General features: G+C 46.9%; 9 protein-coding genes across 18 annotated transcripts; 6 read left to right on the top strand and 3 right to left on the bottom strand.

Annotated features, from left to right (window-relative positions):
- Positions 1 to 219: 219 nt before the first annotated feature.
- On the top strand, positions 220 to 6,748 carry ceacam1 (CEA cell adhesion molecule 1). Of its 2 annotated transcripts, XM_085917524.1 has the most exons (13): positions 220 to 343; positions 413 to 706; positions 1,475 to 1,756; positions 1,901 to 2,164; positions 3,150 to 3,425; positions 3,491 to 3,742; positions 3,911 to 4,186; positions 4,267 to 4,518; positions 4,662 to 4,937; positions 5,005 to 5,256; positions 5,491 to 5,775; positions 6,021 to 6,269; positions 6,359 to 6,748. In XM_085917524.1, the coding sequence occupies exons 1-13, from the start codon at positions 298 to 300 to the stop codon at positions 6,445 to 6,447; spliced, it is 3,093 nt and encodes a 1,030-aa protein (XP_085773650.1). In that variant the 5' UTR covers positions 220 to 297; the 3' UTR covers positions 6,448 to 6,748. The 2 variants fall into 2 exon arrangements, with proteins under 2 accessions (XP_085773650.1, XP_085773649.1); XM_085917523.1 differs by having other exon boundaries at positions 3,491 to 4,186.
- Positions 6,749 to 6,895: 147 nt separating this feature from the next.
- pafah1b3 (platelet-activating factor acetylhydrolase, isoform Ib, gamma subunit) lies at positions 6,896 to 9,273 on the bottom strand. 3 transcript variants are annotated; one of them, XM_085917534.1, is made up of 6 exons: positions 8,899 to 9,273; positions 8,638 to 8,769; positions 8,107 to 8,196; positions 7,921 to 8,037; positions 7,728 to 7,850; positions 6,896 to 7,625 (listed from the first exon to the last, which is right to left on the bottom strand). In XM_085917534.1, the coding sequence occupies exons 2-6, from the start codon at positions 8,716 to 8,718 to the stop codon at positions 7,365 to 7,367; spliced, it is 672 nt and encodes a 223-aa protein (XP_085773660.1). In that variant the 5' UTR covers positions 8,719 to 8,769; positions 8,899 to 9,273; the 3' UTR covers positions 6,896 to 7,364. The 3 variants fall into 3 exon arrangements, with proteins under 3 accessions (XP_085773660.1, XP_085773659.1, XP_085773661.1); XM_085917533.1 differs by having other exon boundaries at positions 8,915 to 9,272; XM_085917535.1 differs by lacking the exon at positions 8,899 to 9,273 and having other exon boundaries at positions 8,638 to 8,888.
- prr19 (proline rich 19) lies at positions 8,654 to 17,723 on the top strand. 4 transcript variants are annotated; one of them, XM_085917529.1, is made up of 5 exons: positions 8,654 to 8,876; positions 9,608 to 9,690; positions 10,009 to 10,923; positions 11,075 to 11,220; positions 11,297 to 12,350. In XM_085917529.1, the coding sequence occupies exons 2-5, from the start codon at positions 9,672 to 9,674 to the stop codon at positions 11,780 to 11,782; spliced, it is 1,566 nt and encodes a 521-aa protein (XP_085773655.1). In that variant the 5' UTR covers positions 8,654 to 8,876; positions 9,608 to 9,671; the 3' UTR covers positions 11,783 to 12,350. The 4 variants fall into 4 exon arrangements, with proteins under 4 accessions (XP_085773655.1, XP_085773656.1, XP_085773654.1 ...); XM_085917530.1 differs by lacking the exons at positions 8,654 to 8,876; positions 11,297 to 12,350 and adding exons at positions 9,252 to 9,536; positions 17,619 to 17,723; XM_085917528.1 differs by lacking the exon at positions 8,654 to 8,876 and adding an exon at positions 9,255 to 9,480.
- tlr21 (toll-like receptor 21) lies at positions 11,588 to 16,306 on the bottom strand. The gene is made up of 2 exons (XM_085917525.1): positions 16,277 to 16,306; positions 11,588 to 15,381 (listed from the first exon to the last, which is right to left on the bottom strand). The coding sequence occupies exon 2, from the start codon at positions 15,310 to 15,312 to the stop codon at positions 12,376 to 12,378; it is 2,937 nt and encodes a 978-aa protein (XP_085773651.1). The 5' UTR covers positions 15,313 to 15,381; positions 16,277 to 16,306; the 3' UTR covers positions 11,588 to 12,375.
- A 5,478-nt stretch (positions 17,724 to 23,201) lies between the features above and the next one.
- On the top strand, positions 23,202 to 25,521 carry cxcr3.2 (chemokine (C-X-C motif) receptor 3, tandem duplicate 2). The gene is made up of 2 exons (XM_085918586.1): positions 23,202 to 23,282; positions 23,509 to 25,521. The coding sequence occupies exons 1-2, from the start codon at positions 23,247 to 23,249 to the stop codon at positions 24,604 to 24,606; spliced, it is 1,134 nt and encodes a 377-aa protein (XP_085774712.1). The 5' UTR covers positions 23,202 to 23,246; the 3' UTR covers positions 24,607 to 25,521.
- Positions 25,522 to 27,594: 2,073 nt separating this feature from the next.
- cxcr3.3 (chemokine (C-X-C motif) receptor 3, tandem duplicate 3) lies at positions 27,595 to 31,950 on the top strand. 2 transcript variants are annotated; one of them, XM_085918304.1, is made up of 3 exons: positions 27,595 to 27,954; positions 28,876 to 29,230; positions 29,803 to 31,950. In XM_085918304.1, exons 2-3 carry the CDS (start codon positions 28,886 to 28,888, stop codon positions 30,520 to 30,522), a joined length of 1,065 nt encoding a protein of 354 aa, XP_085774430.1. In that variant the 5' UTR covers positions 27,595 to 27,954; positions 28,876 to 28,885; the 3' UTR covers positions 30,523 to 31,950. The 2 variants fall into 2 exon arrangements, with proteins under 2 accessions (XP_085774430.1, XP_085774429.1); XM_085918303.1 differs by having other exon boundaries at positions 28,873 to 29,230.
- A 230-nt stretch (positions 31,951 to 32,180) lies between these two features.
- cxcr3.1 (chemokine (C-X-C motif) receptor 3, tandem duplicate 1) lies at positions 32,181 to 35,291 on the bottom strand. Its single transcript, XM_085918710.1, has 3 exons — positions 35,064 to 35,291; positions 33,611 to 34,015; positions 32,181 to 33,427 (listed from the first exon to the last, which is right to left on the bottom strand). The coding sequence occupies exons 1-3, from the start codon at positions 35,082 to 35,084 to the stop codon at positions 32,723 to 32,725; spliced, it is 1,131 nt and encodes a 376-aa protein (XP_085774836.1). The 5' UTR covers positions 35,085 to 35,291; the 3' UTR covers positions 32,181 to 32,722.
- A 3,495-nt stretch (positions 35,292 to 38,786) lies between these two features.
- On the top strand, positions 38,787 to 57,278 carry megf8 (multiple EGF-like-domains 8). Of its 2 annotated transcripts, none has more exons than XM_085918518.1 (43): positions 38,787 to 39,246; positions 39,781 to 39,970; positions 40,122 to 40,285; positions 40,358 to 40,567; positions 40,649 to 40,829; positions 40,937 to 41,025; positions 41,340 to 41,553; positions 41,661 to 41,844; positions 42,015 to 42,160; positions 42,239 to 42,349; positions 42,429 to 42,580; positions 42,835 to 42,936; positions 43,007 to 43,154; positions 43,993 to 44,156; positions 45,454 to 45,651; positions 45,789 to 45,986; positions 46,064 to 46,315; positions 46,494 to 46,612; positions 46,683 to 46,814; positions 46,893 to 47,006; positions 47,079 to 47,162; positions 47,236 to 47,484; positions 47,612 to 47,796; positions 47,860 to 48,073; positions 48,208 to 48,451; positions 48,633 to 48,765; positions 48,834 to 49,081; positions 49,210 to 49,320; positions 49,407 to 49,525; positions 49,769 to 49,991; positions 50,073 to 50,408; positions 50,476 to 50,611; positions 50,689 to 50,920; positions 50,992 to 51,118; positions 51,201 to 51,411; positions 51,518 to 51,732; positions 51,856 to 52,051; positions 52,136 to 52,304; positions 52,556 to 52,748; positions 52,824 to 52,994; positions 53,116 to 53,246; positions 53,378 to 53,510; positions 53,713 to 57,278. In XM_085918518.1, exons 1-43 carry the CDS (start codon positions 39,217 to 39,219, stop codon positions 55,177 to 55,179), a joined length of 8,625 nt encoding a protein of 2,874 aa, XP_085774644.1. In that variant the 5' UTR covers positions 38,787 to 39,216; the 3' UTR covers positions 55,180 to 57,278. The 2 variants fall into 2 exon arrangements, with proteins under 2 accessions (XP_085774644.1, XP_085774643.1); XM_085918517.1 differs by having other exon boundaries at positions 40,119 to 40,285.
- A 120-nt stretch (positions 57,279 to 57,398) lies between these two features.
- Positions 57,399 to 60,390, top strand: LOC147053760 (uncharacterized). 2 transcript variants are annotated; one of them, XM_085919426.1, is made up of 2 exons: positions 57,399 to 58,091; positions 58,247 to 60,390. In XM_085919426.1, the coding sequence occupies exons 1-2, from the start codon at positions 57,716 to 57,718 to the stop codon at positions 59,569 to 59,571; spliced, it is 1,701 nt and encodes a 566-aa protein (XP_085775552.1). In that variant the 5' UTR covers positions 57,399 to 57,715; the 3' UTR covers positions 59,572 to 60,390. The 2 variants fall into 2 exon arrangements, with proteins under 2 accessions (XP_085775552.1, XP_085775551.1); XM_085919425.1 differs by having other exon boundaries at positions 58,190 to 60,388.
- The last annotated feature ends 52,154 nt before the right edge of the window (positions 60,391 to 112,544 follow it).

The raw sequence follows: 112,544 nt of genomic DNA, 5'->3' as shown, positions 1-112,544 counted from the left end.
TGTTGCTCGAGCTCAAAGGTCCTTAAGTTAACGTTGAAAGGAAAGCGTCATTGTGTTCCCCCCACTCCCACGACAAGTGGATGGAAAGTTGCCGGACAAGAGAGGTTTACAGTAAATGGACACTCCTGCGGTGCAGCTCCGGGAGGATCAGGGCAAAACAGGGCGTGGTGGCTTTGTGGTGGCAGCGTTGAGCATTTGCATCAACACAAAGTTGTGCACAGCAAATATTTGCTATCAAGGCAGCGAGCAGGATTGGCCATCAATTAGTTTTGCTGAGAAGGCCTTGGGGAACGCATCATGTTAGTGTGTCTCATCATCATATCGCTGTTTTTCTGCTCAGCAGGTAAGATTAAAATCTCTCTGAATCAAATGATAATGAAGCACCGCTAAAGACCATTTTCCCTGTCTGTAGATCGTGCGCAGGGTCAAGGAATATTCGCCTCGGAGAACCCAATCGCAGTGGGGAAGAATGTCACCCTTTTCAGCCAGAACCAAGTTAGCACGGGCGCGTGGCTCTTCAACAATAACCTGGTGGTCATCATATTCCCCGGCGGTACGGTCACTGCCGCCAACTGGACGGGCAGGGTGGTGTTCAACGCCACCACCTCAGCGTTGACGGTGATGTCGCTCGGGTTGAGTGAGTCCGGGACGTACACGCTCCAAGATGTGGGTTCCTCCGCTTCACAGTTAGTGCTGTCGGTTCAAGGTAAGGCGTCGTTTGTGGAGAGTAGCTGGATAGCCCAGGATACGCAGTAGAACATGGATTCATTGATTACACGGTTGTCTGTCTGCATGTGGATGGATGGATGGATGGATGGATGGATGGATGGATGGATGGATGGATGGATGGATGGATGGATGGATGGATGGATGGATGGATGGATGGATGGATGGATGGATGGATGGATGTGTCTGTCCTGCCCTGTGATGGATTGGGGAGCAATCCAGCAGATATGGGGGACTCTAATCACTTGACAGTAGTCAAACTCAAGCCGTTGATTTTCGGACTTCTGGCTTACTTGGCTAAAACTTATGGAACTTGACTTGGATATGACATCCGCAAACCAGATGCATGACTTGACAAGTCTTTCCACGTTACAGTTGAAAGTCAGCATAGTGTGCCGTTTTGTTTTTTCCCAAAGACATGTAACAACGCAGAAGAGCTTTGCTGTCTCTAAGAGCCTGCTCCAGTATCTTTCAAACATACACACAAGAGGGAAGCTATTTTGTGAGCAGAAATTTGAAGTTTTACTCCCTCCCTTTGAGACTTTTCTGTGATTAAGGGCTATATAAATTAACTTGACTTTATATTGTTGCAAAGTTATTCAGAAGTGTCTTATATAGTTAAGTCTGCACTTTTTTCTTATACTTAAGGGATCGAATCCATACTTTGACTCCCTACTTTTGCCACTTTAAGTTTGACCACATTACAAATCATTTGAAAACACTTTTGTGAGCCCTTCTTTATCCACAGAGCCTATTTCGGGCGTGACAATGTCTGCAAATGGCACCGACCTGGTGGAGTTCAACGACACCGTGGCGCTCACTTGTGCCGTGCTCACGGGCACTTCCCTGTCCTTCATGTGGCTCAACAACACGGCCGAGGTGACGCCCGGAGAATATGTGCACTTCAGCCATGACGGCGCCGTGCTCACCCTCAGCAAAGTGACACGCTACGACGAGGGCCCGTTCAGCTGTAACGTGACCAACGGCATTAGCCAGGGAATCAGCTCGTCTGCTCAATTCAACATCAGCTGTAAGTTGCAGGCCCCAAAAGTGTTTTTGGTGTTAAATATGGTCTTTTTTTAATATTAAGCACCATTGCTGATGCTTCTACAATATATCTCACGCTCAGTAGTCTGTCCAGTACTATTTCCCACCATTCCTTTTGTTCCTCCAGATGGACCCACAAACGCCGCAGTGTCAGTCTCGCCCCCGGTGCACACCCACATCACAGGCTCAGACATTACGCTGACTTGCTCGGCCAAGTCCAAACCTGCTGCAACAATCCAGTGGATGTTGAATGGGATGAACCTCAACCACAGCGGGGCAATTCTTGAGCTATCGATGGTTGGAGAGAACCACTCGGGGGACTACCAGTGTCTCCTGCACAACTCTGTCACGTCCAGGTTCAGCAGTGTGAGCACAATGATCAGGATCATGGGTAAGGTTGGCTCTTCTGTTGCACGAGAGAGTGTCTGTTTGCGGCCCGTGAACTCCGCCGTTCATGAGCAAATAGATTAATCCATATATGGTAGTCTAGATCTAAGGACTGAATGGTGACTCCTCTGGGTTTTGTCTGTCTTTGGACAACGTTCAATTGGTACAGGGCCCAGTTTCCCAAATGGATGGAGCGTTTCCAGTTTCTGGATGCTCTAGTTTGCCATGAGCCTGAATGCGATAAACAGCAAAAAAAAAGTGGCTGTTCATCTGTTTGTTTGTGCCCTGTGATTGACTGATGAACAATCCAGGTCTGCCTTTGAGCCAGTTAACTGGTATAGATTCCAGTTGTTGCAGTTTTTTGGAATAGAACAAGCGGTTGAAAGTAGATTTTATGCGTGAGAGTTTGTTTATGAGTGACCTTGCATGCGATAAGCGGCACAAAACGTCTGTCCGGTTTTAGGTCTATATTTTTCCTAAGATGGCAACCAATCCAAGGAAGAGTTTGCCTTCTACCTACAATCAGCTAAAATAGACTCATTTTACCATGACCTAGAACAAAATAAGTAGAAAATTGATGTCTCAATGGCCGGTAGTCATGTTCTGTGAATGACTGGCCATCTAGAGGAGGTTTCGGTTACTACCTGTCACAGGTATTAAACTGCAGAAAATAAGTGGATGGAGAAATAGAAGGTTGCTGTCCTTACGAGTGACTGGCATTTAATCCAGGGAGTAGGCGGACTCAACAGGACAAGCGTTAGAAAATGGATGTTATATTATTGTCCTTTCAGATTGACAGTAGTGCCCACACATCACAACACACTTGAAGTGGTGCTTTCCCAAACAACGACGAGGCGGTTTCATGCGGGCTCAAGTGCTGGAATGTTTTTGGGCTAAGGGTGAAGAAGTTAATCTCACACTTGAGACAAAAACTAACATCAAATCTCCTTCCAATGATGTTTTACCCTAAACAAGAATCGGTCCCACAGCGCCAATAACGGCCATTGCGGTGAACCACACGGACGGAGTGGCGGTGGCCGAGGTGCCCTTCACCCTCAACTGTCACGTGAGCGGAGAGGCAGAAGTCATCCAATGGATGAAGAATGGCAACCTGGTGTCCGCTGACAATACCACCATCTTTGATGTGGAGAACCGGACGCTGACTCTGAACCCGGCCCAGCCCTCCGATGCTGGCCAGTACACGTGTCATGCTTCCAATGCAGTGAGCAACATGACCAGCAGTCCCTACACCCTGGAAGTCTTCTGTAAGTCAAAAACATGTGGTCTACTGATTCAAGTAAAAGTAATCTTGTGTTAATTATTTTTGAAGACGGCCCACAGACGCCGGTGATTACAGGACCTTCCATGGCCCTGACTGGAAACCAGGTTCTCCTCAATTGTTCCAGCAGCTCGCATCCTCCAAGCGTGTACAGCTGGCACTTCAACGAAACCAAGGTGGCTGACACCTCCGAATACCTGACCAGCCCGCTGGCGCTCAACATGAGTGGGACATACACCTGCACAGCCTTCAACAATGTCACTGGGAAAAACAGCACCGCGTATCACACGCTCACTGTTTTGGGTAAGTGGAGTGACTCATTATTTAATTTCTTCAAATGGCCTCTGACAGAAACTGCAATATTCGATTCTCACATTTTGTTATATTCGATCGTCCAATGGTGGACCCCCTGTCCAATGTATGGGGAAATGTTGATGCTCCATCTCTTCCCTGGGCTCAACCTTTCCACAGCTCCGGTGCGCATGGCCTCGGTAATGGTGGCGGGTGCAAACCCGATCCTGAACCACACGTTTAGCCTCACCTGCGAGACCGTAGGAAGCGTGGAGTCCATCACCTGGACGCAAGACGGAGCCCCGCTGTACACGGATGGCAACACGAGCCTCTCCTGGAACAACGCCACCCTCACCTTTGAGCCTGTGTCGCTGTCCCACAACGGCAATTACACGTGCAGTGCTTCTAACCCTCTCAGCAGCTTCACCAGTGAAAATTATACCCTCAACGTCATATGTGAGAATTTTTACATGAGATGACACAACCACCAGTGTATCTGTGCTGTGACAAACGAGAATACAAATTTGACGTTTTAGATGGACCCGGAATGCCTCACATCACGTCGCCCAACGTGACGGTGGAAGGAAGCAACGTCACACTCAGTTGCAGCGCCTCATCGTACCCGCTCAGTCAGTACACGTGGTCCTTCAATGGCACGAATGTGGCCAACACCTCTATGTACGAGACAAGTGCTCTCAGCACCAACATGAGCGGGACGTATACCTGCACGGCCCGCAACACCGTCACTGGCCACAACAGCTCGGCCTATACAGTGCTGACCGTTCTCGGTGAGACCTTGTGAACATTTTCCACCAAGAACCATCACTGCGACAGTCGGTGTTACAACACGTTAAAACTAGCTACCGTGACAAATATCAATTTATATGGCTGACAACAACCAGCAAATAACCCATTTGTTATTTTTTTCCAGAGCACATCAAATATGTCCACATAAATATGTCCATGCATCCTCCCGTGGAAGGATACGCTTACATGTTGATGTGCAACGTGTCTGGGCCCGCTGACCATGTGTTGTGGCAAAAGAACGGAGAGCTGTTGATCACCGACGCCAGGATCGCCATGTCCTCTGATAACCGGACCGTCACGTTCAACGAGCTGCACCGTAATGATTCCGGAGAGTACCATTGTTGGGCTTTCAATCCGGTTCAACACATGCTAAGCCCTCCTCACTTGCTTCTTGTCAACTGTGAGTATGACGTAGACATCAAACGGTGAAATCGGTGCCAAATCAACTTCATGCTTTATTGCTGCAGTTGGACCAGAGACGCCGATGGTTTACGGTCCACCCGTGGCCGTGGAGGGACAGTCGGTGAACTTCAGCTGCTCAGCAGTGTCGCTGCCCGATAGTCACTTCAGCTGGTGGCACAACATCACCTTGGTCGCCAATAGCTCCGTGTTTGAGACGCCTCCTCTAACGCTAAACATGAGCGGACAATACACCTGCATGGCCCGCAATCCCGTGTCAGGAAAGAACGTTACTAGAACCCTGATGCTCCACGTTATTGGTAAGAATCCACAACAGCGTCCAAATGTCTATGTTCTGGTGACTAACATCAGTTACAATTTACAGTTAAGTTTTTTTTTTTATGCGTGAGGTCAGAGCATGGCAGCAAAACACAAAACAAACTAAGGCCCAGAAGGATGGAGCCAACAAGCAGTTCAGAGAGCTTAATATTTGTAACTCTAGTTGCTCTTTGACAAAAAGAGACTTTCAGCTTGGAGCATGTTGTCATTTTCAGAGGACATCAAGTCAGTGAAGGTGGAAAACGACACGATTCCCATCGACGGCGACAACTTCACGTTGACGTGCGTGGTGGACGGGCCGTACACGTCCATCCAGTGGAGGAAAAACGGCACGCAGCTGGCGGCAAACTGGTCCGCTACCAATCACTCCCAATACCACATGGAAGAAAACAAGCTTCACTTCACGCCCTTGACACGCTACGAGGACAGCGCGTATGAGTGTATCGCCAGCAATTTGGTCGGGTCTCACAAAAGCCCTGCGTACGAGCTCCTGGTCAACTGTGAGTACTGAACAAATTGAAGTTTTTGCTTACCGACAGCCGGAATAGGCCTCAGCTCAAACGCTGACCAGAATCAGGACAAATTATTATTATTAATAATATTATATTATTATTAATATTATTATTATATTAATAGGTCTTATTATTATTATTCGATGGATAAATGTAAACCATATTGTGATTGGCACCTTACAAAAAAAGAAAAACAAATCTCTGGCTTGTTTGACCGCTCGTTCCACTTGCAGACGGCCCCCTCAGTGTGACTATTTTGGGTCCGGAGCTGTCCAAAGAACTCTTCACCGTAACCATCACGTGCATGGCCGATTCCCGGCCAGAAAGTGAATACGAGTGGTTCCTAAATGACATCCCCTCATCGACCGTTGCCTCGGGCAGCGTCATCCAAATTCCGTTGCTGGAGTCAAACTACACGTGCAAGGCGACCAACCCCGTCACCAACATCAGCATGTCGCGCACCAAGTCGATCAGCCCTTTTGGTGAGTATGACTCTCCTTCAACGGCAATCCATCATGGGCAGAAAATGAGAAATTTTCTTCAATTCTCTGAAATGTGATTTTCCCCCCAGGTTCCGCTTCTGCCCTCCAGTCCATATCGCACACATATCTGGTGATCATAAGTGTTTTGATCGTGTCCGTCCAGGCTCTCTTCCACTGAGTAGCTCCAAATCATTCGTGGCGTCCCGTTGTCGGTCAGCTCGGAAAGGCGGCGGAGACATCATCTGTTATTCTTCATTTTTGTTTTTGACGGCAGCACTTTGTGATTATTGCTGTCACTGCACTGGAACGTGCTTTTCCTACTTTCAAAGTGGCTTCATTATTTGCTAACAATCAGCTCTTGCACTTTTGGCCAAAGTCGTGTGAGATCAAACCGTATGATGTGTGTTTAGACTATCAGGTGTTGACTTGTAGTATTTTTTGCGAAATCAATAAAACTTGGAAGACTGGTTGATCCTCGGGCCGTTTTGTTTTGTCCGTTTAATTTGGGGATATTTACATCCAAATCTGGTGAACGGCACGAGACTCACGTCAGTATGTACCAGCATTTCTCTGAAGTGGAGGACATAGCAGAAGACTGGCCAGTAAATATACAAAAAAATCACACCCACTAAAAGAATGCTGTTGTTTTTCTTTAATTTGTCTTCTCAGCTTACACTGCTCGCAAATTGAAGCAATGGAATTTTCCTGAAGGCCAAATAGGAGCGGCACCTCCCGACACATGACTTGTACAACAAACTCATTTGTGGCGTTTGTTGTTTTGAACTACAGTACAACAGCAAAAAGTGCTTAAGGACATGGATGAAGTCGGAGGAGGAGCGTCATCGCGGGAAAAAAACAGGAGTGGGAGCTTCATCTGGACATTAGTCTCCTTCTCCAGCATTTCACATTTATTTCATAATTATTATTTCACTATTTTCATTTCAAGTGTTTTGGTCCCATTACCTGTAACAGTGATTGGCAACCACGTCGCCCACCGATGCGTTGTCATCGATATTATTCGGCATTCTTGCTAAGCTAGCGGGTATGAGGGACCAGTGCGAGTCGTCTATACGTGCGCATGTGTGTATGTGTTACTCAGTTCTCGGCAGACCTGTCTAGCATGGATTTGAGGTGGGTTTGCAGCGGCTCGCACACAGCCTGGTAGGCCTGCGGGCTGAGGTGAAGGTAGTCGTACATGTCCTGGTGGGAGATGCTGCCGTTGGAGTGCACGAAGCCCGGGTCCACGTTCAGGAAGGAGGCGTGAGCGAGGCCGGCGACGGCCGCCCGCACCAACTGGTTGACCTCGGCGTTGCGCTCACGCAGCGGGTTTGGGGACTTACCTCTGGGCAGGAGTCCCTGCATGGAAGAGGGATGGATGTTCAGGTTGAAAAAAAACAAAAGCAGATGCCGCTATCGGCCATACCAGTACTGATCCTTAACGGAGGCGTGACGACTTACCAGCACGAGCGTGTGAGCGTGCGGCAGCTTGTTCTTGACCACTTGGACGATTTCCATGATGCCACCGCAGATCTGCTCTGCGGTATGTCCGTGGTTTTGAGTCCCCACCCACAGAACAACGATCTGGTGCGCCAGAAGCGTTGGGATGACGTCACTGTGTCCATGCACCGAAAACTGATGATGTGCACAATACCTTTGGGCTGATGTGGTCCAGTTCACCGTTGGTCAGTCTCCAGAGCACGTGCTGCGTGGCATCACTGCCAACCCCGAAATTCAGGGCGTGGAGTGGGGAGAAGAGTTGTCGCCACACCTGCAAAATATATCTGGCTTGCACATGAACATAAATTTAGAAGGGTGGACACAAAGGATGGTTTCTTACACCAAATTGATGCATGTGCTGCACCAGAAAGTCACCGACGAAGAGGACGTCAGGTTCTTTGTCTTTGCTGTCGGACAGGAAGCGGTTGTGCTGCACATGGGCAGAAGAACTATCAATACAGGAACTGCCATATTGAAGGATATTATATTATCTTTGTGATGCCACCACAATGGGGCTTTGGCTGAATCTGCCCTTTCTGCCAATAGAGAGTGCTGCTCGACTTTAACAGTCATAAGTAGTTTATTGCAGTAAGGTGTGGCTAGACTGGATGAAGACTGGTAATGTGTGGATGTATAACAGCGCCGGCGAAGTTCCGAGGCCAAAATTTTGAGTGGACCTATTTTTGTGGTGTAGTCATTCTAGCCCTGCGTCAATTATTAGCAGATGGGGCAGAGGTTTTGAAAGTGCATGTAAATTGCATGTAATTTGGCCGTCTGCCTACAATGTCGTGACTGTGTGTGTGTGTGTGTGTGTGGGGGGGGGGGGGGGGGGGGGGGGGATACGCTAATTTAAATTACGTTATGAACACACCATCGACATCCATCGTCCGTCTCCCTGGGTGTCCAAACAGGCGGTGGGTGTGGCGGCCGGGTTCTTCTCGTCGGCGCTCATGGTCGGCCCCGATCAGCGTTTAAAAGCCGCCACGTATGACTTAGGCTCTTTCTGTCTCAACGGCCCAAACCAAAAGAGAAAAAGAAAACAGTCTAGACAACACGGCTAACCGGGCGGTCGTTTCAGACGCCAATTAAATTAGCACCGGCGGCTAGCTTGTGAGTTTTTTTTCCAACTTACAATGTGGCTTGTTTACCTTAGTCGTTGAAATAATTGTGCGCCAGGCTATATGATGGAACAAACCAGTGTGAATTTACGTGAACGTTGAAATGGATAATTAAATAGTACAAAATCGTGTCATCATCTCCCCAAATCCGTTTCAGGAAGTGAGGTTCACGCTGATGGCACGTACCACTGCAATCCTGTGGGGATAACGGTGCATTGTTTCGAAACATTTCATTCCCTTGGCGGTATTTTACAATCACGATTCACCATTGGAAAAAAAATATTAGATATGTAATTACAGGGCTTCATAACGTTTAAATGGGGAAATGAGAGAAACTACGCTGTGGGACTCCTTTAGGAATGTGTCAATGGTCCGGTCGAGCGACGTTTGAGAGCGCCACAACTGCGCATGCCTGGCGCATAAACGCGTCGCATTTGGGGTGACGGTTAAAACTTTAAAATTAGTTGTGATGTCGGCAGTTGTTTTTGAATTAATTTAATTGTAAGGTTCATTCGTCGGGTTTGTTGTTAATTCTGCCTCATGCGGCTCAAGTTGTTTGTAGTTAAATTGGGCGGCGTGCAAGTAACGTCATTTAGGTGCGTCTTCCGTTAAAATTGCAGCTGCAGCTGGTAGACCTGCATACGGCTAACGGGTGGGATCGATTGTACCGTTCACTATCACTGCACGTTTTATTAAAAAAAAGAATAACGATTTATTTTGCAGGTGTGGTGGGCTCTTTGATCCTGATCAGTCAGGCTCCTGTTTTGGCTCTGCCGACGTCCGTTAGATGGCGCCCTCGCCAGTTTGTGAGTAAAGTGAACTTTTGATCGAATATCTGCAACGCGGCCACGTTAGCTTTACTTGCACGCGCAAAAAAAAAATCAATGTTCAGTTTTGGATAGAATTGAAATAATTGTAGACTATCTGCTAAACTGCTGCTTGTTCTGCAGTGAGTGAGTGGAATTGACTGCCACCCGACAGCACTTGTATCTCAAGGCACATCTGTAGCTTAAAATAGGGCGATATGAGTATACCGGCAGTATGGCAAAACATTTTCAGAAGTATTTTATTTTTAGTTTAAAACGTGTTTAATTTTGTGTCTTTTGTTTGTTTTGTCTCTCAAGTCAAGATGAGCCACTCGGCAGAGAGACAATCCATGAGGACCTCTAAAGCGGACGTGAGCAAGCACAAAATGAAACGCCTGAAGTCACATAAGGAGCGCAGTCAGATGAGAGGCAGCAAGGACGCCTGCAAGCTCAAAGCACGCCCCTGCCACGCTCAGGGCAGCCTGGATGTCAGGCAACCGTACGGGTGCTGCCGGCACGGGTGCAGGAGGGACGGCATGTCGACCCCGCCGCCGCTGATCTGTGAAGCGCTGGCTCCCACGCAAGAAGCCAGTGTCATCACGGAGGCCCGCCTCACCGGCTGCCGTGGGCTTTTCAACCGCAAGGTGAAGTCCATTGACATCGAGCGGCTGTTACTGGGGAAGAGGGAGGCCAGGGTCAAGAAGACAAAGGCGATGTCCTCGCACGTCATGACTGCTGCAAGTGGTCCAGATGAGGAAGCCGGAGCCACTGAGGGACGTGACAACAATAGCGTGGCGTCAGATGTGACGCCGGACCAAAGAAAACAACATCCAGCAAAAAACTATTTGTGCCAGGGGCTGCCATCCTCTGCTGAACGCACGCCTCAGAAAAGGAACCCCCCTGACACGCGCCCACCGCCTAGCCCGATTCGCTGTCAGCCTGTCGCCGTGGAAACCAAGGCAGACACTTATGCCCAAAGAGAGGACACTGGCTGTAAGTCTGTCGCTGTGGTGGCACGGCGCCTGTGCGAAGCCTTGCGCTTCCCCTTAATGAGGAAGAGGAACGTGGTGGCGGAGAGCAGGGAGGTGCTGGTGCGGGCTCTGCGAGCGGCGCACGGCCAGCGCCTGCAGCAGAACCTTCTCCGCATGAACTCGACCACGGACCTCCACCATCATCCAAGTACAGAAGTCCAATATCCCACCCGGAAAGACTGGGATGGACGCTTGATGCCAGGTAAGTGACGCCACAAGCGCCAGAGAGCCCAGAATCATCCATGAGAACCTCCAACTAAAATATGCCGCACTCGTATCTGTCAAACATTAACCCCTGTTAATTTATGGCCTTTAATTTGATAAACAGCTGTGGATTCTTGTTTTGTTATTAGACACGTTCCCAGCACCATTTCAAGTTCACTCTGCGGATTCCTTCTACTTCGGCAGCAAGGATGCTTCCGCTTTGGAAAACACATGGAAGGGAAGGCAACACGTTTCCTGGGATCTCAGGAGCTCGCCACAGCAGCACTTCAGCCAGGTATGAATGTCTGATGTATTTTTTTTCTTGTAGCAAAGCCTTTAGCCTCCTGCACCTTACTTTGTCTTCTGAGAAGACCGACGCTTGGCAAAGCAGCCCCATGAACACCTCGGCAGGCTTCTTGGAGGACATCTTCAGGCCTCGCGTCTCCCCGGAGTTCAGCATGGATTTCGACTCCTCCTCGACAGAGGTTCATCACTTGTTTGGCCCGTCTCCCCCCTGTCGAGCGGAACGGGCAACGCACAGCTTTTTCAAAACGGACCACACTGTGGGTTCATTTGAGGACTGTTTTGCACAGAGGAGGTTGAGTCGATCGCAGGCGAGCTGCACGCAACTTGGCGCCCACCAGGAGCTGGCAGCCCGATATTCACCCCAGAGCTTTCCCCTCAAGCGGGAAACCTTTTTTGAAAGTCAACAGTACTTCCCCGGCCCCATTTCGTTCTCACAACCTTTAACCTCCTTCCACGACCACCGTTACCAGCCATCTTCCAGTCCTCCATCTTTATTTGCATCCTTGTCAAGTCCCAAGCCCTTGTCCTTTTACCACAGGAAATTGTACTAGCTATTGTATTCACCCAAAACCCCAAAAGGCAACGTATTCTCAGCAATAATATGCTCCGTGTTGCCCCCCCAAGTCCAAACACTTTATTCTGAAGGGTTGTGCATTTTTTGAAAAAGAATTAAGCAGATTCAAACCTTGATTTTCATCTGGCCCAGCGCCACCCTCTGCACATAGGACAGAAGAATTTTTCTACCATTAATTCTCTTTGAACTCGCTTTCTGTTCACATCTTGTATGCTTTTTTTGTTCTCTCATAAACAGTCAGACAAAGAAGAGTGAAAGTGGGAAATCCAAAATGATCACAGTGAACCTCGAAAATGTGGAATGTCAATCCAAATTGCAATGGGTCCTTTCTCAAAAACTCATTAGTCGAGGTGCTTGTATCTCAAAGCAAGAAACATGATGCATTTCACAATTTCCAACGCTTCCTTTGTGTTTTAATAACACGCCTGTGACATTTGTTCACCAAAATAGCCAATTAGATCAAGAATTACATTTTCTTTTATTTTTTTCTTTCTCATTTACAATTCCACTTCAACTTTTGCAGATTAAATGACCTGGATGACTAACACCCTAATTAGTCGCACAATTATTTTAATCAGTATAATAGTTTCCATCCGCTATGAGAGTCTGAGTAGAATCTCCCAAATCGTCCGTAGCCGCCCGAGTTTTGTCACCGTCCTCCATCTCCAGCTTGCTCCCAGCCTTTACTGCACGACGCAACTGATTCCAGAAGAGCTCCTGGGCCTGCTCGGGGTTGATGCAGTCCGAGGCAGGCCACTGCAGATACGTCTTTTTGAGCATGACCTTCCGCATGCGGTGGTAAGAGGACATTTGGCGTTCTGAGACGGGCTCCAGGAAGACAAGCAGGAGCACGTCACGGTGTTCGTCGAAGAGCCGGTAGCTGGCCAGCTGGATCTCCAGGGAGCACCACTCGCTCTGGATGAAATTGCGACTCACCACGCAGATGGTCTTGCGGCTGTTGTACACAGCCGCCACGATGTTGTCCACAATGTCCCGGCCGGGCTCAAAGTCGCGGTGATGCAGGCAAAGTTTCAGAGACGAGCCGTTGCCTTCCAGCTTGGGCAGCAGCTGCTCCATGACCCACACTTCGTCGTTGGAGTTGTATGACACAAATGCGTCATACGTGCAATCCTCCTCCTCCTCCTTAAATTTGCGCCACTGCTCGCCAAACCAGGATCGAAAGACATAGTAGCCGTACTTCATTTTCCAGTAGAGTTTGACGTGAAACAGCGGGATAACTGTCAACAGCGCCACGGCGACCGCCGTGCTGAAGAAGAGATACTCACCCAGGTCTATGTAGCAGACGTTTGTCTCAAAGTTGTAGAAGTTCTTCTGGCCCTCCTGGCACGGTAGGTTGTAGACGTAAACTACTTGGACCCTTTGGTTGCTCACCGTCCAGTTCTGCAGCTGGGAGTTGAGGCAGGTGCAGCTGAGCGGAAGGTTGCGTATGTCCAGGTAACGCAAACGATGCAGGTCACGCAGCATGCCCACGTCAAGGCTTTGCATCCCATTGTGGTTGAGCTGCAACGACTGCAGCTGGCTGAGATTGCCAAACACCTCCCGGGAGAAGTTCTGGAAGCCCGCGTTCTCTAAAGTCAACTTGCTCAAGTTGCGAAGGTTCTTGAAGATGCCTGGCAGTAGCGGAATGTTCACGTCGCAGCACTTGTTTAGCGTAAGGAAACGCAGACGCTTGAGCTCATCAAAGGCATCAATGGCAATGTACGAGATTTGATTGTTGGTGAGGTAAAGAGAAGTGAGGTTACCCAGGCCGTGGAAAAACTTGCGTGGCAACACCTTGAGGCCGTAGGGACGCTGGTTGCCCAACTTCAAATCCTCGAGTCTGCTGAGATTCACAAACGGCGATATGATGGTGAGCCCGGAAAAGTGAATAAAGTTGTTCTCCAAATCCAGGACCTTAAGCCTGCCCTCAAACACGGGATGGAGGCACGTGTCGATCTGTTTCAGGTGGTTTCCGTCCAAGTATAAGTTGGACAGGTTTCGGAGTCCTTCAAATCCTGCGGGGTAAATCCGGTTGATCTTGTTCCCTCCCAGGTCCAGCCTTGCCAGATTGTTAAGGCGGTAGAAGGTCTTGTTGAAAATGACAGAGATACGATTGTTGCGCAGGTTGAGCGTCTGCAGTGCAGTCAAGTCTTCGAAGGTGTCCAAGAAGAGGTCGGTGAGGAGGTTGTTGTCCAGACGCAGTGTCCTGAGCCTGACCAGCCCTTTGAGCGCTTTTTGAGCCAGAAAGGCGATGTTGTTGATGTTTAAATTCAGGGTGACAACGTTTGGCGTGTGATGGAAGGCGTACGAGGACACCCTCAGGATTCGGTTGTAGCGTAATTTCAGCTCCTCCAACTTGTGGAAAGGTCTCACATTCCTGCACGAGTAAAGTCTGGTTAGCTTGTTATTCTCTATGGTGATCGTTTTTAAAGATCGATTCTCGCCAAGAAAATGGAGGCAGGTTGAGCTTCTTTGCTGGAGGCTATTTATTTCATTTCGCGATAGATCCAGGGACTTTCTGATTGTGGGGCAACGGGATAGCGTGTCATTTGCAAGATCTCGTATGCCGTTGTTGCCCAGGCGCAGGTCATTGAGATATTTCATCTTTCGTCTCAGGACCTCGCACAGCTCAAGCAGCAGAGAGCTGCTCTTCACACCTGTGCCGGTGAAGTCCACGTGGCCCGCCTGGATATTACTGACGTTTAAAAGCTTGATTACGTCAACCGCAGTGGAGTCTAATTTGAGGTAGTTGGTTCGTTCCAGGTCCAAACCGGCAAAATCCTCAGCGGTCAGTCTGGAATTGTAGGACAAATCCAAGATCTCCACCCCCGAGAGGAAGGAGCGCTGGCATCCCAACGTGGACAATTTGTTTTGATACAGGTACAACTTGGTGAGGGACTTGGGGAAAGCAATGCGGTTGTGCTCCAAAGATGTGAACTTGTTGTGGCAGAGCTTCAGAATGGACAGATTCCCTAAGCGGGACACTGACTCGACAATCTCTGAGAAGTTTTTCAGGAGATTCTGCTCCAGTCTTAAAGTGCCAAGCTTGTGCACGGCAAAGAAAATTCCTACTGGGAGTCGCTTGAGTTGATTGCCCTTCAGCAAGAGGTATGTGAGATTGTGCAGGCTCGCAAAGAGCGAGGGGCTCAGCTGAGAGATGTTGTTGAAGGACAAGTTGAGAGTCTTCAGTTGATGCAGGTCGCTAAAGGCCAAGGCGTCAATGGTGCTCACATTGTTGCTGTCCAACCGGAGCAGCTGAAGATCCTTGAAGCGGGTGAAGGCTTTGTCGGGAATGTGCGGAATGGAGTTGCCCCAGATGGTGAGATTGATGACATGGTCCCACAGGTCATCCATGATGGCGGAGATATTGGTCTCCTTACGTTGGATGCATTTGAAGCCAAGGTTCCTGGCTTCATCCCTCATCTCAATGCAATTCTTGAAGGTATACGCCGCCGCCACCGCGAGGACCAGCGCAAGACACGCCAGCCGATAGACGAGAGATGCCATGGCTCAGCGTTCTCCTGGCACTGCACCCAGTCCTTCAAAGGCTAATTTTGGACCTACATCCGAGTAAATCTGAGGGGAGAAAAAGGATAAGACATGAGTGGTATCAAATGCACGCTGCTTCTTCACCGACGGGAACATTCCCAACGCTGACGCTGACGGTACACTTCCTTATAAACAATGACCATTTCTCTTTTTTATCAACAAGAGCCCAGCTGCGCACACTGTTCTTCTTTCGCTTTCTTTGTCTTTTTTAACATGGAGCATTTAAGAAAGAATACTGGCTCATTGCCAGCTGCAGAACAAGCAGCATTTGAGAATAAATGCTGGCTTATTCAAAAAATAATAAATAATAAATCAGTGATGTAAAATTCATTGACTCAAAAGCTATTGTCTAATTTATGAATGTAATTATGAATGATTAAATAATTCTAATAATTGAAAATGACTTCACAACACACATATAAACACATTTCTAAAGGTCATGGAATTTTTATGGGAAGGATGCGCCTGAAAAAAATAAATATTTGATCATGATAGAAATATGCGCAATTGTTTTAATGATGTCAATTGAAAACTAAATTTCCCCCGTTTCTCCTCATAAATATCTAAATAACAGGCTTGTTGAACACACATCAATCATATGCACCATATGAAATTTGCAAGAGCGAAAGCACAGCGTGTACATAGTGAAGAGTGAAGTCATTATTCACGATCAAAAAATGTCCCGGCATGATCGTGACACTTCAGGTGAACAAAAAAATGGAATTCTACAAAAGAAACAACAATTATCTTACACTCGAGATGTTTGCACGCAAAACGAAGAAATAATTGCAACAAAAGAATACTTCAACTTCCTCGTGAGAAGACAACCTTTTGCACACTCTGCACCAAACACTGCACGAAAAGGCAAATATGAGTACTATTTGGAAAAGAATGAAACGATTGCAGTATTATGTAGTCTTACCCAATATCAAAAGTAATGCGTCTTGTCGCCTTCTCTCTTTGTCTGAAAGAGGAAGTCGAACGACACGGTTGCCCTTTGCAATTCACCGGTACTTTCCTGACGTCAAATAGAGGTTGAAGATTCAAGAGTTTTTATTCGCCATGCTTGAGCGTGCCAAACAAGGAATTTGACTTTGGTACATCACAGCCTCTGTTCAACATTTAGGTGACTAACAACACTCAGGACATGTGAAAAATGACAAATATTCTCAAACATCCCCTGATCCTAAACTCCCAGGAGGGCAAGGAAAAACTCAAAACTCCAATTAAGGGAAATGAGAACCTTTGAGAAGAGAGCACGGATGGGAGGGTCCCTCTTCCAGGATGACCAGGTTGCAATGGATGCAGAGAGGACACATAGTACAAACAGTGTAGACAATTCACAAAAGGTGTGGAGAGCAGGATGTTATTGCACAGCAACTCATAAGAGTGTTGTGAGTTCATCAGAACAAATCCAAACAAACATTTGAAAATTACACGCGGACACAATTGGGTGATGGAAGGTGTTAGGGTTGACAGCTTACTTTGATGTTGGGATGTAGACTAGAATCATTTGTTTAAAACCTTCCACCTTTCCTTGACTCATTAAAACTTTACACAATCAGTTTGTTGAAACCTTCCAAATGATGTGGAAACATTCTTGCTTAGTTAGTTATCTAAAATGCTCCACTACTATCTGCACTGATTAACCACTTTGCAGAAGTGACCCCCGAAACCTGTTCACTCTCACCCCCACCCTGCTTTCTCTCAACAAATATTCCCTTGCAAGAGGTGAATGTTAGACTGCTTTCAAGCACCTCTGTACCATACAGGGTGCTGATGGCTTTCTCCGCTTGCAAGCGTAAAATGGCCAAACTGCCTCAAGTGTGGTTCTTGCATAAAAGGCAGAGTGGGCAAGACTCTATCTACAAGGGAGTCTTTGGAAGGGAGTGATTGTCAAAATAAATAATGAGTCAATATTGAGAAATAATGAGCTTTCGATAACTAACCTGCCCTGCCAATCAAGTAAATCACATGCACCTCATGCCTCATTAACAGCTCCATTTAAACTCCGTCATCCTAGCCAGTCCTTGTCAGTCTGTCTGGTGATGCTCCTCAGTTGCTCACTACGCGCTCTCTGCCGACTGCTGTTGCCGACCTTGCCCGTTTTCTCACCCCCCCCAAGTTCAGTTTGCCGCCCGACCTGACCATTTGCCTGTTTACGAACTCTCTCTGACCGCCGCCGCCTGTCTACCACTTTACCCCAACCATGATTATCAGCTGCATCCTGTCCTGCTGTGTGCTTACTCTGTTGTCCTCTACAGTTGGTTGGTTTCAGTCATCCGCCAGCCAGGCGCGCAGTGGAGTGCGACCCGTAGTGGCGTGACAGTTCCCGTCCACCAGTCGAGCCCCCAGAACGTTGTCGCTCAACCCAGCCAGACCTCCAGCTCGCCACATTCCCCTTCTCTCTTTCCAATAAAATCTGCGTCGTAACACAGTTGGTTGTCCAGCTCGATCTGTCCGCTTGGAGACGTTATACGTAAATATTAGATTAGTTTTCAATGTTATGCGGATGACACCCAATTAAATATGCCGTTAGCAATGACAAATCCGTGGATCTGTTGTAATCTGGGAGCGTGTCTTGCTGAGATTAACAATGGCTGTCTCAATTTTCTACTTCTTAACCCAGATAAAACGGAGATGTTGATCATTGGTCCTGCTCATTATCAGCACCTATTTAATTCAATTGAATGTACTATTCCCCAAAGTGATACTGTAACCAATTTCGGTGTTTTATTTGACTCTCCTTTCAAAAACACATTAAGAATATAACTAGGATTGCATTTTTTTCACCTCCATGATATTGCTAAGATCCGTCCAATTCTTTCAACCGTGATGCGGAAATTATACATTCGTTTGTTACATCATGCCTTATTTATGTATGTATGTATGTATGTATGTATGTATGTATGTATGTATGTATGTATGTATGTATGTATGTATGTATGTATGTATGTATGTATGTATGTATGTATGTATGTATGTATGTATGTATGTATTTATTTATTTATTTATTTATTTATTATTCATTGCTCTTATTTATTCATTGTGTGTGCCTTCGTGTTTTTACTTTTTTGTATTGTTTACGTGAATGTTTTGTTTGTCCGTGGACCATATGTCTTGTCATCGTGGCATAGTAGGAAATGCAATTTCGATCTCTTTGTATGTCTTGACGTGAAGAAATTGACAATAAAGCAGACTTTGACTTTGATTTACTGTTATGTATTGTTCGCTTGTCTTCCTAAGTCTACTATTAAAATGCTACAGCTTTCAAAAACACATAAAGAACATTACTGAAACTGAGTTTTTCAACTCCGTAATATTGCTAAGATTCTACCGATTCTTCCAACCTATGATGCGGAAATTATTATACATGCGTTTGTTACGTCGCGTCTTGAGTACTGTCACATATTGTTCTTTGGTCTTCCTAAGTCTAGAATTAAAAGTCTACAATTGGTACAAAAGGCTGCAGCGAGACCGCTCACAAGGACTAGAAGGTTTGATCATATTAGCTTGATACTAGCCAAATTGCATTGGCTCCCGGTCCACCTAATATGTGGCTTCAATGTTCTCTATAAAACATTGCATGGCTAAGCGCCTTCCTATCTCGTCGACCTAGTTGTACCTTAGATTCCATCCCGAAATCTTCGTTTGCACAACACTGGTCTTTTAGTGACCCAGAGGGCCAAAAAGAAGTCTGTAGGGTCTAGAGCAGGGGTGGGCAAACGTTTTGACTTGCGGGCCGAATTGGGTTCTAAATTTTGACCGGGGGGCCGAACCGGGAACAGATGGATGTAGTGTTTGCGTGAAGTAATAGAAGTGACATGTCAAGGTCATTGCATAAACGTTTTTTACTTTTAGTAGGTAGTAAAGCATGGATATTCAATAAAAAGCTTTTTGAAAACAAATGCATTTATTAACAGCATTAAAAAAATATTTCACCAAAAAACTGCTATCAGTGATTCTCATTAAATATGACACTGTTATTATGAATAATAGTTTCCATCACTTCAGTGCCTGCAGGTCAGATTTATGAAATATGGTTATCTAACGGGGCAAAATCACATCAAACAGCAAATAAACTCTAGAGCATTAGTGTCAATATCAAGGCCCGGGAGCCAGAAACGGCCCCCTACATTGTTTTATGTGGCCCGTAAAGTCAAATTTTGCATCGACTTTATGTCATTACTACAATTACAAATTGTCTTCAATTTTTAGCAATTTTTTTTATTACCATTTATTTTTTAAACTATTTGAACAGTTTTAACTCGTCTTTGATTTCAAAACTAGTTATTCATCAGTTTGTGTCCAAGTCTCAAGTAAGTCTCGAGTCTTAACCTTAAAGTCTCAAGTAAGTCCCAAGTCATTTTTTTCTTGGGCAAGTCAAGTCAAGTCACAGATTATGTCAAATCAATTCCTTAAAAAGGTCAAGTCAAGTCCAAGGCAAGTCACCTTATTATTGCAATTTTACCCGCAGAATCTGATCTTAGTAATGTGAAAAGACAAGATATCAGTAACTTTAAAGTAACCATCATTGTCCAATGTGACACAACCTGTTTAAAAAATATGACAATAATTTGGATTTGCACTGTAATTACTGATATTCAATAAAATACACCATGGAATCAAACAAAAAAGAAATTACCTCATACAATGATTTATTGACAGCTCAATCTAAACAAATTAACGTCTGCCGACAGTGTCTAACACATTTGAGTTGCAAATATGAAAAAAGAATCTGAAAGAAGAAACACATGAAACAGCATTAGAAACATTTTATCTATCATCAGGATGCCTCCTGGACGCCTCCCTGACGCCTCCCTGGGGAGGTGTTCCGGGCATGTCCCACCGGCAGGATACCCCGGGGACGACCCAGGACGCGCTGGAGAGACTATGTCCTGGGAATGCCTTGGATGGATGAAGTGGCTGGGAAGAAGGAAGTCTGGGAGTCCCTCCTAAAGCTGCTGCCCCCGCGACCCGACCCCGGATAAGCGGAAGAAGATGGATGGATGGATGGATGGATGGATGGATGGATGGATGGATGGATGGATGGATGGATACTTCTTTTTCTTGACAAATTTGCTAACATTCCAGTGAATTTAGAATAATGCACAAAAAAATCATCAAGTTCAAGTTTTCTGCTGACTATAAAGTCGAATTGAAACAGAAATTGGGCCCCTTCTATTGGCAATTCAGCCTTTTTCAAGGTTGACAACGGGGCGCTCCAAAGAACCCCTGCCATTTCATGCAGTTTTGTTTGGTGGTGTGTCCTGACATTTTCATCACGATTAATATTTGGCTTGCTGATTGGAAAACACCGATTGAGATAACGTAATTGATTTCATCCGAGAATACGAAGCGTGAGCCAAACACACTGTAAGAGCCCAATAGCGGCCGGCGGATGCCACTGGGCGCTCTCAACGCGTACAGATGCCGCAGTCATCGCAGTAGTCCAGCGTGTTAGAGCTCCAGTCGGAGATGGCTTTGACTTTGTGTATGCTCACTTAAGGCTAGGAGCTGATCACACTGGGCTGGAAAGTCTTGGCTGCCGTGAGTGGAGAAGGGAAACGTTGGCCATTGCGCCTGCACACTTTCGGGGAGGCTCTTATAGGTGACCTGCCTGGAGTGTTTGAATTGAGAGCGTAGCCCACCATTCAAAAGGGTGCAGCCAACGTGATACATTTTTGATTTTTTTTATATCAGCTGGCAGTAATTGAAGAGCGAAGAGGAATGAAAATGGAGCAGATGTGGCGTGTACATAGCATCTCAGGAGAATGACACGAGAACTAATTGTTAATGGTGAATGTGTTTGTATTTGTGCAGTACGTTTTATTCTCGCCATCCGAATGAACAAATCATCCATTCATGCACTTGTCCTCAACTGGGTCGCACCTGAGCTGAAGCCGAGCCCTGCTGACTTGTAATTTGCTGCAACCTTTTTGAGCTTTTTACTGCATAAATGTAGAAATTTAAAAAAGGAACCGTGTCAATTTCACTCTGAAACCCCTGCACGGCAACAGAGGAAGTGAAAATGTTTTGCCGTGATTGGGTTTAACTAGAAAAAAGACAACGTGGCTGTCTCCCGTGCTTCTCCACACCGGTGGAGTGTGGGATCGAACGAATAATGAGGGCCATACTACACAAAAACAAAAAAAGACACAGCCACCACTGCCTCTGAAATTGACAAAGCAGGCCCTAAATACAAGAGCAGGAGTGGCTGGTGGGAGTTGATTGGTTGACAGGGGCAGGGCCGACAAGAAGCGCTGGAAGCAAACAACAAAAGAGCATGAAGACACTATATCTTACTGTGTATTAAAAGGGACACTATATAGCTAATGACTACTTAGTTACTTACAAGAGTATCATTGTTAAAGTGTAATGTGCTATCAAGCTTCGCCGGGTTCCAAACCAGAGCAGAAGTAAAAGCAACATCTGCACTATTGCGTGAGCACAAAGTTTAGCAGAAGACCCTGAGTCCGGACAAACATAACCACAAGACTATTCAGTTCCGCACACTTTAAGACGATGAGATGTTTGCGAACATAAAGTGGTCAGGAAATGTAATGACGGTTTTTCTTTTTTTTTAAGCTGAGAAAATGCAATTGAAGTTGTTTTGATAGGTCACGGTCAGTAATTGGACTTTTGAATGGTGACGTCACCACAATGGATTTGAAATACAACAATCCAGATGTTGCAGAAGTCAATCATGAGTAGGTTTCACAAAAATATGCCCATTTAGGAGTTGCAATGGAGGGAGAAATTCCTCTCTCCACTCCTCTCTTGGCTTCTCTGTGCGGCAATTATATTTGCATTCTTTGTGGAGGATAAAGAATAAATGCCTGTCAGTATTCTTATGTAGTCTGTCTACACGGTTCAGCATGATTAGTGTCCAGATATACGTTCTTTAAAGGGTAAGCACCGCATAGAAGCTAAGAGCTAGTCCGCGTGCCTTTATGGCGTTTCCCATTGTTTCCCATTCCATTCAGCTAGCAGAGGCTATTTGCGTGAATCTCGTTGGTTTACTTATGTTGATAGCTTGCTGCTTCTTTGTCATTGTCAATTTTTGCACTTCCTCATGCAATCCATCTGCCAAAGTGCTGCTTATGGTGGACTGACTTAAGTCACCTTTGAAACTCGTCAATTGGACCGCTAGTATCTCAAGGTGCCGTTGTATTGTACAAGTTTAGAAATATTTTAATTCGTTTTAAATGTAAAGGTGAAATATCAGTCAAATATATACATATACTATGTTTAGGGTTACATAAAAGCTAAGGATGTCACATAAAAGTGTGATTCTAATGTAGTATTTTGTATACTTTGTACAAAGATTAAACGGAACATCATCATTTTGGTGTTGGTTGGCAAGTGACGGCGGTCAACTGTTCACTCCCTTCTTTGCTTTCTTGTGCATTTCTATTTTATGTATTGTGTTTACATCATGTCGTCTTCACAGGTCTTCAACCTCGTCTTCCTGTTTGTGTGCATTGACAATTGTTTCATTTCATAGGATTCTTTTTTTTAGGCTTTCTGATGATACTTAGTGAATACTGAAGAAAAAAAATAGGGATGATGCTGTTGCAGAAGATTTTTCCACGGCATCCACATCAGTCACACACTGTCTGTCTGCCTGCTTGAAAACATTTTTTATTTTACATGTCTGCAGAACTTTTTTTTTTTTTTTTGCCCAAGCGTGTCACAATTTCCTCCAAGGCAAAAATAAGACACTCAAGCTAAGTTTGCATCTGTCCTAAAGCGTGTGAGGATTCGGTTCCCAAAATTGTGACTTCTTCTTTTTTTTTCTCATCCATCCAGTTTTGGCTGCAAAAAACGCTTTGCTTGATCCACTTTGCAGTGTGCAGATCAACGTGCTGCCCTCGGCATCTGCTGCAGACATGGATGATTACGAAGTGACCACCGAGGACTACTGGGTGAGTGTTTGAAAAGTTCATCGTGTATTGAGTGACTGCCTTTTTTTTTTTTTTAAAGAAAGAGAGCTCTTGGGAGCAAACCTTTCTGGGGGACATGTGGGGTACAAAAAATGTGAAGCTCACTAACTCACTTCCAGCAGACGTTACAATTTTCTGCTTTTGGGGTGAGGACAGGAAGGGGGGAGAAAAATTCTGACGATTAATGGATGTGGTTGTGTGTCTGCAGATATTCGACTACGATAACTACACATTGACGCCGGAAACCAGCATGACGTACGCGACCCCCTGCCCTAACGAGGACATCTACGTGTTTGCGCAGCGATATCTTCCCATTGTCTTCATCCTGGTCTTCCTCCTGGCCGTGGTGGGCAACGTGCTGGTGCTGTGCGTGATCCGGCGCTACCGCAGCTCCCGTGGCGGCGGCTGCTCCTTTTCCCTGACCGACACCTTCCTCCTTCACCTGGCCATTTCCGACCTGCTGCTGGCCTTCACGCTGCCACTCTTCGCCACCCAGTGGGCCCACCAGTGGGTGTTTGGCAAGGCGCTCTGCAAGATTTCGGGTGCTCTCTTCTCGCTCAACCGCTACAGCGGCATCCTTTTCCTGGCCTGCATCAGTTTCGACCGCTACCTAGCCATCGTCCACGCCGTCAGCTCTGGCTGGAAACGCAGCACCTGCCAGGCGCAGGTTGCCTGCGCCATCATCTGGGCGGTCTGCCTGGTCCTGGGCGGGGTGGACATCACCTTCAAGCAGGTGGGCGAGGTGAAAGTGGGCGAGGTCCGCGCGCCACTCCTGTGCCAGGTGTGGTTCCCCGCCAACGCAGCGGAGTGGCAGGCCAGCCTGCAGCTGCTCAGCGTGAGCCTGGGCTTTGGGATCCCGCTCCTAATCATGCTGTACTGCTACGTCCGGATCTTCCGCTCGTTGTGCAACGCCACCCGCCGGCAAAAGCGCAAGTCCCTACGCCTCATCGTCTCGCTAGTGTCCGTCTTCGTGCTCTGCTGGGCGCCGTACAACGGCTTCCAGCTGGCTGATGGCCTGCAGAGGCTGGGCGTGATGGCGGGGGGCTGCCGCTTTGGCCGCATTGTGGACATGGGCACGGTGATCACCGAGAGCGTGGGGCTGTCCCACTGCGCCCTCAACCCGCTGCTCTACGGCTTTGTGGGTGTTAAGTTCCGCAGGGAGATGGCGCGCATGTGCAAGGGGCTGCTGAGCAAGAGAGGCTGGCTGGGCGTGGAGGAATGGGGGGAGCGGAAGCGCAAGACCACCGGTTCCCACAGCTCTGCCGAGAGTGAAAACACTCACTACTCTGTCGTGCTGGGAAGATGAGAGGGATAAAAAAGTTCATGATGAGTCTGAAGAATAGTGCCACTTTTTTTATTGCGCACAAGCTGAGTAACTCTTAAGACAGATGCAATTTTTGAAAACCTGGTCCACTTAGTGCACATGAAAAGAGAAATTTGCTAGATGCAAGGAGTGTACAGCGGTTTGAGCAAAACAGATGTGTGATTTGTCAGGTCTTATGATTGATAGGAAGGACCAACCAAGTTCTGGAAATACAAGCTCACAGTAATCAAAATAGCAAATAAAGACGACGTACCGCGCAATTGAATATGTCGTATATATTCAATTGCATGGTAGGTCGTCTTTATTTGCTATTTTGATATGATACAGCACCCCCCCCCATGTATTTTTGTACCTAAACATTTGGAGATGGCCCTGATTAAGAAAGTGAAACATTGAAACAATAATTTTGGCTGAGTATAATAAAGACTGGAAAATGTTCTGTGTCGTGATGGTGCCACCTCATGCTTGCATGTTGTTGCTTTCGAAAATGTAGTATTTTGTTGTTGGATATTGTTTTTATATGATTATCTTATGAAATAGTATCTTGTGAAAAGTTGAATTTCTTTAAAGCAAATTGTTCTCAACCATTACAAGCAAATATGTTGAATACAACTGAGCTGTGCGTAACACTTGTTTAGCCACTCTTGAACATCATCGTGACTTTATCATAAAAACAAAATATTTCATGAGAAACTGATGAAAATTTGAAATATTTCTGCTGACTAGATCTCTTTTTTTCAGCTACAAACATATCCCTGTGTGTGTGATCTGTGTTACAAAAAAGAGGAAATAATTGTGACTCACTTATGTTGTTTAAGGTGGCGCACAGCACTTAGCATTGGTTATGAGCTATGATTGTACGACACACTTTTGGAGAATAAAATAATCAAAACCTGATGTACCGTATTTTTCGGACTAAAAGTCGCTCCAGAATATACATCGCATTAGCCATAAAATGCACAATAAAGTGAAAAAAAAAACATATATAAGTCGCTCCGGAGTACAAGTCGCATTTTGGGGGAAATTTATTCGACAAAATCCAACACCAAGAACAGACATGAACGAGCAACAAGAGGCTAAACGATAGGTATGCTAACGTGACATAAGTCAAGTCAAGTTTATTTGTATAGCCCTAAATCACAAGCAGTCTCAAAGGTCTTCACATAGACAAACAATTGACAATTATTCTCAAAGCATCCCTTGATCTTGAGCTCCCAAAAGGGCAAGGAAAAACTCAAAAAAACCCTACGAGGGAAAAAATGAGAAACCTTGAGAAGGGACCACAGATGGAAGGATCCCCCTTTCAGGATCACCAGGCTGCAATGCATGCAAAGAGGGCACATAAAATACATAACACAAATGAAGAGCTGAGAACGGGCCTGACATAACATTGACAGTTATCCAAATAACTATAACATAAATAACACCTTTATCAAACCATCTGTGTCACTCCAAATCATTAAATCCATCCATCGTCCTTTATGTCAACAATGCCGGGTGCACGCAGCTGAAGGCGGTTGCACTTAAAATTATTCCACAGGCCCATATAACGAAATTTAAATTATATATCAAATAACCATTATATAAGCAATAATATTATCAAACCATCTGTGTCACTCCAAATCATTAAATCCATCTATCATCCTTTATGTCAACAATGCCGGATGCGCGTCGCTGACGGCGGTTGCACTTCAAAATATTCCACAGGCCCATATAATTATAAACAACAATTTTATCAAACCATATGTGTCACTCCAAGTCATTAAATCCCGTGATCGAATTCCTTGTCCTTTATGTAAAACACCGCCACATATGCGCCGCAGTTATAGTTCAGATTTTCAGATCCCTTGCTATATCGCGGTTCGTTTATCGCGGTTTCACTACATTGCGTATTTTTGAATTTTGAAAATTTGTGAATATTTTCATATATAAGTTGCTCCTGAGTATAAGTCGCCTCCCCCCCACCCAAACTATGGGAAAAAAACGTGACTTATAGTCCAAAAAATACGGTGCTTTTGTTTAGCTTTCTTACAAGTGTATTCTATGGGCAAAATAGCCCCAAAAAATAATTCTTATATCTTTCAGATGAGTGGGTGCTTATTTTGTAGCTTTTACTGTATATAATATGAGGTGCTCATACATTAATTTGGGTTGACAGTCATAGCTTCTTTGGGACAGTCATAATGGCCCTCCGAAAGAAGCTATGACTACAATGCGGCCAGCGAAATAAATGAGTTTGACACCCCTGGTGTAGAATAACAAGTGTGAAGGTGAAGAGGGCTGCATAGGGGAGTACTGTTGTAGCATGTCAGCCTCACAGTTCAGAGGGGTTCCCTCCACCTAAAGCCCTCCCTGTGTAAAGTTTGCATGTTCTCCCCGAGCCCGCGTGGGTTTCCTCCGGGCACTCCGGTTTCCTCCCACATCCCAAAAACATGCTTGATAGTCCGATTGAGCTCTCTAAATTGCCCCTAGGTGTGAGTGCGGATGGTTGTTCGTCTCTGTGTGCCCTACGATTGGCTGGTAACTGGTTCCGGGTGTCCCCCGCCTCCTGCCCGATGATCCAGCACGATCGTGACCCCCGTGGGGATAAGGAGTACAGAAAATGAATAGATGGATAGAATAAAATTTACATTGTTGAACACGACTAAAGCGCGTCCTCTATAGCCAGTGTCTGTCATTGCGCCCACTTTGTATTCCCTCTTTGTTCACAAGCGTCAAAGGCCGAACCTCCCATGTCCGGAAGTTTCGAAACGCGCCTTAGTAGTCTATAAAATAAAACTTAAGCAATGCATATTCCTTATTGTAGAGATGCAATATTTTGTTTTTCAGAGGTATAACACGTAAATTATTTCAAATAGAACAAAAAAGTCGTAATTTTGTTATCAGGCAACTTCTTTCTATTTTGAACGGCAATATGATTTTATTTTGACGTTCACGCATACCTCGCGTTGCTTGCGGTGGTGAGTTTTGTTGCGGGCTCTGAGGTGACAGTTGTTGACTCGCACAAATCCAGACAACCGATTTAATTAGTCATTAAGTCCTGTTGCGTTTGACCGAAACGCTGTGTCAGTGTAATTTTCGTTCCCCGTGTATTGCTTTTGGTTCCTTCAGTCTCCGCCGCGCGTTTTGGGTTTCTCAACTGTCACCCCCTTTGGAAGAATGGGGCTCTTTCGGGTTTCGTTTTGCTTTCGGATTTGACGTTCGGCACATCACTTGCACTACCACCCAAAAACCGTTGCGGTGAGTGTGTGCATTGGTTGGGGGCTTTTTCCTGCTTTTCTTTTGGACCACCAAGAAGTAGAATCTTGCAGCTGTCATCCTTGGTTAAAGGTGAGCACCATTGTCATTCTTTTTTTCCTTACAGCTTTCAGGATTTTGGTGTGAATATCGGAGAGCGAAAAAATGACTATTAGGTCCGATTTCACCTGTTGGTGTACTCACTTTTGTTGCTGGCAGTTTAAAGGATAAGCGTTTTGGTATGGGTTGTGTAGTTTTGAGGGGACGGTAAATTTATTGCGTTATACAAGCTGTACATTAACATTGCAGCAATGTCAAATCATCATCAGTTGTGTGCCATCAAAAATTCTTCTTTTGAGCATGTTTTTTTTTTTCAAATTGGAAATTTGTCTTATTGAAAAGTTAGGATGTCCTTGCCTGAAGGGGACAAAACACAAAGCGCTCCATTATAAGTCTGTTGTCATGACAAAGACGTTGTCCATAGTGTTAGGAGTGAGTACAGTTTATACATGTCTAAAAATATGACAAATAAGGCGACGTGTGTGTGTCAAGTGTCATGCACCAGTGACGTCAACATTTTCACTAAACTTGTCTTATTGATAATGTCATTGAAACTATGGAAGCAGGTGGGGGGGAAGGGTTACTGTTATGTCACAAAGCAACACTTACTCAAATATCTCTACTGTCATCTCACTGCTCCGTGTCACTATCACGGTTTTCCTTATGATCTCGCCAATGACGTTTGCATCTACCTCATGTGAATTAAAAAGCAGAAGAGCTCTCAGTTGCTGTAAGTTCACGTTGGGGGGGTGGGGGTTTCCTGAAGCTCATCTTTTTCTGTGTTGGATTGCATGTGACCGGGGAACTTCTGATTTGAACCCACACTACACTTGCATCATAGGGTGACACCCTGCCATGTGAGACCTTGACTTGAGTTCTTTAAAAAGACTTTGGAAGTGAACAGTCAATCACTTTAAGCACCTTCTGAAGACGGCACTGTTGTCTCCGCAGCAGCAGGACCAAGATGGACGTCAACCTGGATGGATTGTTCCGCCTCAACGTCACCTACGACTACGACGACGACTACGTGTACCAAGAAGACGATCAAGAGTCCCGGGGGGGTAGGACGACGTGGATCCCCCTGGTCTACTCGGCGGTGCTGATCGTGGGCCTGCTGGGGAACGGGCTGCTGCTGGCGGCACTGGCACTGAAGCGAGCATGGAAGACGTCGGACACCTTCATCCTTCACCTGAGCGTGGCCGACATCCTGCTGCTGTTTACGCTGCCTCTGTGGGCAGCGCAAGCCACGCACGCTTGTGGATGGTGCGTCGGGCTCGCCCTTTGCAAGATCAGCGCCGTTATTTTTAAGGTTTGGACAAGTTTCAAAACCTTCAACTCGTGTACTTAAGGAAAAGAAAAATAGCACCAGAAGTGGCTAGAGTAGCCAATAATTGACAGTAACTTAAAAATATAAGTAGTCAAGGAAAAGTAAAAAGTAGTACTCCAAATAAGATGAGTAAAAAGTCCATCTATCCATCTTCTTCCGCCTATCTGGGGTCGGGTCGCGGGGGCAGCAGCTTTAGGAAGAAGTGACGCGCTCTAAGTGAAAGCGAAAGTTGTGCAGGCATTTTGGAGAAAGGGCACAAAAAAGGTAAAAGGAAAGTGAAAGTGTTTTCAAGGTGACAGAATATGACCCCCCCCTCCCGAGGGCTTTCAACAACATGCCCAACAAATATTGATTCATTCACTATTTCTCTTGCTGAGATTAGACCATGACTGTGGGATTTTGGATTAAGAATATTTTTTTTCCATGAACTTGTTCTCAAAGCAAAATATTCACGAACCAAGGTCATGTTTCCCATTGAAACAAATGGAAGTACAATCGAGCTGTTTGAGCTAAGGAAGTGAATGAATGAACTGACCTAGTATTCCTCTCCCTAGCTCAACTTCTTCTGCGGAATCTTTCTCCTGGCCATCATCTGTGTGGACCGCTACCTGTGGCTGGTCCACGCCAAGCAGCTGTACTCCCACAAGAAGCCCATGTTGGTTCACCTAAGCTGCGTGTCGGTGTGGCTGGTCTCCCTACTCCTCACTGTCCCCGAGTGGCTCTTCATGGTGTTGGAACGGCATCCTTGGAAGGAGGAGAGGACCCAGTGCGTCCTCAGCCTCTATCTGGCGAACATGCAGCTGTCGTCTCGCCTTTCCCACCACGTGCTTAGCACGGCGGCGGCCGTTGTCATCGGCTTCTCGTGCGCATCGCTCTGGCTCCGACGCCCCGCCGAAACATTCCGCAAGAGGGTGGTGATCCTCATCCTGGTCGGGGTCTTCTCGCTCTGCTGGATTCCGTACAACATTGCGCTCATCGTCGACACATTCGCCGGTGAGAAGACCCCGGACGGCTCCCGAAAAGTCGCGCTGACAGTCACGGCGGCGCTAGGCTGCGTCCACGCCTGCCTTCGGCCGCTGCTCTACCTTGGCCTGAGCGGCGAGTTCAGGAAGTGGACACTGGCGACGCTGAGTTGCAAACGAGCAGAACCCAAGGGTTCGGTGTGGGAGCTGGGCGTAGGTAACGACGCCCCGCTCGAGCAGAGTCCCGAGACTGAGCAGCTCAACCGGATCACCAGCGTGGAGCAGCAAGTGCAGGCGAAAATTTCCGCGTAGCAGATCAAGTCATGTAACTCGATTCAAATCAGACATTTTAAGACTTTCTAGGCAGAGGCCTATGAAAAACCCAACTTGACTACAGCTGTACCTTGACTCTTGAGGGTCCCAAGCTACAAGTTTTCAATGTGAACAATTTATTTTTATTTTTTTATGGCTTGCAACATAGGTCGCTAACACGCGTAAAGTTAGTGTCATGTGCTTCAAAAGCAAACAAGGTGTGCTGACTTTTTATGTCCTGGAGGACATCATTTATTTATTTATGTTTTACATTCATAAATACTGAGACATGGATCACCAGAGGAGTCCAGACTGTCATAATCTTTGGAATGTGCTTAAGAGGTCATCCAACAGTGACCCAGTAAAGTTGTGAATTATGTTGTGCTATAATCACAGCGACGGGTAATTTGACTCTCCACTCCAGTGAGTGACTGTTTTATGGCTTTCTAGTAGTTTTACTAGATAAATGTTATCATATGTTAGGAAGATAAGCTCCTGTGCTTATCAGTGTTGTAGGTTTAAAAGTGTTGTAGTGCATTTAAAGAATTTACCTGTATGCTCACTACGTAGTTGCCATCTAGAAGACACAAGTTAACTAAGTGCTGCTTGCAATAATTACTTATCATTTTTCATTCACTGAGAAGGTCTGGAGAGGCTACCGTGACCTCAGGTGGAGCTGTGGCGGGAAACCCTCACGGCAGAGGAGAAGGGGGCCTAGACATCAATCTCATGGGGAAGAGTAGACAACTTCAGACGATTTTCCTCTTGAAAGCAGCAGTGCCGTCATGCAACACGTGTGTTCTAGTGAACACAAGGGAATTTCCTTCTGGGCAAATCCCGCTGTGCTTTTTTTCTTTTTCAGTGTTACAACAAGTTTGCGGAGTGAACACAGCAGGTCGACACAGATAAGCGGGCGGGCTGATGTCATGGCTCGTGTCTACGAGGCTATTAAAAGCTCTCGCTGTCTGTTTTGGAGGGTTTGTCTTGCTCTAGCACGGCCAACCGGCCCAACCTGATTTGTAAATTAAGGTCGAGTCAATGCAATGACGACGTTCGTGAATGACAAACAGGGTGGAGGAGCCTTTTCCTGTGTTGACAAAGCCTCCCGTGGGCGGTATTCGTCAAATGTTGTTTTGTTTCCTCTCAATTCAAAATTTTCTAAGAAAGTATCAAGAAAAGGCCGTGCTCAAGCCATTACGACAGTCTTGTCAGATTGATCACAGATGTGCATAGTTGGGTGAAGTTTGCATGCCTGCACTCTTCTTCTTATCAACTGATTTTTTTTTCTTTCTTGCATTTACCGCACATTGCACAAGAGTGCAAAGATGCTTTTTCTTTTCCCCTCGTTCATTTCTTGTCACAATCCCACAAGTTTTTTTTTTTTTTTAAAGGTGTGCTTTCCTGCCATCAAGTCATTAAAAGTCTGCATTCAGTATCAGAACAACTTTGAAACTTTTTTTTTGTATTTTATTCAAGTACTCAGACTTTGTACTTAAGTAGAAATATTGACATTTGTGTAAAAAACAAAATTGCAGACTGAAGCATACAAAAGTAAAAAGATTAATTTAAATTTACTTATTTAATTTAAATATATTCCATTTATTTAAATTAGATTTTGCTCATTAATTTAAATAAATTCAAATTACATTGGGCTCAGTTACAGTATAAAAAATGCCTGTTATGATAAATCATGTTGAATGTTATGTTTTAAAGCCAAGCGGGGAGCAGCGCCCAGGCCAAAGGTCCAATATTAAACTAGTACTTTTCTGCTATCTTATGACAACTACAGGGAATTTTAAAATAAAATTGGGGGGCGGCAACTATAACAGGTACTTTCAAATTTTCACTGTTTGTGGCCCCTTTGTCCCTTCCCCATATATACTGGATGGACCACGGCTTTTCTCTGAGTAAGATTGTGCTTTGGGGGGGCTTCAGTTCTGGTATTGAAGGATTAGCATTGTCATCAGCTGATGAATGCACATGGGTGGGAAAAAAAAAGTTTATTCATATACATTTAATGGCACAGTGTCATACAGCTGCCTTTTGAGCTATAAATGTGGTGAAACTCTTAAGTCAGCAAAAAAGCTAAGCGATATGAGAAGAAAAATGTTAGGAGCTGCTCCAAAATCTCAAGGCCCAAAGCTTAAAAAACAATTTTCAGGTTATGATGGGGAGGTTGGTTCTGATGTAGACGAGCATTTCAGATCGCCAGGGAGTCTGAGGTTTCGGCAGACTCGGACCAAACAGAGCTTCTTCTGCCGCCCACCGACTGGAATTTGGTTGACGTCTTAGAGCTGAGCAGTCCGAGGAGGCCCAGGAGCTGATGACGGAACTTGACCCCCACAAAGGCGTACAGGACGGGGTTGAGACTGCAGTGGAGGTTGCCGATGATCGGGGTGATGTCCGCGGCCATCTGCACAGAGGTTCTGAATGCACAGCTAGTGGTGTTGTTGTCCAAAAAAGCCGTTTGCACCATGACGGCAACGTTGTATGGCGTCCAGCAGAGGAAGAAGAGCGCCACGGTGGCAACGATAACCCGAAAGGCCTTCTGCTTTTGGAGGCCGCCTGTGCCGCAACGCAGCCGGCGCAGGATGCTGGCATAGCAGAAGATCAGAACCAGCGATGGCAGCAGGAAGCCGACGATGTGGGTCAGGAGGCGCGAGCCCAGTGTCCACTGAGTCAAGTTGCGCACGCACTGGCTTTTGTTTCGCCTTGAGTCGTTTAACGCCTCCAGGAAGATCAAGTCGGGCATGGAGAGCAAAAGCGAGAGGAACCAGACAGCCAGGCAGCTGGACTGGACAATCCACGGTTTGCGGCGGGAGTACATCTGGGTGGCGTGCACAATGGATAGGTAGCGGTCCAGGCTGATGCATGCCAGAAGGAAGATCCCACAGTGGCAGTTGATCTGAGGAAGCAAAGGTGACAACTTGAGCTTTGTTACTGATGGAGTTGTATCTTTGTGTCTTGATCTGCCTTTCCCTGTCCAGGTGTTGATTAATCCGTCGAGCTATTTCCCAAGCCATCTATATTTTTGTCAATCATTCGCTCGCTACCCTCAACTGCCGGCGTTGTCTACATGTTGTCTTACCGTGAAAACAGCCCCAGTGATCTTGCATAGAGGCGTGCCAAAGGTCCAGCCCAAACTTTGGCCGTCCTGTGCTGCCCACAGGGGCAGCGTGAACAACTGCAGGACGTCCGCCACAGCCAAGTGCAGAATGAAGGTGTCCGTCACGCTGCGTGTCTTTCTGCTCCGCGTCAGAATTCCCAGAAGCAACCCGTTGCCCAGAATGCCCACGACGAAGGCCAGCGAGTACAGGACCGGGTTGAAGGCCGCCTTGAACTGACCTCCCTCGTTGGGGTCGCACACACCGTTGAAGGAATTGGCGCTGTCATACGATTCGTTGCCGTTCCACTCATATTCGTCCAGCAAGATGTCCAAGAGCGACGAGTTCCCCTCGAAGGTAAGCGATTGGCCGTCTTCCAGAAGAGAACTCTGAAATAGAATGGTTGTTGAGATAGTGTGCTTCACTTGCCATTCATCTCACCGGCCGTAAGTCTGTCCTTCATCTGTCGGTCAGTCACACCCCTCAGACAGTCTGTCAACTCTATCTGCTGAAAGCACCCGCTGCTGACTCTGCTGCTCACTCAAAATCCCACCAGCAGGTGGAGACCAAAACCCATCCGGTATGCTTTTTGTTACCGTTATCGTTACCGTTTGTTATCGTCTCAGTGCTATGAGACTCGCGGCCGCCATATGGCCCCACCCCAGCGTCGCCGGACCCGCGGCATTGCCGGGCCTCGTGCCAACAATGCCGGACCCGCAATCATCAGAGACCCTGGTCCCACTGCTGAAACACGCGTCTGACACCTGCTGCTGCGTGCAGCTCTGGCTTCTCGTATGCCGCCTTGTGTGCGGCTGTGACTTTCAGCTCTTAGTTGCCGTGGAGCGCGGTTCTGTTTCCCCGAGTTTCCGCCGATTGCGGTTCTGTTTCCCCGAGTTTCTGCCTATTGCGGTTCTGTCTCCGAGTTTCTGCCGATTGCAGTTGTGTCCCCGAGTTTCCGCCGATTGCGGTTCTGTCCCCGAGTTTCCGCCGATTGCCGTTCTGTTTCCCCAGTTGCAGCCAAGCGCGGTTCTGTTTCCCCAGTTGCGCGGTTCGGACTCTGTCACAGACCAGTGGGGGGTCATTTGAACTGGTGCGCTCTCCCACATTTATGACCTTTATGAAACCACTTCTATAGTATTGCTACCATTTTCCTTTTTTGTGAATGATCTGACTTTGCTGACACTCAGTGCAACTGACCTTTTTTTTTCTCCCTCTAGGAAGCACTGAAACTGATAACAAACCTGTTATTAACATAGTTATAATTGAAATCGACACAAAAGCAGATGCTCTCAAAATATTAATATGAGATATTGTAAAATGTAAAAATCAAATGCATGCATGACTCAAAATAATCATCATAATATCATAAGAATATTTTAGGGTACATTGCAGTTTTGGGACACAATAATAAGAATAAGAATAAGAATACAAACTTACCAGGCTTAAATCATGTGGCATGTTTGCTAACACTGTGCCGAAGACTCACAACGTGGCTGGCAAAAGAGCGCGTCTCTAAAAGAGAGGAAGTCAAGTAGTTATTTGAGCAAAAAACAAAACCTGTGAAAAACCACATCGCGAAAGCAGGTGCGCTGAGTCCCGAGTGCTGAAAGGGGGATTCAAAGGAAATTGCAGCAAATTGAAGGCACTTGAAGGCTGCTCAATATACTCGAGTCTTGATTTGCTTTCTATTGCACTGAACATACATAGTGACTGCCGTGTTACGTTAGGCATTCCGAGAGACTTGGTCTGAAATGTATCAATTTATAAAGACATGCGTGGCTACACTTGATGAAGGTTGTTTTGGTTCACAGTTATTTGAGTCTGTTGAAGGAGAATTAGGGCACTTTATTGGCTGCCGTTTTGTCAGATTTCAGAAAGCTGATTTCTTGGGATTGACACCCTCATAGCTGTGAGGTCCAGATCTTGATTGAGGTTTTCCTGTGTGGAGCTCACATGTTCTCAATAAATCTGAATTGAATGGAATCACGTCCTCTGCAATCAGGCTTTTATTGCTTGTTGTTTGCATAGACCTGACACCTGTGAGCGAGCGTTCTTTTCTCCCCGTCTTCTTTTTGAGACCTGTTCCTGTTTTCTTCACACCTTCTCGGCCCCACTTCTTGTTTTGTTATTGAACCGCACCAAACCAGAGAGCAACTTGAAACTTTTTGTGTTGTTGTCCACCACCACAGTGGCTTTGAACTACAAAGTCAAAGAACCAAATGTGATTCAAGTGGACTTTGATATGCCCTGCAAGAACAATTTTTGAGTAATTTGTATCAACAGCTATACACAACAAGGTGGTCTTTTCATTTTAAGAAACCCTTCCCTCTTTTGACAAACTGGTTAAGCTGATCGCATTGTAGGTTTTGGTTATTTTGAATCATGCCAGGAGACAAGAAAGCATGAAAAATGTTATTGATCACGAATGCAAGAAGGATTTATGCACAAAACGATTTGAAGCCACAAGAGAGAAAACCTCTTGTGGATTTCCTGTTCAACATTCACTGCATTAACTGCCGTATGCTCTTTCCATTGTTACTTTGGTAGCAGGCCCGCATGCAGAGTAAAGATGAGTAAAATTACCATGACTAAAATGACTGGAATATTCTCCTGTCCTAACTCCAGATAAGAAGTGTTTCCTAGAAAATCTTTGCTTCACACTTGGTCATATGTCACAATTTTGACTCATGACGAGCAAACACTGCTTGCTGTTGATAAGCAATTGCACAGTTGCATGCGACCATAAACTCTTGCTGGATAAATCACAATCATGGAAATAAATTAACTTTTCATCCAACTTTTTTTGAGTGATGCACACTTTTTGCCTGCTAACCCGCACCGATATTATATTAATTAGATGTTGATGTTAAAATGTGAACTTTATCACGCTAAATTGATATGACGTGACGACTTCTATAACAATGCACGTTTGTAGTACTGCATCTCATTTTTATTTATATAAAAAAAACAATATGCATCATTTATTAAATATGAATTTACAAACCGGAAAGCGTAAAATACGACAGGGAAGACCCCAAATGTTGAACAACTGAAGCGGTTCATCAAGCAAGAATGGGAAAGACTTTTTTGTGGACTTCAGTTCTGCATTCAACACCATTGTTCCACAGCGTCTCATCTGCAAACTCGACAAACTGGGCCTCAGTACCTACCTTTGCAACTGGCTACTGGACTTCCTCTGTCAGAGGCCTCAGGTAGTGTGTGTTGGCGACAATATCTCCGGCACCATCACGCTGAACACGTGGGCCCCCCAAGCCTGCATGCTCAGTCCGCTGCTCTTCATCTTGCTGACGCATGACTGCACTGCAACCTACAGCAGCAACCGCGTGCTGAAATATGCCGACGACACGACTCTGGTGGGTCTCATCACCGGGGCGATGGGACTCAATACAGGCCGGAGGTCGACCTTCTGGCCACATGGTGCAGGGACAACAACCTCCTGCTGAACGTCAGCAAGACCAAGGAGATTGTTGTTGACTTCCGGAAGGGTCACACCCAACACCTGCCGCTGACCATCGACGGTGCTGTGGTGGAGAGAGTGAGCAACACCAGATTCCTGGGGGGTGCACATCAGTGAGGACCTCTCCTGGACCAGCAACACTGCGTCGCTGGCAAAGAAAGCTCAGCGCCACCTGTACTTTCTGCGGAAACTCAGGTGAACAAGTGCTCCTCCTGCCATCATAACCACATTCTACCGTGGCACCATAGAGAGCATCCTCTCCAGTTGTATCGCTGTGTGGGGTGGTAGCTGCACTGAATACAACATGAAGGCCCTGCAGCGCATAGTGAACACAGCTAGTAAGATAATTGGTGCTTCACTCCCATCCTTGAAGGACATTTACACCTCCCATCTCACCCGCAAGGCGACCGCGATTGTGTGTGACGTGAGTCACCCCGCTCACTCTCTGTTTGATCTTCTGCCCTCTGGGAAGAGGTACAGAAGCCTGCGCTCCCGCACCACCAGACTCACCAACAGCTTCATACTCCAGGGTGTCAGGATCCTGAACTCTCTCCCCCCCTCCACCCTCAGCTGCATAACGTCGTGTACATTTGCGCTATATTCTGGCTGTCTGCTGTATGCACGCTTGCTCCATTTTGCTCCTCTTATTTATCTATTTATTTATTTATTTATTATTTATTTAGGTTATTTGTTTATTACTTATTCATCGCTCTTATCTTTTCGTTGTTTGTGCCTTCTTGTTTTTACTCTTTGTGCTATTTGCCTGTATGTATTGTGTAATGTGTCTAGTCACCGTGGGATGGTGGGAAACGTAATTTCGATCTCTTTGTGTGTCTTAACGTGAAGAAATTGACAATAAAGCAGACTTTGACTTTGACTTTTTGATTTTGAATTCCAATTGAAGTTTGTTTTTGCTCCCTCTCCCCGACCCCACTCCCCCCACCCCTCCCCAGCTGGGGAGGTGGTTAGGTGACACCCAAGCTGACGGCGGCGATGTAGATTCTCGTGGACCAATTCAGCATGAGGGAACTGCAGCGGATTACCCTCCTAGAGGACACTGCCAGGACAATCGAAGGCACCTCCGACAGCTCTTCGCTTTGGCCTGGACATCCACTTTTTGATTTCCATATTATGTATTTTATGTGCCCTCTTTGCATCCATTGCAGCCTGGTGATCCTGAAAGGGGGATCCTTCCATCCCTTCTCAAGGTTTCTTATTTTTCCCCTGGTAGGGGTTTTTGAGTTTTTCCTTGCCCTTTTGGGAGCCCAAGATCAGAGGATGCTTTGAGAATAATTGTCAATTGATTGTCTATGTGAAGCCTTTTGAGACTGCTTGTGATTTAGGGCTATACAAATAAACTTGACTTGACTTGACACATGAGAACCTAAGAGAATTAGTCCACTCTCTTCCAAAACGTTTATTGAGTGTTATTAAAAGGAAAGGTGATGGAACGAAGTGGTAAACATGCCCTTTCCCAACTTCTACTGCACGTGTTGCAGCCATGAAATTCTAAGTTATTATTTGAAAAAAAAAGTTTATGGGCATTAAATATGTTGTCTTTGTAGTGTATTCAATTGAATATAGATTGAAAATTATTTTCAAACCATTGTATTTTTTTTATTTACATTTTACACAATTTCCCAACTTCAACCGAATCCGGTTTGTAGAAAAGTTGGGATCCAGATGTGCGTTGTGCGGCATCGCCACTGGGTGACGCCGCCGAGAGAGACGTGCCTGACCCAAGATTAGTTTTTGCGTCGGTGTGGACCACCAAAACAACAAGGGGGCATCTGTCACTTCCCGTGTATGGCCCTGGCTTGTGGCGAGAATTAAACGTCGCTTTTCTCTGCTTATTTGCCTCGTCGGCCCCAGAAGGAGCCATCTGGAGATCGTGTTACGTCGCCCTTAATCAATAATTACTGATACGGATTAAGTGCGCATCTGGATTGGGACTGAGGCTGCGCTCACTAGCCACCTAGCGGCTAGCCGTGTTGTTGTTTCAACCCGCTAGCCGGTCGGCTGGCTGGCTTTCTTGCCCTCTTTAACAACGACTAGCTAGCGAGTAGCTTGTTTCGCTTTAAGGACAGAAAAACAAAGAGATAAAAGATGTAAATGGCTACGGGGCCGGAGAGACGGGAACTGGTACGTACTGTATGTTGGCTAAACGCAATGAAATATATGCTAGGTGGCTAACTAGCGAGCTAACGGGCCACGGATGGTTCACGGTCGGTGTAGCATCGTATAATGTTATTTACGCGACACTCCGTGTTATAGCGTTGTTCTGCGCTAAAGACACGTAAGAACGATCTGGTCCCACGTGGTTTAGTTATATTTTTACTTGTGGTGTGATGATTCCAGCAAATTCACGAAACTAATCAAGCGTTTTAAGAGGCTGTTTCTCCACCAAATGTCTTGTTATATATATATGTATATTGCACCATCGCAAGTGATATCTGTGATGTTCAAATACGCATCTAAACAAAATATATACTGTAGATGGAGGGGAATGTATATGTATATCGCTGGCATAGTTAGATGAACAAAGATATATAATTTGTAGTACTGCAGAGAAATATGTTTAGGGCAATTTTGTGAAATTGCAGCAGAGTGGTTGGGAATCATTTCTGTCCTTGCATTCTTGTGTTTAATATTTATTTGATTTCCTCAATCACACAGACAGCACCAGGGATGGCCTCCCCCCTGCCCGTCTGCTTCCTCCTCGTGCTGGCGCTGCTGGCCCGGTGGCCCGCGTGCCAGGCGGGTGACTGCAAGGGTCACCGGCAGGTATTGAGGGGGCCGCCGGGCTACGTGACAGATGGGCCGGGCAACTACTCAGTCAACGGTAACTGCGAGTGGCTCATCAAAGGTTTGCATTACAGCTTTACCACATTCTGTTACAATCCAGTGGCACCTTGTTTTTACCTTGTTTAGTATTGATTATCGATTACTGCTATTATGCATAGTTTTTCTAGTTACGAGTAGCGATTTCTTTTTTTTTCGTTTTCCTATCCTTGCAGCACCGAGCAACAGCTATCGCATTGTGCTGAACTTCACCTTCATGGACACAGAGTGCACTTACGACTACCTGTTTGTGTATGACGGAGACTCCTACCAAAGCCCGTTACTGGCCAGCCTGAGTGGCAACACCCTGCCACAGCCCATCGAGGCCACGTCTGGGAAGGTGCTTCTCTCTTTTTTTGCAGGTCATCGCAACCCGTGTTGAATTTGAATCCTGACCTTCTTGTCTTTCCAGATGCTGCTCCATCTCTTCAGCGACGCCAACTACAACCTGCTGGGCTTCAACGCCACCTACACCTTCTCCGTTTGCCCTGGAGCATGCAGTGGCCACGGTCGCTGCGACCCGTCCACGCACAAGTGCCACTGCCAACAGGGCTGGGGCGGGGCGTCTTGCGCCACTCCCCTGTGCTCCCACTCCTGCTCGGCGCATGGCCACTGTGACAAGGTGAAGTTTGCAATGAGCGCACATAATAATGAGCGCACGTCTTCCACAACGCAAAGTGTCATTGTCATCTCTCTGCCTCAGAAAGGAGAGCACTGCTTTTGTCACGCCGGCTTCCTCGGTCACAGTTGCCAGTTCGGTCTCCATGACGACAGCGGTGCGGGGCAGTGGTGGCGCATCAGCGAGGGTGATCCCTACATGTCGCCCCGGACGGGCTCCGCTGGCGTGTACCTGTCCTCCGCTGGAGCCATGTACTTGTTTGGAGGTGACAGTCCAATTGGCTTATACTTTTCTGCTCTAATTTTCCTTATTTCTTTTTTTCCACAACGGTGTGATTGTGTTTTTTGATGTTGTCGTTTGTTAAAATTCCAGGATTTGACCTGAACAGAGCCCTCGGTGACTTGAATAAATACAACTTTACATCCAATCGCTGGGAAAGCAGGTCTTATGGTCACTCACCTGTAAGTACAGTGAAAGGAGAAATCCTTTTTTTTTTTTTCTTTGCTTTCGTCAGAGAATGCAAACATTCTCGACCCTTGTTTAGGTTGGTGCTGCGCCACTTTGAGAACTATAAATTACAATTTCTTTTTTATGATTAAACTTTCTCATTTCAATCTTATATCAGTTAAGTTGACTTGTGCATATGAATATAAAGACATTTGTCCCTGAATAGTTTGAAAGAGCGACCCCACTTTTGTAGCGCTTCCCAAAATGGCGGCAGATTGTAAAGAAAGTTGTTTTCTTCATATATTAACGACATTTTCTGTGCCACCAGTTGGCACGGCATTCCCACACTGCCGTGGAGTGGGCGGGAAACATGGTGATTTATGGCGGGGAGCTGGCCAACGGCTCCTTGGCCAGCGACGTTTGGATGTACCGCCCCCTGCAGGACGACTGGCAGCAACTTGGCTTTCCCAACACCGGCGGCGCTCCCACTCTGGCCAATCACGCAGCTGCCGTAGTGGACGGGTACCTCTACGTGTTTGGAGGTAGGTTGCTTAACAAAAAAACATGAATAAAACATGTCAGCGGCCAACGCGGAAATGCTGATGAGCATGGCTCCACGTGAGTGCGGTTTCCACGTGTTCTATCCTAGGTCGCACTGAGGAGGACATGTTTTCGTCCTCTCTGTATCGGTTCAGCCTGCGCGGCTCTGGGCGCTGGGAGATGGTCCAGCCCACGGGTGGGAAGCCGCCGGCCACTGCCGGCCACTCCATGGTGTTCCACAGCCCCTCTAGGACACTTTTGGTCTACGGGGGTCACCGCCCGACCACCGCCAGGTACACGGCTTCAAAGAAAAAGGTCGGGATGTCATGATAAGGGAGAGTCGATATGGAGTCCACTTGAGTCGCAAATCAAGATGATGCAAGAGGCTAATGCAGCAGTCGACACTCGAGGCTCCTTCTTGTCAAATAAAACCAACTAAAGGGACACGTTTTTTTTCCCCCAGGTTTAGTGTGCGGGTGAACAACACCGACGCATTCCACGTGGACCAGCGCTTTTGGACGGCATTTCGCTCTCGTTACCCGGCGACGGGCCCCCGGGAGAGAGCCTTCCATTCAGCCACCGTCATCGGAAACTACATGGTGGTCTATGGTGAGCCAAAATGCCCACACATCCCCCAGCTGATATAGCTTTCCTGAACTCGATTGACCAAACCCATTCTCCCTCAAGGTGGGAATGTTCACATTCATTACCAAGAGGAGAAGTGCTATGACGAGGAGATCTTTTTTTACCATTTGGGCTGTCACCAGTGGGTGATGGCAGGGGAGAGATGGTCGCTCAGTGAGTTGCTCTTGTCTTTATTTGACGTCTGTCCCTAATTCCAGTTTAGCCCGTATTGTATCCGTGCATTCTTCTTCAGATGGCGAACCCGTCAAGGGGCGTTACTCCCACGTCGCCGCGGCGATGGAGGGACGGGTGCTGCTGGTTGCCGGCGGTTACAACGGTGTCACCAGTGGGGACCTTGTGGCTTTCAAAGTCCCGCTGTTTGTCAGTAGCAAGGAAGCTGACAGGGTGAGCGAAAAGACCCTTCCACAAATGGTCACATTAGAGTCTCAAAACATAACATCTGATAGGCTTCCATATTTAGAAAGTTCTTACGCCAACATTGCCACCGATTTCACTTCTGTGGCATTTATATCAGCAACCAGGAAAAAAAGTTCCTGGTTTTACGACAATATTAAAGTGCTTTCTGACTCTACTTTCAAAGTCACAAAATTGCCAGGTCAAACCCCCCCCCATCATAATGCACTCCTTTTCTTGTTTAGGATGCTCTTTGCGCCGAGGCCCTGGATGAAAGCATGTGTCTGAAGAACCCAGAATGCAGCTGGTGTGAAGGCCGATGTCGAGAGTATCAGCCCACCAATCAGGTAATGTCGAAAAGACACAATTGGAAACGCACTGTCAGCATGACGCTTGCGACCCTTTTCCCACTCGTAGTGCGGAAGCACCGGCTGCTTGGGCCTGGCGCGCTTCCTCTCTGACTGTCAGTCCTGCCTGGTGTTCAGCGGCACGCCGGCCACCCTGGCCAGAGCGCCCGGCGAGTTCGGCTGGTGCGTTCAGAACGAGTCCTGCCTCCCCGTGTCAGGTGAGAGCCAGGGAGGGAGGAAGGAGGGGTGGTAGCGGTTGCACACTGACGGAAATATCTTGGGAGGGACTAGGTTCGGCCCGGGCGCTGGTCAGAGAGGAAACCTTTTCTTGTGGGGGGTTTCCTCCGTGTCAAGGAAGGCCTCCTCAAATGAATGAGGCATTCAGAAAGAAGATACGAGTTGCTATCTATAGTCACTCACTCCAAGTCACAATACTGATTTAGAGAAATGAATCCATAATAGATAAAAATAAAAGTACAATGTATACTGTAGGAGTAAAAAACGCGTTTTACAGTGCTTATTTTCATTAGCAGTTATTAAGATCATCGAACTCTTTGACTATTTGGATTTTGTATTCCATAGTCCATTTTTTAACGGCTGGCTAGCCATTCAGACGTTTGCTAAGAAGCAATTACCACTAAGCATAAATAAACACAAAAAAAATCATTAAACTAACAAATGATATGCTTTCGTCACTCTTATAAATCTGAAGATGAGTTAATTGTGAATTTCTCTAACAAAGAGTTTCATGCTAGCTTCATTGGACGAACCAGTTGACCACAGTTTTTTTTCTCTCTAATACATCTGAGTGGGGTGTAGCAACCTTGACATTGAGAAAATCCTTGAAACACTTGGCTCAACTTGACCCAGCTGAGATAGAAGAGGTCAGTCAAAAAAAATCAAATTTGATTGGCCTCTTCCATCTCTGGGGCACGTCGGCAGCTTTTGGCCACTCTCTGACTCGCGTCCGATCAGGCTCGCCGCAGCATTGTGGAGATCTCACGAGGTCAGATTGCGTTTGTCCGTGTTGCTGACCTCTCCCTCTCGATCTCGCAGAGCCAAGTGCGTGCCGTGTGGACCAGATCTCAGGGGCGTACGGCTGGTGGGGGGAGCGTACCCTTTTCCTAACCTCCCTCCACTCCTGTCGCACCGAGAACTATGTCCCGGGACTGCACCTGCTCACCTTCCAGCACCCCCGCAACGACTCCCAGCCTGACAAGGTACGGAGTCCCAATCTCAGAGTTGTGGTTGTAACCCCCCCCTTTGCAGACTGCATCCGCCCTTCCTTCCTCCAATGTTGCTTTTGTATCAAAAGATGGGTATTACACTCAAGTCTAGGAGCCTTGTTTTTGATATTGAGAGGCACACCCAACTACTGTATTTTTCAGACTATAAGTCGCTCCGGAGTGTAAGTCGCACCGGCCATAAAATACACGATAAAGTGAAAAAAACCCATATATAAGTCGCACCGGAATATAAGTCGCACTTTTGGGGCAAATTTATTTATCAAAATCCAACACCAAGAACAGACATGAACCAGCAACAATAGGCTAAACGATACGATATGCTAACGTGACATATACCCAAACGAGCGCTGAGAACGAGCCTGACATAACATTCTGAGTTATTCAAATAAGTATTACATAAATAACGAGTTTATCAAACCATCTGTGTCACTCCAATTCATTAAATCCATAGATCGTCCTTGATGTAAACAATGCCGCATATGCGCTGCTGACGTCGGACTCATTGTAAGTTGCATTTCTAATTATTCCACAGACCCATATAACTATATAAAGTATATTTCAAATAACTATCATATAACAACAATATTGTCAAACCAACTGTGTCACTCCTAATCATTAAATCAATCGATCAAAATCCTCGTCCTTTATGTCAACAACGCGCGCGCGCGCCGCACAGATCTAGTATTTAACTATATTGTAGCGTTAACAAAGTACCAGGAAAGATGTGGGTTTGGTAAACGGCTCTTTATTTAACAAAACAAGAGTTCAGCGAGCCAACAACTACTGAACTGTAACGATAAAAACATATACAAGTTGCTACACGAAATAAAATATATCAAATAACATGAATACATTTGTCAAACCTTGTGTCACTCCAAATCATTAAACCCTTCAAACGTGGGGCCCTTCGTCATCTGCATCATCTTGTGATCGAATCATTTGTCCTTATGTAAACAACCGCCGGGCTGCTGACGTCACTTGCTGCTCAAATGACAATAATCCCTTGCTACATCGCGGTTTGTTTATCGCGGTTTCACTACATCGTAGATTTTTGAATTTTGAAAATTTGTGAAAAAATTCACATATAAGTCGCTCCTGAGTACAAGTCGCCCCACCCAAACTATGAAAAAAACGCAACTTCTAGTCCAAAAATTACGGTACTTTTGGTCAAAATTACATAGTGTGTCCCTTTCTAAGTATTCCAGAGAATAGTGCCTCTGTTGATGTGTCTGCACTTGCTCCGCCCCATCCTCCGTCGTGCTCTGGCCAGGTGTCCATCTTGCGCAGTACCACCATCATCCTAAGCCCCACCACCGAGATGGACGTGGCTCTGCAGTTCAGGGGCTTCATCCACCCTCTGTGGGGGGCACCGACAACTCCTCCGGCCGAGACTGTCTCCATGTGGGCTCGCATCCAGAGGCTCCACTTTGAGGCTCGGGTGGCATCGGGTCCCAACTCGAGCCAACTAGTGAGTGCGCCGTAAACAAATTGAAAACAGTCTTTCTCCAAATGAATGAAATGAAGTGACGAGCCAGATCCAAATTCTCTGTTGGCCTGTACTTTGCTTCCCGATAGTTGTTAATGTTTGTTTTTGTTTTCGAGCAGGAGGTGGTCGGTCGTTGGGCGGCTCAGCAGGAGAAAGAGTTGAAGCTGCTGTCTCGCCCCGACAGCAGGAAGCTGTTCTCCAACCTGACCAGAGGCAATCATTACCTGGTCCAGGCCGAGGGCTACCTCAACAACTCAGGCTCGGGGCAGACGAGTGAGATGGCCCTCATCTGGAACAGAACTCTGCCGGGAGGGAGCGTGAGTGTTTCTTTTTGTTCCTGTTTGTCTCTGGAACAGCATCATGATCTGTCATCTTCTCTCCTGTTGAACCCAAGGAAATCTCCTTCCTCTTCCTGGAGCCCTATCGCTCGGGTTCCTGTTCAGGCTACATGTCCTGTTTGGCCTGCCTGTCAGACCAGTCTTGCGGCTGGTGCCCGTCGCTATCCCGCTGCCTGCTTCGAGGCCCTGAACTGGAACCCTGCCCGGAGGGCAAAGCAACGGGAGAGGAGGCTCAGCGCCATCTGCTGCTGGCACCCCAGCACTGCACACTGTGCGAGGAATATCGCGACTGTTCTGCTTGTACACAGGTGCGCACCACAAGATTTTGCATGCATGAAAATATAATACATTTCATGAATTTAATCAACACTCCATATTTTGTATCTTAAATTGTGATTTAATTTTTTTTAATTGATATGAACAAACTATTGATAGAAAAACGCCAGAAGTAATTCTGCCAAAGTCAGAAATTTGCTCTCCCTGCAGGACCCTTACTGCGAGTGGCAGATCAACTCCAGCAAGAAAGGAGACTATCAATGCAGCAGGCGAGGACGCCTAGAGGGCTCCATACGCCACCCGGCGGGCTGTCCCCGTGTCTGCAACCAGTGAGATGACAATTTCCTAAACGACTGTTTCACAGCATGCTCTGATGGCATTTGTATTTGCTCCACCAAGGCGGAAGACGTGCTCTGAGTGCCTCTCCAACTCCAGCCAGTGTGCTTGGTGTGAATCCGCCCAGGCCTGCTTCTATTTCGCAGCCTACCTCACCAAGTACCCTTATGGCGAATGCAGGGACTGGTATGACAGGTAGCAATCACACAACACTTCTCGGGCGCACCTAAATTGCGCTGGTCATCTTAATTTGGCCTTGTCCCAACTTGCCAGTGTGCATTCAGTTCCGCAATGCAAGCAATGTTCTGCTCTCAACACTTGCACCGACTGCCTGCGCACATTCCAGTGCGGCTGGTGCGGCGACTACAACAACCCCACCATTGGAAAGTAAGCGCACTTGCCAGCAAAGATGACGTGTCACGATGTTTTGGTTTCATCTTGTCATTTTGGTTTTTGTAGATGTTTGAGAGGCGATTGGGCTGGAATGGATGAGCTGTCTGTGTTTAACTGCAGCGTGGCTGTCGCTGAAGCTCGAGCCGCTAAGTAAGTTCCTGTGAGCCAAATGAGGACATGTGCCGAAGAAAAGAAATAAAATAAAAAGGTTGTTCTTCTCCAGCCCTGAGCCGCAGACCTCTGCCCCCCCTCGTCCTCTGGACATGGACATGGAAATGGAGCTGGAGCACTTGGAGGTGGAAGCGCAAGATGGTGGCGTGTGGTCCTACCCTGCTTGCCCCGATGTGGAAGAATGCCGTCTGGGCCTGCACAACTGTCACCCCTTCGCCACATGCATCAACACCCCCACCTCTTACGAGTGTCACTGCGACCGAGGTTACGCGGGGGACGGCACGTTGCACTGCAACCAGACGTAAGAACGTGGACCCTTTTCAATCTCTAAAACCATTTCAAAGGTTCTTGATATCTTTTGAACAAGCATTTATCCGCTAGCCCGATGGTTCTTGGCATCATAGGCCACTTTTTCACTCCACCGGCAGGTGCTACAATGAGTGCAGAGAAGGTCAGTGCAGCGACAGCCCGCGCTTCGAATGTGAATGCTCGCTGGGTTGGACCTCTGATCCCGCCACTCTGGTTTTGAGCGGCGTCGAATGTGATGTGGACTGCGGCTGTAACTTTCACTCCACCTGTATTACTGCGCCAGGCATTTGCGACGAATGCCAAGGTAGAAACGTAAATAGCTGATTTTTGTGTTTGTCCAGTTGTTTAGAACTGAATTTCTTTTCAGACTGGACAACGGGGCCCCACTGTGAGCACTGTCGCCCGGGGAGCTTCGGCTCAGCCCTGGCCGGCGGCGGCGGATGCTTGCAGTGCGAGTGTAACGGCCACGGCGACCCGCTGCGAGGATACTGCCACAACCAGACGGGCCAGTGCTACTGCACGCATAACACCCAGGGCCTGCACTGTGAGTCCTGCCTGCCCGGCTATTACGGGGATCCCAGGTAAGGGCACATTATGCAAATTCATCTAACTGGTCTCACTCGTTCCTTCTTCTGAAGAGACGCTTTTTCATCTCATCTTATGACAGTAGCACATTCCTGCTGGTCTATGCTGACATGTTTGCGGCCTCCTTTAGAAATAATGGGACATGCTACCGCCAGTGCCAGGGGCGCTCTGTGCTGCTCTCTTCCACCAATTCGTCCCCTTCTGCTCCTCTCTCCTCATCCCTGGGCTGGCGGAGTGGCACTGAAGGCAAAAGCGGCCTCTCCCATTGCCTTTGGGTGCTGTCGGTGACCGAGAGCCTAGCACCCTGCCGCCCCAGGCAGCCGTGCCCGCCCGTTGCCCTCACGCTGCACCCTGACTCTCATACACACTGTAAAGTGAGTCAGCATGTCGCTCTGCTTCTTTTCTGTCAACGCTATTGAACTTACATTTTTCAAATGAAACTGCATCAAAATCAGACCAAAATCTGACCAGAAAGTAACAAAAGCCAGTATTTGAACAGGGCTCTGTATGTAGATGTTCATATGTTATGAATGTATTTATGTATTTATTTTGCAGACCTCATTTGTGTATGTGTTTGACGGCCTTCCTCGTTTTCTGGATAACGGCGTCGTGCATTCGGACCATAACTTGATTGGTGCGTTTTGCGGCACCACCAGGTCACAGCCTATCACCGTCGAGGCTACCTCAGGTACCCCACACCCCCATTTAAAAGCAGCTGAACGGAGAATGTGACCCCTTGCGCCTCCCGCCTCCTAGGTGTGATCTCAGTTTACTTTGAGGCCAACGTGTCATCCAACAAACCCCAAGGCTTCAACGCATCTTTTTGGGTGCGGCGGTGTCGCCAAAGCGTCGACGAGGGTGACGACTCACCCGCGTGTCTGGGCGGCGCGCAGTGTCAAGCCGGGCTTTGCCAGTGTCCCCCGGGATCTGGTGGCCCCTACTGCGACCGACCCATTTGTCCCCAAGACTGTGGACTCGCGGAGGGCCGAGGCGCTTGTAATCTCGTAAGTTGCGTGATCATTTAACTCCTGTTCATTACAGTCGGTGGCTGTGTGATGTCATCAAAGTCTCGAGAGCCAACGCAGCTTGCGTTGAGTGGCAATGTCTTATTGATACTGTCGGCTTCTTTCAGACACTGGGAGTGTGCGTGTGCTCCGAGAACTGGGCCGGCCCGGATTGCTCTGTCCCTCGAGATGCCAACAGCCTGATCTGGGAGACGCTGCTGGACACGCAACTGACAATGGTACAGCTCTGAATACAACCACGCCGGCAACACTCAAGGCCCCTCCAACGGCACCACTCATTTAGACACACTTTTTCGCCCCACAGAATCAGGCCCACAGGTTCCTCCACAGGATGGGCCACTCTCTGGTTTCTGGACCTCACGGCAACCTTTGGATGTATGGGGGACTCTCTCTTTCAGAGGGCATTCTTGGAAATATTTACAGGTAACAGTCTGTTGCGTATTAGGTATTCCTTTTTTAATATTTGGTGCAATTTTTCCCCAAATGTTGGTTATACCATTCAAAAGACACCCTCCCCCGAACAAAAATCTCCTCTGAGTTTAAGGAAAAGGCGCCATCTGAGGTGTGGTGTTTATTTATTTAGGTGGCACCCTTTATTAAAGGAAATTATGTATCTTCAATTGTCAATAGATATGTATGTGATGACAGCTTTTGTCCTCGTTGCAGATATTCTGTGTTAGAGCGCCGTTGGACTCAAATGTTGACGAGTTCAGCAGACGAGGGCTCCGCTCCGGCTGCTCGCTATCACCACTCCGCCGTCCTACTGAGCAACCACGAAATGGGGACCAGTCATAGCTGCATGCTGGTAGTGGGCGGAGTCACTCAGCACTCTGTCGCCATGGACACTTGGAGTCTCAACCTCAGCAGTTTGGTCTGGAAAGAGCACAAGGTGGAGAAACTGGCTTGTCATGCAGAACGCGCTATGTTCGGACCTCTCACTGATTATTGTTCCCCTTTCTCCCTGCGGCAGTCCTCAGTGCTTCCCCCGGTGGCGGGCCATACGCTGACAGTGCGTCGGGACAACTCGGTGCTCTTGATTGGTGGTTACTCGCCAGAAAATGGCTTCAACCACCACCTGTTGGAGTTCAACCCGCTCAGTGGAAACTGGAGCGTGGTGGCGCACACTGGCACGCCGCCAACAGGCCTGTACGGCCACTCGGCCGTTTACCACGAGCAGACTGACGCCGTCTATGTGTTTGGAGGTTATCGTTTCCATGTGGAGGCCGTGGAGCCGTCGGGAGAGCTTTACAGCCTCTACTACCCCAATTTCACCTGGTCGCTCCTGGTACCCTCGCAGGGTAATAAGGTAAGGAGTGTTGATGCCCGGGGCACGTTTTCTTCAATATGCCATCTCACGTTTTCCTTTTTTGCAGCCCCTCTCCCGTTTCTTCCACGCCGCAGCCCTGATGAAAGACACCATGGTCATTGTGGGGGGACGGACAGAAGCGGAGGATTACAGCAATTCTGTGTACTTGTACCAGATCAACTGTAACACCTGGATCCGACCAGGTGGTCCATCTTGTCTCGCTGCGTCTTCCATCTTTACGTGCTTGTGTCCCAACCAACGTCACATTTGTATCGCCCAGACTCTGCCATCGGCGACTCTGTGAACCGCTCGGTGTCTCTTGCCATGACGAGCTGGGGCGGCAGCCTCTTCTTATCGGGCGGCTTCAACGGGGTCACCTCGGGACGACTCCTGAACCTAACGGTGCCGGCCGACCCCTGCGCCGTGCTGGCCACGCCAGAGACCTGCAACTCCTCCACCGGCAGCTGCGTTTGGTGCCGAGGGGCCTGCGCATCTTCTGATAGTGCCGAACGGTAACACATCAGCACTCGGTTGCAGTCTACTTCCAAAGCGCTACATGAATTCCCTCTGTTCTTCGTGATAGAATGGGCTGTTTGACCGGCCAGTCGCCCTGTTCTCCAACCCCTCGCCAGCCAGATCAGTGCCGCAGGCTTAAGACCTGCAGTGAATGCCTGGCCCGACATCCCAAAACATTCTCCGGTCCATCGCAGGTGCTCCCCGCCCCGGTGTCAGAGCTCCTGATACACAGGGCCACTCTTGTGTTGAATCTTGAATTTACTTTTGCTTTTCCAGCATGCTTTCCAGTGCAAGTGGTGCACCAACTGCCCCGAGGGGGCTTGCATCAGCAGCTCGGTGAGCTGCACGTCCGAACACGACTGTCGCATCAACCAGCGTGAGATCTTCCTCTCCAGCAACTGCACCGAAACCAGCTGCGAGGCGTCCGACTGTCCTAAGTGCACCGCGTCGGGCAAATGCATGTGGACCCGCCAGTTTAAACGCACGGGTACTGGTAGTCGTATTATTACAGTCTAATCAGGGCTGAGTAATAAATTATTTAAAATGATCTATTGCTGCCAAAAGGCTACTCACTCGGATTAACTCTTCACCAGGCGAGACGCGACGTATCCTGAGCGTGAACCCCACCTATGACTGGACCTGCTTCAGCTACGCCCTGCTCAACGTCTCGCCCATGCAGGTGGAATCTTCGCCGCCGCTGCCGTGCCCTCCGCCCTGCCACACCCTCCTCAACTGCACCCTCTGCCTTGGCTCCAGAGGCTCTGACGGCGGCTGGCAACACTGTGTGTGGAGCATGGCCTTGCAGCAGGTAAGACGGAGGGAGACGCATTGAAAGAGGTCCTTTTAATTGCTCGATTGCAAAACAGAACATAACAGCGACATAAGAGAACTTAAGCACTCAAGTTCCTCTAATGTGATCCCATTTCCCCAGTGCATGAGTCCGTCGTTTGTGCCGCTGCGATGCGAAGCGGGCCAGTGCGGTCGCCTTCTCTCAGGCGGCGACTCCTGCTCTCCCCAGTGCTCCCAGCTCACCCAGTGCTCCCAATGCATCGCCAGGCCCCAGTGTGGCTGGTGCGCCACGCGTGGGGGCAACGGAGCGGGATACTGCCTTCAAGGAGGACTTGACGGTGCAGACAGTTGATTTGGGATGGGCTCTGCCCAAATGTTTGAAGCCAAGCTTTAACCACTGCACTGTATTCTTGTCCTCACAGGAGTCAGTGAAGGAGTTTGTCCGCTGCGGAACAGCAGCTGGTCCTTCCTGTACTGTCCAGAGGAAGACGAGTGTGCAAACTGCCATCACCACTGCAACAGCACCCAGGACTGCCATGACCTTTCTCAGGGATACCACTGCACATGTAAACAAGGCTACATCCTCAGCAGGTGAGCTCGACGGTCACCAATCTGGACACCAAAAACTGTGCTGGAATTATATAAAACTAGTACATTGAGGTAAAAGCCTGGTCTGGAACGAATTAAACTTCAGTCAAGCTAGCACTGCCTTCAAAATCACTTTTTCTGCAACATGTCCCATTTCGCGAATTTAGTCTTGTATCCCAGAACACATCGTGTTCAACCAAAGATTGAGGCGACACTCCATCTTCCATGTCATAATCCCTTGATCTTTTTACTAGTCTCAGTGGTCAGTGTGAGCCGGTGTGTGCGCAAGGCTGCGTGAACGGGACGTGCGTGTCCCCGGGCGTGTGCCGCTGCCACTTTGGCTTTGTGGGGGACAACTGCTCCTCCCAGTGCAGCTGCAACAAACACAGCAATTGCGCCAGTGTGGCCAAGCCCGACGTTTGCCTGGAATGCCACAACAACACCATCGTAAGTCAGCTGCATTTGCGCGCAGCACGTGCTTGGCTGGGTGTTTTCATGCTTTCACCTTTCTCCCGCTTGTAGGGCAAGCATTGTGATAAATGCAAGCCCTTGTTTGTGGGCTCAGCCAAAGGCGGTGGCACCTGTCGGCCGTGCCGTGAGTTCTGCCGGGGGAACAGCGCTTTGTGTCTGTCCCGCGATGAGCACAAGAAGGCCCAAGAAAACCCGCGACGCTTTCCCCTGGAACCCAACAGCGTGAGTATCATCATTGGACTTTTGTCTGAATCAAGTGTCGGCTCTATCGCCTTTAATTTAAAAACAATGAGCTCAATTGAGAAAGAAAGTCATCGATAAGGCCAAGTGGGCTTTTCAACAGATCCACAATTGGGTGTCGGAGGGCCCCACTGAGGAGAACGCCGTGTGCGTGAGCTGCCAGAACAACAGCATTGGCGACAAGTGTGAGAGCTGCCTCAGCGGCTACTTCCTGCTGCAGGGCAAGTGCGAGAAGTGAGTGGCTGCCGTTCCCAACAGTTGCTAAGCAACGTGACCGACAATTTGTACGGACGGTTTAGTCAAACATCACGTTGACACAGAATATAATAAGATGTAAAAGCAAATCGATGACCTTCCAATTCCAGGTGTCAGTGTAACGGCCATGCAGACACGTGCAACGAGCACGACGGCACAAGTTGCCCGTGCCAGAACAACACGGAGACATCCTCCTGTCTCAGTAGCCCTCAGAGTGACCGCAAAGACTGCTACAGACAGCAGGTACCTGCTTTAATCTGCGCTGTCTCCGTCATTCAAACTTTTCCCACACGCGCACACTCAGCGGGTGTGTGCGTACACCCGATCGTTTAGCTCAGGATGATCTTTCAGGGACATCCCGTATTCTGACCCATCTTTGATTGCCTCAATGACCTCAAAAATTGTGTCCTGACTTTGCTGATTGACTTTGTAAAACCGCCTCCAGTGCGCCAAGTGCAAAGATTCCTTCAACGGCACGCCGGTGAACGGCCGCCAGTGCTACCGGCAATTCAACGTGGACACCGAGTGCTGCTTCGACCCCACGTCGCAGACCAACTGCTTCCACGACCCGACCATCCGCAACCTGCCGCGGGGCCGCACCGTCTTCTTCGCCGCCCAGCCCAAGTTCACCAACGTTGACATCCGGGTCACCATCGACGTAACTTTCGGAGAGGTGGAGGTCTACGTGTCCAACTCGCACGACACCTTCATCGTGGACGTGGATCGTCGCTCAGGCGTCCACGCCATCAAAATCGAGGAGGAGTCGCGAGGGGCCACCGCGGCGGACAAGGACTCGCCACCGTCGCCCATCAAGGTGTTCGCCAATGCCTCGTCAGGTCTCGGAGGAGGCTTCATCTCCCACAATCCGCTGCAGCTGCAGGCCAAGCCGCCGGGCACAGAGCGGGAGATTCGTGAGGAGCGAGCCCGGGGCCTCATTTCTTACATCACAGTTTGGAAACCACAGACCGTTCTGATTGTTCGAGGCGTTCGGGACCGGGTAGTTATAACCTTCCCGCACGAGGTGCACTCACTCAAGTCCAGCCGCTTCTACATAGCCCTCCAAGGGGTGGGAACGGTGGCCGACCAGGGCGAGTCCCAGGGCCTGCTCTTCCTGCGCCAGGACCAAGCCCACATCGACCTGTTTGTCTTCTTCTCCGTCTTTTTCTCGTGCTTTTTTCTCTTCCTGTCCGTTTGCGTGCTCCTGTGGAAGGTCAAGCAGTTCCTGGACTTCCGGAGGGAGCAGCGGCGACACATCCAGGAGATGACCAAGATGGCGTCGCGGCCCTTCGCCAAGCTCACCGTCTACCTGGAGCCGGATGAGCCGCAGCTCATCTACCTCCCGTCCGGTGGTGGCGGCGTGTCGGTTGCCCGCCCTGCCAAGCTCACAGGGGTGATGGTGGGCCAGAGGGGCCGCACCGGGGCCGTGTCCTACAAACACGAGCTGGGCTCGGTACCGGCCGGGCAGCATCAGCACAACCTGCCCCCCGGCGGGGGCAACAACGGACAGCACTTGCCCCTGCACTACCTGAACACCCACCACTACACCGGCACCACCACTGGCAGCCAAGTCTCGCTGCAGCACCACCCGTCCACGTACAGCGGCTACCAGCACTTCTGCCGCTCGGACCCCTTCCTCTCGCAGCTCATGGGCTTCTCCTACTCCTCCTTCAAGGTGGGGCCCATCACTCTGGAGCCCACTGACGACGGCATGGCCGGGGTGGCCACAGTCCTCTTCCAGCTGCCCGGCGGGGTATTGGCTCCCAACCGGGCCTGCTTGGGGTCGGCGCTGGTGACATTACGGCAGAACCTGCAGGAATACTGCGGCCACGGCAACGGAGGCACCCACCCGGGTGCGGGCGGCGGCCGCAAGGGGCTGGCTGGCCATCAGCACCTGACCACTATGGCCATGTAGGTACACGACGAGGGAAGAGAATCGCTGTCGTTTTCTCATATAGTGGGCGACGCCTTCGCCAAGTCGTGCTCAGCAGTCCGAAGAGTGGACCCTGAATCTCCGCTTGAGGTTCTCCATAATCTTGCGTAGATTTGCGCTTTGTAATCAACTTGGCTTCCTTCCACATTCCAAAAGCATGTTTGATGAAGCGTCTTAACAGTCCAGACGAGAGTGAGTGTTTTCAAACTTTTGTTTATAAATGCCTGCAGAAAATGGATTCACGACTGACATGCTGAACAAGTGGTCAGCACATTTGCCGACCTCTCAAAAGATCTGGATTTGAATCTCCTTGGGAATATCTCCCGTGTGGGCATGCGTGGGTAGCTTTGCTTCGTGTACGCTGCATTACAGAAACATACCTGTTAGTTTCATACATAGTGTCAGGTCACCTTAGTAGGAAACTTGGATCAATATGACAAGTGCCCGTACAATAGGAGAATTCAATATGAAAATTGCACAATACACAGCCGCATAAAAGCATTTTGTGTGCCATATACAGTCGCCACAGTTGAAAGAGTTCTATGTGTCACGTCACCATACAACTTGGTTATCGTTGCGGACGTGGCATCTCGGGGCCACTACATGAAGAAATGCGCTCAGTTCAAGGGCCTTAAAAGCCTCCATTATAGAGTTCTGCTCAAGTGTACTGAGCTTATTGAACACATGTACATACACTGTATGTTGCTTTGTTGTGAATATGAAGTGTTACGGCGTTCGGCGCCGACCGAGACAGCTGTCCTTAAGAATGCACTAATAGACATGGCGTCGCTCTTGCTCACTGGGGTGGTGCCATGGTGGACTTTTAACTTGACTTGGTACCTCCCAAAAGTGACAATCAAGCTTGCAGTAGGGTTGGTTGATTGTTACAGCTGGAAAAAACGTTTTTTTTTTTAACCCGGCCAATATGCTTTTTGTGTGCGTGTCACTCGATACGTTTTATTATTTTTCCAGCACATCTGCCTTGACTGCTTGCCTTGTCCATGGCTTAGGCTACTCCAACACAGGCGGGGAACCTATTTCAGTTTACAAAAGTCCTCCGAGGGCCTTACTGAGTTGATGATGAATGAATCCCATGTTTGAGTTATCAATGTATGAAAGAAATCTACAGTTTACATGCGTTCCCAGGTGAATTTTTTATTTATTTCCGAGATCCTTAACACAACTGCAAAGCTCACCTGGAAAGTTAGAAAAAACATTAGAAGCCACATTCACCAACAGGAAGTCGGCCATTTCAGTTTGAAGGCCTTCATTCTGAATCAGCCCAAATGTGCCCTAATCAGAATTAGGTATCCTGGCATAGGTTCCCTGCCACCATGCGTTGATGGAAATATGTTGACTTCCTGTTACGGCGGTAATTTATGTACTTTTTTAAGTTTTGTAAAAAGAAAAGTCTTGTTCTGTGTTTGACGCTGGCAATAATTTAATGACAGTTTGAGCCTTTGTGTGCTGACACTAAATTCTATGTGAAATGTTTTTGGCTGGCTTTGCTTGACTGCTTTTATTTGGGGTGATGCGGCTCGCACAAATGATTGTATTTGCAATCGTAGCTTCCGTTTAAACAATACTGTACGACAAATAATGTGAGAGTTTTGCAAGTACAACAAAAATTCTCTTCAAGACTTCTCCTGAGGAGAGATATCAACAGCATTATTATTAGTTGTGAGACTGAATGACTTACCCTGCTTCACTGGTAAGGTTTTAGTTTTGATTTGTTTGTGTTTGTTTTCACGCTGCACAGAGCCAACTAGTCCTGTTACACTAAAAGTCACCCAAGCTCATTCATTGATGAGACAATTTGGAATGGTGCTACAGTATACGTTAACTCCTGCTATTTATAAACCCCTATCAATAAGCATTCATGCATTCTTTTTCCTATGGTGTATTTTATTTTATTAACATGAGTATATTTGTAAATAAACTTTGTTGTGAAAGAAGGGAACAGTGTTGATCAAAAGATTGCATTATCTGTCCTGTCAAATGAAAATCTCTGAAATATGATTGTAATGATTTTACTCACTTTACAAGTTCGAGTGAAATGTGTAATAAAAATTAGTCATTAAAAAAACATGGAATAATGTTTGTTATTATTAATGTATGTATGTTTGTTTGGGGCGTGTCATACATGGGTCTCTTTAAATATGGACGTTTCTGCCGCGTGCTGATTGGCCACGTAACCCGGAAGTCCCCCCTCTTCATTTTTGTACGTTTATCAGAGCCACGAATGAAGCAGGTCAGTAAACAAGGGGTAGGCGTGGGCACGTCTTTATTTTGATATGATCAAAAGATCACTTATCCGACGGTAGCGCACGAAGCCAGGATATGTGACTTCGCGGCGGAGGTTCAGTCTCGCCACCGCGGCCAGGTTACTGCGGTTAGCTGCCATGCTAACGCCATTACGCTAACCGTGGGCGACACAATCACAGCGTCGTTATTGTGGCCAGCTTCACCATCGGCGTTGTCGTCATCGCTCAAGTGCATTGCACGCAGGACATAAACGATGAAGGTGGAGTGCGCGGAGTCTGAGAACAAAGCGACGAAGGACGACATCGTTACGTTCAAAAGTGAGGACGAGCTGTGGTCATGTGACGGAACGGAGGACGACCCACGGGAAGATTGCGCCGATGGATGCGACCTCGACATCCGAATCAAGGAGGAGCCGCACTGCGTGCAGATCAGTGACGACCACTATGAGCTAGACGCTTACCGCCCTTTCAAAGATGAGCTCGACTCGGACCTTCAGGACGAACTCGAGTACGAGGCGACTGTCAAGGAGGAGGACGACATCAAAGAGGAGGAAGATGATGAAGAAGGAGAGGGCGAGGAGTCACAAGATGGAGACCTAATGGAGGATGACGGAGAGCAGGATGACACAGGTAAGAAAATGACAATAAAGGAAAGTCATTGTCCTTCTTCCAAAATGCGCAATGGAGCTGAATCTTATCTCCACTTTCCTTTGATCTTCTCCACTTAGAGTCATCACCCAAGTTCTTCCCGTGTCCTCACTGCGACGTCTCTTTCACAAACCCAGACTTCCTGGAAAAGCACGTCAAGTGGGTTCACCAGAAGGAGTACCTGGCTGAGCTGAAGAAATGCTTCTCGGACCGCGACGGGAACCTCATCCCGGAACATGTCTGCGCGACCTGCGGCAGCACCTTCAGCTCCAAAGTCTACCTGCGGGTCCACGTGAAGGAGGCCCACCCTTGCGCCCCGCCCCGTCGGCTACACCCGTGCCCGACGTGCGCGCGCAGTTTCCAGTATTTGAAGAACTTGAAGAACCACTGTCAGCGCTGGCACGGCATGTCGGTGGCAATCAGAGGCGGGCACCTGTGCTGTACCGACTGCAGCAAGAGCTTCGAGGCCACCTGGGGGCAGGGACCCCACCTGTGCCATGCGCCGCGAGCCGAATCCGAGGAAGAGCCCATCTGCCTGGATGTGGGCGTGCAGTGCGGTGAGTGCGGCAAGAAGCTTCGCACGCCCCAGAGCCTGGAGGACCACATGCGCACGCACACCGGCGATCGACCCTTTGTGTGCAAAGACTGCGGGCGGCGCTTCGTGGAGCGCAGCAGCTGGCGCCAGCACGCCCTGATCCACACGGGCGAGAAGCCGCACAAGTGCCAAGTGTGTGGCAAGGCCTTCCAGAGGGGGCATCAGCTTAAGTGCCACCTCACCACGCACTCAGCCAAGAAGGAGTTCGCCTGCGGCCAGTGCGGCAAGGAGTTTGGACTCAAGGCCAGCTTGAATCTACACCTGCGCATGCACTCCAGCGACAAGCCCTTCCACTGCCCCGTGTGCGCCAAGAGCTTCAAGACTCGCAAGAACCTGCGCGTGCACAGCAAGCTGCACAACGGTGACAAGACACACCAGTGCAGCGACTGCGGCCTGAAGATCAGCGACCTGGGAGCGCTCAAGATCCACCTGCGCACGCACACGGGCGAGAGGCCCTACCACTGCACCGTGTGCGGCAACAAGTTCATCCGCCTGGCGCATCTGCGCAACCACCAGCGCACGCACACCGGCGAGCGCCCCTATAAGTGCGACCAGTGCGACAAGAGCTTCACACAGTCGGGTGACCTGGTCAAGCACAAGCGCACGCATTCCGGGGAGAAGCCCTTCGAGTGCCCCGAGTGCCGGCGCCGCTACACCTCGTCTGGCGACCTGGGCAAGCACCGGCGCAGTCACACTGACCTGCGGCCGTACGTTTGCCAGGAGTGCGGCAAGAGCTTCCGCCTGTCAGGCCACCTGAAGACGCACATGCTCACGCACACCGGTGAGAAGCCCTTCTCCTGCCCCAACTGTCTGCGCAGATTCGCCCGCTCGCACCACCTCTCCGGACACGTCGCTAAGTGTCGCTGACTTGCCAAACGTGTGTTTGGCTCCAAATTACAGTGGAACCTCTAAAGTGGGGTTCGCTAAGAGGTACCCTGCAGCCTTACCACAAATAGAGAGAAACATTTTCGAGCTAGGTGAGATGGACTTCTGATGTATATTGTCTGTCTACCATGTTGCCGCATCGTTTTTCATTTCGTTGCCAATGTACACCCCCCCCCCCTTATTTATTTATTTTATAATTGCCGATACAGTGTTACCTTGACTTTGGAAGTTAATTTGTCATTGTTAGCAAGTGCGTCAGTAACTTTACATGCACGTTGAACGCAACTCAGCATTCATGAATTCACTGTTTTTCTTTTTTCTCATTTGGCACAATGTTACTTCTCCATGAGGCAAAAACCAGAACTGACGTCCGGTTGTATCGTCGGCAGCATGTTGTGGCTACGCCCGCACAAAATATGACAAAAGCCAAAGAACAAGCAACCTTGTGGAGTTGAATTCCGAAGAAGTTGCCCAGGGTCTGTGCAAGTCTTTCGAGGAATATTTACAATTATAACGGGTCAGAAGAGTCCCAAGTGGACTTTTGGAGGGTCCACTGTGTTTATAAATGCGGCTTGGAAACTGACACACAATCTCATGCTCTTATGGTTTTTATTGGTAAGGTGTTTTTTTTTTAACTATTGTAAAAAAAACACTAATATTACAACGTGGTGTCCAATATTGATCCATCTTTACTAATCTGTGCTGTACTAATTGTAAAAAAAATATTAAATTATATGACCAGTGTATGAACAGTCGTGTGTGCGTGTAATTAATCTAAATATGATGGCCTCTGAGAGTGTGATTAAACCACAAGTGCTCATAGAAGCAATAAAATGAAGCGCTGAATAAAATTCAAACGTGTCCTGAAAGGGTGGGTGCACTTCCCACCTTACTGTTTTAAGCGACGGAAACTACGCGCCGGGTGCAGAAACAGGCCAACCTAAATTCAATTGTGATTGCCTCTGGCCAGTTCATGCTGGTGACGCCGCTAAACACAGCACACGTCTGTAGAAATTATATTTGGTGAAAGCCGCAAAACTATGTTTGTATGCCTCAACCCCATGTACAACTATGAAATCACGTCTGCCACTCTTGCTGCTGTGATTTGGAACTAGTAAGTAAGAAATTGAAGCTAATCATTTACTAGCCACCAAAGTATATTTCCAGTCGAATTTGAGGTATATCTACTTCAGAAGTTCAAAACATTAGCATAAGGCGAGAATTGAACATTTAAGAACCTGTAAAGTGAATTCAAATACTTTTTTTCTGAATACATTTGACATATTTTAAGATAATTGCTGATAACGTAAAGAGAGAGAAATAAGTTGTGGGAATGAAACGTCGAATTGTTTTTGACCATTCCAGTTTTGCTATTCAGAAAACCGTGAATTTGAAATATATTGTAGTGTGTACTTTGGGCCACCAGAGGGCTGTCTACCTCCTTTCGGACATTTACCACTGATTGGGTGGAAAAAGGCAAAGGCAACATGAAGCGCGAGCTTTGGTCAGTTGACAAGCCAAAACATTGGTTGGATGTCAACACAAATGTGCGTGAGTCGATCACATTATCAAGAGGGTAGATTAAAGCCCAATTTTCTCCACAATGTCAGGAAATATTGTATTGCTGACTTTAGTCTGAGGACACTTTTGAAATAAATTTCATTAATGTATTATGTTGTCCTTTTGGTGCCAAATGCCAACACAAATGTCATCATTTTAGAAAAAATCCCGGATGTTGTTCTAACCTTACCGATTTCACATTCTAACAAACAAATTTATATTTTTCCTAACCCATAAAGGTCCAGTAATTATTGTCTCACTGCTGACCTTTTCCAAATCCCCCCGGTTTTTGCATTTTGCAGAAAAACTGTTTTCTTTGGATTTCCGATAAAAAGGAAATAGACAATTTGTCTGCTTTTTATTGGCCCGCGCCGACATCCTAAGATTGATTGGCACTCGGGCGCATTGAATTACCTTGGAAAGACCTGCTTTATTTTTCCGGCGTTTTCTCGTTATCTGTCGATTTGATGCGTGGCCCCTCATTCATTTACATCCCAGCAAAACGCGGCGGCCTCCATCCTGTCACCGTCAATTCCCTGGCAATTGCACCATTATTTTTATGTCCGCAATTACGAGGACAGAGCAGCGAGCCGCGCCGACTCCCGCGCAGATAACAAAGATATATTTCGGAGTAAATAATATTGAGTGTACCTTTGTTTAAAGCCGGAATCGATACTTTCTAAAGCGTGACCATTTTTCATTTAGCCGCGTGTGGGAGGGGCCCCGAGATGAATGGGTTGGATCCTCTAATTCGCCCGCTTGCAGTTATCATAATTGTTGAACAAACGCCGCTTTTAAAGATCGGGCTGGAGGAGAGACAGGCCGCACAAAGAAAGCTAATAGCTTTGGAAAATTGAGATGGATCACGCCGTGCGCCCCCTCCCCTGCATTTTTTTCCCCACCGGTACGACAGGACAAATATGTTCCTGGGATGAAGAGGTGTTTGTCTTTGCGAATGCAATCGGTGAATAAAGGCGCCTCAGTTGTTTGTCTTCCGTTTGACAACCGCACTGAAGAAGCAAGCCGCAGTTCTCTTCTGCAGCCACCAGGGGGAAACAAATCACTGCGCAAGAAGACGGGTTGGGGCGCTGGTGGTGGTGAGGGGTGCTTAGGGTTTCAGCTCGGGAAAAGTTTGTGGAGTCATCGTTAAATGCCGCATGTCGCCTGCGGTCACCATTGCAAAGAGAAAAAATTTCTCGACGCCGCAAGGACGGTCGCACATTTTCCGAGTAAGTGCAAACTATTTCAGAATACTTCATCCAAACTCAAATTTGTCAAATTTTCATTTGCAGACCTCAAGAAAAAATGTTTTTTTACTGCTATGGCAGAGAGGCTGAAAGACATACTGAATGAAATATTTTCGGCACATTTGCAGTCACCAACTTGCTTTTCTTGCATATTTTGGATCTTCTGTCCACCTTGAGCCATCTTAGTAATCAGGCAAAATACCCGTCTAATGAAAAAATATTGCTTTGGTGCCATCGTGTGGCATCTAAATAAACGCAAAGATCTGTACGTAAGCGTTGCGGTGTCGTGGCGCTTAGTAGGCAAGGCAACAGACAACCTCAGTCGTTGATTTACAACATTCCCACAATTCCCAAAACCGAAATTCACCAATCTAATGTTTTATCTTTTACCCACCTCTACATTTATCAACCGATTCATATTCACTTTTTGCCCATTCCAAGGTTAAACTGTTGAGCTCTTTCGTGTTTTTCATCCGAACGGTAATTCCTAGTTTATGACTGCGTTAGTGTAGATGAAGGACGTGCGGTCGTCAGACCAGAACTCGCCTAAAGATTGATTCAAAAGTCAAAATCCTGTGGATTTGCCACGTTTTCATTGGACGCTGGCGCCATTTTTGTTTTCCACATGGCCAGAGTGTGGCGATGTGCCCCTGACGGCAACCCTCTTACGGCTCCGGCCAAAATGGCTTTTAGTCGCCCGTCGGGATCTTTGACAACAATTTACTCGGCGGCTGGCGCTCGTGTTTGTTTCCATTGTTTTCACACGCTGATGCATTTTGGCTTTTCCTTCCTCTCCTCTCCAATCTCGCCCGCATCCAATTTTCGCCTTTCTCACATCCAATTTTCCCTAATATTCAGACGATTATGGCCTGATGCTTTCCTTCCCCGCATCGTGCCGCCTATCTTGCCGCCTTCCTTCTCTGCTCCATTTTGAGCCGATTCCGTCCCGCTCCCCTTTCGATTACACCACACGTTTTTGGCTGTGGTCCATCCTGCCGGCACAAACGCATGCGCCGAACACCTCTGGCAAAATAATCAACAAATACGATCGTAAAACTGTACATTTCTTTAACCTTTTGTAGCCAAAAGTCAAACGGTCCAAACACTCTGCGTTGTCATTTTCTTGACAGACGGACGCCATTGGCCGTTTTCGGCCTTGCCCCCGTCTGGGAATTGAATTATGGAAGCTTATAAAAGTGCAGCCGAGGGGGATTTTCTTTTTGTGATGTCATTTGAGCTATCCAATTTTCCTCGTATTTACTGTCTATACTTTTTGGTCAATTTGCCTTGGGGGATGCAAGACAATACGAGCGCCGGTGCTGCGTGTCAGCCGTGTCGTCACACTGCTGTGGTTTTCGCTGTTTGCTGGCCTCTGGGGTCAGCGTGTGGGAAGAGACGCTGGCTCTGTGGGGCTTTGTGTTTGTGTGTGTGTTTGCGTGTCTACATGCGTGCGTGTGTGTTTTGCGGCAGGGCCTGCTTGCGTTACTCTCCTTCATGGCGAGGAGGTCAAACGGATGGGTCAGAACACACCGTTTGACTTGCCGCAACACACCGCTACGTGCGCGTGGGCATAGATAAAACCAGTGTATTTTTTTCAGACCTTCTTGGTTGGTGTTGTTTTTTTAGATTACTTCTCTGACTCTCAAGTCCAAATTTGCCTGAAATTGTCTGCTGGCACACAAAGGAAGAAGAGACAAAATTGTGAGAGTAGACTTAGAGTAAAGCTTGTCTGTTGTTGGCCCCTCTCAAAATAGTTTTGGTTTGCTCCATGTTTTTACAAGATCAAAGCAATCAAATTAATCAAGTATAAAGTGTGGTCGGTCAACCAAGTAGTAGATCAGCAACCACTGACGTGTCCTGGACATTTTGTCCGATTGTTGCTAAATTTGAAATTTGTTGCCAAACTCGTCCCTCTTATTTGATTTACAGCAAAGTGTCCAGCCTGAAGAAAAACAACCAATCAGAGATGGAAGGCGTGACGCTGGCACTCATCGTGGGGACATTTGAGCATATGCAGGTAGAAAAAACAAAGATAAACACACCTGATAAAGTTTGCTTCCTTTCTATTTCTATTTCTCCAGCACAAGAAAATGTATCTTCATGTCCTTGTCCTGTTTATTTTCTCCTTTTTTTTGTCTGGGGTGTTTTGAAAATGTTTTCTGGTAAAATCCAATCTCAACTTCTATTCTTTTTAAAACTCACTGAGACTGACTCAACAGCGCCTCTGCTGGTGGTAGTACATAGCATACGTTACCCGGTCAATGTAAAAAAAGTATAAAGCAGGTGTGTGCACGTCGTCATTTTTGAAGTGTGAGAAACTGCATGACAAGGAAACTTTGGGCAAAATGTTTCCAGCTTTTGCCTTCCCTTTGTGGGGGAAGCTTATTTTGAGGAAAGTAAAAGGAAAAAACGGTCCTGTTTGAAAAGAAGACAGCCTCCAATCTGATTTTAAGGGCAGGTCGAGCAAGATCCTCAAATTTGCCTCCGCTGTTGACACACCATCGGCGTACGCAGCCTTCCTCTCTCGCTCGCCCCTGCCGAGCCCGCGCTGCCACGGGAGCGTGCACCGGTCTCTTGACCGAGCCCCCCCCCTCCCACTGTAACCTCTTGCGCCCTCCGTCTCCTTAGCAGCGGGATAGAGATGTGGAGGGCAAGCGAGAGTGACAGTGCGCGCTGGCCTGCTCAGTAAATATGAACTTCAGCCAGCAGACAGACTCATTCATCACCAAAGAGGAAGGGGAGGGCCCAAAGGACTGAGAGAAATGTCCAAAAGACACAGAGAGGGCGGGAGGATGAGGAAGACAAGTGGGAGGACGAGGAAGTAGATGGAGGGGAAAAGGATGAAGGGGGAAAGTGTTGAGGGGGCGAAAGGAGCGAGAGAGCGACCGAGCGAAGCGAAGCGACATCGCACGCTGAAAGGAAAAGAGAAGCCACTACGATGGAACGGGAAACCCAGCCGAGGTCCTTTTGAATCACTTCTACACATTTTCTCCTTTTTTTTTTTTAAGGCCCTCGAGTGTGGTCGCTTTTTGGACTTTGAATGTCCAACAAGGTCAAGTTGTGTGAGTGAGCACACGTCGCGCTTTGTTCAGCAACTTTTCGGAGCCCTCCGGCGACTCTTTATGAAGATATTTCTTTTTAAAGAAGCTGACGTTCTTATTTACTGCCCAGTGAAGGGAAGCGGTTCGGGCCCGACAATGCTCTGCTTGCCTTGCTAAACGTTTGTCTGTTGGCGCCACTAAGCGCTCTGTCATGAGACATCATTATTGATATTAGGATTATGATGACTCTCTATTTAATTGGGAGTCGTGGCTAAGATGTGTCTAAACTAATCGTTGTCTTGACCCGCGGCTTTTTTCAGCTTACAAGTTTCATCTGATGATTTTTTGGAGAGAAATATTGATCATAAAAGTGCATTTGTTTTGCTCAGTTATTCTAAGATGCGACCGTGGAAAACTTTACCTAAAAAAAAAGAAGAAGAAATGCAATGAATGTCCTTTGTGACGCACGTCCGCAATTTCCCCCCGTTGACTCGGAGCCCGAACCCCCCCCCCCCCCCCCATGTTGTTCCCACTCGGGGGCAGATGATGTGTGACAGATGGTGCCTTTCGACTTACTGTGACGGAGACAAATATTGACAGCGCGCCTTTCTTACCGGCGGCTTGTTGGGCTTCTGATTTCACGATCCTCTGCTCAGACACCTTTTTTTCCCTTAAGAATCAGACAATAACAGATGTGGCGAGCGCAACAGGGACGGGCCCAGCGAGCTAGCGAGCGAGCCATCCGTCGCCGAGTTGCCAGAAACTGGAGAAAGTTTGGACGGACCATGTAGTTTGAAGTGCAAGCTAGCAGCAATACTTGCCCTGCCAAAACGGGAGGCCAAATGTTCAGTTTGCTTGGAAACCGACTCGTAGAATCTGCTCAGAGTTGACTTGACTCCTGACTTCAGGTCTTGATGTCCAGGTGCCAGGCCTTCATCACAAGCCCCCCCGCCTCGCCGAAGTTTCCAAAGTGTAACATGTCGTCTGACAGCTTCCCGATTTTGTCAGTTCAACGGTAGCTCGCAGCGGCAGAACAAAATCAATAGGGGGAGTGGCTTGCAGGTCCCCTGATATGAAAGCGGATCCCAAACGGGAAAACGGGCCTGAGTGGTGGCAAGCGTGGAGGAGATGAGCGACTTCGGCACCTAAACAAATAGAAAGTGGAGTAGGGGGGAGAATGCAGCGAGGAGACGAGAGAGCGACGGGGAAACAGTTGTCGCCGCCGACTCGTATTGACTTTTCCCTCCTCCGCCGGTTCACGTGAGCACCAGATAAATTTGCAGTGAGCGAGCGAGTATGGCGAGGAGATACTGTGAGGGAGAAATGAGAAAATAAATGACTCTGGAAAGATATGACGATAGACTACACGCAGCTTTGAATCTGAACGGGAATTCCTGACGCACTCAACCAATTTGTCATTGGCCCCTGGCCCTGCCCCTCCCCTTCTCTCTTTTCAAGTCTCCTTGGTAGCAAAGTGCAGACCTTTGCGATTCTTCTTCGGGCCCGTCTCCTTTTTGGGCAGCGGCCATCGATCTGACTTTTGGCTAAATGTGTCTTTTGCCTCCATTCGAGTCCTTTTTGTCTGCGTAGTGCACGTCAAATCCGTCCCGCCGCCTCTTTTCAGCGGCCGAGCCCGCCTCCTCCCGTAAGCGCCATCAGATATCGCCTTTGCGCCGCCGCCGTCGGTCTATCAAAACGCGGCAGCAGAGAGGAAATGAGATGCATGGCGGAAAAAGAAGGAGCCGGGCCAGCCTCGAGGATGGCTGGGAAATGGCCGGATGAATGGAATGGAAAAGAGAAAAGAAAGAAAATGCAGCCTTAAAGTATAGCCCCTTGCTTTTATTTAATTTAGACGCCAGGCGAAAATCGATCCTGCCATTCGATACGCAATCCGAATCAAGGCGAATTAAGCGGGCGGAAATTAACTCTGAAAATATTTTTGATGGAGTGGCTTGTAGTCTCTGGGCCAAATGGACTGCAAAGTGGAACAAATGACAGGGGCCTAGTGGTGGAGACAGCGCCGCTCCATCTTCCATTAGGGCGTAATGGGATAGGTCCCGCCCCCCAGCTCCGCTCGCCGGCATTAATCAAAACAGCCGCTATATGAAGATTTATGGTTCTCCACTCCAGCGGAGCCGCTGCCCCGGCCACTTCTACGCCTGGATGTTTGAAGGGAGGGGGGGGCTCGTCCCCTGTCCTCCTTCCCTGCCTCCCCCTCCCTCCCTGCCTTCCTCCTATGGACCTTGCCTGCACCTTGCCGCTTTTTAATCTCAACACTGTGTCATGGCGTCCTGTCATCTGTGCTCAGCGCCGGTGAGACTTATGTCGACACACGAACATGCAAGCAGCCCGAACGGGCCTCGTTCATCCTTACCCCGACTTTGCTCATCTAGCGACAAACAATGCTAATTGCAATGAAGAATTGGAACTTTTTTTATTTACTTCAAGATTAGTTTGAAAAGAAAAGTAAAGACTACCCGCCTACAAGTGGGTCTTTCTTTTTTCTGGGTGGAGGGCCACAGGCTTTATTTAGGGGCGGGGGCAATGTGCCACACTTTATTACCAAAAGAAACTTGGGCAATGTCAAGTTTTTATTTTTTCCCTTAGGTTTTGGGGGCCGATATCGCCAGCCTCCGTGAGTACCCAATACCTGGTAGGGGTACTCACCCATCCCTACTTTTTGGACCCCTGTCAATCAAGCTTTGATCGCGGAAGAGGGAAAAAATTCTCAAATGATGTCCGATTCTGTTGTATCGGTAGTCACACTGAATTTGCTCTTTAAACAAGTTTCGTGGAGGAAAACAAATCAATCAGTTTAGTGTTTTCGTTGTCTTCAGTCGCTGGCTGATGGTCACCTCTTTCTCATTCGTGGGCGTGACCACTAGCAAGAAAGCAAAGTTAGCATTCTCATGGGGGGGCTGTGACAGGGACGACTTGCTCTCAACTTGGGACAAGTTTGGATGAGATGAGTGTGACTTGAGGTCGTGTTGTTTTCATACTCAGACTCTTCAAGTCCAGCTGAAGTTTGAGCTCGCCCACACCCGACCTGGCATCTTGTCGCCGCTTTCTCTCCTACCCTCTTTCCGTCCAGCCTGTCCTTTTATTTTTCCTCCCGCTCGCCGCCGTCCTCTGACTCCTCCATGCGGATAACAAATCCAGCACGGGCGGCATCTCGATCGCTATCCGGCTTTTCTTTTTCTTCTCCCGGTGAGCAAAGGGGAAGCTCGCTGCCAGTTTGGGTCTGCCCAAGGCTTTATTTAAATTAGAAACGCTTCAGTGTCCCCGTTGCCGGGGCGACTCTCCCGGCGGGCGGCCTCGAGGGTCCCGTCAATGCCAAACAACTTCATTTGCCGGATGGAAGCGGCGCAAAGCGGGAAACGAGGGAGGGGCGCGACTCCAGTTGCCATTTCCTCTCACGGCTCATTCCGCTTCGATTAAGAGGCGTGAGCGGCTTCGGGGACCCCAGCAACGGTGCAAAATGCGAGTGGATGAAAGGAAGCGATAGTGGAGCAAAAGTCTACACACCCTTGCAAAGAGTGGGTTTAGATGGTATACATAAATAAGACCAAGATAAATCGACAAAACATTTTTTTTCCACTCTTAGTCAACCTGCCGTGCTACTCAATTGAAAACCAACAGGAGGTAAAGTAAAGATGAACTAGGTTGCATAAGTGTGCACACCCTCCGATAAATGAAGGCCTGCCTGCGTTCAGTTCAAATAAACAAGATGTAATTGAAAGGATTGACTGTCCTGTCAGCAGTTAGTAAAACTGCTTGCCATCTTCTAGAATGTTGGACGGCTCCTGCAAAGAAAGATGAAATATTCCTCCCATTCTTGCTTGACAAACTTCTCCCCCCTGATTCCTTGACTGTATTTCTTCTTACTCGCCAGCAAAGGCTCAGCCATCATGGCTAATCATCGCCTCTGTTAACAGTGACCTCTTGTCCCAATAATCCTCCTATACTCACTCCCTGGGCTGTAATCCCCCCTCGCTTCCTCACAAGCCAACCCATTAACACACAATTATTTTTGGTGGTGGGGTGACAAGGGGCTACAAGGGGGGAGAGGTGTGGAGAACAGGGGGCGAATGTCTCTTTAATGGCTGAGTGACACAAGACGAGATCATAGATCATGGAGATTATTAATACCGCCGTTAAACAGCCACTCACGGGGGGCCCACAAACACGCACGCACCCACACACACACACACACACACACACACACACACACACACACACACACACACACACACACGCACGTCTTCATATGAACTGTCGTTCATGCTCGGCGAGTCGGCATCAATTTCACTTGGGTCGTTTAAACAATGCTCATTACGGGCATGCGAGGCTAAGAATCACATTTGCTTGTCGGGCTATTATTCACCGGGGCCTTTCCACCTAATGACGCTAATTGCAGCTTTGATCGGATGATGGCGTCGCACGGCGAGGTGAGACGTTCCTCGCCGGTAATGACCGGGGAAATGCCAGCAGCTCGCGGGGGAGAGCAGATTGAAATCCTGGGATGCGGCATGTGAGAGTGTCCATGACCTGTCTGTCCGTTTAACCGGCGGGATCCCGAGCTGGAGGGGAGGGGGGTCGGTTGCCGTCTCAGGGGAGAAGGGTCTGGGGAAATCAACTTTGGCCAAACAAGCGAAGAGCTCCGTGGCAGCTGGCAGCCAATCCCAGACACACTCGTTTATATGCAAAAGAGGATGGTACCGGACGGATGGGAGGGGACCTGCACCCTCCACAGTCTTGGGCTCGGCGCCGCTCTTGAGCCGTGTCTGCCATCTAGTTGTGAACGCTGCTAGTACAACTTAATGGATCAGCAACAGAAAACATTTTCATTCCTGTTTTTCTTCTTTTGCAGCAGCTGACAACAAAAGGCGGCTTGTAAAAGCAGCTGACTTGATCGCCCCATTATAGTGAACTCGCCGTGTGTGTGTGTGTGTGTGTGTGTGTGTGTGTGTGTGTGTGTGTGTGTGTGTGTGTGTGTGTGTGTGTGTGTGTGTGTGTGTGTGAGGGGGGGTTCTCTGTGAGTTCTGCCAGTGCCAGCTCATTGATTCCCTAACAAATCATCCTAATTAAACTGCCTTTTATTCATTCTGCAGTTTACATGGCGGCCGAGCGTTCGCTTTTGACAATCAATTGCAACATGCGCTTGCATAAAATCCTTGCTTTGTTTTTCTTGTGCAAAAACAAATGACATTGTGCGTTGGGCACTTGAAAGAAAAGCCTCGTTCAAGCACGCCCTACAGAATCTTCCTGCCTGGGCTTGTCATGATCTCGTTTTGTTGACTTTGCTTTGTCTTTTGTGTGTTCCATTTTCGTGGCTTGTCAGGTTTTTGTGTCCGCCCGGTGTCTTATGTCAACCAATCAGCTTCCTCCGGCCATTTGTGTCTTGTCCAAGTGTGCCTTGTCTCAGGATCAAGACAAAATGGTGGCTGCAACCGCGATGAATCCAGGAAGTTTAGGAACTACAATATCAACAATGGCCAAAAAAATAGGACGCTAAGTGGGAATCACATCACCACAAAAGGAACCAAGATGACTGGCGGCATTGTCAGACTTCACTAACACTACAAGACGGACTTCACTTTGGAAAAGTGAGCTGAGAAGCTGAAGGAGGAAGGAAGTCAAACCCAAGTTGTGGGGACAGCGGCGCTTTCCTTCAAATGCCAAAACCGCCAACCGAGCATCATTCTGGGTGAGTCGCTCAGTATCGAGATCCCACGGGGTGGCGGCAAAGTAATACTTATATTGCTTTGAGAAAATAGGTGAAAAAAGTCTACAAATATGCTAGGTTGAACTTTGCAGACTTTCCCGCCCTGGCATGTGGCCAAATAGCCCCATAGTCATTTTTCATCGAATTCCACAGCTCATGTCCCGTCACCCACCAAGCCCCGCCTCTTGAAGGCACACACATTAATATACATGCATACTGTGCAGCATTTTCTGTACATTTTATGCTTGCCCATAGAGTTGTATGTTTAAGAATGATTGGAGTGTTTAAAGCGCCTGTCAGAAGTTCAATTTGAAAAAACTTGCATGCAGATTTACACTTGTTGCAGAGTTTGTGGAGAGATGTTCTTTTGCATGTGTGACATTCTCAATTTCTATCTTTGTCCGTGAGCATTTTTAGTCGCGCGCTCTCATTAGATAATGAAAACGATGCAGTCCCGAGCTGCTTGGCTTCGCCGTGATGGATGTCTGTTTATGAGCCGTTCCACCGTGACATTTCTTCCTCGTCGATGTATCCATTCATCAGCAAAGCTTTTTTTTATGCTAATTTCCAAGCACTTAAAATCAAGCACCCCCCGAAACCATCTTGAACTAATTACACCACATCGCCTTCATTAAAATATCCAGACAGAATAGAGTCGTTATGCCTTTTCAAATTATTGATAACATCCTTTTGAACAGTGATTGATGGGCCAACTGTTAGGTGACGTCATGACTAAATAACGTGACAAAATGATCGGGCACGTGGCTGTTAATCATGAAGGTGGCGCTCTAGCGCATGCGCGTTCACGCGCGCTTCAGCTCAGCTACCGGCAATGGGAGCATCCCCCCACCCCACCCCCCGACCACCCCCCCATAAATAATATTCAAGTCGCTCTATTGTTAAGTGAAAAGTTGACTGGTGTTTGATTTTTCTCTCTGTCTCTCTCATGTGTGTGTTTTTTCTTCTTCTTTTTCCGCGGCGACCTCGGGTTAGGACTCATACATCACGGGATGACAGCTATAGAAAGGCCCTAAATTAGCAACTAAATCGAATATTGATCAGCTATGTGCCGCCCTGCGAGTCGCGCCTCCTTGCCGCTTCTACCCCTTTCTCCATCCGCCCCCTCCCTTCAAAAGAGAGCAAGAGAGAGGGAAAGTGGTGGGGGCAGCGGGTGGAAAAATGGTGGCTTCTTTCTACCGTTCTCGGATGTGCGCGTTCACACGCCCGCAAAAAAAAATAAAAAAATCCCCGCATTGTAATTCGAAATCAACTCGTTCCTAAAAGAAATATGCGTCATACCGAACAACAACAAATAAGTGCACATAGTAATCCAATGAAAAATGTAAATTGTTTAAAATAATTATTTTAAATAGTTTTAAGGGAAATTGACCATGGCGGAATTGGCACCTGCATCCACTGAACTTCAAGTTGTGCATACAGGCGACGTATTTGCTCATGCAAATAACATATCGAGAGCACACTTAAGTCAAATTAATAAATATCAATAAATAATATGATTCCAATTATTTACATCTTTTAAAAAAGCGATGACGCCTGTTCCTGTTGAGTGTCCGCCGGACGGTGGCGGCTGTCGCAAGCGAAGTGCACGAGCGGTCGCGGCGGCTCGGTGCGATTAACGCGGGTGTGCCGCTCCAACGCACAGTGAGGTCGCAGCCCAAGACAGGTAGGATCAAAGAATCGGCGGCGGGCATGGAGGGCAAGGTGCGTGGAAAAATCCGAGATGAGCAGCGGCTAATTGGATACAAGGCACTTAATGGCTCCTTAACTTCTGTATGCGCCACTATTGAGTCGTAACCATGTTTTTTTAAACACAATAACACACCAGTATTAATTAGACTTGAGATCCCCCCCCCCACCACCACCACCACCACACACACACACACACACACACACACACACACACACACACACACACACACACACACACACACACACACACACACACACACACACATTTTTATGTTCATTTAATGAAGGTGTCAGCAGCAGGTGTGCCTCACATATGTCAGAAATTCTGTATTAAAACCTCCCGGTGGATTAGGATGGACGCAACAACATTGTGGAGTGACCACGCGGCAGCACGTCTGTACTACTGCTCAGTGAAATGATGAGCTTTTCCGTTTGTGGGCGAACGGGAAGTCGTCGCAAAAGAAAGCCGACGTTCAGCGGCCTGCGTCTATTTCGGTCGCCTGTTTTCACCGTACGAGCATTTCACATGCAGGTGTCGGGCGTACGCTGCGTGTTGGGGTGTCGAGGCAAACTGGCAGACAGTCAAAAGCGCCTCTCCGGGACCCCGAATGGCAAAAGATGTTCCCTCGCACCTGCTTGCTGAGACAATTTAATGAGGTTCAGATAATGAAAGAGGAAGCCTGACAGGAAGCAAATCTAATCGCCAGATGCAACGTTACGACACTGCATTTAGGGAAAGAAGGAAAGAAGTGTGTTATTTTTCAAATGAGCTTTTCTTTTTCCCTTTCTATGGGCTCATCATAGTCAACGAATTTCATGAGACTTCAGATTCCTCGCGCAAGTAACGCTTTTGCTCATGATCATGTTTCTACCAATCAGCTAACACTTCTTTCCGACTCGGACACTGTGTCAGCGTAGACCCAACTAGAACCGAGGAGGACTTATCTATGTCGTGTTTTTTTCCTTCCTAGGTTTTGGTGGCTGGTCTTGGCAGCCTTCATAAGTACCTGATATTGTATCAGATCGGCCTGTTACCGATACCTGCTATCTGTATTGGCCCATCCCTAATGGGGAGTTTATTTGTACCTTCCTTATATGTAGTGTTAATTAAGTTTTCCACGTGCCTTGTATGGCCTTTTTGTAAGTAAATTCCTCGTTTTTTTTTCCCCCTGGAAGAATACTGCTACCTCCCCGCTTCCACCGTTTGCCACCTCGGAGTCGCTTGTTTTTACAACGTCTCTGTCGGCTTCTGCCAAGGTGCCATGACGGGCCCTGCAGGTGAACCGCACAACCACACACCTGTGAACAAGGTGTTATTTACATCAGGTGCGTTTCCCTGTTGAAACAAATGAAACTTAGAATTCCATCTTTTTGTGATGCCTCTTTAGCATAGAGCTACGTCATTTTGACTCTGATGCCACAAGCTCAAATTTCCCTTATACAAGCGTTTACTTCTTTTTACATTTTATTGACTTGTTAAAATGTTCAGAGATATTTTTTCCCGTACAGTTTCCTCACCTGGTCTGCGTAAAGATCATTTCTCTGTTGCACAGCTTCAGAGACTTTGATTTATATATTTAGTTTTTGTGACACACTGAGGCAGATCATTAATGATCAAAAGAACAGAGAGGAGGCGGCGGACAACGTTAAGTACAACTGACACCTGCAGACGCTGCGTTGGTAGCTACAAGCGGGCAGGTGGAAAGCTAAATAGAGAGAGATGGAAAAAAACAAGGTTCACAAAGAATTTAAAAAAAAAAAGTGGTGGTGAGAAAAGAAGGATGGAAGGCCGAGAAACAAAGACAGACGGGAGAGGGAAAAAAAGAGTGCATGCAGGCAAGAAGAAGGATAATTGCATTAGAAAGAAGAGAGGAAGGAAATGATTAGAGAAGTAGGGAGTGATATCCGATGGAGAGATGGAGGCAGACTCTCTTGCCTCCCACTGTTCAATACATGCTGACACTCCGGCCGTCAATACGCAACACGCCCGTGTGTGTGTGTGTGCGTGTGGTCGCCCGCGTGCTCATTGCCCGCGTGCTCTTGTCACATTTCCCTGAGGAACGCTTATTACATATGTCAATCTGCCTCTTTGCCCCTCAGCATCATCTTGAACTTCCTCCACCGGCACTCATTTCAACGCCTTTTTGAGTGTTTGAACACTTTTGAGACTCATGAAACGTATCGCAAGAGACATCTTGAATTCAGCACACGAGGCCCACTCGCGTGCTGTTTTTGCTGCGGTGGTTCTGACATCACTTGCTAATGTTTCCCAAATGAGAAAATTGTTTTTTTGCTATGCAAAGTTTGTTTATAAAATGAAGTGTTGTTTTCTCTTGTATTCATAAGTGTCCTTTTAACCAAGTAAAATGTTGCTGAATTACTCTCAGTGGGAAATCTGAATGGCAAAATGTGGGCTAGCTGCAGCCCTGCTTCAAGCACGACTAATCGAGTCATGCTTCATCCAACTCTTACTTGATGTAACTCGATTGTCACATTTTATTTATTTTCTACTCACAACTTGCATTCAGGTGCAAAAGTTTTGCTATCCAACCACATATCTCTCATGACCTCCTCCTGCATCTCTCACCTGCCTTCCCCATTTTGCACTTTCTCTCTCTCTCTCTCTCTCTCTCTCTCTCTCTCTCTCTCTCTCTCTCTCTGGGCGAGCAGGCCACCCTTTTTGTCATTGACCCTTGCCCCCGGGCGTCTGGGCATCGACTGGCTCGCTCCGTGTCACTGGAGCTCGCTGTCAATACTTACCAGGTTTGGCCACCCTCTGCGCTGTGGTCGGAGAGTGGAGAGGGGAGTGGGAAGGCGGCTTGGGGGAGCTACACGAGATGCTTCACGGCACAGGGAGATAAAGTCAAAATGAAGAGAGGCGGGGCGGGGTTGGGGGGGGGGCAAAGTGTCGCTGGGTTGTTGCACTCTGCTGGAGCCTGAACTGTACATTTGATGAAAACTGGCTTTTACTATCCAATACAAGTTCTTTCTTCAATAAAGAAAAAAAAAACAGCAGCCAACAGTTCCAGGAAGTCCGCTAGCCAGATTGCAGCACAATTTCAAAACAGTTTCCCAAAGGAAATCGTGTTTGAAACAGTCATCATCGTAGAACTTTTATTCCTTGTACAAGAAATGCTTGAAACGGCCTTGCGGTCATGCAAATGTAGAAAATAATGCAATTTATGAGACAGAAGTCAGTGATGAGTCAGCAATTTACTCTCCACGTATATGGTAAACGGCGACGTCGTCAGAGCTGTCGACAGGTTCTGTCAAGCTCGTCTGAACGGGTCACCAATGAGCGACTCCTTCCTCAGTTTGTCACGTGAAGCTCATCTTGGACCATTTTCATCTTTGACGTCCTCGTGTTTGTCATGCGTAGCGTTGGCTCCAACAAAATGTGTTTCTGCTCTATATGAGAGGCGACATGGAGAGCAAGGGAGTGAGAAGGACGTAGCAGCAGTTGGGGGGGGGGCGTGTGTGTGTGTGCGTGCGTGCGTGCGTGTGTGTGTGGGGCGGCGGGCCGAAGGGGTGGGCGCGGGGCGGGGGTCTTTTCCTCGTCGACAGTTTGACTGATGACATGCATTAAACAGTTAATCTGTCTGATTGAATGTTTGCTTCCTCCAAATTGAAACATTAAACAACAAGGCGAGGGAGAGAGGGGGGGAGGGCGAGGCGCCCAGAGCGGGATATGGCTTCATCTATTGCCCAAATCATGTAAAGCATGAGACTGGAATATATAATACTGTCCTGGCAGACGCCAAGAGGGGCGAGCCAGATTGGAAGGGACAGACCGAGAGAGAGAGTGTGAATAAGGGGGCGAGCGATGAGGATGGAGCTCAAAGGAAGGAAAAGATGAGTCAAGCGGAAGAGGATGTGGCAGAAGAAGCCCTCAGAGAGACAAAGGTCCACCAAGACAACAGTCAACGGCACCAGCTTAGAAGCTTTCCCTCAACTTCTTTTGACAGAAACAGTTGAGCTTCACTGTCGTCTTTTCTCACCGTCAGCAAACAATTTTGTCAGGTTTCAAAACTTGATTGCAAAGCTACATATATATGTTTTAAAAATCTAGCCAGTGAATTAAAACAAATACCAAATTCCTCCTTTGTGAGTTTGGAGTTGCTTGTGTGGTAAAAGCGTGACAGCCAAGACGAGTAAACGCTCCGTGTGTCCGCAATGAACAGAAAAAGGGGGAGGGGGGCAAGCGATTGTCTGACCCCGCGGCCGCTAATGTGATGTCATTTAGCCTCCGTCCGACCTTGTCCACTGGCAGGGTTCATCGCCGACACCGGCGCTCCAAATGGGCTTCCCTTTGTCTCAAGTGCATATTCTCCTTCGGCCAAATAGCCATCATTTTCTGCAAGCGACTCGTTGTGTCGCGCTGCCGTAATTGCCCCGAAAGCCCACGCTGGCCAGTCCGTCGGGTCCTGATGAGCGCGTGACTTTAAAGCCACTTTAGCGAGCGGAGCGCCGCGAGCCAGGGAGAGACAACAGCGGGAAGATGAACACATTAATGGATAGCTTGCAAGATGGACGGATAAATTGATAGATCTTTTAGAGAAGGTCAAACTTCTGTGCCCACAATGCGAGACCATCACCAAGAGAAGAGAAATTGATTGCCGCTCACAATGGCGGTGAAATGACTGCAGAAATAATTTTCTGGGCAATGAGCATTGTAGGAGGTGTGAGTGGAAAGTGCAACGCTTTCCCCCCCCAAAGGGGAGAAAATGGCTCGCGCAAAAACGGCTGTCAAGTGGAGTTGTTGCCGTTTCTTTGCCGTCTTGTTTGTTCCACTCCTCTGTGCGTGTGTGCGTGTGCGTGTGTGCGTGTGTGTGGGTGTGTGTATGTGCGTGTGTGCGTGCGTGTGTGCGTGTGTGTGTGTGTGTGTGTGTGTGTGTGTGAGCGTGTGTGTGTTTGCGCATCTGTAAGTGGACATTCAATATATAAGTGGGAAAACTCCATTGACAGGCTAACAAGAATTAGCATCGCTATTGCAGTCATTTTAAACCAACTTTCCATTGAATACAAACATGGCCGTAAGACTTACAAATAGCAATAATCACGGATTGCCTCCATCACTGTCAAAATAAACATAAAACAAAAAATGTTTTGTTGTGTATTTAAAACAACCAACATTTCCTTAGGAATGGCTAATGCTAGCATGTAATGGACGACTCCGCCGACAAGCTAATGCTTAGCCTTCATAGTTGCTGTGTTGGCACCTTATAACTAGCAGACATTTGTTTGGTTTTCTTTAGCCTCTATGAAAAATGATAATTATTAAATAAAAATCAAATCACAGTTGTAGAAGTACTACAAACAAAGCACGTCCACTTTTAAGGATACTTCAATTTGAAATGGCGCAATGTATCACAAGATTATATGGCTTCTGTAGTGACCAATTGTTCACGCCTTGTCACTGTTGTTTTAAATACATCCTTAACGCAAGAGAATATGCCAAGCGTCCCCTGGAGACTTGGACTAAACGATCATTTTCTTAACGCCACCCCCTCTGCAAAAATGATAATTAGCTCGCCTCCTTTGACATATTAAGCCATCATCTCACCAGATCTATTCCATAAACAAATCTTTCACTTCTTCCTTCCTCCCGCAAACTACGCCCAGACTGATGGAGGCGGGTGCCCCACAATCAGGGTTTTTGGGGGGGGTGCAGACAGAGATGGATCAGAGGCGGTTATGTGGATAAACAGACTGAAGTTGATTGCTAGCGCAGAGAGGGGCCATTACCGCGAAGCCGTACGCTAATCATAATGAATCACTTACTTATTAAGCGTTAATTACGCCACACAAATGCATCCCGAGCGCTTGATGGAGACGAGGGCTGTCTGCCGCTCGTCCCGTCCGCCGCTCGTCCGGACCGCATTAATTCATCCTTATTTATTAATTTGTCTCATTAAAACAACAAGGCTGTGAAGTCGGAGCGCTGCAAACAACTGGGGGGGGGGGGGTTTCCATCATACGCCTCGAGCGCCTTTAAGCATTGCCCTGCTATTTGGTAACGGGCGACAAATGCCGAAAGAAAAGTATTCTTCTAAGTTATGGCACATGTACGCGACACCAGTGTGGTGGTTTTGATCAAGTAGCAGGCAGACAGATTTTGCGTTCCACTGACATGTGCTAGGTGTCATCGTATTTCATTGTTAATATGACAACGGCATGCGTTGAATCCATTCGATCTTTCTGCTGTACTTTTGACGCCCCCTAACCGCTCCCTCTGTTTGTTTTCCATTCATTTCTTATCCTTTGTCCGTTCCCCCCACAAGATCCAGTCCCAATTTTGCCGATGCAGGAAGCCGCCAGGGCCGCACCTGAGTGCGGGGCGGGGCGAGATAATGGCGCTTAATGCCCCGGTAATACAAGGCAGATATTATAATCTCGACAGTGTCACATTGCGTTAGAGGCGGTGAGACTGATGTGTCAATGCCAGCGGCGAGCGGGCGGCTGGCGGGAGCTCGCCAGGCGCGGCCTCACACTAATGGAGCCGGCTGCACTTGAATATTTTCAAGCATATATTTGCACGAGGAAGGGAGGGGAGGGGACGGGACAGGGTGCTCTGGGGGGCTTTGGCCTCATCTGTGCAGCCAGGTGGAAACCATCGTGTGTCCGGAAAGGATTCTCAGCGCATTTTCTCATGTTTCACAACAGCCTCATCCTATTATGGACTTGTGAAATTTTGGCTGATTCATAAAAGCCCTTAAAAAAAAAAAGAAATAATAAAATAATAATTTAATAACCCTTTCAAATGACCAATGTACAGCAAATGGCCTTTTAAAGTCAGCAAAACTGGCAGATTTTTTTTAACATAGGAGAGAGATAATGACATTCACCTCCCTCCAAAAAAATTACAAAAATTCACATGAGACAGTTTTGTTTACATTATTATAATTATTTCAATAGTGTATCAAATGTTTATTGTAATATCAATTAATGTGATGTCAGGAAAACTAGAAAGCAAATAGGAGAATGGGCAACAAAACAAACATTGTAACTGGTGGTGTGTTACGTTTCCATTTTCCGTGTTGTATTTGCTCTGTATGTTGTCTTTGTAGTCATGAAATATGACTTTTGGTGTTTTGTTGTTGTTGAAGACAAGCGAGCGCCATCCGTCTCCCTTCACGGCCGCCGAGTGATTTATGCCTGTGTGTAATTGAGTGTTAATAAAATGTGTGTCCCGAGCGTGTGGAATCGTGTGTTTCGCCAGCGTATGTGTAATTGGGTGTTATCGATGCGTGTGTGCACAGCGCCCTCGTGGTCGGCATGTTCACCTCGCAGCCGGATGTTCTGGGTTTGAATGCCGTTTCATTTTTGGGTCATTTAGGGCCACAAACTCACTTGCAAACCCAGAAAATGACGCAAATTGTTTTTCCTCTTCATACATATAGCAGAATAGCGTGTGTGCTCGGTGGAGACGGTGTTTAATTGATGCGGGCCGGCCATCGATCCTTCCTGCCCGGGCTAATGAAGGCCTGATTGGCTTGTGAGAGCTGGCCGGTTCTGCTTAGCTGCCTCTGCCTTCTTCCGCCTTCTCCTCGCTTCAACATTATTCATCACTTTCTCTTTCTTTTCCTCATTTGGCCTCTCGTTTTTTTTTTTTTTTGTCATAGCGCCTCCAGCGAGCGTCCTCCAGCAGTCCCGCGAGTGACATCTCACTTCCCATTTAATTTGGCGGCAGATTGATGCACTTAAGCCGTAATGAAAATTCATTTTTCCCTGCTCTAAAGTGTCAAAATGAAGTCATGACGCTCAGCAAAAGCGTTCATGTCGGTAGGATAGCCAATGACGAGTGCATTTTCAGCCTATTCGGTGTGCATAAAATGTGGACAAATAGTACACAAAGCCAAAGTAAAGCACATAAACAGTGGCCCTATTAGCTACCCTAAGTCCAAAAGCATTTGTGGTTTATAAATATTAAAACAACGTGGCACAAACATGAAGCTGTGATGATGCAAGGAAACAACTTGACAGGATCAAGAAAGGGCCATGTATTGGAGTTAGCTTCAAGTTGCTAGCTTGAGCTAGCCCCACCGGCACTAGCCACAAAATAGACAACAACGAATTGTCAGTTTCTAGTCGTCTTGTTGGAACACAGCGTTCAATTTTGAGTCCTTCATGAACTGAACATGGGGACAGCATGCAAATACCACACAGGAAGACCGAGCCTGACCTTAAAACTGCGAGGCCGCTGCGCTAACCACTAGCTCACCGTGCCGACGTTTATCGCCCCCCCCCTTGCTCCCCTCGCCGCTCATTTGGAGACTCAATCAAGCCGGCGAGCTGGTGTCGACCGTCATGGCAGCCCATGAATGTCTTTGTGCGTGTGCGCGTCATTCTCCCGTGTGGCAGACACGCGTAGCGTATTACAGCGCCCTGTTAATGGCTTTGTCAGATGGCCTTTTCGCCGCCACGCTCATGAAGACTGACACGGGGGCTGCCGCCGATGATCAGTGTGTGCGGGTACACGTTCAGCTTTCGGCAGTGGGAAATCAAAGGCCACCTTGTAACCGCAGTCATGCATCAGCCAAAGTGCTTCCTGTTTTAGTTTGTTTTTTTTATGTTCAAATGTGTCAGTCTTCAACTTCACGAAGGAATCAAGTCCTGCACACGGGCATACTCACATTCATAGCTAGAGATGCAATCATTAAGCGATAACCAATCAGGTTCATGAAATTATTTTGCGGATTGATTGTTTTTGTGTTGAATCAAAATAAAACATTTTTAATTGATGTTTCTGCCCAGTTTTCGGACAAAACTGATAATTGAATCCGAACTATATTTGTCCTATGGGGTTTTAAATACCCCCCCCCCAAAAAAAATATATATATATTTTAAGTCCTGTTGCTTTAGTTTTGACTGGAAATGAAGTAAACATGCATGCTCGATTAGGTTTAAATCTAGAGATTGACTTGACTAGTGAAAAATGTTCGAATGAATACCAAATGCTGCTCTCGGACACTTGCCTCGTTAAGTCTTTTCTACTAATTCCAATTGATTAATATTTTGACAAAATCCAAATAAAAGGAGAACAGGCACACTGAGGCTTTCTTTTCCTCGCTTGAGCCGCTGCAGTGCTTAGCGTCGTTTAATGATGATTTGCCACACGACGTGAGCTCTTGACAACAGTTCAGGACTGCTTTGAGTCTTTTTTGGCTGAGCTTTTTGAGCAAAGCTGCTCCTTGAGCGGTCTTGAAAGCCCGGGCGGCACGGCAAGAGGACGAACCCGGGCCTGCCCGCACCGCGTGTAAACACAAGAGCTACGTGTTCACCTGCTTGAGACAAGACGGATATGGCGAGCGACAGGCCCGCTCGGCGCTTTTGATGGAGCCGCCTTTCAAAGCCGCCGCCGGCTGCATCTTTATTTCACAAGTCTCCGTCTGGTCATGCGGCACCCCCGAGCAGCCCCCCCCCCCCATCACCCCCCTCCCTCCCCCATTTGGCCAGCCGTGGGCAACAAACACACAACATTATACACTGGGATAAGTGGGGTGTGTTTACAGGTTGTTCGTTTCCACTCCAACTCTCGGCACGGGGAAGGAACAGGCTAGAGTGGCAGGAGAAGAAAGGGGGGGTCGTTTTTTTTTTTTGTTTTTTTTTTGTCCTGGTGAGAAATAGCCCCTCTACCTTGTAATTGGAGGCCGAGAGTGAGGAAGGGGGGAGGAAGAGACAGCAGAAATTGCTCGGTCGGACCCGTGTGGGATGATAGTGTTTTTGACAGGTAAATAAGGCTGTGATTGGCGACAGTCACACTGACCCTTGCAGAACCCCCCCCCCCCCCCCCCCCACACACACACACATACTGGCCTGTCTCCATCTATATTTTACTCACACGCACGCACGCACACACACACACACACACACACACACACACACACACACACACACACACACACACACACAGACGTGCTGACTACTCTGGCTACCGCACTCTCATGCACATATTCAGTGCAACGCTACCTAAAGTCACACAAACTCTTGGTATGATGAGCTCATGCGTCATTGGTTCTGGGCACCGTTTTCAATTTCTTTCCAGAGGTAGACGTTCAAATTGAATTAATCCGTGCCAGGGTCAAACTGTCGGCAGCCGAAGATCCTAGATTTTGCAACAGGCCATGTTTCAAGTCATACTTTGAAGTTAGGCTCTGGCCGATATGGATTTTTGGAGACTCATACAGATTCTGATATTAGCAGAATGAAATCGTGAGAAGCGATTCATCAGTGGATTAATTGAAAAACATATGGACTTTTGTCTTTTAGTATTTTTTAATATATTAGAATTTTTTTTTTACAGGATGGCATGGTGGGCTAGTGGTTAGCACATCTGCCGACAGTTGCGAGGTTAGGGGTTGAAAGCCAAACTTGGATGGATAGTGCCGCTGTGTGTGCACTATGAATCACTCTTCTTCTTCCTTCCTTCCTTCCATCTCGCCGTTCTCTTTTATCAAGTCAACAGCCGTCTCCCCCTGCCTCCCTCCTCCTGCCTGCCCTTCTGCCCGCGCCCCCTCCCTCCCACCTCTCTCCCCTCTCTCACTTCAATCTCAAGTGTTTTCAATTTTATTCTAGAGTGGAATTAACTACCCCCGATGTCAAATTGCCGACGAAATCGATAATAATATCTTTACAAAAGAGGATATTCCAGTCTCTCGCGTCGGCTTTTGAAAAATGGAAAATTTAGCCGAGATTGATTCATTAGTTGACACGTTATAGGACGGTATAAGTATTGATCGCGGCCTGTCATGTCCCATCTCGGCTAATCGAAGCTGAGGCGCTCTGTCGATGGGCGCATTTTTCATAATTCCGTCGCCGGGGAGAGGGAGAGAGAAACAGGGACGGAGGGAGAGAGGCAGGGAGGGAGGGAAGAGGCAGCAGCCGGCAGAGGGGGAAAAAGGAGAAGACGACGGGGATGGACGCAGGAGCGAGGAGGAGGAGGAGAGGTGACTCGAGGTTTGGGGGCAAAGAGTGATGAGAAATAGAGTGAGAAAAGAGGCATGTGGAAGAGGAGAAGGTGCCGAGGAGGGAGGGAGGGGATGGGGGGGGGGGGGCTGAGCAGGTATGTTAATGGTGCAGCTATTGGGGCATAGATAATGAAGGCATTAAGCAATTAAAGTCCAACGGGGAAGATAACAAGGTGAGGGCAAGGATGTGCCAAAGGCACCCGGGGGAGGAGGACAACAAGGGGCAGTATTTGTTTTAGGGGGTCATCTTCTGACCAAGTTCCAACTGCTTAACAAAGGGCTTTTCAAAGCAAATCTTTGATGTGATTAAGCCTTTACAACTGCGTTAGTATAGATAGCGTGGTGATTGTATCGGGAATCGGGTTCAAACTCTGGTTTTGTACACCTTGTACACAGACTGGCCGGACGCTACGTGGCACCCCACCAAGCCTTGCTCGAATCTTAAATCTTAAATGCACATGTGAGTCTGTACACAGATGACACAATGATTGCAATGATTCACCTCCAAATTATCTGGTTTTAATGAGAAATATGGCACTTCATCATGCTGTACATTTTAAAAACATACATGATGACAGAACTAAATATATTTCAAAATTAGCTTTTCATTGTCCTTCAATTGTGTTGCACATTCTGGTAAATCTGCTCCTTGGCCACCAGGGGGCGATATATTACAAACAGATTTATTTACTAGAGCCTGACCTCCTCTCCTCTTGGCTTCTCAGTGCGGCAGTAATAATTATGCTTCTTTACAGCGGATAAAGAATCGATCCCTTTGAGTATTGTTACGTGTTGCTATCTTGTTTTGTCTTCAGACACCCATTGCTTTAAAGGTACCAACTCCACCTCCACATAGATGCTAATAATAAAAGAAATTGGCTTACGCGAGTCATGTTCTTTCAACAAACATATTCTGTGGAAATAAAATAATTAAACATTTATGAGAGTCAATGGAAAAATAGTCTTCAAGAAGAAGGCTGAAGGGTTGAAGAAAAACTGGCCTTAATGCTAAGGCGAGCGAGCGAAGGGATGCGAGGAGTTGTGCAAACGTGGAATTGAGGAGGCGGTGGGGTGGGGGGGCTGTAATAAATAGAAATTGAAAGGCTTGGGCGCATGCACACAGAAGTTGTGAGGCGGAAAAAAAAGGTAAAGAGACGGGCGAGAGAGATGGCGCGACGACAATGATTGGAGAAACTTTTGATAGTTGTGCGATTCGTTTGGAAAAGTTGCCACGAGCGGCGCTAAGTCCAACATAAAGCTGCCCCTCTTGGGAGTCTCAGCACGCCGCGCGCAAAGCTCCGCCACACGTCAATCAACAACAGCCAAAAGAATCCACCATGACCGTTTGCCTTCTTATTTTGAAGTGTGGCTTCAAAGTCCAATTTGAAGTCAAAGATCGGCCCCGTTTTAACATAGAAAGAAAATAAAAGGCAATCTGTGTAAGTTGGCTACAAAAACATCAGCACAACATGCGTCGAAATGAGCAAAGTCGTCACACTCCCTACTTGAGTACAAGTATAGATACTGGTGGAAAAGAAAAGTCCGGTTAAAACAGAACTTCTGATTCTAATCTTGTACCTGAAGTTCCTGTAAAGCAGGGGTGCCCAAATCCTTTCAGCTTGCAAGCTACTGTTAAGATGACCAAGTCAAAATGATCTACCTACAATAAAAATGCAAAACATACATTTATTTCTTCTATATTATCATTATTTAAGTAATTATCATAGGCTGATTCGGACAAATAGGCGGAACCGAATAATTCAGTCAGGGAGGTGGCACATTGAGTATTTCCCCCCTGAACTTTTTATACCCTTTGTTGTATTTAGTTTAAATAAATTGAAGCCTAGGGCAGCTCGGTGGCACAGTGAGTAGCACGTCTGCCTCACAGTCAGGAAGGCGCAGATTCGATTCCACCTCCCTGTGTGGAGTTTGCATGTTCTCCCCGTGTCCGCATGGGCTTTCTCCAGGCACTCCGGTTTTCTCCCACATCCCAAAAACATGCTTGGTAGGCCGATTGAGCGCTCCAAATTGTTCCTAGGTGTGAGTGCGAGTGCAGATGGTTGTTCGTCTCTGTGTGCCCTGCGATTGGCTGGTAATCGGTTCAGGGTGTCCCCCACCTACTGCCCGATGACGGCTGGGATAGGTTCCAGCACGCCTGCGACCCCCATAAGGACAAAGCGGTACAGAAAATGGTTGGATGGATAGATGGAAATTGAAGGCGAGCTTCTCAGCAAGGTAAACGAACAAGTTAGCACGGATTAACGCGCATGCGTAAAGTGTCAAAAGTTCAGACGTCAGATTGGCTACCCTGTATGTCAATCAAAAGACAGATGGTGATGGATCCCCTACTTTTATGCGATCTACTCAAACGTCCTTCATGACCGATCAGTGGATCGTGATCGACGTATTGGGCACCCCTGCTGTGAAGTCAAAATAAATGTCACACAACACAGAGGATTGTCGTTAACAAACCTGCCAATCTTTAATCATTTAAAAAATGCGAGGGGGGTGGGGGTCGGAGGGGAGAACATGACCAATCGGTAATCCTTGGTTGTATTTTATGGAGTGTTGATGTTTTTCTATCGTACTACAATATGCATTGTTTTTGTCGTCACTTCTTTGTCGTCATGCCTCTCACTACCTCAAAATCGTAAAAAAGTCTTTTGTAGTCCAGAAGGGGCAACCGCTGAGCGTTAATCCTGTAATTGATTTTGATCTAGTAGCATTCACAGTGTGAGGAAGTCTTCTTGCCTGGGGGTGTGCAGAAGGGAAAAAAAAATCTATTTGAGGTGCCACCCCCCGAATCGGCAACGATGAAAGTGGAGTTGAAACGGCTTTTGGAGGTACACATGGAACGGGGAGGAATGAGCGCCACCAAATTAGAGCAGATTGGCTTGACGGACTTGGATTAGAAGAAAAGGAGTTGGAGATGGGGAGGGGGTGACGGGAAAATCACAGCGAGGGTTGGTGCGAGGGGGGGAGGTGTTGTGCCGGTACTTGGCAGTCTCCGGGTATCTCAGGTTCTCTCCGGCCGAGGGAAAAGCGGTCGATATTTAATTGTTATTGCTAGCGTGGAACGCGCGGAAGCGGGGCGCTGTACCAAATTTTCTCATTTATTTGCTATTCGTGTTTTCTCACCCTTTTGCCTCACCCACACAGGAGAGGGAGGGACAGGGAAGCCATGGGGGGGTATTGCATATATGGGTGGGGGGGCGCTTATGTCCGACTCGTCCAAGTTTCTGTCCTGCAGACAAATCTGATGAACCCCCCCAACATGTCCAAAATGAAAAATCTGTCACTTTCATCAAATGTCGCTTGGAATATTGTCTACACTCCATTCCCGGGGATCGAATCTTATTTAGGGGCGAGAGTAGTGGGGGTGGTGGGTGGGGTGCTGTCAGGGAGCGGGGAGGGTGCAACGACTAGGACGGGATTTGCCATCTGTTTTCAAATATCATTCCTCCATGAACTTTATTTTCTCCCTTCTTCGGACAAAATTATAACCCCATCGATCTGCCGCACGCAAGCACAGAGCCCCCCCACTCCACTGCACCCTCTCTCTCTCTTACCACACGCTTCTTAAAGGCTTTGTTTATGTAATCCAAAGCATTTTGCTCACTCGCGTCGGACCCTCAAGTCAACTTTTTGCTGTACTCGCACGTACTCGCCACTCATTAAGAAAAAAAACAATTAAATCTCCTCTGATTAGGTGCCGTGGGTGTTTTGTGTCCACACTTTGCCAATATTGCCCTCATCGCATTTGCAGGATAGCCGACAACACAGAAGTGGCAGCTGTCCTTGCAGGTACGTCTTTTTGGCCTTCTTGCCTGCTAACAATCGGTTTTGGCTCTGAAAGAAAAAATATATATATCGGCCTGTCACTTGCCATGACTCCAACAATTGTGAGAAGTAATTGAAAAGTTTGCAAATGAAAAGGTGCGCCAATTCGAACCGGATGATTTTCTTTGGGTGCTAAACTAGTTGTTGAATTTCTTCCAAGAAAGGCTGGATGGATGGTGATTGCAAATATTGTTGCGGCAGCAAAGCGTGCTAGTGGTTAGCCAGTTTGCCTCGCTGTTCAGAGATGCTCAACTTTGATTTCCCATTCTGAGGTCGGACAATCAATACAGTTTTCAAAGCATCCCGGCTCAACTTTTGCCATTGACATTGATGTTATGTTCATCAATAGTGCCTTTTTATTTCCTTCCCTCTTCTTTGTTGCATAAATGAAGACCTCACTGCGAGGGGGCGTAGCCCCTGATTGATTACTAGGTTTTAGCCGCAACACCTTCGACACCCGGCTGCTTGTTTGCTGCGTATAGGGAAGCCAGTGAAACGATCGGCGGGTGTGAAGGCCAATATTTATAGAGGCTCTAACAAGTTCATTATCACCATTTGAAGGAGGGAGGGGCGCATTCCATCAGCAGCAGATGAGTGGGACCTTACGGGCCCGTCTCGGTACAGTCGATAGCCGTGATCATTCCTCACGCGCTTTACCGCCACGTTGACTTTTACGGCCGCCGTGGGCTCGGCGCCGAAGCGTTTAGCGGCTAACGGCACTTTAATCAAGGGTCACATTTTAGCGTTCTAATCTGCTCGGAACAATTGGCGACAGCCTGAGGATTTCGGATGGCGGACTCTTGGAAGCAGGAGTTCCGAGCTTTCAGTGTTCCATTTCCATTCCAATTTGACTGGCTTGTTCCATAAACATAAGCATTCTCACGTTCAGACTGTTCGGCCTTTAGCTTAGCTCGGGAGCTAATAGGCTTGACCCCTTGCATGGGAATTCAAATAACGACACCAGGCTGTCGTGTAAATTGTGCCATCCAGGTAAAATGCAGAGTCGGAGTGGAGGCACAGCAAACTAGCTAGCTAACTGCATGCCATCGTGAGGTAGCAAATGTTTGGGCAACTCAATGGAGACACTCAAAAATGTTCAGCAAACAAATCACCGGCATGCAAGACTGTTCCATTAATTTTTTTTTTTTTTAATTTTGGCACATTTCCTCACTAGACGTCATTTCAGCCTTCAGCAAGCAATTAGGCGATGAAAGCATTGCTTGGTAGGAGGGCAAGCATTTGTATTTCTCTTTTGACGCAGTTGCCCCTTGTCATGGAGGGCAGGCACTGACTCCCTTCCGACTCCCGTTTTTTTTCCCCTTATCGTTCGACCACTTAACCTCATATTTCACAGCTGAACTACAGCTAATTCCGAAAGCACCTCCCTCCCGCTGAACAGCACTCCCTATATGGGCTCAGCACGCTTAATTACCCACAATTAAAGGCTAAAGCTAACGAGAAAATTACTCTGATATGAAACGACTTCAAAAGGAGTGGGGAGAATTGATCGGCGGGAGGGAAAAGTTGGGTGGTATGGCCACGGGTGCTGGGGAAGGGACCCCCCTCAGCACCACCGACACCCCTCCCTCCCTCCCTTTAAGTGGCCCCAATGAAAGGCAGTAAGCAAACAGTCTGCTGGCAACGCCTGAAGCTGTGGACTATAAAATGATATTTAATATTCAACAACTGGAATGCACACGGATGAGTGGATGCGTATTTAAAACCCAATGTTTCCATTCTTTGCAGAGGCTAAATAATATATCCCATTTGGATGCTGTTGCTAACCAAAACAGCAGCACATACAGAGGCTAAGCATAAGCCTCTCGGATGGGTTTTTACAAATATAAACCTCAGCAGTCACCACCTCCTTCCGCGGGTCAGGTGTCTGATGGCCGCTAACCCCGCTCCCGTGTCACCCGGCAATTAGGCTCAGCAATCCAAGCATCCCAGTCCAATCTGGAGCGCGCCAAACGAAGCAAATAAACTCTCAATTGGATTATTTACGTCCCGTTTACGCCACTAAAAGCAGCGGGAGAAGGTGTTTGCGCGTAGCCGACGGATATCAGCAACAGTAATAAGTGCAGCGGCTACAGTGATAACAATTAGATTTGATTTCATTTGAGAATGCCTCCGCAGCTGCTCCCCACTCGCCCGCCCCTTAACCCCGCCCCTCTCTCTCTGTCTCCTCTCCCCCTAGATTAAAGTGGGTGTGTTAATTCGGTGGTGTAGCGATCGAAGGGCTCTGGCAACAATGGGAAATGGGCTATTGATCAGAACAGCTCAGATTAAGACTAGGCACTGGAGCTCTTTCTTGCTTTCTTTTCCTTTGCCTTTCTCTCCATTTCCCACCTTCTTCCTCCTGTCTTCCTGTCTGTCCTGCTTGTGTCAACGCCCCTAAACCCTCCAACCCCCCCACTCCGACAAACCCTTCCCTCCCTCTCCCACAAAGAAGAAAGCATTCAGTCAGTCTATGAAGATTTTCTTGTCTGTCCTGAGTGTCCTTCCTCACTGTCTCTCGTTCTCTCTCATGTTGGGCCGCAGTGGAAAACAAAGACCAATGTGCGACAGTTCGACACCAGATTCCAGGAATGTTTTAAACGTTGCAGCCCTCAATCCACCAGAGGGCGCCCATCGGAATGAAAAATCCCTTGTGCGTATGTCTACCAGGCTATACGCATACCAATAATCAAGGCCAGTCAAAGTCCACCTACCGGATAGCTCAGAGAGCGCTAATCATATGGTTTTGGAGAGGTTAAGTGATAAAAACATTTTTTATCAAAAATCCTCCTCGATTTGCTTACAAAACAATCACGGCTGACAACCATAAAAGTGACTTAACTGAGTATCAGCCAAAGATCAAAGTAAGCAATCTGAAGCCTTTATCGTGAGGGTAGGGATGTTTTTGTGTTGTTAATGGAGAAGATCCTACTTAGCAGGCAGACCTTTTTGTGTTGCCCTTGGTTGTTCTGAGTACTACTTTGCCCAACTGCTGGATGGTGTTCCACAAGGCTCAACTTTGGGGCCCCTACTTGTTTTTGTTGTATTTTTGCTCCCTGGGTTTCATATTAAGAAGGAAGAATTTCATGGACAGCACTTTGTAGAAAGCAATGTTTGTTTATAAAATGCTCCGTGACTCATATTTGTGTGGTGTTTAGTATTGAATTCTTACAGCAACAGAATTTTATTGTAATTTGGAGGGCACTGCTAATTTGATTAGTAGTTAAGTCAGAAATGCACTACCTATATGGAAAATCATTTGACTTTAAATTGAAACCAATCAACTGAAAACCAATGTGTTCTCTAGCCTCCAGAAAAGAGCAGTACAGGACTGGACTCGCCAGCAAGGCAGCGCCGCTACTGACCTTTTAGCAACTTGCATTGCCTTGAGTGGACACGCATTCAGGTGAGATCTCAGAAAGCAATCCGTCACAGGGACCCTGGTGTGGCACCCCAATAAAAAGGTGCACCCGTCAAAAGCGTGCCAAAATTAGCTGTCATGATCAGGCCCCAGGACACGAGACATTGGATTTGCATCGAATGGACATAAAAAGCCGCCAAATGTGAGTAGACAGCAAATCCATACGGTGAAAAGTGAGCTGGGGATCCTCGCCTCTACTTATATTAATTAACTCAGTCAATGGGGATGTGATAGGTCAGTTATTCATCCTCTTGCCGAGCCTGGCCACTCTGTCAAACAGTCCTCCCAGGTGTCTCGTGCACGCGTGTACACACGCTCGGCACGAACTGCAGTGCGGTGCTTTGAGCTTGCTGGCGTGTTTCACAACATGTGAAATGTGAAAAAACACACTTGTTTGTGTGTTGAACTAATGTTCTTGTGTTTCAAGTACATGGGCCAGACGTGGCCGTCAAAGAGGCCGGGGGGGTCTGGCACCGTGTAGTTCCTTGAACTACACGGTGCCAGACAAGAGACCAGCCAGACTGGCCAGACTACAAATGCCTGGCATTTCTGCCAGAAAACACTTGAGTCAACTCAACACACACACACACACACACACACACACACACACACACACAGTCGCTGGCCCGACAGACACGGGAGCGGTAAAAAAAGGGTGACTTTTGCCCTTTGCCGACGATAGAGATGACACACGCGTGCACCATGCAGCGGTGGCCACATCAATACCGGCTTGATCCTCAGGGGACTCTATGACCAACAAGGAAGATTTCATACGCCAAATTAGTGACGTTCCCGTTCACTGATATGTGGCAACACACGCGCGGTGGCTAGCGCTTTGTGAAACCCCCAAAAGTGATGAAAACGATTCAAAGCTATCCATCCAGTTCTTCTAAATTTGCTTCTTTCCAGTTGATCCCCATCATTCACGGGGCCCGCGTAGAAGTGATGCCCTTTGAAATACATCCTCCAAACATTCATCAGCTCTCTTGTCTTCCAACTGCGCCCCATTTTACCCCAACGACCATTTGTTTTTTTCCCCCTTAAGAACTTGAGTCCACTTATGTCCGCTTTGCTGATCCGCTTGTCATATAGACTCCAGCCTTGCACACAAGTAACTTCCAAGGGTTTACCCAATTGATTATGAAGCGGCTGATCGGCGATCAATTAGACAATTAAAGTGCGTTAAGGGCAGGGTCGATGACGGCACGTCTCCTGGATGCCTCGTCGTTGCCATCGCATTGGATGGATTAAAACGGAACTCAGTGCAGAGCTTTGTGTGAAAGCTAAAAGCCCGCAGCCGCTACGGGGCATGACCTCTTGTTAGCCACGTTTAAGGATTCCCCCCCCCCCCCCCCCCACACACACACACATACTTCCACTCATGCTTGTTTGACGTTGAAAACAACCAACTGGCAGCTCTCCAAGAAGCAGTCCCACATCCCCTAACCTATTCATTTGTTTCCTTGTCTGAAAAGTAATCTCAAGGTGACGTGATATTGCAATTAAAACCCAGACCGAAATCCAACAAATCTGCGGACTACCCTGAACATGAACAAAACATGAAAACCATTTTTGCAAGCAATAAAAAGAGACAAGAAACTACCTCAACAGTTTCTTTAAAATGGCCTGAAAGAAGCTAAACCCAGATCTTAACCCAATAGAAAATCTGCATTGAAACATGGAGGGAAAAAATATAATAAATATATATATATATAAAATATATAAAATTCATTAGGAACAATGAAAATAAAAACAGACTACCATCAGTTCGACATGTCCTGGAAAATGCTAAAACTTTAAAACTAAAAATCTGTAAGAAGACATGGATTAAAGGCAGGAAAATATCAGTTCCTTTAACTTGGCCTTTGAGAAGCCAAAACCCAGACCTAAACCCGATAGAAAGTCTGTATTAAAGGAAGAGAGAACTGGTTGCTCATTTGGGGGGCTTGAACGTATAACTTGAACGTCCCTCAGGGGCATTTCTGCCAGAAAACACTTGAGTCAACTCAACACACACACACACACACACACACACACACACACACACACACACACACACACACACACACACACTCGCTGGCCCGACAGACACGGGAGCGGAAACGGGTCGAATCCTACTTCAAATTCTTTTTCCTCGCGGCTTGTCGACCGGGGAAAACAAACCGACCCGAGGCACCGCGGATGGGGATTTACTAATTAACTACTTACACACACGCGCACGTGTGCGAGAAAGAAGTGTGCGTGTGTGTGTGTGTGTGTGTGTGAGAGAGAGAGAGAGAGAGAGAGAGAGAGAGAGAGAGAGAGAGAGAGAGAGAGGAGAGAGGGAGAGAACGGTACATCCTCCCTCCCCTTCCTCCTCACATCCATCCATCCACTCCCCCCTCCCCCTCCTCCTCCTTGGCTCCATCTCCTCGCCTGCCTCCCCTGCGCTGTCCTCGGTGGCTTCAGGTTGCTAGTCGAGTGTTGCCTCTCGGCGCGCGCGTTTGGATGGACTGACAGATTTGCTCACTTTCCCTCCAAAAGAAAAACCAGAAAAAAAAAAAATAGAAAACACAGCAGGCCAAAACTACAGGTGAGTTTGACCTTTGTCTTGCTCTGGCACCGAACCTCGTCCCCGTCATGTTTCGCTTTGCCTCAGTATTGTGCGCAGTAGGAAAAGTTTTTTGACTCAAAGTGGAATGGCACGCGTGTTGGATGTGCTGCGTCATCGGCGTGGGTTGTGTGTTGAATTTCGAGTCGTTTGGGTTTGTGCGAGGGAAAAGTTGATTTCCGCAACGCTTTCATTTGAATCAGAGTCTGATCCGTTTTTACGGACTGAATTGACATTTAAAAAACACACACACGTGAAGTGTCGTTTACTGTGCACGTGCTGGCGGGCTATACATTTTGGGCATCCGGGTAATGGGGGATGCTTTAGTTTTGCGTCTGCCTTGGCCCGGATTAGCCTCTTTTACGTGTTGCCATTTGTTCGAGCTCTCACCTACACGCAGCTTTGCATCCATCAGTCAATTACGCATGCGCGCGCGCGCACAAACACGCACATTGAACACGCGCACACTCGACCGTTCAAAACAAGCATTGCGTGTGTTTTAATTTTTCTTTTCTTGAATTTTTGGGGTGCAAAACTTTTTAGTAATCTATTTGCACTCTTCTTCTTCCCCAGGTTTCTCTCGCCCACTCCGCGATGCTATAAAGTTTACCTTCCAAGCGAAAAATAATATTTGAATTTTTTGCGGTTCTTTCTGTTTTGTTTTTGTTTTCAGACGTCCACGCAGCTTTGATACATATTCATGAAACGTGTGTGTATTTGTGGGCGCGCGCTGCGCCTCGGGTGCGTGCGATCCCGTCAATGATTTGTGGCGGCATATGTGTTTGCCGATCGATCCACGCATGTAACTATTGCAGATGAAGAGGCCAATCAATTGATACTCTCAATCCGCGGCCCGTCTTTGCTTCTACTCCCTCTTCTTGATGTTTTTCTCTTGCGCGTCCTTGCACCGCATGCAGTCAATTTTAAACTATGCATAACGCAGCTTGCAGCTTCAGTTTTGGACACAACCGGATTTTTTTCATTTTGTAAATAATAAAATGAAGGTGAATATTTGAGTAAATGGCAAGTTAAGCGCACCAAAAATTGGTGATTGTCACTAATGCATGTCATGTAAATATTTGTTTTACTATTAATATCATCAATTCAGATTCTGTTATAAAAAGTGTTTTTAAGGTCCGATCCAAATTGCGTCGTTAACATTTTCTTGCGTTGAGGATGGAATGAAGTAAAAACAAACGGCCGAATAATCCAGCAATGTTTTGGTTTGTTTTTAGCGTACGGATTTTTAAGTGCAGAATGGTTATTATTTATTAATTGTTGGAGTGCCTTTTTTATTTTTTATTTCTCGGGTTTATTTGGTGATTTATGGGAGCCGGAGCAAAATAACACGATTTCGCTAAAAGTAAGGCTTTTTGGTTTTATCCAAATTAATTTGAGTAATGACAATAAATTGTATTTGTCGTGGTTGTTTTGATTATTTTATTTATTACAAACGGAGTGTGAAAGTTATTTCCCTTGGGTCAGTCGTTGTTTTTTTCCCCACTCCTAAAGGCCTTCTGCTTCTTTTCTTTCTGCTTCTGCTGCTGCGCGACGGAGGCTGAGAAAGTTTGTCTTACTTTAATTCGTGTAATAATCAACTGCGCTTTCCCGCCGTTTGAAGGCGTTGAGTTGTCACGTGATGAACGCGCGGCTCATTTGCGCCAGGTCGATTTTTGTTGCAGGCTGTGCGCATCCACAATAAGCTACTCGCAAGGCCTTCAAATCACAACACGCCACTTTTTCTTTTTCTATGGCGCGAAAATTCTTGGGGAGGGGGGGATCAAAATATCCGCAAAATTACCAACCTGAAATGCTAACAAAAATATTTATTTTATTTTGGCCTGGGAAATTATTATTATAATAATTGAGGAAATAGATTTCACAGTGTGCACGACATAACATTGCTGTTGTTGGAGCAACAGAAAAGTAAATAGATGTCAAAATGACCTTATTTTACATCATGTCAAAATCAGCCGAGTTTTGAACTCAATTAAGACAGGTTAACTTGTTGATCCATGTTAATGTATTTTGTTTATATTTTATGAACCACTTTGTGTGTACGCTGTACACAGTAAATAATAAAACAAAAGCAAATGAATCGTTCCTTACAAGTTACATCCATGTAAATTTAAAGTTAAAATCAAATTTTATGATAACCACCCAAGTAATCTGGAAAAAAATCAGTCAAACAATAACAGTAAATAAAAAACATAATTTGATAATAATTATTTTTTTACAGCGTTAAATGTAAGTACATGTATTTATCTCCCAGTTTTTGATCTCTTAGAAATCGAACGCATTGTTGCGCATTCATTTTAGTTTGACGTGCGTCTTTTTTTTAATATACATATATAGAGAGAGAGACGCCAAAGGTGTTTCGAGTCTTTGCGGACCGAGTCCCAGCGGGAAGCGCCAAGTCGCGCTAGGCCGACACACGGCGGTCGGGCTTCGGCCTCAGGTGCATCGCTGAGGCGGGGCGACGGCGAACTCCAGCAGGTAGGGCAAACCTTCACATTTTCACTCGCCATTGATGGCGGCAAAATGTTGACACATTCAAAACTTTCAAAGTAAGACGACAGTTTTTGTAAGCGGAATTAAACCTGCTGGCATGAGACCATTTGTGTGCAAATGTAAAAATTGATCAAAAGTCTCTTCCAACCCCTCAAACATAATCAGAATGTGTAAGAAACAACATTTTGTGGAATCAATATCACAACATCATACTTAAAGACAATTGCAAAATTACACATATAAAGATCAACATGTTGAATGTAGTTATATATTTATAAAACTATATATATATATATATATATATATATATATATATATATATATATATATATATATATATATATATATATATATATATATATATATATATGTGTGTGTAAATGGGTATATATATGTATATATGTATATATGTATATATGTATATGTATATGTATATGTATATGTCTCAAAGTATAGACATATATATATATATATATATATATATATATATATATATATACATACTTTGTTTATTAAGAAATTTATTGAGGAGTTTTGTCTCGAGAGGTGGGGTAAAATGTTTCAGTGAAGGTGAACTTAAAAATGGTACGCCTTCTTTACCGGACTTTTTTGTCTGGTGGTTGGTGTAAGCTGAACAAGATGCTTCTATTAAAAAATGACTGGCAAAATTAGAGTGACTGACTCAACTGACAAAAAAGAGAAGAAAGTCCGGTACACACTCCAAACGGTTCTTAAGTACCAAAGTAAAAAGTAAAGTGTCAATTCTCTTGCTTTCAATGATATTTATGCCAGGTGTATTTTAAGCCCCCCCCGCGCCCAAAATGTTGAGTTGTATTCAGCTTCCTTCCCATTTTTACATATTTTTATGCACTTCTTTTAAAACGTACATCTGTGATACATTCTATTCATACAATTATGTTCAAACAGTGTATAATGTTACAGTGGCTTGTAATTAGATTTAATAAAAGACATGTTGCACTGAAAGATCGTAATATCAGATGAATGGAATGTAAAACAAATCAGTTTGTTTGTCTTCGTGAAGTCATCGTGACTTTACGTTTCAAAACTACAGTGAAAGATTCTGCAGTAGTATTGTTTTATTTGCAGAAGATAAAGAATATATACCACCCAGTATTGTATTGTTGGTCTACCTGAGTTGCTGCACCCTTTGTTTTCAATCGTTCATTGCTTTTTTTGCAGTCTGTTAGCATTAAGCAAAGCAGATTTAATGCAGAACTGATACAATTAATTTTAAACGCACAATTTTCTCATGTCTGTTTTATGTTTAGATTTTGAGTAAACTTGAAGCCTCGTTTTTGAAAAAGTGATCGCTATCAACAAAACTCCTGCTTGTTATGGAGCTCACATGCCGCCTTACGAAGGCGCTCTCGTTAATGTCCAAAAATGTTTCCTGCGTAGATTTACTGCTGAACGTAATGTCGCAACCAACTTCTCAAACGTGCGTTGTTGCCGGCAGCCATTCTTGCTGAAAATAGGAGCCCTGAAGGCTTCCTATACACACACACACATATGCACACACACATATGCACACTCACACGTACACACACGCTCCCCAAAGTCTTTCCTGCGCGATATGAGCCCCTCGGCTCGTCTTCAAATGTACATCTCACTATTCATTATTCAGCGCTCATTACAAGTTGTGCTCAGGTGCTGCTTTCTTCACGACCTGTTCCACGTGGAGAAGATTGCTGGGGGAGGGGGCGATTTACCCCCCCCCCCACACACACACACGCAACCCCCCACCTTGTCTGCACCTAAGTACAAACTTGTACCCAATGATAAGAGTGTCAGCTTTCTATTTTTCTCCGCCGTCGGCGTTGTTGGCGCTTGGCGGAGTGTCTGCCGGGCGTGAAAGGTCACATAATCAATGGTGCGCAATTTGACAAATCCCCACCACTGTCCTTATCGGCCTCGTGGGCATTTTGAAGCAGCGCGAGGAGCGGACGCCGATATATGCCTTAATCCCGGAGCCAAACTGCTGAAGTTTACCGTCAAACTAAACAGACAACAAAGAGAATAGCACATTGTGTATGTACAACAAACTCCTATTTTAGCTTTTAGCCCACTGCTAGCTTAAGGTACAAAATGGGAAATGGACTTTAAGCACTTGATATTTGAGCACAAACTACAGTAACACTTCAAAAACAATGTACTCAGTCATCCCTTCTTTATCCTCGGTGGGAAGCTGAGTTCTCAGTTGTCTACTTGTACTTCAAACCAAAATGGCTGACTTCCAGCCAATCTCACGTTGACACTTTTTTTGCCGAAAGCTTCCAGAGGGCGCTCTTGCTAGTACAGTCAACAGCTCTGAGCTGGATGGAAACAAAAGGTGTGAGAGCTGTGGAGGCGTCGTGTGGTGTGTTGAGGCCGCCTGCAGCTGAGTGCAACCAACAGGAAAATTAGATTTTTTTTTTAAATCCCAGTCTTTTGCCACAACAGACTGGACCCACTTTTTTAGCATGCATTACCAAGTAACAACAAAATTGTATGTTTGTGACGACAAGACGGCTCAGCACTTGGTATGCTGTAACAGTAGAGAGACAGCATTTTTTTGCACTTGGTGAAGCAGTATGTGGCTCTTATTAACCTATTTGGGTCATTAATGGGCCAACCCACTACTTATGTCAATTTGATCCAACTTTCTGAGTTGCTTTGTACAAAATAAAATAATAACTGAATTATTTTTTTGTTTTTGGACCTGTCAGCTCAAAGGTCAATTGAAGTGTGGCAGGATATTTGTATACTTGGTGAAGCAGCATGTACGAGCTCTTTAGCCAGTGTCATTTGAAACATTCTGTTCCGTATAAGTCTCAGCGAGGAGGAGAGCGAGGGCAGTGAGATGAAGTCAACTTGTCCCCGCTCAGTCATTAATCCGATTTAAGAGCAATTAAGGTGAGACCGATTCCTTCCTTGGCTAAGAAAGAAATGGATGACGAGGGCGGGAACAGGGAGAGGAGGAGGACAAAGACGAGTGGGCAAAAGACTTCACGTTTGATCGAGGCAAAATCCCTTTAGAGACTTCAGTCTAGCAGACGTCCAAAAGGAGTCCGATAAGGTTTGGTGACGTCTCAACATTGTCCTTAGGTGTCAGAGTGTGAATGCTTGTCTATATGTACCTTGTCTACCACTGGATGTCGCCACATGTGCTCTTTGCCGCCATCTAGTGTTAGACAATCATATTACACCCAAATACACAAGTTAGACAAAAATAGTCCTCAACTGTATTTTAAAAAAAAAAAAACCAGCCATATCGTTGGCGCCGTAAACCTGGATTTGTTTGATAGTTGGCGAAAAAAAGAAGATTCAAAGGGAGGGCAAAAAAGTGAAGGACAAAGTGGTGCTTGAAAGGAAAACAATCCTCAGGCTGCAATCCGTGTTCCCGATGTGTATCACCCATGCTGTCGACACGGGGGTCCCTCCGTCGCCACCGCCGTGTCTATGAGGAGATGGGGCGCGGCGATAGCCGAGCATGGCGTGTGACACGGGCGCAACGGTACATAAATCAAAGGCGCACGTAGGCGCGCTCCCCCCGTTTATCTGGCAGCCGTGATAGCAGTCGACTCTGCATAGACGCGCGTGGCCATGCCTTGTTAAGTGCTAGAGTAATGTGGTGTCGTCAACATTGTTGAGGCCTTGCTTTGTTTCGAGCCACTCCATTGTTGGACCAAAAGTGAGTCAATACTCAGGCAAATGAAAGAACACTGATTGTGAGCTCAGTCGTGATATTTCTCAGATATTGTTTTCTACAGTTTCTGACTCCAGTTTATTTGTTTTGGGTGCAATTCCACTGCTGACCATTTGAAGTACTTGGAGCAAGCATATGATGGACAAAACCGCTGGACTCTTTGGACATCTCATTTTCTCTTGGCTTGTCTCAGATCCTCACAGAGGATAAAGAATGCATGAATGAGGACTGCTGAATGTTTCAATGCGTTGCTGTATTGTTTGTGTTCAAATCTCACTTGCTTCAAGGTCATTTATGCGTTTTGTCATTTGTTAGCATTGGCACAAAGCTAGTGGACAAAACATTAAATGTATTTGCGTATGTATTTTCTATATATGTGACCCGGCAGTATCAATATGACTACTGTTACACTGCGAGTGAATTCCATTTTTTTTGTTAATGTCACAAAGCATTGAGACAACAGAACTGCAGTGACTTTCTTGCCAAATGTCGTTCATCAGCTCAAACTTTTGAGCAGTGCTCAGCGTCTCATCTCAACCGGCTTTATTTTTCTGTCCGGTTGAGTGGTTACGATGTCCGATTGAGAGGCCATTTAGCTGCTGTTGACAGGAGGCGGCGACTATCGACGGGGCCCCGCCGCGTTCAGCCGGCGACTGCTCTCGGGGCCCTGGCGTCCAAAGTGTTTTTGGCGTTTAATACACTGCAGCGGCGGCTCCTTGCCTTGCATGCCACTGCCACAGGGATCAATATGCACTGGGTTAGTGAGAAATGGACCATCTGATGCACACTCAGAGGAGGGGGGACAAGGGGGGGGGCATGATGAGCTAGTGACAGAAGCAGTGGGGAGGGATGAGGAAAGATTTCAAGAGAAGACAAAAAGAGAGGTGTAAGAGACCAAGAGCGTGATTAAAAGATGGCGTGGTGGAGAGAGACATTGAGCGGAAGAGGAGGAAGCAAAAAGAAGTGCATGGACGAAAAAGAGAAAGGAGGGAGGGGAAGGTGGGGGTCACACAGAGATGAGGAGGAACAGAGGGGAGGGAGGTAAAATTTCCATCAGGTTTTCAATTGGGGCCGATCAATAGTGTATTAGAGCTCACCTTGACCCCGTCCCCCCCCTCCCCTTCATTCCACCCGGACCAGGCTAGTCTGCCTCACAGCGGGGGAGAGGAGGGGGGCAATCCAGACTCTCTTTCAAAGTGGCAGAAAATGGCACAATGGGAGCAAGAAAGAGGAGAAGTCAGTCGGAAAACGAGTTGTGAGAGCCGCATCATGTCGTCGTCTCTGGTACGCACGTCAGCTACTTTCCTCTCTCATGACGACCCGTTGGAAAAGTGGGGGGGGGGTCACCGTGGGGGGGGGGGTCACCCGGGCAACAAGGCTAGCGAGTGAATAAAGTTGTCTCGTCTCTGGACATCGTCAGCACGATGGTCGGATCCATTAATTGGCCGACAGTAATGCTTTTTGTGTTTTCAAACACAACATAAAACACTGATAACATTCAAACCAGAGTTTGAGTCGGGGACAAGATGAACGGTACGGTCTGCACCGCAATCCAAATGTGCATTGCTTGCTAACAAACACGTATGACTGGAGGCAGCGCAAATTGCTGCAAATGGTTGCATTTTTGTTAACAAGTCGACCTTGTGCTCTCGTTATGACTCCCTGGATTGACTTGTCTGTCTTACTTGCATTTTATTTGATTCGCAACTTTGTTGCAGTCGTCTTTATGGCTCCTTTAAAGCTGCTTTTTGTGGCTTCCATCTTTATGAGGCGCACCGGTGTCGCTCTCCCAAGGGCACTGTCTGTCCGAGCCTTTTCTATTGCGCTTGTCTTCATTGGTGAAGTGGAGCCCATCACTGCACACGGACTTTAGGGCAAGACACCCCGGACTGGTTACCAACATATCGCAGTGTAGTGAGAGACAAACAACCACTCACACTTAAGGCTGGAAAAAAAATTATTTTCTTTGCGGAGCAGTTTTGTGAATCAATTGACGTCATTAGAGGAGCATCTTATGTTGCGGAGCAAATCTTTGCAGTGTTATTTTCTTAAATTCATAGCAAACCATTTGTCAATTTAGAACCTAAGATTCAAACGCAGAATCCCAGAACCGAGAGGCAGACACGCTCATCATGATGTCACCGTGCTGCATGACGGACTTGCGATGTTGCAAAAGCAAAGGTATTGAGAGGCAGCCGTCATGTTTTAGAAAGAAAGTGCTTTCTTACAAATCCCTTTGTTAAAAAGCGTAATGACTTCAAAGCGTCTCCAACCCTAAGTACCACCAAGAGTTTCAAAATCGCGAATCGGGAAAGCTTAAGTGCGCGGTGAGTCGACATTGTCAAAAAAAAAAAGCTGCGACATATCATGCTGTCACTTTCTATTGATTACTTCTACCAAATGTTCTGCTGTTGCTGCTTCTTTTTTTGTTGCGGGACTTCATTTGAACTCACACGCGTGCACGCGCACTCGCAGACAGAAGGCCGGTAGGACACCCTTCATCATGGGAGGACAGCATGACTTGAAGGCTTGAGGGGACACGAACGGGGAAGGAAGGGGGGGGGGGGCTTGAATAAAAAATTGATCCACGAATTTAGCATTTAGACACAGTTTACGAAACCATATAGGGGCCACGAGGGGGGTCGGGGGTGGGGTGGGGAGGACACTTTACCATAGGTCGAGCAGGTAAAAAAAAAAAACAGAACTCCCGCCTTCTCCATCCATCTTTTTAGGCTGTGATTTAGCTGTTTAGACACTGGCTTGTTTGTAGACCGTCCTCATCTCCTTCCTCACATTTCCTAATGCTGTTCCCATTGTCACCCTGCATCCACACTCCAGTGCACAAATGCATGCGCCCCCCCCCCCCCCCCCCCCCCCACGCACACACACAAAGTAACACACAAACTCCGTCCCGCTCTCGCTGAGGGGGAGAAAAGGCAAGAAAAAAAGAAATCGATCGGCGGGGATAGCGGTGCGCGTCGGAGGATCGTATCTTGTCAAAATAATATATTACCCTCATCCCCGGCTGATCGATGCGGTGGATTAGGGACGAAGGGCTCCCTCGCTCCTCTCTCCACCCCTCCCCTCATTCCATCCCCCTCTTTTCCCTGCTTGCTGCAGTTTAATATTTACCTCCGTGAAAGAGCGGCGGCGACGGCTCTCAGGCCTAATTGATTCCGACACATGGGGCTCTGTGCTCAGGCTGCGGATGAGAGAGGGAGGCAAAGAAAGAGCGAGGGAAAGAAGGCGACACTGCCAAACATCACGCGAGCGCTACAGGAAACGAGTGCAAAAGTGGTGGAAGAGGCAATGGCTTGGTTTAGGTGGCCAAAGATATACAAATAAAGCAAAATTGATCTCTTTGGCCACCCCCGCCCCTTTCTCTTTCTGATGAAAGCCAGAAAATGTCCAATTTTGGGATGTGTCTAAAAAATGATCTTGAGCAATCATCCACTAGTTTAAGGCGATTTTGGGGGGATTCGATCAAGACAGAGGCAGACAAATACAGAAATGTGCGCTTGATGTTGACACAGTGTCTATTTTATAATTGTACATCATCCAAGTAAATACTCGTGAGAACGTGTGACGTCACAGCATGAATCTGTACGAAGGAGGAAAACAGGCGGAAATGGGGCTGTACTCGGAATAGGAGTGAGGAAGTGGAGGGGCGTCGGGGAGGGGTGGTGGGGCTGCGAGAGCAAATGAGAGGGGATTAAGAGAGCGACAAGAAGATGGATGGAAACAAGCGAGGCGAACATGACAGGTGCGATGTAGAGCACCAATAAAAGGCGGGAGACGGCCAGGGAAGAAATAAGGGCATGATGGAAAAAGGAGTGCGGCGGCGAGGTGACAGAATGATATCAGGCGCACGGAAAAGACGAGGCGGTGCGGTGGGGGGCTCCATATTTTCTCTTGAAGGAACTGGCCTGTCAGGGTGTTCCGCCAGCACAGAGCGCCGCTATAAAACACAGAGAGCAGGCAGGTGCGTGCGGCCTGCTGACTTATGTGTATATCTTGCCTTTGTCAATATTTCTTTCTGTCTGCATGCTGCCTTTTCCCCAACGTTTGGGCCTGCTTTCTGTCCTTCCCCACTTGCATGATGTAAGCTACGAATCTCCATCACGAGACCTCGCATGCATCAGCTGACATCCCCAACAGGAATATTCAATACCGCCACCGGTGCATCCAGTGAACCTTTTGAACCTCTTTGCTAGGCTGATTTAGTCATGCCAACCCAGTGAGGATTGAGGCTCTTCTTCCTCATTTGGAGGGGCACCGAACGGAGGCCCGGCTCCGTCAAGATGGAGACGTGATGCGGATCCAGCAGAATCCCCGGTCTACAACGCTCACCAACAACCTATCGCTTGTCTTCATGTAAATTCAGAAACGGGGCAAGCTGGAACTTGAGTAGAGTGCTGCTGGCACTGAGGTGTAGTTGAAAGGCTGACTTTCATGTCGTGTCGTGGACTTAGTACTACTGCACAGGGCAGCTGGAAAGGCCTCTTGCAATTTAGAGTTTTACCAAAACTCAACTGTCAAATTGTCTCAGATCCCAAGGGCAGCAAACACAATGACAACAGCAGGGTCCTCAAAATTGAACCCTGTGGAACACCGTATGACAGTGCAGTGGGGGTAGAGTGTGGCTTGTGATGACGTATCCAGTCACTCAAGCTTTAAGATGGCAACCGGTCCAGGGTTTACCGCAACTCTTTACTGACATGATGTACGGATCCCCTGTGAGCGACGACATCTTCAGTCGTCGTGGAAATGTGCAAAGTGACAGTGGCGCAAAACACAATTTATTTACCTCAGCATTCCCAAATCCATCTCCATGACGTCCGTCGTCTCCTTGTTGCACCTGCACTGCTTCTCCTACCGTTTCTGCGGCGGCTTGGAAAGTGCTAACACAAGTGTCAAATGTCGTTATTGCTCTAATTCAGACATCCGTCATCGTGCACTCAGCTGGAGATTCCTTTTTCCAAGCTGCGTGTGCGTGGGATTGTATTTTGGGCTCTTTTCAGTGTCTTACAATATGAGGTGGTTGTTTCAATGGAAAAAAATCCACGAATGGAGATCTTAGAGGACTAAAAGCGGCAGGTAGGAAATACACGTTGCGAACAAATCGAGCTAAGAAAGCATTTGAAAAATAGTAGACTGTAAGAACCTGTTTTCTCCTTTTGGCCTCACATTGTCGTTCTACAAACGCAATTTTAATCAGAATAGCTCGTTTGAACTGGTCAGACTTGTTATCCTACAGTTCCCCTTTAAGGTTTCTTCGCCAATTTGTATGTGAGCTCTCACCTCTCTGCTCCCAGCGAGTCCTCTCGGATTTCATCGAGCTCTTAACCCCACCGGGCCTCAAATCCGCTTAGCACTGTAAGTGTTTTAAAAAGTGCTCTCGCTACCAGCGGCACGCTTGGCGCTGCGCTGCGTGGCCACCTGCGCGCGACCACACAGGCGCCACCACCTCCGTCGCTTTAACTGAATTTGCCGTTTTTATTACGCTTGCTCTTGTCTTGGCTTCACATAACATCTGTTTGATCACAGCAAAAGGGGTTTGCACGTGTTGGCTGGAAAATGTTGCATCTCTGTCCCGTTTTTCTGTCGTTTCCCATTTACACAGGCATTGTTCCGGGGCTTCAAAGCACAAATTTTGTTTAATTGAAGCGCCTCAACTCATTACAATGTGGTTCCTTGGCATTGACATACCGGTCAGTTGTGGCATAGTGCTGCTTTTTGTCTCAATGAAGCTCCTCAATTCACTTCAGCATCATTCCTTGGTAGCAAGATGCCTCTCAATGCCACCAAAGCACTACTTTGGTTCAAATAAAGTTCCTCAACTCACTTGAACCTAAATGTCACACAATTGCACCCAAGTAATACTGCACGTGTGTGCGCACGTGCACCTGCGCTCACTATATGCTTGTGTGCTCCTTGCGTGCATGAAGAACATGGCTTTCTTGACCCATATGCAAGAATATTTAAAAAAGTACTGTATCGTACTGTACTGTATACAGGAAATGCCATTTGAAACGATTTTTTAAAGGTATGCACTCCACACTGTTTTATTACTGTGAAAGAGTTTTTCTTGTTGAGATTGTGAAAGTGTACCTAATGAACTGTCCACAGGGGATAGGATGCGTTCACTGATAGTTGCATTTTTACAATTGAAAGAAAGAAAAGTAGCAGGACTCAGCTTGCCTTTTTTTCTCCTGAATTAACAAGTGACATGAGAGCTGCAAGCCGACGTGCACCGAAGAAGAAAAAAGATGAAAAGTGGTGAGCTCGCAGGAAGAAGTAGGAGATGATGATGAATGGATGGAGAGCATGAAAGGGTGCGCATGCACCTTGCCTTTGGGTGCGCGCTCCCGCTCTGAGGATGATGAAACGTTAATTAAAGTAAACGAGCTCGCCTGAACAAACCCCGCTACCGTGTCGCACGGACTGCGGGGGGGAGACTATCGAAGATGGAAGAGCTGCATGGGTCGATCGAACGCTAATTTTTAAATGAACATTTCAAGACGTGTAACTTTTCTTTTACGAAGGGAGCTGTAGGAGTTCAAAATGTCCCTGAATCCAACACCGGTCGGAGGTAATTTGCACATATTAGTATCCACAATGACCTTTTATAATTATTCAGCAAGAAAACAAGGAGCTGGTGGTGGTGGTGGTGGTGGTGGTTGGTCACGGGGGTATTTGTAAAAGAAAAAAAAGGGGGAAAAAAGTCAATTAAGACGAAGTTAACATTGTCTGTTAAAACAGATTTTCAGTCCTTTTTAGTAACGCATCTCAGTGCTCCAAATAGTTTTGTACCCCTCTTATATACTCGGTTTATTGAATTAAATTTTAGTCTGCATTAAATATAAAATTTTGCCATGTTGGGCTTAAGTATGTGACCATTTTTATTTAAATTGCACCTCTCTTTTATTTTCTTTCTCACTCGATCACCTTTGTTTGGTGAAAAAAAATTCAATTAATCCGCCATCTAATTCGTTTATATATTTATTTAGCGCCATGCATCTCACACTCTACTTCTCTTCTTTTTTTTTCTCCATCTCTCCGCAACGATTATCCCGCCGTCTAATTAGAAATCGATGGCGCTGGGCCGGCGGGTGTTTGCAGTGTGTTTGTGGACGTTCGCAGCAATTCCCAGGACAGCACTGAGAGAAAGGCAGGCAGAAAAAAATGGGAAGGAAAGCGAGGAGAGGAAGAGGAAACCCACACACGCACAATGACTTTCCAGCTCGCAGCTACAGTTCACACTTAAAAGCAAGCAGTCCAAAGTTAAAAAAAAATCAAGGAAGGAAAAAATGAAAGGAAAAATGGTTTCTTTTTTTATTGTTTTTTTTTTTAACGAAGTCCGTTTGGGGAATTGTGTGCACGTTCTTTTAGGAAAACAAATTGTCGCAAGCGTGTTATGTGCTAAACAGGCCCTGCGTCAGCCAAATGCGATGCCAATGATTAGTTTTCATAATGGTGGTCATATTTGTATTTGTTTCCTAAAACGTTATTCAATTGTTGTGGACGTGCTTTAAAGTACGATCAGTCTTTATTTTATTTGAACATTTACAGAATTATTTCCATGATTTTTTTTTATGTGTGTTTATGTTGGGATCTGATTGTGACGTGTGTTTATATAAAATATTGTTAACTATCGTCTTAAACATGTCTTCAAGGCACTATATTCGACATATCTTCTATTTTGATTCGATTTTATGCATGTGTCATCATCAATTCTATATTTATATTTATGTAATTCCAGCGTGCTAAATTTTCAATTGGCCTTATTGCTGGTTGTGACGTCATGTTTTTTTCCATACTAATGTTAAATAATTTCAGACATACATTTTCTCTGTTAAATGTATTTTCATAGTGTTGTACATATCATTGCTAATTGTGACCTTCCCTGATCATTTTTTATTGTGCAATATTTGTAAAATAATGTTTAAAAACTTTTCTATGCAATTTGACCATGACAATCTGTATTCATTTTGTACGCATGTCCATTCATGAAATAGGTTTGTTTCCCAAGATATTGAAGCGACTATATTTTTGAGCATGTTCATTGGACAAAAGTCACTTCCGGTCACGACATCCACATTTGGACATGATACTTGTCGTAGCACAGTTATTCTCAACATGAGGGCTCTGATTGGCTGATATATTATTTTCTGCCATACTATCGGAATTTGCTTATCCCAATAATGATGTTATCTGCAAAACCAGACATTACAACTGCAGTGTTTCCCACTGTGGGCTGCCACCAAAAAAATTGAACCCCTGTCAACTTGTGACGGTTGCATTGTAATTGAAAATCATGTTTGGTTTGTTTCATAACAAAGATATACATTTTTAAGCCATTTTTGCTCTATCCTGTGATTGGATTGGTAATCTTTTTTCCCCCTCGCTGATCAGCCTCCAAAAAAAATCTAATTTGGTTTTAATCTAAATCACCCCACGGACAAAAGTACCAGAACTTCTGGTCATTCTAACTATATCTTACCAGTGGAAAAAAATGAGTCTTCTTAGGGATTCTGAATTCTCCAATAGGTGTGAAGCACTTGTACTGTGCGTCATGCTTTAATAATAATAAGTCTAAAAGTGAAAGTCGTGTACTTGTCTCTGCCGCTCCCCGTTTGTGGTGACGTTATTAGGAAATGCAATTTCACTCCACCCCCTACCCCCCACCCCCCAGCTTGCCACTTTTTCGGTCATGGTTGCTTCACATTTCGTCAACCCCTTGTGATGCGTCACTTGAGCCAAAACTATCAATCTGAGCTCCGCAGGGTGCGCGCATCTGTGTGCGCGGGCGCGAGTGTTTTCTTGTCGCCCTGTCTGAGTGTGGCACCACCCTTGATGTCCCACCTTCATGGTGAGGACGCGTCACCCAAAAAGATGAGCTCCTTTCACTGCTGCACGTGTGTGTGTGTGTGTGTGTGTGTGTGTGTGTGTGTGTGTGTGTGTGTGTGTGTGTGTGTGTGTGTGTGTGTATGTGTGCACATCCTTGCATTTTCTGTCAGTCTGTCTCTCCCCCCTCATTAAAGGTCCCTCTCGCCCTGCTCCCTCCTCTTTTTCTTCTTCTTCTTCCTCCTCCTCCTCGGCGCCCGGCGCTCCCCTTGCCCGTGGCTATATGATCGCGAAAAATGTGTTTACAAAACTCGCTCTCTTGCAGATCAAACTGTAGCGATGAATCAAAGACTTTGCCGAGACAGGCAGAGAAGAAGAAGCGGCCAGAGGAGGCCTTAGCATTTTTTAAAATTCTGTTTTTTTTATTTTTATTATCCACCCCAACGTGTGTGCGTGCGTGCGTGCGTGTGTGTGTGCGTGTTGTTGTGGCGGTAATCCAGTCTCCATAATGTCCCACACAAACAACGGATGTCTGCCAGTTAAGGACGAGCTAATGATTTATTGACGTCTCGGGCGGGATGGCTGTGTGCAGATTGCACAAAGAAACAGCGAAAGAAGCGTGGGAAGTCGGCATGGATTGCGCAACGTTAGCGTAGCATCAGCTGACCTCGCAGACGATTGAGAAGAGGTTGTGTCACGGGAGAGTTGCAGGTCCAGCGTGAACAACTTTATGGTGCCCACATAACGATAATGGGACAAATTTGAGGATTTTCGAATTTGAGCCGTATTGAATGTTTCAAAATGGTTATCCTGCGGCGTTTTCAGAGGGACTTGAAAAGTAGGCTCAGGCCAACAATGGGAAAAGTGGCCTACGAGTATTCCGGTAATAGGCCAAAGTTGAGTATTTTGCCTTCCATCCAATGAGTTGCTTAAGGCCCCACGATCAGACTTCTCTCAAGGTTGTCCCGAGTGACCATCCCACCGTGCGGGCTGTGTTAAGACCGAGTTTTGCTCCTCCATCTTGCTCAGAAAACAGTGTCAGCCAACAATAGTCAGGCCGAAGTTGAGTATTTTGCCTCCCTTTTAAGGCCCGATTATCTAAAAGATTATCTTGAGGAATTATCCCATGATGGAGGACGTTGAGAGTGATTGAGGCTGACACAGACTCGCATGACCGAGCTCTTTATTTTTGTACTCCATCCATCCATTCTCTCACATCGCTGACAGCCATTTTGTGGATGGTGTGCCTTCTTGAGTACGCCGAATACAAAAAGAAAAGAAATGTGTCAGTTTTTGTTGTACGCTGCGCGTGACACGTGTTTAAAAATCGTTACGAGCGAAGCCGCTTAAGCAGCTAACGAGCCACTCCGGCGTAGCTGAAATTGTTTGCTGTCGAAACTGTTGGTAGATGTCTCCGACGAGGGATCAATAGTCTTATCATCTCCGATCAATTGACTGAATGTCGCCGCCAAGAGCGAGCGAATGGGGAAGTGGCTGTAAAATCACCACAAACATGACCAGAAAGCAAAAAGTCATCCGATGTTTTTTTCAAATTCTGAATGCAAAACCAACTTTTTCAAATCTTGTATTAAGACAAAAAACAGCAACAAGAATTCAGTGTTGTGTCCACTCGTCAATTCATATAATCATGCAAAACTTTCCTGCCATTGGAAAAATGATGCAAGTTGAATTCTTCGGTTTGAAAGTCAAGTTCCATTTGAACATTTTTAACCTTTATCAAAGGCTAAAGGTAGAGGCAGTCTATTTGAGGGAGGAGTTTATTTATTTCATTTGATTTGAGGTGGATGACATCCAGCAAGCAATTTGGTAGCGAGACATCCATCAAGTTATGTATGAGACCGTTTTGTCGAGCTCTAAAGCACTGTTACGCACTGTGCGGGTCTGCTGCGCCGGGCCGTGCAGTGGCCTAGTTACTCCCTCGATCGCTCTCATTTCCGAATTAACCACTCAAGAAGTCACCACTGACTCAATCAATAGCTCATACATAAAAGCTGCTCTAATCGCTGCCTCCGCATGTCCGTCTCACCTTCCTCCTCCTCCTCCCGACAGTCCTCTTTCTTAAAAATGGCTAAGAGCCTTGTTAGGCTCTTTTTGGGGTGACACCACCTTCTATTGATCATAACATAAGCTCACGCACACACGCACGCATGCGCACAATATTCTCTACAGGAGTGAAGTTGAGCCCACAGGACAGTCATCTGTTGTGAGCAACCAACAGATGGTTCCCTTGTTGTCGCGGCATCGCCTTGTCAGAACACAAAGAGGGGAGAAAAGAAAACACACAAGCATTTTAAAGCAAGATTTGGTTGGAGTGACACTTTTGCAATGTGTTTTTGTTCTCCCGTCCAGTGTTTTAGGATATCCGTCACGGCAAGTATTGCAAATCCTCAGGTGTGAATCAGGCCGGTGGATGTCAGTCAGATAGAAATCAGACAGCTGCCATTGGTATTAGTGTTGAGTGTAATATGATGTCAGCAAAATTGGCATGACAAAACCAAAGTACATTGAAAGCATAGCGAAAGCTCCAGGATACAAAAATAGAGAAATGGTGCACAAGTGGCCTATTCAACAGTTTGACTGACTTTTGTACTGTCCTGCAGTTGTCTACCAGTACTAGAGAAAGAAAATCATGTTGAGAGAGTTGTTTTGATTCAAAAGATCACCATGCCTGGCCTACTGTAAAGTAACATTTGGTGTAAAGGAAGCCTGTCAAATGCATGCAGAAGAGCTTTGTATGTCCAGAGGAGACAAGGTGTTTTATGTATTTTATTACTTACATAGAAGGTTCATGTATGTTGTATCAAAATGTATGCATATAAAGTACACGTAATTTTTTAGTCACCAGACTCACATTTCAGATTTCCCAATTTCCCTCACGCACCAGCTGTGCATTTTATTTTCCTGCAAACCAAAACCAAACCTCGGGAGTGTGCGCGCGCGCACGAAGGTCAGCTCGCCGCCTCGCTCCCGCGCGCGTTTTTTGATCTCTCATCCGTGAGATCAAAGGCGCTCTCGGGCTATTAGTCCGCGCGAGCCATTGATCACTCATCGATCCGAGCGAGACGCCGCTGCCGCCGTCGTGCACGCGCGCGTCAGCCCCTCCAAGCACGAGCGCGCTGCGATAGTGATAGCTTGGCCAAACTAAACTCCAGCGCTCATTTTTCCCTCTCTTTTGCCTTTTTTTAGCCGCGGGACATGAAACAATGAGGCCCGAGCCGGTTTTAATAAAGCCCGCTTTCCCGCCTTTCAACTCGGGCGCGAGGCGGACGAGCCCCGGCAACGGAGAGCGATCGATAATTAATGACGATGAATAATTTAACCCTATCGATTGATACTTTCTTCTTCATCCTCTTACTACCCCAGTCTTTTTCCTTATTTATTTATTTTTTCAGCCCCCCTTTCCATTCCATACCATATATCATACTAATACATCCTGCTATCTCTTGCCATGGGTGAAGAGTGCACTCTTCACCTGCTCTTCCAAACTTGTGAGGAGTTCTCCTGCCTCCTTCCAGCAAATAAACTATTTTGGGGATGCGGGTACATGCACCCTGCCCCCTCACCTTGGACTTTTATAATATGTCACTTGTAGCAATTAGCGTCAAATATATTGTGTTTAACATGCTAAATGGGAGCCACAGTGTCAACACTATAGCTGTAACCATCCACAGCAAAAAGTCGTCTCACAGGAGATTTTAATGATTTTTTTTTTTGGTTGACAATTGTCTGGCTTGTATGGCTGGCAAAAGATAGTTTGCGGCTAATTGAAATT

This window comes from Syngnathus leptorhynchus, chromosome 8, assembly GCF_054491065.1.
Source record: "Syngnathus leptorhynchus isolate UIUO chromosome 8, UIUO_Slep, whole genome shotgun sequence".
Taxonomy (NCBI): domain Eukaryota; kingdom Metazoa; phylum Chordata; class Actinopteri; order Syngnathiformes; family Syngnathidae; genus Syngnathus; species Syngnathus leptorhynchus.
This window is presented reverse-complemented; position numbering and strand designations above follow the sequence as displayed.

What these genes read in the sequence shown, in the direction of transcription:
- LOC147053760 (XM_085919425.1), top strand. Translation starts at nt 57,716, where the DNA reads ATGAAGGTGGAGTGCGCGGAGTCTGAGAACAAAGCGACGAAGGACGAC. An exon ending in CGGAGAGCAGGATGACACAG is followed by an intron (nt 58,092 to 58,189) that starts GTAAGAAAATGA and finishes TTCTCCACTTAG; the next exon opens with AGTCATCACCCAAGTTCTTC.
- ceacam1 (XM_085917523.1), top strand. Translation starts at nt 298, where the DNA reads ATGTTAGTGTGTCTCATCATCATATCGCTGTTTTTCTGCTCAGCAG. An exon ending in CACAATGATCAGGATCATGG is followed by an intron (nt 2,165 to 3,149) that starts GTAAGGTTGGCT and finishes TCGGTCCCACAG; the next exon opens with CGCCAATAACGGCCATTGCG. An exon ending in CTACACCCTGGAAGTCTTCT is followed by an intron (nt 3,426 to 3,490) that starts GTAAGTCAAAAA and finishes TTATTTTTGAAG; the next exon opens with ACGGCCCACAGACGCCGGTG.
- pafah1b3 (XM_085917534.1), bottom strand. Translation starts at nt 8,718, where the DNA reads ATGAGCGCCGACGAGAAGAACCCGGCCGCCACACCCACCGCCTGTTTG. An exon ending in ACGGACGATGGATGTCGATG is followed by an intron (nt 8,197 to 8,637) that starts GTGTGTTCATAA and finishes GCCCATGTGCAG; the next exon opens with CACAACCGCTTCCTGTCCGA. An exon ending in AGCACATGCATCAATTTGGT is followed by an intron (nt 8,038 to 8,106) that starts GTAAGAAACCAT and finishes TATATTTTGCAG; the next exon opens with GTGTGGCGACAACTCTTCTC.
- cxcr3.3 (XM_085918304.1), top strand. Translation starts at nt 28,886, where the DNA reads ATGGACGTCAACCTGGATGGATTGTTCCGCCTCAACGTCACCTACGAC. An exon ending in TCAGCGCCGTTATTTTTAAG is followed by an intron (nt 29,231 to 29,802) that starts GTTTGGACAAGT and finishes TCCTCTCCCTAG; the next exon opens with CTCAACTTCTTCTGCGGAAT.
- cxcr3.2 (XM_085918586.1), top strand. Translation starts at nt 23,247, where the DNA reads ATGGATGATTACGAAGTGACCACCGAGGACTACTGG. An exon ending in TGACCACCGAGGACTACTGG is followed by an intron (nt 23,283 to 23,508) that starts GTGAGTGTTTGA and finishes GTGTGTCTGCAG; the next exon opens with ATATTCGACTACGATAACTA.
- cxcr3.1 (XM_085918710.1), bottom strand. Translation starts at nt 35,084, where the DNA reads ATGCCACATGATTTAAGCCTG. An exon ending in TGCCACATGATTTAAGCCTG is followed by an intron (nt 34,016 to 35,063) that starts GTAAGTTTGTAT and finishes ATTCTATTTCAG; the next exon opens with AGTTCTCTTCTGGAAGACGG. An exon ending in TCACTGGGGCTGTTTTCACG is followed by an intron (nt 33,428 to 33,610) that starts GTAAGACAACAT and finishes TTGCTTCCTCAG; the next exon opens with ATCAACTGCCACTGTGGGAT.
- prr19 (XM_085917529.1), top strand. An exon ending in GGATGGACGCTTGATGCCAG is followed by an intron (nt 10,924 to 11,074) that starts GTAAGTGACGCC and finishes TTTTGTTATTAG; the next exon opens with ACACGTTCCCAGCACCATTT. An exon ending in CACAGCAGCACTTCAGCCAG is followed by an intron (nt 11,221 to 11,296) that starts GTATGAATGTCT and finishes TCTTCTGAGAAG; the next exon opens with ACCGACGCTTGGCAAAGCAG.
- tlr21 (XM_085917525.1), bottom strand. Translation starts at nt 15,312, where the DNA reads ATGGCATCTCTCGTCTATCGGCTGGCGTGTCTTGCGCTGGTCCTCGCG.
- megf8 (XM_085918517.1), top strand. Translation starts at nt 39,217, where the DNA reads ATGGCTACGGGGCCGGAGAGACGGGAACTG. An exon ending in TAACACCTGGATCCGACCAG is followed by an intron (nt 50,612 to 50,688) that starts GTGGTCCATCTT and finishes TGTATCGCCCAG; the next exon opens with ACTCTGCCATCGGCGACTCT. An exon ending in CCTTCAAGGAGGACTTGACG is followed by an intron (nt 52,052 to 52,135) that starts GTGCAGACAGTT and finishes TTGTCCTCACAG; the next exon opens with GAGTCAGTGAAGGAGTTTGT.